The following is a 109,552-nucleotide window of genomic DNA, read 5'->3' as shown; positions in this document are numbered from 1 at the left end:
CCGGAGACCTAAGAGACACGAGTCATATCTCCGGGTGGAGAAGATTCCCTGGAGGACAGCATGGCAACCCACTCCAGTATTCTTGCCTGGAGAATCCCATGGACAGAGGAGCCTGGTGGCTACAGCCCATAGGGTTGCAAAGAGTCAGACACAACTTAGCAACTTAGTACATATGCAGCCCTGGGCACAGCTGATTGGTCAAGGAATGAACATGTGACCCAGCTGGGCCTATGAGGCCGTTCCCTGAGATTTGTGCCCTTGAGGTCTCTGGAGAAGATCTGTTGTGATCACTGTGTTTTCTGCTCTGGGTGCAAATGCTCTCGCCCAGAGTGGAGATTCTTGCGGTCTCAGGAAGCACAGGGGCTATGGCCTGGTGAGCATGTGGCATGCAAGAACACAGGCTCGGAGTTAGTCCCAGGTTCAAGTCCGCCTCCATCACCAATTTGGGGTGTGACCTTGGGCAAGTCACTTCCCCTGTCTGGGCTTCTGGTTTTTTATCTATAGAATGGGCCCCAGCCTCACAGGCAGCTCTCACAGAGCGGGTGCTCCCCACGTGGCAGCTGCCACTGTGGCAATGCTGCAGAGGGTACTGACCGACTGGGACATGAGGCTTTGAGGCCTGGTGGCTGTCAGCCATGGCGCAGCGGGCAGGGTGGGGGTGAGGGGGTGTCTACCGGATGATGTGGGATCCAGCCAGGGTTCCCAGGCCCCACCCCCTGAGCTATTTCCCTCTCTGTACAGCAAGGACGTGCCGCATAGATAATGTTCCAGTACCTGACACAGGGCTCCCTCCCGCCCACCTCCCTGGAGGACAAATCCCCCAAAGCTGGACACATGCCCCCTTCCTTGATTATACCCAGTGACCAGACAGCTCCACACACCTCCCAGCGGCTGCACCACAGCAGCCCAGTTGGCAGCTCCTGATGTCAGCACCTAATCTAGGAAAGCTGCCAGCCAGAGATGGGGCTGAGCAGCAGAGGAAATGGAAGACAGGCTTGAAGGTGGGTGCCCACAGCCCCCCAGCCAGCCCTCCCTGCGCCCTCCTCAGCATCTTGCTTCGGCAAAGCCTCCTAGCCAAGCTGGCCGACGCCTGAACCCAGAGGGGCAAGGGCTGCTGTGCGGTGCACCAGGCTCAGCCTCCTTCAGCTCCCAGGCTGCAGGGGCCCCCAGGCTGGGGAGGGGGCAGCCACTCCCGCCTATACTCCAGGCTGAGTCCAAGTCCCAGTGGGGTGGGGGCTTGGGGGCTGTGGGAAACAGAATGGGCTGGAGGTCAGCAGGGCTGTGTTGCTCGGGGCTGAAGAGCGTGACTGTTTTCCTGGGGTCTGACCCAGGTCTGTTGAAGGCTGGAGCAGGTCTCTGAAGAACTGCTAGACCAGGCTCAGATCGCCCTAGGAGCCCACCCGAGAGCCTTCCCAGGCCTCTGGGGTGTGGCTAGAGCAAGTGGTGGTGCCCAAAGCTGGGATCAGAGTTTTGAGCTGGGAGCCAGTGCCAAGCCCACCAGACTTGCTAGGCTCCTCCTTGCTTGGGGCCTCAGTTTCCCCATCTGCCCAAAACACCAGACTTGTGGATCTCAGTACTGATATCCAGACTGGAGAACACCCCAGGGCTTTGCATGGGGTGTTTGGCAAGCCAAGCCTTACCCTTCCTCTTTTCTCTGCCTCACGAACTCCTCTCCATCCCTCCAGGCTCCAGTCAGCGAACTTCCACCAGGAAGGCTTCACCAGCACTACTGAGAACCAGTAGCTGCTCCTGCATGGTCCCACACCACACCTTCTTTGGCAGGTCCCCCCAGCTAGGCCCAGTCCCTCCCTTACCCTGAGGTGAAGATACTATGAGTTAAAACTTGTGAAATGCTTAGAACAGTGCCTGGCACGGAGCAAGCAGCCATGAAAAGTGAAGTGAAAGTCGCTCAGTCATGTCCAGCTCTTTGTGACCCCATGGACTATACAGTCCATGGAATTCTCCAGGCCAGAATACTGGAGTGGGTAGCCTTTCCCTTCTCCAGGAGATCTTCGCAACCCAGGAGTCTCACATTGCAGGCAGATTCTTTACCAGCTGAGCCACCAGGGAAGCAAGCCGCTGTAGGTGCCAGCTATTACTGTCATCACCACCTGTATTTTACAGGTGAGGAAGCCGAGGTTCAGAGAGCAGAAACGACTTGTTCTAATTCCACTTCCTGTCAGTGGTAGAGCCAAGATTTGGACACAGACAGCCCAACTCCAGGGCCCTCTCTCTCAGCCTCCCTGCCTCCAGTAACCCAATCCCTCCCCGAGGGTACCCATCCTGTCCCCATGAACCTGGGAAATGCCCCTGAGATTCTCTCTCTCCTGGTCATCAGTCCCTCTCCACAATATCATTCTGTCAGCCCAAAACATACTATAAGATCTTCCATCCTAAAAATTAAATAACTGAGTTCTCACGGCTCCCCAGCTACCACCATCCATCTGCTCCCTGTATAGTGAACTTCCACAGGCTCCCTAAGACTTCCACCGTCCACTGAAGCCACCTTCGCAGGGTCACCCTGGAGATTCCCTTGGTGTAGCCACATCAACCTGGGTCAGTCTCAAGCTCATCTTTCTTGACTTCTGAGCAGCGTTCAGCCCAGCTGCCCACTCCGGCCTCCTTGAAACCCTCTCCCCACCAGCTCCAGGTTCTCCTTCCTCCCTGGCTGTTCCTCCTGTCCCTCTGAACTCTAAATATCAGAAGCCCCAGGGTCAGCAGGTGGCCAGCTGCACGCCTGGAGTGCCATCCATACCCCAGCAACTTCCTCTGGTGTCTTCGGCCTCACCCTCTGCCCCGAGCTGCAGACTCAGTGCCTCCTCCCACTCCCTCTCCAGCTCTGCCTTGACCTGCCCAGAGGCTCCTGGTCTCCCTACACCTGCTCCTCCTCAGTCTTCCCTTCAAAAGAAAGGACCCCACCGTCCCTCGGGTGCTCATAACAGAGCCCTGGGGTCATCCTAGATCACCTGCTTTATCTTACAGCCCCATCCAATCTGTCCACAGTTCTTGTCAGTTCTAGAATCCAGCCACGTCTCCCTGCCCCCAAACACACCCCATGGTGAATGAGCCATCGTATGTCCTGCCTGGGTTCCAGTAGCCTCCTCCGGCTTGCCTGTTTTTACCCTGCAGCCTGTCCTCCTCACAGCTGCCTACAACTGCATCATATCCCGTGGTTCCCAGCACGCTCAGAAACAAACTCAAACTTGTCAACATAGCTTAAAAGGCCCTTTGAGACCTGGCCACCTACCCCATGCACTTCCCCGCCCTCTCCACCCCTCTGGACCCTTTTGCTTCTCCTGGGTCACGGCCAAGCCCTTCCCTTCTCAGAGCCTTTGCACTTGCCATTCTGTCTGCGTGGAGTGCTGTCCCCGAGATCTTCTCAGCCAAACCCCATTCTCTGTGCCTGGCCTGCCTGGTGCTTGGTACATAGTTGTTCCGTTGCTAAGTTGTGTCCGACTCTTTGTGACCCCACGGACCGCAGCACGCCAGGCTTCCCTGTCCTTCACTGTCTCCTGGCGTTTGCTCAGACTCATGCCCATTGGGTTGGTGGTGCCATCCCCACATCATAGTACCACCTCGCTAAGTTCGTTCGCTGAACCTAAAGGGAAAGGATGACCTCACCAGGGACAGTGTAGCAGGAGTGCCTTTGCCACCACCAGGCGGCGCTGCAGACACGTCCCTGGGCAGTGACCTCTGGTCCAGCCTCCAGATTCGTCCTCTCAGCAAACCTAGCACGGCCTCCCGTGCCAGGCGGTGCTGAGAGGCACCAGCTGCCCTGGCCCCGCCCAGCCTGCCCTCCAGCTGCTACTGGCGGACGCGGTCTAGGGGCATCCAAAGAGCCTTGGAAGGAAGGGAAAGCTGTCTGCCTCTGAGGGCCTGGACTTCTAGGCTCTCTCTAGGGAGGGAGTGGATATGTAAGCCTGAGACAGTGGGGTGGGGAGAATGGGTGGCTCAGCAAATGGGAGCAAGGCGTCTGGGATGAGGAGTTCTGGGGAGTCTGCCCATCGAGCAGGGGTTTGCATCCCACCTTCCTCTGTCTTCTGTATGACTTTGACAAGCCTCAAAGAGGACATCAGCCCTTGCCCAGCCTTCCAGGGCAGCTGTAAGGCGTCAGTACAGTTCAGTCACTCAGTTGTGTCCAACTCTGCGACCCCATGGACTGCAGCATGCCAGGCTTCCCTGTCCATCACCACTGGTGAAGGGAATGGCAAACCACTTCAGTATTCTTGCCTGGAGAACCCCATGAACAGTGTGAGGAATCAAGGCTGCCATTTTCAAATGGACTTTTCAAGTAGAGTCTCGTTTTCAGCCACAGTCTTCTCCAGAAGGCCAGCATATGAAACTGATATAAAAGAGGTGTTTCATCAGCATATGTTTCCAAGCTCAGGGTGCTGAGAGGTCCTCAGTGTAAAGTCACTTGAGAGGGTAAGTATGTGACAACTGTGACGGACACGCACCCTGCCCGGGGTGTGGGTGAGGGCTGTGGTGCCTCTGGGAGCTGCCCCAGCACCCAGTTTATTTCTGCAGCTTGTCTGAGCAGCATTCAGAAAGCCTCGAGGTCCACAGGCAACAAGCTGTTTTTAAAAATGAATCCAAATCAATCCTCAGTGACAACCCTAAGGCCCAGTCAAGGATTTCAGGTGTCTATAGAGCCTGATGACCCTCCAGCCTTAGCAGTGGGACCCTGGCAAGCCCCTTACCCTCTCTGGGCTCCAGGAGGCACAGCGGGCTGTGATCCACCTCCAGGGGCCCATCTGTTTACTCTGGCAAGTCTGGATTTGGTGGTCAGAGATATTTGGCCAATGGCCTGGCTCCCTGTGGCCCTCAGAAGCCTGGTGGATGCGGTCAGACAGCAGAACATATGTGGAGAGAACTTTCAAGGAAGGGCTGGGGACTCAGCAGGGCTGTGGGAGACAGGGTAGGCAGGGTGAGGTGGGATGGGGTCGGAGGGGGCAGGAGCTGACTAAGCCCTAAGAGTTTAAAAATAAACCCTGAGTGCTGTCAGCCACAGCCGGCCACAGCTCCCAGGCCCTGGTGACATCACCGGGGCACAGGATGTCCCTGGCAGGGCTGGAGGTGGGGACACAGCAGGGCGGAGGGGTCCTCATCTGCCCTTTCTGCACCTGGGCGCTGTTTGCGTTTGGGGAGAGCCAGCCTAGGTTGTCACCGTCCAGAGGGGCTGTCCGGGGCCCCTCCTCCCCCAACACTCAGGAGTATTTCATTTTGCATTTGAGAAAACTGAGGCCCAGGGAACTTGTGACTTGCCTGAGGCCCCTTCCTTTGAGGGATTTGGCAGCTCCAGAATTGGAAGCTAGCAGGGCTGGCCCTCAAGTAGTGACTCTTGAAGTCTAGTGGGCACGGGGTAGGGAAGCATTTGGGGAGAAGGCTCACTTGGACGAGGGCAGGGGGAGGCACCAAGTAAGCAAACGCCCAGGACCAGGACCACGCTCAACCCTGTTCAGAACAAACACGGTCTGATCTGGAGGAGGGACTGGCAGGGCTCAGTGCTGCCCCCGTTTTCCAGACGAGGAAACTGAAACGCAGCACAAAATCACCTACTCCAGGCCTCACAGCACATCACGCCTGGTGCAGATGGGGTCCCGTCTCTCCTGGCAGTCCCCTGTTTGAGCTTCTGGAGCCGGGTGGGGGCTGCATGGATGGCTGCCATGGGGATACAGGGAAGAGGCGGGAGGGAAGCCCTGCCACCGCTGCTGTCAGGGTGTCCTGTTCGGCCTCTCTCCCATCCCTCCTCCATGGGCTCCAAGCCCCTACTCAGGACCACGTCTGTCCTCTCGGCCTGGCCAAGAGTCTCCCTGAACATCCAGCCTCATCCCTCACCATGTTCCTGACACTCAGACCTGCTGAACTGCTCATAGATTCCTTCAGAGATTGCTATTTCAGGCCTCTGAGCAGTTGAACAAGATGTTCCCGCTGCTGGAATGCCCCCTCCTGTATCGAATCTTCATGGGGAACTCCTATTCATGCTTCACAATTCCGCTGTGAGCCATCATTGCTCCATCGGATCTGCTGTTTGCTGCCTGCCTCTCTTCCTGGACTGGCAAGTCTTAAGGCCAAGCACTACTGCAAACCCAGGGCTTGGATGAATGAATTAGATTGAGCCTTATAAGGTGTGGGCAAGGCCCATTTTGCAGGAGAATGGTGGGATCTGTTGTATCCCTTAGTTGGCTTTTCTGATGGGGTTGGGAATGTTGCATGAAGGCCACAATTCATTCTCTGGCCAAGTCCCCCCGTCTACCCTCCCCCCAGGCCCTTAATTGCTCTGCCCTAACCTCTCCAATGGATCATCGAAAAAGCAAGAGAGTTCCAGAAAAAACATCTATTTTTGCTTTATTGACTATGCCAAAGCCTTTGACTGTGTGGATCACAATAAACTGTGGAAAATTCTGAAAGAGATGGGAATATCAGACCACCTGACCTGCCTCTTGAGAAACCTATATGCAGGTCAGGAAGCAACAGTTAGAACTGGACATGGAACAACAGACTGGTTCCAAATAGGAAAAGGAGTATGTCAAGGCTGTATATTGTCACCCTGCTTATTTAACTTACATGCAGAGTACATCATGAGAAACGCTGGGCTGGAGGAAGCACAAGCTGGAATCAAGATTGCCAGGAGAAATATCAATAACCTCAGACATGCAGATGACACCACCCTCGTGGCAGAAAGTGAAGAAGAACTAAAGAGCCCTTGATGAAAGTGAAAGAGGAGAGTGACAAAGTTGGCTTAAAACTCAACATTCAGAAAACTAAGATCATGGCATCTGGTCCCATCACTTCATGGGAAATAGATGGGGAAACAGTGGAAACAGTGTCAGACTTTATTTTGGGGGGCTCCAAAATCACTGCAGATGGTGATTGCAGCCGTGAAATTAAAAGACGCTTACTCCTTGGAAGGAAAGTTATGACCAACCTAGATAGCATATTCAAAAGCAGAGACATTACTTTGCCGACAAAGGTCCATCTAGTCAAGGCTATGGTTTTTCCTGTGGTCATGTATGGATGTGAGAGTTGGACTATAAAGAAAGCTGAGCGCCAAATAATTGATGCTTTTAAACTGTGGCGTTAGAGAACTCTTGAGAGTCCCTTGAACAGTAAGGAGATTCAACCAGTCCATCCTAAAGGAGATTAGTCCTGGGTGTTCATTGGAAGGACTTGTGTTAAAGCTGAAACTCCAATACTTTAGCCACCTCATGCAAAGAACTGACTCATTGGAAAAGACCTTGATGCTGGAAAAGATTGAGGGCAGAAGGAGAAGGGGACGACAGAGGATGAGATGGTTGGATGGCATCACCGACTCAATGGACATGGGTTTGGGTGGACTCAGGGAGTTGGTGATGGAGAGGGAGGCCTGGCAAGCCGCGGTTCATGGGGTCTCCAAGAGTCCGACAGGACTGAGCGACTGAACTGAACTGAACCTCTCCTTTCCATCCTGCTCCATCAAACCAAAGAAGGGGTAGGTAGTTCCAACCTGCCACCCTCCTGCTGTCTGCTTTCTCCCTTCCCCAAAAGCAACCACAGGACAGACCGTTCCCAAATCAAAGAAAGCTCAGAATTCTCCTAGGGAACCGTGCTTCAAATGCAGAATCCCAGGCGTCATTCCCGGGAGGCCCACGCAAAGGGACCTGCAGCGGAACCCCGGAACCCGCATTGCAAGAAGCCTTCCAGTGGCCCCAAGGATCCTACTTTTGGAACTTCCTGGCATGCCATGACCACCTGGGAGGGAGAGCCAGTGCCGTGCAGGAGGGACCTGGGGCTGGGGATGACCTCGGATGGTAGTTGCCAGGCTTAGGCGCAGGGCTTCCTCTGTCTACGCGCCAAAGGTGGGCCCAGAGGCCCGCATTTGCTGCACCAGCTGCGTGTGCAGGCCTCAGCGCCGGGCTTGCAGCCGCCCTCCCTCGGTGCTGGGGAGACAGACGCGGTTATAAATAACAGCGAGGCCGGGTGGATGAAGTAAGTGCGAGCAGGGAGGCAGGAACCGCCGCCGGCGAGCGAGGGAGGCAGAGGCGCTCCAGAGGGCCAGGAGCTCCCTCGGGTCCCGGGTGACCTTAGGGACGGGGTGGGTGGGGGGGTGCGGGGTGCGGGGGAACCTCTGGGCCTCGAGGCGGAGCCGAGGCGCTGCCGAGCTTCCAAGCCAGGCCCAAGCGGGAGGAGTGACCAGGCCGGGTCAGGCTCTGGAGAGGAGGCTGCGCGGCGCCAAGGCCGGGCACTGGGGAGCCAGTGAGGGGCTCTGAGTACAGGGCTCCCCCACGCCCCGGGGAGCGGCCTCGGCCCCTCCACACGCCCAGCCCCGGCCTCGGCGACTTCGCCGATTCTGCTTTAGGCCTTGGTCTCCCCAGTGTCAGGCCCCCCTGGTACCCTAGCTCTCAGGGGCCGAGGACGGGGTTGCGGGAGGTGAAGGGGTGGAGGGGCGCGGAGGGGGCTGCCCTGGTGTCGAGAAGACAGAACAGCCGGGCTCTTCCCGGGAACTGCTCTTCCCCCAGCGGCTCCCCTCCCCTTCCCCGCTTGCACTGACGTTCGCCCCGCCCTGGCGCTTGCCCCTCCCTGCACTGGCGCTCGCCCCGCCCCGCGCCGCAAGATACGTAACCCCGCCCGCGCCCCGCGCCCGCCCTCTCGCACTCTGCTGGGGTTGGGGATCTAGCAAAGGATCGGTCTGGGCCCTGTCTCTCAGCGTTAGTTTTCCTCTCCCAGCACTGTCCCCTTCTACTTAGCGCCAGAGGGGAAACTGAGGCAGCTGTCCAGCAGAGCACAGCGAGCGGGGCGGTGCACGGGGGGTTGCTCTCGCCCGGATCTTGGGGCCCCCGGGGGAGCCTAGATTGCGGTGAGAGCCCCAGCTCCGGGTGGGGCCCGCGGCTTCCTCCTCTGAACAAAAGTTCCCTCCCTGGCCTTGACCCTGGGGGCTCTGGAGGTCCCCTGCTGAGGAATCTTCCGCACTGCGCACTGCGCGTGGGCCACCAGTATCTTGAATTCTAAAGTCAGGCAGTGAGGTCCAGTGGTGACTGATCCCTCCGCCCACCCTCTGAGTGACCTTGGGTAAATTGCCTCTGAGTCTCAGTGTCCCCACCTAGGAAATGGGGCTGCTCACGGGTCCTCCTTCTCATGTCCTAGAGAAGAACCCTGCATGTCAGCACCTGCTGGGTACTTAACAAGGTAACTATGAACTGTCCGTCTCCTCCACTCACCCCTCCCAGGACCTGTCACAGTGCAGGGCCTGGGCCTGGCGCTGGGCTGGTAGGCGGTGCCCCCGCCTGGCCAGTCAGCTCCCAGTGGACCTTGGCTTTTGCCCAGGGAGCACGTGGTCCGGGTCTGCCCTGTGGCCTGGCTGGCAGCTGCGGGTGGGTGGGGGCTGATCCTGCAGAGGCCACTGCTGACGCACAGCAGACCCTGCCCAATTGCCCTCCCACAAGACCCCTGGGAGCACCCGGGGGTTCCCTGCAGTGCCACCCTTGTTTGCACTCTCTGAAATAGCCCACCCAACATGTTTTGAGCATCTTCTACAAGCAGGCTTTGGGATGAGAGAGATATCTGCCCAGACCTTTGTGGTGCTTAGACACAATGGGAGCCTCAGTCTCTTTCATCTGCAACATGGGGATAATCACACTTCCCTTCCCTCTTGCTTAGCCTCTGCCAGGATGAGATGAAATGCCTCGAGCCCTGCTCCCCTTTATCGGGCTTGGAGTGTGAGCCCAGGGCTGTATGTTCATTTTACCTTCAAACAGCACCTTGAGATGAGAACTGGTGCCCTTTTACAGTTGACCGCAAGAGGTGGAGTAACTCCTCCAGGCAGGTGATCAAAAGTCCTGGTCTGCCCAGGCGCAAAGGCACTTTCAGTGGGAAAAGCAGGAGTCACTAGGCCACACGCATCTCACAGGTGACAGTGTCTGAGTGCAAAGTCTGGCAGTCCAGCTCCGGAGGCCGCATGCGACAGCACCAGACTGTCTTTTCCTCCATCCATATTTGCTGAATGAGCAAAAACATCTCTCCCCTGACCTGCCCCCAAACCTTGCTGAGCACCTTGGCTCACAGTCTAGTCTGCTCTCCACCAAGAGAGACCTAAGGGAAGCAAGCGTGGTCTCTGGGTTCTGCTGCCGAGTGCCCCCTCCCTCATTCTGCTCTGCAGAGGGAATCCCCAGGGTCCACCCATCAGGCTCCTCCCTGTTGCTGGAGGCTGGGTTCCCTTGAGGGGGCCACTGCTCCTTGATATCAGTTGTCCCTTTGTTCTACATCTCAGTTTCCTCACCTGTAAAAGGAGGGTGATAAAGCCTGCTATCCCAGCGCCCAGGAGGCCCTCAATATATTGATGTAAATGTTATAATGTGGTGACTATAGCAAACTGTTCCATCAATGGTTCCCTCTGTGAGGGTGACTATACTAAATGCTGTCCGTGCACACCTGCATGTGTGTGTGTGTGCACACATGTGTACCCACTCACTCAGCCGTGTCTGACTCGTTGTGACCCCATTGACCATAGCCCATCAGACTCCTCTGTCCATGGGATTTTTCAAGCAAGAATACTGGAGTGGGTTGCCATCCCCCCCACCCACGAGGGGATATTCCCCACCCAGGGATCGAACCCTTGTCTCCTGCGTCTCCAGCATTACCCAATTATAGCAAACTATTCCATCAAGGGCTTCCTCTGTGAGGGTAACTATCCTAAATGCTTTCAAGTACTAAAGCCCAAGGAAGTCGATGCCATTTTCCAAGTGGAGTTCTGTGTCTCAGGGAGGTTGTGAACTGCCTCAGGCCACAGCAGTGAGGGACAGGACCTTGGTTTTCAGGGTTCTATATTCTTGGCGAACTTACCTCGAGTGACAGCGGCTGCAGGTGACATGGAGCCACTAAGGTCCAGGGTAGGGAGGGATTGCTGAGGTCCCCACAGGGTGCCAGGCCCCCTACCTGCCTCCTGGAAAAGCTGGTCCATTCTTTGCCCAAGGTGGCAGGACAGGTTGTAAGAACCAGCCTTTGCTCGGGCCAGGCTGCTCCCCCCCACATTGGGCTGGCTGCCAGAACCCTCTGCCAGCCACTGTTCCCTGTCCGCCAGCCAAGCTGTGGAGCAGTCCAGGACATTGTGTCCAGAGAGAGGGCCAAGTGGGCCCCTCGCCCCTGGCCGATGACCTCCCGCTCCACCCCTCTGGGCCTCAGGCCAGCCTTCCCTGTTCCCGGGGCCTGGCACGCCTCAGCCCCTCCTGGCTCTCTGCGAGCCCTGCTGAGGAGGGGTGCCCGCTGCTCCAAACCATGCCCTCTCCCCAGAAAACGACCCCAGTCCAGAGAGACAGGCTCCCTAGTATCCTTTCCCATGAAGCCAGCTGGGTTCCTGAGAAGCATGTTTTCCTGCCCCTGGCAGTTTTGCTCTGCCTGTCCCTGTCCCCAAATCCAGCCAGGTCCAGGTGAGAGGCCCCCTTGGGCAGAGAACCAAGATGGGAGAGGCCACGACCTTGTCTCCCCGCCCCTCGCGGCCCAGGGCTAAGAAAGCTGAGCTGCAGAGACAGGTGGGGGTTTGGGCAAAGCCCCACAGTGGCTGAGAGTTGAGAGTTCACGGAGAGTGGGGCAGGCAGGGGGCTGCCTTGGGGAGTGGGGGCACAGAGAGGGGAGGAACACAGAGGCTCCCTCCCCACGGCGCGCTGCTGCCCCCTCTGCCAAGTTCTCCCATGTGGTTTTGTTTCCCTGAGGGTATTTTTCTCATTTGTTTATCAGGTTTACTATTTATCTTGCCCACTGGAACATGAGCCCAGTGTGGGCAGGGACTATGACTTGTCTCACAGCTTTATTGAGGAATAATTGATAAACAGTGATGATGGTTTCATAGTATATAATATGTCAAACATGAGATTTTTAGTCACCCCCGAAAATTCCTATGTTCCCCTCTTTAATCCCTCCCTCCTGCCCCTTCCCCTCCTCCTCCTGTCCCCAAACAACTACTCACCTGCTTTCTTTTGCCACCTGATTAATTTACATTTTCTAGAATTTTCCATAAGCAGATTCAAACAGTATTTTTTTTTTTGCTCTTTCACTCAGCATTAATATTTTGAGCTTCATTCATGTATCAGTACTTTTTTTTTTTTTTTTAATTCCTGAGTAGTTTTCCATAGTGTGGATTACCAGGGTTTGTTCAGCCATTCACCTCCTGAAGGACATTTGGGTTGCTTACAGTTTAGGGCGAACACATAAAGCTGCTATGAACATTTGTATACAAGTCTTTGTATGGACATTTATTTCCTTTTCTTCTTGGTGAATAGAATGGAATGGGGGGTGGATCAGGTTGTAGATAAATGCTTAACTTTTATTTTTTATTTATTATTATTTTTTTAATGCTTAACTTTTAAAGAAGCTTCTAAATTATTTTCCAAAGTGGTTGTGCCATTTTCTATTTCCACCAGCAGTGAATAATTGTTACTAATTCCTCGAACCTATGTCTCCTGGCATTGGCAGGTGGATTCTTAACCACAAGGCAGTCGGAAACTGCCCTGATAACTGACTTGTAACATTGTATTAGTTTCAGGCCTGCAACATAATGCTTTGATACTTGTATATACTCTGACATAGCATAGTTGACTTTTGAACGTTCCTCATGGATTCTCTATGAAAACTCTTACAAAGACTGTTTTGCAAATGTCTTCTTCCAGTCTGGCTTGTCTTTTTATTCTCTTAATAGTATCTAAGGGAAGTTTTTAATTTTGATAAAGTCCAACTTATCAGTCTTTTATGGATCATTCTTTTGGAGTCCTAAGAAATCTCTGTATAACTTAAGATCACAAAGATTTTCTCTTCTCTTTCCTAAAAATTTTTATTGCATGGGGTCTTTGTTGTGGCACGCAGGCTTTCTCTAGTTGCGGCGCAAGGGCTTCTTGTGGCAGTGAGCAGGCTTCTCTTGTTCGGGCCACAGGCTTTAGGGCCAGTGGGCTCAGTACTTGTGGTGCATGGGCTTAGTTGTCCTGCAGCATATGGATCTTAGTTCCCCAACCAGGGATGGAACCTGAGTCCCCTGCATAGGAAGGCGGATTCTCAACCACTGGACAGCCAAGAAAGTTTCTCTTCTGTTTTCGTTTGCTGCTGCTGCTGCTGCTGCTAAGTCGCTTCAGTTGTGTCCAACTCTGTGTGACCCCATAGACAGCAGCCCACCAGGCTCCCCCGTCCCTGAGATTCTCCAGGCAAGAACATTGGAGTGGGTTGCCATTTCCTCCTCCAACGCATGAAAGTGAAAAGTGAAAGTGAAGTCACTCAGTCGTGTCTGACCCTCAGCGATCCCATGGACTGCAGCCTTCCAGGTTCCTCCGCCCATGGGATTTTCCAGGCAGGAGTACTGGAGTGGAGTGCCATTGGCTTCTCCGTCTGTTTTCGTTTAGATGTCTTATAATTTTAGTTTTACTTTTCCACCCTCTGGATATCTCTGTCGCTTTGTGAAGGACGTCATCTGCACTTACTGTGCCCACAGCTTTACTCCCTTGCGTCTCTGCTTTCGAGTCTTGTTCCTTTTCCTGCCTCTCTACCCGCTGCAGGGAGCCCCTCAGTGCTGAGTCTAGTTGCTATTGTACTTGGCATGTGTGCTGGGCTGTAGCTACTCCCCCATGACCCTCTATCGACCGTCTGAAAAGCCTTTAGGCTGGATAGGAGCCTCCTCTGGGGCACTTAGGCTTCCCTGGTGGCTCAGACAGTAAAGTGTCTGCCTGTAATGTGGGAGACATGGGTTTGATTCCTGGGTTGGGAAGTTCCCCTGGAGAAGGAAATGGCAACCCACTCCAGTACTCTTATCTGGAAAATTCCATGGATGGAGGAGTCTGGTGGGCTACAGTCCATGGGATCGCAAAGAGTCAGACACTTTTACCTTCACTGGGGCACGTATGGCTCCCTGAGCATCCTTCTGCCCTGGAGCTGAGCCTGCAATGGAAGCGCGGAGTCTTAATCACTGGACCACCAGCGAAGTGCCTTCATCCCACCAGCAGCCCCCTGTCCTCCGGCAGGCCCATGCCCGGAGCCCGGGTCAGGACCTGCCACTGAGAAGGGGCTCTGGGAAGGTTTGTTGATTGAAGCTGTGAGAGAACTCTTTCTCTCTGCTCCCAGCTTGAGCAGCTGGGGCAACCTGGGGGTGAGTGACAGCACTCTCATTGGAGATTAGATCCCAGCTCGCCATCCGGGCTGAGGGCCCCGTGATGTTGCCCTGAGAACCTCTTCAGCCTCATCTTGTGCTGCTTGCCCGTCTCTTGTTGTTTAGTCACTAAGTTGTGTCTGACTCTTTTGCGACCCCATGGACTCTGTCCATGGGATTTTCCAGGCAAGAATACCAGAGTGGGTTGCCATTTCCTTCTCCAGTCCCTTGTTTATGGCCGGTCTTTTCATTCCCTGGGCACACCATGCTTGTTCCTGCCTCACCCGTGGATGTGTGCTGTTCTCTCTGCTAACACTCTTGTAATTCAGGTCGCAGGTTGAAAGCTCCCTCCTTGGGATGGTTTGCCTTCCCCCGACCACCCAATCTCAAGGGGTTACTTGGTCACTGGCTGCCATCCCCAGTTTTGATTGTCTTAGTGGAGCATCCTCACCATCTGATATATCCATCACTTGTTTTTTTGTGGTTCATAGAAAATAGCTTCATGAAGACACCTGGGGGACTTCCCCAGTGGTCCAGTGGTTACAACTCCACGTTCCCAATGCAGAAAGTATGAGTCCCATCCCTGGTTGGGGAACTACCTGCATGCTGCATGCCTGGCACCGTGTCCAGCACTAATGGAGGCTCCGTATAGCATAGAATGTTAATGCTTGGATGTTGGGTGATTTCCTACTGCAGGTGAGGGCAGAGCCAGCCTCAGAAGCCAGAAGTCCAGGTGGCTGGGCCAGGCGTCTTCTCCTCCCTGGACTCACCCAGCCCTGCCACAGCCCAGTAGGATTCTGAGCGAGTCCTCATGCCTGTGGGGCTCTCAGCCCATCGCTCTTTGCTCCCCTCTCTGGGGAAGGTGCCACAGCCCATGGTCCAGGGCCCTCACCAGGGCTCGGGACCCAGTGGGGCAGGAAGGGGTGCTGGCCCAGGGTCCAGCCCCAGTGGCCTAGCTGGACAGGGGCCGAGACTCACTGCCTCTTGTACAAATGGGACAGAAGTCAAGGGGAGAGACAGATATCTGAGGTTACACAGAGTCGGCAGCTAAGAGGAGCCATTTCTTTTGCTGGCAGTTGAAATTCCCCAAATTAAAACCCAGCAAATCAGCAGGTTCCTGTCGCCCGGGCGGGTCCCAGCCTGCCCTTAGGCCCTGCCCACTCAGAACTTGGCCAGAGTGGCCAGATCCAGGGAAGGGAGGGCAGAGGACAGGCCTGTGGCCCTCCACCCCGTGACTCACTGGGGGGCGGTGGCAGTGAGGGGCCCAGACAGCGGCATTCCCTTGGCCTCGGGACTGGCACTGATTCAGGCAGGCGGTGGCGAATGGAGCCGGGTTCTCCCACCGCCATGACTCACCCCTCCCCGCCCACCTGCTCTCCAGGGAGAAACTCCCAGGCGGTTTCGGGGCTCACATCAGGAGTGACCGGCATCCTTCCCAGGACACTGCCTTGCTGGGCGACAGCAGCTTCCCACCCCTGCGGAGGGCAGGCAGGGGGCCAGCCTAGCATCTGCCCTGAGAATGGAGTCTCTTTTTTCCACCCCAGCCTGGTCTTGCTGTCAGCACAGTTGGGTTTCTGCCTGTGTGCTGAATCAAGGAAGCCTCCTGGACTCGTTGGCTGGTGGTGTTTGAGGATGGATGATTATCGCCTTGATGATGAAATGATACTTGTCATTTACTCTGGGCCAGCCACCATGCTCAGCATTTCCCACTCACTATTGTAGTTAATTTTCACAAGTAGGTGTAATTATTATCCCCATTTTAGAGGTGAGGGAACTGAGGCACCGGAGTAGGTGGAGTGGTTACTTGAGGTCACCCAGCTCGGGAGTGGCAGGGTTGGGACTGGAGCAGAGTCCAGACGCCTCCCTGCTGAGTGCGCTCTTGACACATTCCCTGGGGAGGGGCCATGGCCTTGCCCTGCCCCTTCCTGGCTCTTCTTCACCTCCCGATCCCTGGGCTCCCAGGCCCCCTGTGCATACCTATCCTGTCACTGCTGTCCCCCTGCGCCCGGGGCAGTGGGTGCTCACTGAGCGTTTGTGAATAAATGAGCCCTTTCCCCAAGGAATTCTGGGTCTACCCGAACGTTCTCTCTCCCCTGACCCCCAGGTCTCCCACTGCCCCACTTCAGAGCTAGCCGTTGATGATTAAATGGACACATGGACATATGAACCAATCATGTCGTGCCTGAGCTGTGGAGAATTTGGAGGTGTGTTCAAATCTGGAGTCTTTGGTCTACTCTCTAGCTGCAGCACGTGGGCTTCTCCTTGCAGTGGCTTCTCGTGTGGAGCACGCGTTCTAGGCTCCTGAGCTTCAGCAGTTGCAGCCCATGGGCTCGGTAGTTGCAGCTCCCAGGCTCTGAAGCACAGGCTCGGTAGTTGTGGCACATGGGCTTAGTTGCTCCGTGGCACGTGGGATCTTCCCAGATCAGGGATCAAACTGGTGTCTCCTGAACTGGCAAGTGGATTCTTTACCACTGAGCCACCAGGAGCCCTGGCGTTTGTTCTTTCAGCTGGAGGGGCTGGCTGGGGAGGCGATCTTGGCACCTGAACTGGGCCTCCAGGTGCCTCCCCCAGGCCTGTCATCTCCCTGGCACGTGCACAGAAAGTGGGACTGAGTAGCTGGGGCCCAGCTCCAGCAGGGTCTGTGCTAGGTGTTTTCTTTATATTAACATAAATAGGGGTGAACCTGTGAGGGGCCCTGGGGCCCACAGGCAGTGGGCTGCCTGAGCCCAGAGACACGGAGACAGGCTGGGCTTCTCCCTGCCAGGCCGGGGAAAGGGAGACCTCTGCCAGGCCTGGCACCCTGGACTGGGGCCTCGCTCCTCAACAGGCTCTGTTGGGGGAAGCGGCCTATGGAGGGGCTGGACATCAAGGGCTCCTGGGACCTCGTGCAGATGTGGGGTGCTTGGCTTGAGAGCTTCTAGGTCCAGTTCACACACTTGGGTGGGCAGGGATTGGTGGTGTCGTTTGGGGAGGGGCGGGCAGTTAGGGGCCTGAGGAAACCCCCATCCTGCTGATGCCCCAGAAGAGCCGCTTGTCCCCTGCCCCAGCCTGGATGGAGGGGGCAAGATCAGACCTCCCGTGCCCACCCCATGTCACTCTTCCGTGACAGTTACTATAGTTTTATAAAAAAGCCACACAGGGGTCAAAAAACCGACTTCCCCATTTATCAGTTTTATTTTAGCAGGTAGTCTAACACGGAGGCCATTTCTCAGTTGTACCGTGGAGATCATACCTGTTATCGTCAGGTTGTTGTGAGGGTAAAACAAGATTCAACAAACACAGCCACCCTCTTCATCCCGTGGGCCTTGCGGGGCTGGTGTGCAGCTCCGCTGGGGAGAAGGTGCCAGGTCCCAAGGTAGAGGAGATGGCGGAGGGTAGAGGAGATGGCTGAGTTCCTAAGAAAATCAGCAGATGGCAAGGCAGGGGGCCGGCTGCTCCCAGGCCCAAGCTCAGGTAGGCCGTTTCACCCCTGAAGCACCTCGGGAAGCACCAGGTTTCCGGGATGGAACCTGACCTAGGCAGGTTCTTCTCATCCTTGCCCACTCCTGAGGTCTAGCAGCCTGAGGTGGAGAGCAGGCTGGAGGCTGAGCCCTCCCTGGGCTGCTGCTCCCCAAGCAGGTGTGTCCTGTTCTCACCACTATCAGCAGAGGAAGCGGGGCAGTTCCCTACCTCATGGAACCGGTTTCCAACGTGGAAAAGGCCCCATGGGCATGGGCACCCCAAAGTGTCCTGTGCTGATGGGCTAGGTGATAAAAAGGGGCCCACAACACTGTGACCCTCCAGGGCTCAGGAGAGGATGGCCAATCATTTCTCGAAGTTGACAGGCGTTCACTCCCAACTCTCCCTCTCCCAAAAGGGGCCCCGGAAACAAAACAAGCAGGGAGCCAGCAGGTTATTATATATCATGCTTTTAATACAAACTTAAAAAAATCTGGAACAATATAAACTGTACAGATTTGATCAATCTTTTTTGTTTTTAAACTAAATCTCTAAACACACCAATGTTCCATTCCAAAATATTGCACAACATTCTGAATACAAAATGCTTGATTGTATTCCTCCTTCACTAAAGAAAACAAGTTCATTACCCTGCTCCCCCAAGCTCCTCTGCGTGTTGCCTCAATGCCCCCCTTCCCATCCCTAGGGGTCACACTAGAGAATCTACAGCTCACTGCATTGAGAAAAAGACATCATTCTGGACTAAAAAGTTTACATTCTTTACAAGACAATCCACCTTTTGATTTGTTCCTGGGAAAGAGGGGTAGACAGAGAGAGGATGGGGAAAGGGGAGAAATAGATTTTATTCTCCTCTTTTTTTATTTTAAAGTTTGTTTTTCCTGAAAAAATATCTTTCTCTCCTCTTTTTAAGAAAAAACCTTGAAAAGAAAAAAATTACGTTTTTTACGTTAGAAATATACATATATTATATATACCTCTTACATTTTACAAATGTAGCAAATTATTCAATACAAACGGACACCAAAAAATGTAAAAAAAAAAAAAAAAAAAGTCTTCCTACGAAACCAGGTAAATTAGTGCAGATTTCGGTTTTGTTTTCTTAAAAAAAATAAAATTGAAGCAAAAATGCCTAGATTTGAGACAGACACACTGAAGTGGGCCCAAGAGCCCAGCCCAGGAGTCATGCTCCTGAACGCACATTTTTTTCTTCTTATTTCAAAAGACACTAAGGGGTTGGTCTCCCCCTCCCTGTACTTGGTGAGAATGAGCCGACCGGGTGTGGCGGGTGCCTGTGTGCGTGGGCGTGGGGGAAGGGCTGGGAGGGGGCGTAAGGCAGCGTCCAACCTTTCCCAGAGAACAGCCTGGGCCTGTCACCTGTGCAGGAGCTGAGGGCTAGGGAGAGGGTGGCCCAGATCGGGCTGGCCCCTGAGAAGGCTAGGGGGACAGATGGTGCTGGGCTGAGGAGCCAGGGCGTTGCCCTGCTCAGGGAGGTAGAGCTGGTGCCCACTGCAGGGAGAGGAGGCTGGCAGTGTCTGTCTGGGCGGGACCCACTGCCGCAGCAGTTGCCCACTTGGGGTCACTGGGGCGTGCTAAGGGCTTTGGGACTTTCTGGGGATGGGGCCCCTGGTGCCCATACCCACTCGCCAAAGCGTCATGGTGTGGAAAGCTAGCCCGTTGGGGTAGGGTCGAAAAAAACAACTTCTCTCCAGCAGAGGTGGGAGTGGGGTCGGGGCTACGCGCCTATCCAGCCCATCACGTCCTCAGAGCATCAGGGCCCAGGGGGACTGGGTCGGGCAGTGAGGGGAGGGCAGGAGGTACCAAGAGGTTCCCCAGCAGGCAGAGGAAGAAATGTACTAAAACAATGACAGCCCAAAGATCAAAGTCTCAATTCAAGGCTTAGGACTGCCCACCTCAGGTGCTGACCCCAAACTCCCATCCCCTCCTCCCCAGGTACTCACGGTAGCAGTTCCCACCCTGGGCTGAGGTCACACAATAGGAGGGTCCAAGTCCAGGGACTTCGCCTCTTAGGTATCAGAGGCTGGATGTCTCCTTAGCCCCTCACTGCTAACTTTTTTTTGGTCAAAAACAAACAAAAGTGCAGATCCCTCCGCAGCTGGGAAACCAGTGGTTTCTGCACTGCTTTCCCCTGGGGGTGTCAGGCTCAGCCAGACTCACCCTCCATGCGAACCACAGAAGGACCGACAGCCCCCCCTCAGCCCTTTCCCCAACCTCACACATAAATAAGCACTTGCTGCAACCCAGAGTCACATCTAGAGACCAAGTTTCACATGGCTTGGAATCCCATACAATAGGACAGCAAACCACGCATGCACCCCACCGACACTCACCCCACCTCCCTGCCCACCAGCGCAGGCCCAGGAAAGAGGGGGCTATAGGAGAGGCCGCCTGTGCCAATGGCTGGGGTTCCAGGGCCTCAGTGACTGTCTGGGCCAGGTGGGAATGGTGGCGTGGGGCCACAGGGCAGACATGAAAGGGACACCAGACAGACTGCAAACCTCCCTGGAGTCAGACATCAGCTCAAGCGGGGAGGGTGTCAGGCGGCCAGCTGGCAGCTCCCTAAGGCCCAGGCCAGAGAGGGGGCGGGGGCGGGGGCTGGAGTCAGACCTATTTGGGTGGCAGGGCCCGAGAAGGCCTGCTGAGGTTGGATGGCTTTGAGTCAGAGGATAGCTGAGTGATGGAGGCAGTGACACGGGGCAGTCTCTCCCTGTTCTGAGGAGGGCCGGGCCCCAGCTGTAGTTCTTCCTTCCCTGTGAGCTTGGACACACCAGCTTTAAACCAGGCGTGTGAAGGAGGGAGGGAGGGAGGGAGGGAGCAGGGAGCAGCAATTCACATCTGGACCATTCTTAGCACAGGAAGCCACTAATTAAAGATGTTATATAGAAAACTACATGTAAAAAAGAAAAAAAAAAAGAAATATAAAACCCAAACCAACCAAATAAATCTAGAGGCAGGCAGGAAAACAGCAGGGGGGGCCGAGTTAAACCCGATTCGCTGCTTCGGAAGCCCCCTCCTACTCCATGCCTGGGCTGGATCTTGTTTCTAGAAGTTAGAGTGAGAAGACTGGAAATCTTGTTGTGTTATCTTGCTTTTCCTCTCTTTTTTTGGCCTTTCCTTTCCTTTCTCTTTCCTGTGGTCTTGGGTGCTCCTGGCCCCGCGGGCAGGTAGGCGGTCAGTTGGCCAGCACGACGGGCTGGAACGGCTGGCTGGGATACTGCATGGTGTTCAGGTTGTAGCTGAGGCCTTCCACGAAGGGTGTCTTCTCCAGAAAGAGGCTGTTGGCACCACCACCAAACACCTGGGCCACGTCGAAGCTGCTGCTGTTGCAGGTGCCAGCACCGCTGCCCCCAAAGGAGGCCGGGGAGCCACTGCCTGGGCCATCGGCCCCGTCAAAGAAGAGGCTGGGTGAGCCACCGCCATTGTACACGAACTCCTTGGCGTTGGGTGAGAGCTGGGACTGAGGGGCTGGGTTGGCGGTGATGAAGTTCAGTGAATGCAGGGACAGAGAGAGGCTCTTCTGCTTCAGCAGGTTGTTGGTGGGAGAGCGGGCCAGGCGAGGCTGCTGCTGTGGGGGCTGCGGGCCGCCTGCACCCCCGCTGGCCACCCCACCCCCACCTGCGGCCCCACCCCCCTTCTTCATCTTGGTGGAGCCAAACTTGGTGGCCGCAAAGGAGGCGGTGGTAAAAGTGATGGGCTGGGCCGAGCGGGGGATGAAGGTGGGGCTGGGTGACTGGCCAAAGGACGGGGACGGGGAGTTGGACAGGGAGCTGTCCTGGCTGCCGATGGGCACGAAGACCTGGGCGTCGGGGTTGAAGCTGCTCTTGATCTCCTTGTCCAGCTCAGGGGCAACACAGCCCTCGCTGTCATCCACGTACAGCACTTTCACAGCCCCCTTCTCACCAATCTGGTAGGACACCTCGAAAGGGTCGATCCAGACGCTCAGCTCCTCGGGCACGTTGGCCCGCACGTCCTCCACCGCCAGGCCACTCCGCTTGGCGGCCAGCTCCACCACGGGGTCCACTATCTCCCCAATGTGGACACAGCGGAAGCCAGAGCCCTTCAGCGGCTTGTCGGGGTACCAGTGGCCTTCATATTTCTTTTTCAAGAGTCGTTCGAGCTCCTCGCCAAACAGGTCTGCCCGGCGCCGGGGCAGCTTGTTGTACAGGTAGGAGATGATGAAGTTCAGGGCTACTTTGATCTCCAGCTGCATGGTCGTCTCCTAGGCAGAGAATCAGCGCAGGTGCGTGCACAAGTCGAGGGGAGAGGTAGGAAATGTACGGCGGGCAGCCCTGGGCTCCAGACAACTCTGAGAAATGAAAAAGAAAGGCTTCGTAAGTAGACACGCAGAAAGCCGGGGGGTGGGGGTGGGGGGCGGATGACACCGAAAAGACAGAGAAGCACCAGCTCTGGAACACGGAGGCCCAGGGTCCCCTTTCTGCCCCACTAGTGGTAGGTTCGCACGTGAGGCTGTGGGTAGGCCACTTTCTTCTCAGCCTTCCTTTTATCAGTGACACGATATTTCAGGAGGCACTTGATCAATATTTTAAGCAATTCTAAAGAAACAGGGGTGCTGTGGTTTCCACTATTTTGAGAATTCAGGTCATTGTGATTGAAATTAAAAAAAAAAAAAAAAAAAACTGCGCTCCTAAATCAGAAGGAGAGGGGATGGTTCTTACTAACTGGTTCCTGCGATGTCTCAAGGAAATCATACTCCCAAACTGTCACAGGTCACGACAGGAGTTTAGACTCTTCGTTTCTCCCCCTTAAATGAAAAGTGATACGGGCCCCTGAACAGGAAGTAGCACCACCAGCATTTCATGGGAGGCTGATATCCAGTCACATCTGGGCTCCCTGGGTGTGTATGTGCTCTGGTTCACTTAGCGTTTGCAGAACTGTTTTTTTTTTTTTTTTTTGCAGAACATGTAACCAAGGTGTGCATTTCCATCCAGATAAACCTCCAAGAACAGAGACTGGAGCACAGTTCCCCCCAAAAAAGCCAAGACCTATCATAGTCAGACACACAGACCAACAAGGGAATTGCTGACTAGGGGCTGCCGCAGAGAAGCAGAGGAAAGGAGAGGAGAGTGAGCCTTTTAGGTGAACAGAGCCTCAGGAGCAGTACTGGTGTGGCCTCAGGGAAATCTCTGCAGTTTCTGGCTGTGATGGGGGGGCAGAGAGAAGAAATTTTCCATCACCCTCCAGCCTCCAGCTGGGGACCCATCATCACTCAGCCTCCCAGGGACTGTCTGACCACCTGTCCTTGGCACTGGACCAGATTTATCAAGTGTTTGGAGATCCCTGGAGAGGAGGCAGCCCAACATAAACACTCAGCTTGTTATTTTGGGATTCTCTCACAGCCAGATCCACAGAGGTCAGAAAGGTTTATTCCTGAGGTCTGGGCCAGCCTCATTTCTCAGGAAGACGATCTGTGAGGTCCTAAGAGCAGTGATCCTAATCGGCTCGCTTTCTCCACAAGGGCAGATCCAGGCTCCTACCGTGGGAGACCTGAACTGAAAAGGGACATCTTTGAGGCCGACAGAGTCAGAACATGTCCCCCGCCAGACCCCTGGGTGCAACTGTGCTGCTGAGCTCAGCCCAGAAACAAGACTCATTCACGACCCAGGACAGGCATCTTCTGTCCCTGGAGCTGGATTTTTGACTAAAATCCCTTTGGGGTCCAGCACAGAGTATCCAGGTGCTCACTCTAGGCTTGAGGATCTCAAACTTTCTGAACACTTGCCCCAGCTCACTACACTGCAATTGTAGGGTCTGGGCCTATGGTTCCCTGGGGGCACTCTCAGGAATGAACTCTCAGGCAAAGCTCTCAGAGGTGAGTATCAGGGAAACGCACTGGGTCGCTATGGAGGTCTGATGACACTGGCCAAGTCCAGTGCTACCCTCATCTCAGGTCTGAGAGGCCACAGGCAGCAGTAAAACCAATGCTATGAGCGCGGCCTCTCCAGAGCCCTCCACAGGGAGGCTCAGGACTCAAGAGACCCTTGTCTTCCCCTCTTCTGGCCTCTATTATAGACTTAATCTCCATATGTCTTCAATGCCTATTCATAGTCACCAAAGATTAGTTCCAGGGTCTTCTAGGTTTAAAGAAAAGAATGGTAAAGATAAGCAGCCTTCTGTTTATGAGGACTGATTTCACCACCAGATGCAAGCTAGCCACCAGGACTATGCCCCCCACTCCCCCAAGAATGGAGGTCTGTAAGGGCCACAGTGGCCCACTGGGAGTGTCCAACACATAGGAAACTAGAGTTGTGAAGAAAGTTGGCACTGATTCCCAAGAACAGGCCTGGATTTAAAGACAGTGTCTTCAAAGTCTTTTTGAAAAGGAGACCTTGAACATGACATATGACACTCCTCCCAAGGCACCATATGGCCTCTTGGTATGCCACACGGTCCAAAAGGGCCCCTATACCCATCTATGCCTTCTCCAACTCTGCTGCCCAACTGCCTTCCAAGTCACCTCCTCTGAACAGTTCAGCCTCAGAATGGGAGTGTTTTAAATGCAGGCCAAAGTCATTGGGAAATAAGCCTCCCACCTCAAAATACAATAGAATCACTGTCATCAGCCCTGCCTAGCTAGCCATTTTCTGCAGCATAAGCAACTAACGCTGCACACCAATTTATACCTCTGTGATGCTGCTGCACAAATAAGGAAGTATGTAATGCCACCTTCACTTCTTTAATTGGAGAACAGGCCAGGCCAGATGGCTGTGGGGTGGAACCTTAGAAAAATGCCGGACAACCAGAATGAGCTTTTCTGCTTTATCAGCTCAGGCTCTAATTTTGACTTCAAGAAGCTTATGGAACAGAGGATTAAAGCACTACTGCTCTCTTTAACTAAAGATAGGAGTGACCGCTCAGATCAGTTTGTTCATTTTTTTAAGGCTATTGTACAAATTCTAACAATTACATACTAAATATTCATACATTCATACAATGTGGTAAAATTAGAAAGCTTAAAAATAAGGACCTTTCAATAAAAGGAACAAATAGATTTAAGTTAAACCACAGGAGAGGACTCAAAGACTTTCTACAACTCTGACTCAGGTGCAAAAGGCCAGAAAAGTCACAAAAAGAAAAAAAAGACTAAGTGCTTAACAATAGCAAAACTGACCTTTTGTCATTAAAAAAAGTTGAAATATGAGATTAAAATTGTTTGCTTTTATTTTTTTAATATTTATTTATTTGGCAGCATCAGGTCTTAGTCCTGTCATGTGGGATTTAGTTCCCTGGCCAGGGATCGAACCCATGCCTCCTGTATTGGGAGTGCAGAGTCCTAGCCACCAGACCACCAGGGAATTCCCTGTCAGATTTTATTTAGAATTTTATCCTCTTTCACTTGCTTGACTTCCAGCAATAAACTTAATCCTGGATTTATGTTTTAAGAGTAAGTGCTCAAGAGAATGTCAAAAAGCGGGCGAAGAAAGAAGCTGAAAGGTGGCTGCAAGTCAACAATATGATAATGGAGACGCCAGACAAGTGACAAAAACGTGGACAGTTTTCAGAAGAAAAAGTTATATGTTTTAAAGGTGAAAAAGAGGTATGGTGAGGGAACCCACTGGGCCCCTAAACTCTGAGTACGTGTAAATTCAGACACCACAAGCCTTAACATCCAAATCGTCCTACTGGATTCAAGTGAGTGTGGAAGGAGGACTCGGCGATCACACTTTTGACAAGGCCAGTCGATGTCATTAACCGGGTGCTGGGCTGTGGGGGCCTGGCTCTCGCGGGACAGGGGTGGCCCCACCCCACTGGTCCGGAAGGCGGTGGCCCAGATGGGCGGGTGTGGTTGAAAGGCTTCCAGGACTTGCGGCGACCGACCGCAATACCCCGCCCAGTGTCTCACACCATGTCCCTCAAACATGGACCATGCAAGCCCAAGCCGGCTTGCAAGGCTCCTTCCAACTAAGAGGGCTCGTCCTATGCAGTCCAGGTTTCTCTGAATCCAGGAAGACCTGACTGCGCCCCAACGTAAGAAGGGCAGGCTCTTCACTCTGGGAATTGTAGTCTTCAGAAACCTCATGCTCAGGTTGGAGCAAATGACCTACTTTCTCTGCACACTACATTTCCCTGCGTACTTTGCGAAGACTCAGTCAGGGAACTACGCATGCCCGACGGAGGGTGAGAGAATCCAGGAAAAGTTTCCGCTGCACATGCGCGCTGTGGCGGGCTGGCGCCCACCCCCTCCTTCCCCGCCCACGGCCTAATACATTTTATATAAATTCTATCTTAAAGCCTACTCTTCGTATTGTATCACCCCACCATATCCAAGTCTCGACTTCTCAAGAAACTAAACTTTTCCTCCTTCTGTCTCTTCACTGCCTCGCATGACTGCTGAATTAAGGATCAGCTTCTAATGAGTTTTTCTTGTTTTTCGTTTTTTTTTTCTGGGTGAAGGTGGTAGGCTGGGATAGATAGGGTCACATTCCTCCCCCCGCCTCAAACCCCTGCCACTTTAATCTGGATTCTTTGGGCTGGGTGGTTTCCTTTTGGAGTTGGTATAGGGCCGGTGGGTTCGAAGAGAAAAGAGCCTTTTCCCCTTAATGCTCAGCGGGCTCCACTGCAACACCCTCACAGCCAGGAACGGACAGGCAGGAATTCAACCAGTTCTCCCGTCCTCTCGGCCAAAGAAATTCCCAGTTTTGAGCTGCGGGGAGGCGCTGGGCCGACAATCAAAAGGCCCGACGCCAGCAGGGCCCAAGCCTCACTCCTCTACTAATCCAAGTCCGAGTAACCGGAGCCGGCTAGGTAATAGGAAAGAGTTCCCGGGCAGGGAAGGAAAAACGGTACATCTGACACCTGAACAACATCTTTTAATACTTAAAATTGTTGGTGAGTCTCCTCCCACTGAAAGACCTGCACTCTGGACCAGACTTACCAGATCCTAGGCAAAGCTCCCTAATCCTTCCTCCCACACAAGCTTCTTTCCCCCCTCCGCTTAAGAGGGGGATGGGGGCAGGCACCCAAGAAAGCAACAGGGGTGTTTTTCTGCTGTTAAATCAAAGATGAGGGACCCTTCCCCAGGGTAGGGTGGGTAGGAAGGAGGGGAAAAAAAGGTTAAGATACTGAGCAGACATCCGGGAACCCCCTCGGCTAGCCGCTAAGTTGTCGCCTGATGTGTGGCGTTCTGGCTCTTCTAGGGGGTGAGAAAGGGCTGCCAGCTGTCGCTCGTCTCTCTGCTCCCTCCTCCCCCTCCGTTTCTGGTCAAGGGCACAGTCCATCCTCTGGACAGGAAGGAGCTTAGGAGTAGGGCTCTTCCTCTGAAGCACCTCACCAGGGTCAACCAGTATCCACTGATACAGCTGGAAGGGTACTTTTTTTCCGCCTAGTTTTCCCTTCAAACACTGACGAGGATGAAGAGCTCAAGCCAAAATGGTGAATTCTGGCTTGGAGACCAGAGGACCGTCATCACTGACGGGTCCAAAAGGGGGTGTGTGTGGGGGTGTCCATTCTCCATCCCTCAGGCTCCACAGGGCTCAAAATAAACCCTATTAATTATTACCACCACCCCCCTCTTTCCCGGACACGGGCAAAGGAGGTGCAAAGCAAGAAGGCCTGGATCCTCTTCCTTCCTCTTGATTTATTTAATGGTGTTGAGAGTTATGTTTCGGGGGGGCGGAAACAAGGAAAATCTAGCGACTCTCTAGGATATTAAGAACGGAGGGAGGAAACGCACCCCACCCAGGAGGTGGTCACACTTGAAACTGGGAGAGAGAGACTGTGGGATACCCCAGGATCAGAGCGAACGCGAGGGAAAGAGGAGCACGGGCAAAACGTGGGCTCCAGTGGGGAGGTGGAAAGCGGGGGGAAATGCTGGCCAGGTGTAAGGGGGTGCGACAGCAACGTGGAGCGTCCAACAGACCGAAGAGCCGGAGTGGAGCGGGGGTGGGGGAAAGCGTCTCCTGCCTGTTTGGGTCCTTGGGGGGGCCACCCCACCCTCCTCAGCCCGCACGGCCCCACTCACTCACTCGGGTCTCCGCCGCGGCGGGGCTGCGTGCCGGCCGCGGGGCGGCTTCTTCCTTCACGGTGTCTCTTGCGAGCCGAGCGGAGGTCGTTCTCCTTTTCCTGGGCACCGCCGGGCCCGGGGCCGATGTGTCCTTTGCTTCGTGGAGGGTTGGGGGGAACGAGTGAGAGGGGCTTATGGGCTATGACTCTCAGTAATTCTTTCCGCTTTTTTGGAGGTCGGGCTCAGCAGCAGGGCGGCGCGCGGGGGCGGGTGGTGGTGGTGGTGGTGGACGCAGGGCTGGCGGGCCAGCCGGCGGCGGCGACGGCGCGGGGATGGGAGGACCAGGAGGGTAGCTCGCGTCGCGGAGCGGAGGACGGTCCGGGCTGTGGCCGGAGGACGGTCTTGCCCTTCTGGCCGCGCGTCGCCCGAGCCGCTCGCTTCTCGCCACAGGACGACGACTCGCACCTTCCCGCGCCCCGGCCCGAAGTGAGCAAAGTCAATGAAAAGTTTCACCCTTAGCAACCCTGCGCACGGATCCGGCTTCCCCACCCCTGCGTGATGCGTCCCTCCGCCCTGCAGGGGCGGGGCCCGGCGCCGGGCCGGGACTACTTCCCGGCCGGCTGGCGGCTTTAACCCCTCCGGGCTCGCGGCCAGGCACTCGGCGTGGAACCCGGCGGCGGCCGGGCCCTCGCCCTTGTCCTACCCTCTGGTGGTCGGCCGGCCCGCCTCATCACTCAGCCCCCTCCTCTCTCAGATGTCAGCGAGGCTGCCTCTGGTCGGCCTGTGTCACGTGGGCTGTCTCCCCTCCCCATCACGACTCCGCATCGTAGTTTATTTTTTTTCTTCATGCAACACCCCCACCGCAAAACCACTCAAATCGTGCTTATTGTGTAAAGATGTTTCCCTAGGTTAGACAGCAAGTTCGGGAGGGCAGGGGAGTCTGGCCTGGGACTGCGCGTGTGCTCACTTGGTGTGTTGGCTGAATGGGTGTGTCGCGAGAAAAGGGAGACTTTTCCCCGCTGTTTTTTTTCGGCCCTGCACCTGCACGGTTCGGTTTTGCTCGGCCGAACCGTCCCCGCGGCCACCTCAGCGAGTCCTTTCGGCTCTGGGCCTCTTTGACTGACCTTCCCCGTGGCGCTCGCACCGCCCCAGTTACGGGTCTCTTCTCGGGTCGGGGAGCTGAGGGGACGACTCGAGCTCTGGAAAGGTTTCAGACCTTTTTATCAAATTCGGCTCTTGGCCCAAGTCTTCCGAGCCCCTCGTGCCTCGTCAGGGGGACCCGTAACGTCGAGGGGAAAACCCGGGCTCAGGCAGCGCGGGTGTAAGAAAGGGATGACCAGAGGCCGGCCGGCCGGCCAGGAAAAGGAACCGAGCGACACATGAACCTGCCCCCTTGCCGCCTCTGGCGCCCGTTAACCTCGCGTCTGGGGCAGCGCCAGCCCCAGCCCCGCGCAGGCGCGCGATCGTGTCCCCTGCCCGCTCGGGGCAGGGCTCGGCCCCTTTGCGGACGCCCCCGTAAGGTTCTCCCCATTCGGCGACCCCCCACCCCGCGCCACATTTCTTTTAGTAACAGACCCCGCCGGCCGGGGTGGCGCCTGCTAGGGCCAGAGGCACGGGGCTCGCGCACCCGACAGTCAGTCGGCGTGCGGACCTAGGGAGGCGGACCCAGGTTCGCCAAACCCGGGGACCCGCACACGCCAGACCTGCGCGCTCGGCTCTCCTGACCGGGCTACTGGCCACTCGGCTACTTTGTGACTGTGCGAGGCATAGTGTGTGTAGGGAGGCCTGAGTCTCCAGGGAGGTCACAGGCGGACGGGACTGCCCTTGGTGAAGCCCGGGGCCGCTGGGAGCTTGTACTTTAAGTCTTCCTATCCCTTCTTTAATCGCCCATTCCCCAATTCCCTCCCTACCCCCGACCTTAATTCTCATTCCAGACGGTTCCAGCCCAACGGCAGCCGCCAAACCCACGTGGGGTGGCGAGATCCGAAAGTTTCCAGCTACGAATGGTTTGCAGTTTTTCCTTGATCACTATTTTTGGCAAGGGCAGAGAGCAACGGTAAGGAGCGGCTTTAAATGCTCTTCGCTGTAGAGAAACGCTGGACTGGAGGGCAAACTCCAAGGGGACCGAAAGCGGGAGAGAGCCTGAGCCGTAGAACCCCCCATCCCCCACACTCAGAGCACCTCAGCCTCTGGGGCTCCTCCAGGGACTACTTGCTTGTGCGTCAGCGAGTGCCAGAGCGTCACATACACACCCCCTCCGCCTAGCCTTCTCCACCCCTCCCCTTCTTATTCCTCCACCTCCTTCCCCTCCCTTCCTCTCCCCTACACCCCCGCCCCCGTTCCGCCCCGCCTCCCTCTCTTCTCCCCTCCCCTCGCGAGTTCCAACCGGGCAGCCAGACTTGGCCGACTCAGGGTTCCGGAGCCCTGGAGAGCTAAAAATATACCCGGTACGTTAGCAACAGCCTTTCCATTGGTGGGGAACAGGGAGCGGCAGCCCCTGATTGGGTATTCGATCCAACCTCTAGGACGGGGAAGTGGGGGCGAAAAGCCTAGGAGCCCAGCCCTTTGCGGAAGGGGTGGGGTGGGGGGCGGTGGCGGGGAGTGCGGTTGCGTATTGGGGCATTGCAAGGGATGCTGGTATTTGTAGTCATTTATTGGAGGCCGCTGTGAAAATAAGTGGGTTTGAATCCCAGTTCTGCCACCAGCCGTTTTATCTTGATTTAATGGCAGTAAATCTCTTTACATTATCAAAACGTTTTCTCGTCCTTAAAACGGAGATCGTGTAGGGATTAAATCTTATACTGTATGTAAAGCCTGTCTCAAGTAGTTGTTCTTAAAGGTCACAGTCCTGGCCAAATTGCATTGTGTATGTGCTGTGCTCAGTTCGGTGTGTATTCTGCAATAGGAAACCATACAAGACAGAAAGAGAAAGGGGGGAGTGAGCTGAAACGAATTCTTCTAGGGTATCACAAGAAGGAGGGATGGAGTCCATGTAAGCAGATAAAGGGTACACATTTCTTACCATTCAGGAAATGTGAAGCAGGTTGAAGGAGGAGTGAATCCCTGGAAGGGAGGTGTTGAATTTCTGCGCGTTCCAGCATTTATTCCAATCTCTCCTGCAATGCTGAAAACACACCAGCCTGGACCAATATCACTGAAACAAAACTGAGAAACTCAGCCTCTCTGGCAAGTGGGAGCACTGGGTAAAAGGTTAGCATATAAATAGGAAAAAAAAGGAAAAAAGGTAATCATCATTCTTAACTGCTGAAGTCTCCATTTATCATGTGGTAAGGTGGATGTTTTTTGCTCTCCTCAACGTGTGATTTCCTCTTGTCAGGGCTTAATTGTGTGCTGAGTTCCTACTCAAGCATTCCAGAGTCCCCTCCTATTTTGAATAATCACAGGTTGAGACATACACTTTGTTTTCAAGATGGTGAGCTTCAGTAGTAAGCATGTGCTCAGAGGGTGGAGGCAGCTCCCCTGTCTGAGAGTAAGCAAGTTATGCCAGATGTTTTGTTGTGACAAGTCAGGCTGGTCATAATTAGCCCCAATTAACTCTCTGGGGTGAGTCATTCTCACACACACATGTCCGGGTGAGAAATTTTGTAGTTTCTTTTAAGTTATCCAAGAAAATAGAAAATTTGATTCTTCAGACCCACTGCTCCAACTGCGCAGGAACAAAGACAGCCACACAGAAATTAACTTTGGAGAAGAGTGATTGGATGGATGCTGAGGGCAAATGATATGCTGTTTATTGACCTCATTTACCTCTAGTAAAGGAGGTAAGTGAACAAACCTGTTTTTGGCTAAGACACTAAAACTAGAGTGTCCAAAGGAAGTATCACTTTAGCCTTGGTGATGGCAGGCAGGCCATTTGGGGATATAGTTGATAAGGAACTAAATAACTGGCAAAAGATGGAAACTGGAATCTTTTTTTTTTTTTTAAGGCAGGAAAATTCCAAGGCAAAGAATCTTTCGCATTTATGTCCTTGGTTCAAACTCTAAAGAACTACAGGTCAAAATGTAGTGACATACAATCTCTTTGAGATTTAGTTGAGTTTGATTCCCTGGGAAGTTAGTTTTCTTCATTTAGAAGCTGCTAATTGCAGGCCAAGGTCCACATCTGGTGGCTCTATTGCCTTGGCATATACTGACACATTAAAAAAAAATTTTGTTGGCTGCGCTGGGTCTTCGTGGCTGTGCTCCGGCTGTGCTCTGGCTTTCTCAATTTGTGCTGAGTGGGGGCACTCCGACTCCTCATTGCAGCGGCTTCTCACGTTGCAGGACATGGGCTCCAAGGTGCTTAGGCTTCAGTAGTTGTGGCTCCCCTGCTCTGGAGCCCAGGCTTAGTGGTTGTGACACATGGGCTTAGCTGTTCCATGGCATGTGGGGTCTTCCCAGACCAGGGATCGAACCGGTTTCCCATGCATTGCAAAGTGGATTCTTAACCACTGGACCACCAGGGAAGCCCCTACAATTTTTAAAATGAGTTAACAGACAACACTTAAAAGTTGAGAGGTTGTACAAAAATGTCTTGTCACTTGTTCTAAATTCAAAAGATATGGTAACACTGGGCATTCAAACTGGCAATTGTTTCAGTTGAATAGCAACTGTTCCCTGTAGACAGGGCCTGTGCTCTCTGGTTCCAAGTTTCCTAGACTCCCTATTGTCCCCCAGACACTGAGGCCCAGTGCCACACACCAGTAACCATCATGTTTGGGCTGCTCTTCTTACATCCCTCCCGTTTTTTTTTTTTTTTCCTGCACTATGAGGCATGCAGGATGATCCCCAAGCGGGGATTGAACTGTGCCCCCAGCAATGGAAGGGTGGAGTCTTAACCATTGGACCACCAGGGAAGTCCCATCTCTCTCCTTTAAAAAAAAAAAATTTGGCTGTGTTGGTTCTTAGTTGGAGCACACAGGATCTTTCGTTGCGGCACACAGGCTAAGTGAGGGCTCAGTACTTGTGGCGCGAGGCATGTGGGCTCTTAGTTCTCTGACCAGGGATCAAACCTGTGTCCCCTGAACTGGAAGGCTGATTAACCACTGGACCACAAAGAAAGTCTCTCATCCCTCCCTTTTAATCACTTATGTTACTCACCCAGACTCCTGTATTTGTGAGTACTTTTTCTAGGTGTTTTTTTTTTTTTAGAACAGAATAAACTGGAAAATATTGTACACACAGTAAATATTTCATGAAATTTTGGTTTCTCTTATACATATGTATGAGGCGTGAAAACAGTCCAAGTGAGAGACTGTTGTAGGGTATGGTGCATCTGGCAGCATTCATGTTGGGAGCTTAGAAAGAAAAGGTACAGAGTTGGCTGGATAATGTGACAATGGTATTTCAAATAAAGGAAATAGCCAAAAAGATGGGGTATGTGTGAGGAATTCCCTTCATGAATAGAGGAAAACCTGAGGGGTAGGGAAGAAAGGGAACCATATGGAAGACCTTCAGTGCTAGGACTTAAATGTTTATCTGTGAAGTAGAGGCAATGGCACCCCACTCCAGTACTCTTGTGGAAAATCCCATGGACGGAGGAGCCTGGTAGGCTGCAGTCCATGGGGTCGCTAAGAGTCGGACACGACTGAGTGACTTCACTTTCACTTTTCACTTTCATGCATTGGAGAAGGAAATGGCAACCCACTCCAGTGTTCTTGCCTGGAGAATCCCAGGGACGGGGGAGCCTTGTGGGCTGCCGTCTATGGGGTCGCACAGAGTCGGACACAACTGAAGTGACTTAGCAGCAGAGGCCCTTTGCAAGAACTACCATTGAAAAAAGTAAAGCCTTCCCAGTAAGGGTCAGGCATTTACCAGGTCAGATTTAATCCTTACAAACCAAAGTGGGAGGCATTAATGTCCTTATGTAATAGATAAGAAAAAAATGTTCCCAGTACTAAAGATCAGTAGCAGATCAGAATTCAAATACAGGACGGATAATAAAGCCAACGCATTTCTCATTACACTTTTTTTTTTTTTGAGCAAGAGCAATGTAATAAGTGTGATGTTTAAAGGAGATTAAATTACCATATGTGTACAGAGCATATTTGAGAAGCTAGAAGCAAGACACTCATCCTTTTTAGATCCTAGAAATGAATGTATCAAAACACTGAATACTTAACAGTAATCATAAACCTGGGAAATGAAATGGCTTTCTTAGATTGAACTATAATAAATTTAGTTATTTTAACTAGACTTGTGTAAGTAGTGGTTACTTCAACAAATAAGAAAAACAGTAATTTTTAAGACCATTCTGTTTTTTTGTGGCCACACAGTTGGCTGAGATTATTATTCACTTTCCAAAGAACTATATACAGTTAGAGGTTAAAATTCAGTTTGTAAGCAATATTTTCTCAACAGAGAATACTGTCATTATTCCAATTTTTAAAACTGAAAAAGACTTATCCTAAGGTCCAAGGTAGACAATAATTAAGGACTTGAATTTGAACATCGTTTATCTAATATGGTCTTTAAAAAAAAAAAAAATTTTTTTTTTTGGCTGCTCCAGCGCTTAGTTGCAGTAGGAAGGACTTTCAATTTTCATGGGCATTTGGGCCCTAGTTTTCTGACCAGGGATCGAACCCAGGCCCTTTGCATTGGAAACACAGTGTCTTAAGCCACCAGAGTTCTTAACTTACTCTTGGCCTCAGACAGCAAACAAATGGAGAATGGGATTGTGAAATTAGGTGACAGAGGAACAGCGTTCAGCAGAATTCACTGGGCTGAGATTGAACTTGCCTGTCACTGATCAGTATGGAAATCTCACCGGGCATTAAGTTTTAAGCTCCCTTGCAAGACCTTTTAGACGCATACACACTGAAGCTCATAGAACACAGTAAGGTGTTGTTTTGCTAAAACTAAGCAATAGCTTTTCAAACACTTGTAGATCCAAGATGTTACATGGACCAAGGTGGTTAATAAATTTTTGTGGGGAGGGGGGACATACCTCAAGGCAAGTGAGATCTTTTTCTCTGACCAGGGATCAAACCAGAGTCCCCTGCATTGGAGTTTTAACTGCTGGATTGCCAGTGAAGTCCCAATGAACAAATTTCAGAAATTGTTTAGTAAAACAAAACATTATGACTTAGTATTACACATTAAAACTAGTTACTAACTAAACTTAGTTAGAATCAGTGACAGATTCTAGTTATAATATGGATTATCTGATCTCTACAACTTTTGATTACTTTGCCAACAAAGGTCCATCTAAGTCAAGGCTATGGTTTTTCCAGTGGTCATGTATGGATGTGAGAGTTGGACTGTGAAGAAAGCTGAGCACTGAATTGATGCTTTTGAACTGTGGTGTTGGAGAAGACTCTTGAGAGTCCCTTGGACTGCAAGGAGATCCAACCAGTCCATTCTAAAGGAGATCAGCCCTGGGTGTTCTTTGGAAGGAATGATGCTAAAGCTGAAATTCCAGTACTCTGGCCACCTCATGCGAAGAGTTGACTCATTGGAAGACTCTGATGCTGGGAGGGATTGGGGGCAGGAGGAGAAGGGGACAACAGAGGATGAGATGGCTGGATGGCATCACTGACTCAATGGACGTGAGTTTGAGTGAACTCCGGGAGTTGGTGATGGACAGGGAGGTCTGGCGTGCTGCAATTCATGGGGTTGCAGTCGGACACGACTGAGTGACTGAACAACTTCTGATGTACCATAACCCTTACCTGATGCTTTAAAACTGCTCAGAGCTCCCCAAACACATCACCCTGTCCAAACTGTTTCCCCCACAAAAATGTCCGTTATCAGCAGACCCCATCCCCTCTGCTGGGAGGTTGCAATGTGGCCTTCAAAGCCCAGTTTATTACCTGGTTTCTATTACTTTAGTTATTCATTCAACACTGAGTACCTGCTACACGCTGGGCACAAAAGACTTATTTCCTGCCATCATGGAACACAGCCTTATAGATGATAGTCAATATCACCAAATGCTAAAAACAAAATGCTCATGGTGCTATGTGGGAGTATGACAAGAGGGACTTTGGGGGTTGAATGAGGCATCTTTAAGGAAATACTTAGCTAAGGTCTGAAGGATGAGTAGGAGTTAGTTGAGCAGAAGCAGAACAGAGCTTTACAGGTAAAAAGCACAGAGGCAGGAGGGAAAGCAGCAGTTTGAGGAACTGAAAGGAGCCCTCATGGCAGTCCTATGGCTATGATCTTCCTCTAGCCTTCCTGAGGTGCCTCTCGCTAGGCCCTTGCTTTGTGCAGCCCCTGAGCTGTACTGAGCTGTTTCTGTTAGGCTCAATCACTAAATTCCTTGAAGGCAGAGATTATCTGAATTCTGTTTTGGACATTCAATACATCACAAATAAGCAAGTATACATTCAAGACAAAACTCCGACAAGAGGTCAGAAGACCCATCTCTTCCTTTAGCTCTGCCACTAAGTTGCAATGTGACCTTGGGCCAGGTCCCTGGATCCTGCAAGACTCAGAAGCTCTTTCAAATTCATGGTCTTAAAGGCTTACTTGACTGGAAGTCTCCAGTTATGAATATGTCTCTTCTGGATAACTTGCTTATTGCCTCTAGCAGACAAAAAGTACAGATGGTTAAGTTAGGGTAGGATACATCTAAAGTTGATTTTACTTAAATCACACATCCCTTCACATCCTATTATTTTTTTTGGCCGCACCTCATGGCATGTGGAATCTTATTTCCCTGACTAGGAATTGAACCCACACCCCCTGCACTGGAAGTGCAGAGGCTTAAACACTGGACCACCAGGGTGGTCCCTCCCTTGTATCTTTAATGTGAATATATATATGTACTTTATGAAAAAAAGTCAACCAAGTTCAGTTTTCCTAACTCATTGATTTGAATACATTTTGTCTCACTCCCTTCTCCGTTATTGAAAGCCACCTCTTCAGTTCAAAACTCAAGTTGGGCAGGAAGGAAAAAGCAATGTTTCTAAAAATAACTTTGGTTTACTTATCATAAAAGGCACGAATAGTAATAAGAGAACAAGGTGCTTAAGTTAATCCCAATACCTCTATTTTGAATCACAAATTTCTAGGTGACTAAAAGTCCTAGAGTTAAAATTAAATTGGGAAGGGGCTGATGACCAGAAAATAAACACCTACTTTATTAATATAACACAAGAGAAAGGGTTTCCAATTTTTTAGAAGAAAAATAACATGAACCAGCACCACCTGGTAAAGGTTACAGGATGAAACGCCCACATTTATTGCTCTCCTGGCCACCCCCCCCACCGCAGATACTTCATCAAGGACAACTGCCATCAGAGATTCCCTAAGAACACGCTTTTCACTGCAGGTAGCTTCACAGTCGGGTCTTCAAATAGAAGACGGAAATGATATATTATTTCTGCTTTAGAAGGTTTTGGTATGAAGAAATTCTTGATGTGGATAACACATCCTTGCTTCTAGAATTTAAGGAATACCATGAACTAATCTATCAATTTTTCTGATATAGTCTGCCAGAGTGCTCTGCGAAGAATCTTTCTTCCATTCCTACCAGGTCCAGGTGAGAGGAAACCGGTAAGGTGCCTGTACCAACAGGCAAATTCAGGTGATGCTCTGTGCTCCGCCTCCTTTCTGCTGGCAGTAGTAGGCATTTCTTTTGGCAGCTGCAGCAGTCTGATGGGGGGAGGAAGAGGCAGCCCACCAATCACCTCTTCTTGAAGCCATATTTTTTACGTTCATAGAAGAGATCTGTCTTAGAGCTTCCCAAATTGACAATCTTTGGGCAACCATCTCTCTGGAAAACAGAAAAGTTGTTAAAAGTCTCTGAGCTTTAATTGAAAGGAATCTAAGATAAAAATTTGGGCTTCCCTTGTGGCTCAGCTGGTAAAGAATCTGCCTGCAATGCGGGAGGCCTGGGTTTGATCCCTGGGTTGGGAAGATCCTCTGGAGAAGGGCAAGGCTCCAACTCCAATATTTTGGCCTGGAGAATTCCAGAGACTGTATAGTCCATGGGGCCACAAAGAGTCAGATGTGACTGAGTGACTTTCACACTAAGAAAAAATAACTTTTGGATTAATGGTTTAGCCATTCATCTTACCAGTTCAGTTATCCTATTTGATCAATCAAGTATTTACTAAGCACTTAGAATTTGCCATCTATCCAGTAGCCTGCACTTAGAATGCTGGATTCTTAGCTCACTTCTGTTGCTAATATGATATAGTGGAGGCAAAATCGGAAACTCTTTAAGGTGAACTTCCCTGATAGTCCAATGGTTAAGACTGTGCTTCCAATGAATCGAGCATGGGTTTGATCCCTGATTGGGGAATTAAGATCCCACACGATGTGTGGCCCCCAAAAATAAACAAAACTCTTTAAGGTGTTCAAAGGATTTTCTCCAAGTGAGAGGTAGGAAATGGTAATAATCATCTACAGATCAAGCTCTTTAGCTTTCTTTCACTATCCCAAGAAAGGAGATAATACCAAGGGAAAAAAACTGAAGACTTTAGGAAACAGTACCTTATATTTTAAGTATCATAAGAGAATACTGAGTTTGATGTGTCCTTATTAATTCACTTAATTTGACACATGGTCTTGGGAGAAGAGTGCTCCTGTGCTAGAGATCACTGTTGACAGTCCATACTCTGATTTGTAATGTCAGGCTCCCCTGGCCATTTTGTGAGCTTGAGTGGTTTCAGTGAAGCCCCTGGGAAACTGTGTTTTGCAGGGATGATGGTTCCATCAGTTGATTTGGGATGATGAGAAGAAAACTGGGGGAATTACTACTGGAAGAAGCCTTCCTAGATCTGATGATTTTATTAAACGTTCATGTCAAAGGTAGTTGCTTGATGCTGGGCTATGGAATGAATGAATCAATGAGTCCAGTCCTCAGACAACTTATTTCTAATTCAGCTGTTTTCTTTTTTGGGGGACTGATACCAACACTAAAAAAATCTCTGAAAAGACACAAAGCCAACACTAACATTTCATTATTTTCTAGAAAACATGTATAGGTTGGCCAAAAAGTTCCTTCAGGTTTTTCTGAAAGATGTTACTGAGGGCTTCCCTGGTAGGGAAGTGCCCACCTTGTAGTTAAAAGCCACATGGTTATGTGGCTCTTCCAGTGGTTAAGAGCCCGCCTTGCAATGCAGTGGACACTGGTTTGATCCCTGATCCGGGAAGAAGCCACATGCTGGGTGGGAACTAAGCCCCTGTATCACAACTATTGATCCCATGCACCTAGAGCCTGTGCTCTACAACGAGAGAAGCCACTGCAATGAAAAGCCCATGCACCACAACAAAAAGTAGGCCCCACTTGCTGCAACGAAGAGAAAGCCTGTGCACAGCAGTGAAGACCCAGAACAGCCAAAAATAAACTAAAAAAAAAAAACACACAAAAAAGTAATGGAAAAACCTGAAGGGACTTTTTGATCAATCCAGTACAACGTATTATATTGAGAACTACCGTCTGTGAAGCTCAGTGTGCTGAGGGAGCCAGGCTGTGGCACCACAGCCCCACCAATGCTAGGTGCTAGGTGAACTCAAGTAAGCCACGTAATCTGTACTGGGAATCTTGGTACACACGTCAGAAGAACTGCCTCTCCTGACCCAAGATAGCCTGCTACTAGACACGACAGTGCTCGAAGCCCTTTAGGGATGCTGTGAAATTTTGTGGTATGATGACAGCCTGTTCAGCTTTACTACGCCTCACTGACTTGCATGACTGGGCAAGCCACTTCTGTCTGGATTCATACCCAACTATAAAATAAGATGACTGGATCAGGTCAATGTTTACAAACTGTATTTGTAGAGCCCTCGAGAGTCCTGAGAGGTGCCAGGTGACTGTAGGACTCATCCCTGCTCTGTGCAGCTCTGTTCTCACTCATATTAAGACTGTAGGCTCTGGAGACGGGCCACCTGAATTCTGAGAAGTTATTACCCTCTTTATATCTCTTTTTAGTCATATTATTAAATTACTACAATGGTAGAACCTACCTTACAGATTTAAGAATCAATAAATGTACCTAGAACAACACCTGGCATATAGCCAGCCTTTAATAAATTGTAAGAAATTGCCAAAAACAAATAGCAGCAATTTCATAATGGTCCAACCTAACACACCCATGGCTTTTGTATAAGACACTTTTTGAAGATAGGACTCCATGTGTTAAAAAGTTGAAAAAAACATCGGAAAACTAATGTTTTAGATTATTAGCTCTTTGGTTTTTATGGCATTTTCTCTCACTGACTTATAAATTTCCTATTTTCTTGCCTAAACTCCTGTTTTTATTTTCTACATATCCTGTGGGTCTAGTGGCTGTTCCCAAATTCTAACAGTACTGAAGAGGTGAGGATGTGTGCACTGGCTGGCTTTTGTGAACGTGCCTGTGAATGGAGACCATGAAAACGGAGATGTTTAAGAAAACCTCAAGGATGGTACAGAGAGTATCTGTGAGCTGCGCTAGGGAGTGTATTAAAGACAAATTTCAGCCTTTTTCAGTCCTCCAGGAGGGTAACAGATTTCCCCATTCTGAGCATAGGGAGCTTTTATTTTAGGCAGCTACAGCTTTTGAGTTGAATGTACATGTTGCATGGCCACTTAACTTCTATAATTTCACACCCAAAAAAGTAGACACTAGACTGCCAAGTGCTTCTTTCCATTATACTAAATATGTCTGTTAAAATATCCCCGTGTGTGCATGCTAAGTCAGTTCAGTTGTGTCCAACTCTATGTGACCCCATGGACTGTAACCTGCCAGGCTCCTCTCTCCATGGGATTCTCCAGGCAAGAATACTGGAGTGGGTTGCTGGGCCCTCCTCCAGGGGATCTTTCTGACCCATGGATTGAACTCAGTCTCTTTATGTCTCCTGCATAGGCAGGCAGGTTCTTTACCACTTTAGGGAAGCCCCTAAAACATCCCCAGGAGAAGCCTAAGGTGGGCTCCATTACCAACCACCAAAGAGAAGTCAATGCCTATGGATTTCCTCCCTGAGGAGGGCTGAACGTCAAGTCCATTTCTATGGCACAAAAGCAAGCTACAAAAATTACCCTGGACCTGGTGAGAATCCAGGACTTTATAAAGTAATACTTAAAAAACCAACACTGATCATATACCAAAATATAACATACCATGGGTAAATGTGTACAGAACCAAAATGCAGGAAAAGGCAATTTACAAATTTTGAGATCAGAAAAACAGGATTACAGAAAATGGGTCCACATGTCCATTTCTTATATTCAGTAGCAAAGAATTACCAACAGCAGGCAAGACCTGCTTGATCAACAGAAACTAGTAGACAAAACACTGATTCTTCCAGCAACTATTTAATGAATACCTACAAGGTAAAAACCAGACTGTACACTGGTTTGAGACCTTAACAAGGTCATCACATTTTCTATTTGAAACTTTAAGCTCTCAGTAAATGTATCCAGGAGGTAGAAGGGACTGCTACTACCCTTTGTGGGCTGGGGGTCAGGGGCTGGGGGTCAGGGTGAGACTTCCTCAAAGCCACACACAGTATCTTAGTAGCAAAGCCAAGACCTGAACTTGGGCTTTCTAACTCCTACTCTGGTGTTTTTTGTAACAGAGGTTCCTGGAGGCAAACCTCAAAACTTTCACAAGGTTTAGGAAGCTGCAGAGAAGGGTAAACTTGTGAATTACCTTTGAAAATTATCAAGTATCTTTCCTATATATCTAACTGCTCTGCTATTTAAACAGGAAGAGAATGGTAGACGTAGCATGAGACAGAGAGGCGCATCCTTAACCACCTGAGAGGAGAAATACGATGAGTGTTTAGGGTAAGTGCTTTGAGTTAGCTGATGCATCTTCAATAAGGGTGAAAACACCTTTGACATTACAGTGGTTTGTGATCTGAAGCTCACCCTTACCCAACAAAATCTTATCCAACTTTCATTCCTCTTGTTGTGGAGAAAATGTAAATAGTTTTTCAGCATTCAAGATCTTAGTTCCTCAACCAGGGATCAAATCTGTGTCCCCTACAGTGGAAGCATAAGTCTTAACCACTGGACCGCCAAGACTTCCCAAGAAAATTTAATTTGGATTTTAACCTTTCTCCTTTAGTGGAGGGGCGATAATGAAAAACCACCACCAAAAAAAAAGGCTGAGAAAGAATTACAGAGACCTGGGTTCTAATCCCGTATCTGCCATTTATTCATCATGTGACCTTGGGCCAAACCTACCTTTAAGCCATTCATTTCCTCATCTGTATCATACACAACTTTTAGACAAGAAAGACCAACACAGTACCTGGCATGCAGCAAGAGCTCCAAAAATACTAGTTGCTATTTTTCTTGTTATCTGGTTGGGAGAGTTGAGGAAAATGGTTAAGTAAAAGGAGTCAAGGGTGAAGGGAGATCAATAAGATGCCACATTATAAGAAACTACAAACTGGTACTTTGGCAGAAGTGCCCACAGATATTGTCCCTGACCCCTGAGTATTCTCAAGGCTTTGAAAAAACTCTGGAGAACACCTAACCTAGCTTACTGGGCTAATTCCCTCATAAATTATGGAAGTTGCTGGAAGAGAACAATAAGAGGGGTTGCTTTGGCTGTAGGAAGATTTGTGTGTAGGAAAGTCTTGGGCACTTAATCTACATCATGATCTGTAAGGCTGAGAGGCTGGATCATGTCACTGGACTGTTTTGTGTTCCTTGGAAACTATTGCTGAGTTAATGCGAGCTAGATGCCATCTCAAATACCCTCAGAACATTCCTGTATAATGTGAAGTAAGGGAAGTGGTGACATCTAGAATGAGGCACAAGGATCCGGAGAGATCAGGTCACCCGCCACATGCAGACGAATCAGACAGTCATTAACCTTTATTAAGTACTCTGGTTGTAAGCGTATCAGATAAGAACTCTAGCTACAGTCATGGAAAATTCAAGAAAATGTTGTCCTTAATAGATCTTTGGCTCGTTTTAGCTAGTTTAAGACTTGCTTGTACTTTTGTTCACTGATATTGCCTCACCATGGTGTAGACTGTAATCATCCGACACCTACTGTGTACCAGACACTCTCTAGCGGGAGCTCCTACAGGTGATTCACAGGAGTAGCACAGAAATGTGCACCAGACTTACAATATATGCCGGGACGACACCAAGAGCCGGGGCTTCCCAGGTGGCTCAGGGAGATCCTCTGGAGGAGGAAATAGCAACCACCCCAGTATTCTTGCCTGGGAAATCCTATGGGCAGAGGAGCCTGGTGGCGGGGCTACAGTCTACAGGGTTGCAGAAGAGTTAGACACAACTTAGTGAACTAAACAGCAGCAGCATACAAGAGCTAGAGAAAAAGGGGGACATGAGCAGGGCATGATTCGACAGTCAAAGATAAATGCAAATCAGAGTTTAGGGTAAGACAATGTTCAAATCGGGGACATCCCTGGTAGCCCAGTGTTTAAAAATCTACCTTGCAATGCAGGGGACATGGGTTTGATCCTTGGTCAGGGAACCAAGATCCCACATACCTTGGAGCAACTAACCCTGCACACCACAAGACCTAGAGCAGCCCCCCAAAAGAGAGAGAATGTTCAAATCACCAACTGAAATTGTTTCTGGTACTTTATCTATGACTGTTCTCATTTCCCTAAATAACAGAAGACTTTCCTGGTGTAAGAAATAGGTTTATCTGCTCTAATATGTCCCACTTATTAGAGGTAGACAAAATCTAACTGCAAAGATTCTGAGGTAGCTGAATCATCTCTCTTCAACACAGGCACATCACAGATTTATCAAAGGACACCACGAGGTTTAGTCAGAAAGCTTGGACTTGACACTTATTAGCTGGGAGAGGGGCTGTAAAATGGGGATAATAATAACCCCTAATTAACAAAGCTATTGAAAAATAAGGGAGATAGGATCTATATAGAAGGGGGATCTTCCTGACCCAGGGATTGAACCTGTGATGAACTTGAGTCTCTCACATTGCAGGCAGATTCTTTACCATCTGAGCAAACTGGGAAGCCCTATATATATATTTAATTATCTACTATTTGTAAAAGGAAATATAAGGAATTATTTATCTTTTGGGAATTCACTGGCAGTTCAGTGGTTAGGATTCTGGATTTCCACTGCAGGGGGCCTGGGTTCCACCCCTGGTTGGGGAACTAAGATCCCCAAAGCTGCCCAGCATGGCCAGAGAATTTTTTATTTCTTTTTTGCCTTATGTCTCATCCTAGATTAGGTAACCAGATACCTCATATTAGCCTATTGTTACTGTATCACACTTTGTTTTATTGTCATAAAAAGAATAAAAGGTGATTCATGGGTTGTCCTCCTCTCCTCCAAAAAACCTGTTTTTGGTACAGATCTATAGTTCTCTATTGTATCCTGGCAACTGGCTTAAGAAGTTGAATAACTGCCATTGCCAGCATACAATGTTAAGGGGCAAAAATGTCACAAGCAGAATCCCAAGCAATTCTGAAAAATCAAAGCAAAAGTATTCTCTAGCTACTCAGAGCTGAAATCAACTTGAATAGTCCCAAATTCAGAAGTCAACACATCCACCTGAACAGTCCTTAATGATAATAAAGAGAATTACTGAATGACTATTGTATACCATGCACTGTGCTAGGACTTAAAAATGCAGAATATTGGGAGTTTCCTGATGGCCTAATGGTTAGGATTCTGGGTTTTCACTGCCGTGGCCAGGGTTCAAGATCCTGTAAGCTATGTGGCACAGTTAAAAAAAAAAAAAAAGGATATTGTTTATGAATAAAAATGAGAGAGACATCAAAGGAATAGAGGGCTTTCCAAATTGCCAGTGTTGACCAAAATTTGCTTCTCTTGCACTTTTTTCCTTGATGTAAAACAACTGCCTTTTGTTGGGCTACACCCAGTTTGGCTCACAGAGGTTGAAAAAATTATAACCTAGATGACTAAATGAACATACTCATCTACGGACCATACAGTTTGCTGTGCATGGCAAAGTGTTACTAAACACAAGGAAAAATCAGATGAAAAGCTTCCTATATGTACTCACATCTTTCTCCTGGATGGTGCATTCCTTACAATAATAGGCATCTGAAACTCCAGGGCCTCCACAGATCACACAGCGGCCCTGGTAAGAGCCATAGTTACACTCGTCGCATATGCGCACCAGGGTGCAAGGACGCACATAGGAGTCACAGATCACACACTTGCCATCACCTATGAGGAGAAGAGGATGGAGTTACACCACGTGCAAGTACCTCGAGGCCTTTGCCCTCCTCCTGCTATGGGGACTACACCAGTCTCCTAACAGTGACTTGAGGACCCTCTACTTTGGCATCACAAAACCGACTTACCTCGTGTCCATCTCAATCTCTACAACACATAGGAAAAGTTAATCAACTACTAGGTAAAGAGCTTAGAGAAGCACCTGGTAGACACGTCTATATAAATTAACTGGCAGACCATGTGGGATGTGGTCATGCTACTTCCGGTCCAAAGCTAAAGATTCTCTCAAAACCTAGTGTCTAAAACGTGCAAGCTGGAGTGAGGGTGGTGGCCTTTAGTTGCAGCCTGGCATTGTGTTGACATTCTTTGGGTCACGTCTACTCAAAGTCCTCTTAGTGCCACCGTTGAAAACGCCCGTTTGCTTGTTCTACAGAAACTGAGTGGGCCAGGTGGGCTATTTGGGGAGGCGTGTTCCACTTACATTTTTCACACAGTCTTCCAATGGCTGGAAAATAAAAGATGGTAAAGAGCACAATTAGGATTAAAGTTTTGATGAAGAGGGGACAAACATCCTCGAGCTTGCGGTGGGGACAGGAGCAGGGACTGCAGTGAGCCCTGAGGGGATCTATCCATCTTATCCCCTTAAACTTCAATCCGAACCAAATCCACAGCCTCCTGAAGCCCCTCACAGGTCCTGCGCAAACTGAGAATTTCTCCCAACCCCATTCCGGCAGCCTGCCTCCAGCTCCCAGCACGCGAGCCCCCGCCCTCCTTTCATCAAGAGACCGCAAACCCGCGCGCTCCTACACTTTCAACCTAGAGGCGGGGAACGTGGCGCCTCCCGGGCAAGACCCTAAGCAAGTGACGGGAACCCCGGACCTCTCAGGTCCTAATACCATTCCCACCCAGAGAGCTGGGTGCAGAAGGCTGCCTCACCAACACCAGCCTGCTTGCGGCAAAAGATCAAGTCCGGGTGATGTTTAGCCATAGCGCCCTCTCAAGCCACCGGAAGCTTACAGAACTTCCGTCCGACCTTTAACCTCCGTTGCTCCCGCCTCTTGGTCGCCGTGATTGGTTCTCTAGACATCCATCAGCATTTATACTCTTTGCACCAAAACCCGCTGGTTCTCGCGAGATCAAATTCCAAAGCCAAGGTTCCGTCCTAACGGGGGGCCGGGTCCTGGCAGGTGCATAAAAGTTATTAAAAAAAAAAAAAAATCACAACCTTTCCAGGACTTGAATGGAAGAAGCAAATTTCAAAGTGCAAAGTTGAAGTGTGCACTTCGATAAGACATCTCTGTGCCCAGTATTTACTTCCTTAAGTGTTTTTATGTAGTTTTTTCCTCTCCCCTTTCGAGTCCTCACACGGGAACTCCGCCCAAGGCGCTCGCAGGAGTAGGCGCCTCGGCGGAGGCCCAGCCTTCACGAGGTCGCGTTTCTCTTCAGGCCACGCCCCCATCCCGAAGGCTTTAAATACTCTGAGTGGTACGTCACTTTCAAGCGACCTCATCTTTGTCAGTGCACAAAATGGCGCCTTACAGCCTACTGGTGTCCCGGCTGCAGGTGAGCGAACTGAGGGCCCCCTGGGTTCGCGGGGGCGGGGTGCCTCCTCCTGTGCTTGCGGCTGTGGGCGAGGCAAGACGAGGCAGGCCCGACCTCCGGCCGGCTTTTCGTGTACCTGTCCCTGTCGCGGGCCCAGCACCCACGCTCGCTCCTCCGGCGCCCGAGGTCAAGGCGTCCCTGGCTCTGTCAGCTCTCTCTGCTCTGTCCCCGCCCAGCTGGAAGCTTGGGTCTTAGAAGCAGCATCTAGGTGAAGAGTGGAGTCACCTCTTTCTCGTTTTCGTGGACCTCACTTTCTACCCCATAGAGTTTCGTTTTCTGTTCCTCAAGGTGAGGACAAGGTGACTGGGGGGGCGCGGTGGTTGTTGAGCTCGCTAGGCCCAGAACCCGAAGGCCTCACTTCTCATCTCTCAGCGGCGGAGACTCGCTAGCCAAGTGCATCAGTCGTTGTCAAACCCGAAGTCTGGAGGAAAAAAACTATATTCGATCTTGAGGGAATCCTGCAGAACATAACAGCCAAGAGTTCTAGGGGACCTTCCGTCCCCAGCTGTAGTAATTAATAATGATAACAGTAGTCTCTCACCTTTGCGCAGATTGCAAGACCATTCCTCGTCATATCACTTAATTTATATGATCATTTGGTAGGATGATTATTCTCATTTGATAGGTGATGAAACTGCTAGGTAAAAGTTCCTGCTCTCTCTTGAGTGTTACCCAAGTGCTGTGGCCTCAGCATCTGCCCTACTTCCCCGCTGTTCGTGTCACCCTGCCCTCAGAACTTTTTGAACCAGAGTGTGATCCTGGAGCTGATGTTTGTATTTGTGAGAGTACCAGAACGAAGTATATTGAGCCCACTTTCGTTGCTTTTCAATTACTAGATGGGAAGGTAAAAGAATCAACAGTTTGACCTTGACAATCCTGTTATGAACCATCTAGAAAATTGACTGTGACTGCCAGATGGCTTTTTCAGTCTTAACTTGACAATCCTAGGAAGGTGGTGTTACACACAAAGGTTCAATGTCAAGCGTGTATTTTAATAAAAATAAAGGAAGCAAGCATTTGTGGACATTTATGCAACTTTTTACATTTAACCTGTGCATCTACTTTGGATCAAGTAGCCAACTATACTTACAGGTTTGAAGAAGGTAAGGTACTGTACCCTCAAAAAGTTTTGTGTTACCAGAAGTTATTTATTAAGTCATATTGCTTAAATTTAAACCATTTAAAGTGAAGTTATCATTTATCTTATTTATACTTACGGGGTCTCAGTTCTGGCAGAAACAGGGGATTTGGCCTAATTAATTCTCTCTTTAGATGCTTTGATTCTCCAGGTTAGCAATGTGGAATAGTTGTTTCTTCTTGATCCTACTGTCACATGATCTAGTGAAGTTATACAAGGTTATTTGATAAGGTAAATTATTAGATTTATTGAGCTTGGAAGAGACAACTGATATCACAGTATTTTTTAACCGAAAAAGAATCTTGGAAAGCATGAGCATTAGACATGCATAGGAAGAGAGCTGGACTCTTCCAAGTTAACCCATATGCTAACCCATCCAAGTGACCTTGAACTTGGAAACGGAATCCCAATTTCTTCATCTGTCATTTGGAAATTGTGTTCATTGAAAAACATTTATCGAGTACTTGGTGATCAGCTTCCATTCATATTGTTATAATAATTGTTACAAAGCAATGAGCAAGAATGTATTTGTTTATGATCATCATGTCGTCCAGCTTCCTCTTTTATAGACAGACACTCCAAGACCTTGAGACTGAGTCTCCTTGTTTCTGCATTTAGCTAAGATGAATGAGCAGCATTATACCACACTGTCTGCTAATAGCCAGGCTGTCTTAAGTAATGGCCAGCTTCCACTGTTGTCTAAAAACTTTGTAAATTTACCTCTTTTATGTTCAGCTACATTTGAGAAGTGATGGTACTACCTTAGTTGTTGTGTGACAGAACCCTGTCCATGCACTCAGTTTATTTACCACATATTAACTGAGTACCCTCTGCTTCCTCTGGATACAACGAGAAGCAGAAAGAGCAGATAATTCTGTTCTCATGGAACTTCCACTTATTCTAACGTATTCTGCTGCAGAGGATCTTGGAGATCTTTCTCAGCTGAAGTATTTTGGGCAGACCTTGATTGAACCTTGACTGGACCAAAGGTGATGGCAATTACTACTACCACTAAGAGCAGCTAACATTGAACTTAACTGTGTGCCAGTAGCCTCGCATGACCCTGTGAGATATTGCAGATTTATTAGCCTTGTCTTATAGATGAAGAAATAGGAGTAGAGCAGAAACACAGTGTAATGGCTGAGAGCATAGATTCTGGCATCCAATGTCTTACTTTAATGCTGACTCTGATATGCACTAGCTGTGGCTTTGGGCAAGTTACTTCACCTCTCTGTGCCTGTTTCCTCACCTGTAAGATAGGGATAATAGTATATCTGACTTATCTAGTAATCATAGTTGCAAAGTACTTAGAACCCTTGTCGTCGTGTCCTGAAGTCGCTCAGTCGTGTCCGACTCTTTGCGACCCCATGGACTGTAGCCCACCAGGCTCCTCCCTCCATGGGATTCTCCAGGCAATAGTACTGGAGTGGGTTGTCATTTACTTCTCCAGGGGATCTTCCCAACCCAGGGATCAAACCCAGGTCTTCTGCATTCCAGGCGGACACTTTAACCTCTGAGCCACCAGGGAAGCCCACTTAGAACCCTGCTTCCATCTAAAAGAGCTATATAAGTGTTTGTTCATTAAATTAAAATAAACTTGTCTAGGGCCTTATCACTAGTTGTTAGTGGATGTGGTTTGAATCTGGTACTTTCTGACTCACAAGCCTGAGGTCCCAGCACCTGCACCATACCACTGCTTCCCTTTGCCATCAACACTCAGCCTGTCAACCAGGGCACCATTAATGGTCCATAACCAGAGAACAGTGCTCCACAAAGTGTTGTGTCATTTGATACCTGATACCAGGTAGGAAGATAGAAATAAAGTGAAGAAAATGGAGGTGAAGTTTTTGAAAAACCATATCTACTCTCCAGTTTTTAAAATTAACTTTCAGGGACTTCCTTGGTGGTCCAATGGCTGGGACTCCATACTCCCAATGCAGGGACCCTGAGTTCAATACCTGGTCTGGGAACTAGATCCCACACTGCAACTAAGATTCGGCACACCCAAATAAATAAATATTAAAAATAAAATAAAATTAACTTTCATGTAAATGACCATGGATAGAAAATAAAAGGGGTTGGGCACTTCCAGATACATTTTAGGTCTTTGGTTTTGCCTTGAGATACCGGGATGCTGAGTTCTCACCATGTGACCTTGCGGAAGTTATGTAACTTCTTGCATATAAATCTGAAGAGTCTGTTAACTACAAAGAAATCAGACACATTTGCAAATGTTAAAAGTGCCTCTGTAAAGTGCCACATTAAAAAAAAAAATCTTGCTTTGAATTGGGAAATAGATCATTCTGGTTCCCTATTCACTGTGGTACCTTCTCAGGTGACCAGTAGTTAGTTGTTGGTTTGAATTAAGTGAATGAATGAACAGATGAGTAAACTTCCAATCTGAAATTTGGGCAGAGTGAGTATGAGGATGAGGGGAGCACACCATTGCCTTTTGAACAGCCTGTTCCTAAAACGTTTATTGAACGCTTAACTATGTCCCTATCTCTCTTCTAGACACTGAGAGAGTAATAATCAACAGGAATAGTGGAGCTTGTATTGTAGTTCTGGGGAGACAAACAAGTGGACAAGAAAATTTAGCTGTGAAGTAAGACAACGAAGATAAGGATAGTGTGGTCGAGAGAGTAGAGGTGAGGATGTGGCATAGCTTTTGACTGGAGTGGTTGGGGAAGGCTTCTCAGAAGAGGTAGCATTTGAACTGGTACTTAAATGATAAGACAACCCTTCAGGATTTTGGGAAGGGCCCAAAGTAGGAGGGGAAGGAGCAGTATGTGCAAAGCACCTGAGATGGGTCTGAGGATAAGAAATAAGGCCAGTGTGGCTGAGGTGATGTGAGGGAGGTCTGAGCAAGTGGCAGGAGCCAGGGTCCTGTTGGATCTGGTAAGGAAATTGGGTTTTACTCCAAGTGTAATGAAAATCCACTGGAAGATTTTAAATGGTGAAGTGACAGGATTTGATTTGTAATTGAGAGGGATCATTCAGGCTGTATGTGTCTTCATCAGCCCTGGTGTTCTTTGACACCCCTTGTTTTCCCAGCATGTAGTTTGGAAGGCAGTGGTGGGCTCTGCGCCCCTCAGCATGTAGAAGGGGAGGGACTGCAGGGCAGCTGCATTGGGTGAGGGGGGCAGGGGGGAATTGGATGAAATTTGTCAAAAGGTGCAAAGTTTTATAGTTATGACTAAGTACTAGGGATGTAATGTACCTGGTAAATATAATTAATACTACTGTATGTTACATATGAAAGTTGCCAAGAGAGTAAATTCTAAGAGTTCTCATCACAAAGAAAAAAGATATTTTTCCATTTATTTGATTTTGTGTCTAAATGAGGTTGATGGATGTTCACTAAACTTAATGTGGTAATTATTTCATCGTGTAAGTAAAATCATTATGCTGTACACCTTAAAACCTACACAGCTATGTCAATTATATCAATAAAACCAAGAGAAAACAATTTTTTTAACAAAAATAAAACGAGAAAAGGCAGCACATGGGATACCAGGAATCTCAGGAGGCTCCTCTAAGCCCTTCTCACCACGTGGCTTCAAGCGAGGCCTCAGCCCTCTAGCACTCTGGTTACACATCTGCAGAATGGGACAATTCATAGCTACCTTCCAGTTGAGAAGGCTCCTGAAGACCTAGTAATGTTTGGAAAGCTCTTTAAACACATGGTCTTCCCTGGTGGTTCAAATGGTAAAGAATCCACCTGCAATGCAAGAGACCCAGGTTCGATCCTTGGGTCAGGATGATCCCCGGGAGAAGGAAATGGCAACCCACTCCTGTATTCCTGCCTGGAGAATTCTATGAACAGAGGAGCCAGGTAGACTACAGTCCATTTTTAGAATGGTGCTGAAGACCTGGTAATATTTGGAAGATTCTTTAAACTCTATGGACTATAAAAATGTGTGAATAGTTTCTAATGTTATTTTAAAAATAGACCTTTTCTAATATTGAGACAAAGGACAGATTTTTTTTTTTTTCTTAAACTATTCTAGAATGAACCTGTGGAAGCTCTTCTTTATTTAGTGGATCCGAAAAGGCAGGGAGAATGATTTTTTCTTGGATTCATTGTGCAAAGCTTGGGTCAAAGGAAAAGGCAGCAACGTTGCTGTGTGGCCCTGGGAAAAAGAGCTAAGTTCTGGAGCCTCAGTTTCTTCATCTATAAAATGGACACTGTACCTTCTGTCTCTGGGCGATTGTGAGTATTAGGTGGGACTGTGTGTATAAAGTGGGGGAAATCTGACACAGGATATATGGGCACTTGGTGAGAGTTAGTCTGTGTCTCCACCCCTCCAGATGGTCTACAGCCTCCATTGCCCAGCGTTTATCTTCAACTGATATGTTTAAAAAGAGTCTTGGGACTTCCTTGGCGGTCCAGTGGTCAAGACTCTGTGCTTTCACTGCTCTGGGCCCGTGTTCCATCCCTGGTCCGGGAACTAAGATCCTGCACGCTGTGTGGTACCGCCTGAAAAATAAAAAAGAGTGGCTCTAGTGAAGCTGCTTGTTCCTTCTGTAATGGCCGTGGATACTGGGTGTGTAGTGGTAGTGCAGGAATACCTTTTGGGTACGGCTCTAAGAGAGTTGGGAGAAGAGGAGCAAATGAACCCATGGCTTCCTGTTTTTTAATTTTCTAAGTTGAAGGCCAGCATTGAGAAGGCGAGCTCTAGAATAACATTTGCAGTATTTCCATCAATAAATACGAGGTTCCTTGGGGAATTTAGGCCCAGTTAGGAGCATTTCTGCTTTCACCCTGCAGTACTTGAGACAATTTCTCAGTGGGAGCTTTAATTCTGTGGCCGGTTGTGGGGGGACCAGAGAGGCCTCAGGAGCTCCTTCAGCCTACACTTCAGTGCTCTGTTGCTGGGCACTTCACCTTCAGCTAGACATTGCTGTTACTGTTGTCACTGCTCACTGAGAGAACTACAGAACTTATTTAAAAGGCCCGGCCTGTGAAAGAGCTTCTGTGCTGGTGAGGAAGAAACCACATCTTGGTAACTGTAATACATTGCGCTGAAGCGAGGAGGGGAGGGGGTGTGCTGGGTGAAGCTAAGTCCAGGCCGCCCGCCCTACTTGCATGAGTGATGGCATGCTCGGTCTGCCCCACCGCACCCTTGGCGTTCAGAAGATACCCATACTGAGCTGTCAGCCCTGCTGTACTCGTCACTGAACTAGGTCTTGTTGGACAAGCGCTGCCTCACTTGACCTTCACAACAACCTAAGATGTAGGTGTCGTTAGCCTTGCAGAGTTTCAGAAATTAACTAGTTTTAAATCTTTGTATGTGGCCAAGGAAAGGAGGGCTGGAGAAGTGAAACAGTTAAACAGACCCCAGTTGGTTAAATGGCCTGCCCAAGGTCACGACTAGTATGCAGCTGCCTCAGATTTTGACTGCAGGCTTGTTTGACTGCAGAACTCAGGGTTTTTACCCTTTGGTCAAACTGTTTTCCTAGAGGACTCCCCTGAGTATAGCAAGTAGAAACTGGATCTCTGGAGAGTAGGCTAGATGGAGGGACACAGTTCGGTTGGCTCCATGTCCTGTTGGGATGTGGAGATGTTTGAGGCCATGGTTGCCTTCTGCCCCAAATACCAGCAGAGCTTGAGAGGGAGGGCCCAGAGCTGTGGGTCAGCCTCACAGGCTGCCTGTCGAGCTTTCGGAGGAAGCTATTGCCTCAGGATGGGCGGTGGGGGCCAGACCAGGGCTCAGAATTTATATGCAGTTCATGGTGTGCCTGGAGTCTGCTTCAGACACCAGCAAAGGAGAATTAGGCAGATGAGTGAGTCTATCAGCTGACTTCTTAAAGGAACCCCTACTGCCTTGGACCCCATTTAGAGGCTGTGTCTTGGATAGAATGGCTCCCTGCCCCCTTCCCAAGCCTCTGAAAAGGACTGCATCACTTTTGTGCCTGCCTGTTGCATAGCAACCAAGCTCACTGATTGCCTAGGGACAGGAGGGAGTTGTTATAGCTTGGGAGTCTTAGGAGGGTTGCCAGACATTCTTCTGCCAGGAGTGGGAGACAGTTTTTAGAAGCAGGAGAGATGTGGAGAGATCACCCTTCTTGAGGAAGCAGAGATGTGGAGAGATCACGCTTCTTAAGGAAGGTGCTGACTGACGTGCATTCCTGCATTGCTCACCTAGACAGAGCCTCACCTGAGGCTTCCCTGCCAGGAAGAGCTGGTTGCTAAGAGCTGTGAGGCTAAAAGCCATTGAGGGTTATGGTCAGAGGAACCAGGAGTCTTTCCCTTCCCGAGACCTTGAGGTCATCTTGCTGGTGAAATGGGTGGCCTCACGTGGTAGTGTGTTCCCCACTGCCAGAAAGGGTCTCTCAGGCATTCAGGGGCAGAATGAGTGGATAGATGAGACCTTTTCAATTCTGAGATGTGCTGTCCTGGTGCTTGGGACCTGCTCTGGGGCTGGGAGGGACCTGCTTTGACAGCTGGGAGGGGGCAGAGGGCATGGTCGGAAACAGCAGCTCATGGTTCTTTCTCAACATGTAGGTAGGAGGTATGTGAGAGGCAGCATCTCCTCCCAGGAGAAATGATGAACAGCAGCTTACATTTATTGAATGCCTGCCAGGAACCCAGCTGCCGAGCTCTGTGTTTTCCATATATTTTTTCCTTAAAGAAGACTACGTTTAAAACTCTCTTTCCTTCTCCCAGTTCCTGTTCACAGAGGCAACCACTGATAGGAATTTTGTATTTTCATTCCACACTTTTTTTTTCCCCCTCTATGTTTACAAACAATACATTGTTTCCGGGCTTACCAGGTGGTGCTAGTGGTAAAGCCTCCGCCTGTCAGTGCAGGAGATATGAGAGACGTGGGTTCAATTCCTGGGTCAGGAAGATCCCCTGGAGGAGGGCACGGCAACCCACTCCAGTATTCTTTCCTGGAGAATCCCATGGACAGCGGAGCCTGGTGGGCTACAGTCCGTAGGGTTGCAAAGAGACAGACGCGAGGGAAGCGACTTAGCACACACATTGTTTCTAATCCTCACAAAATCTCTACTGTTTTACACCAGTTCTACAGAAAAGGAAACAGAGGCTCAGAGAAGTGAAGACTCTGGTCTGAGGTCCCAGAGCTGGGGGAGCTGAGGTTCTGGGCCAGGCCCCTCCAGCTCTAGAGCGGATGCCTTCCCTGTGGCTAGACACGGGCTGCAGTGTTGCTGCAGTGAGACTTGACAGGCCAGAATGGGGCCGGCGACTTCCCTGTCTCTTGCTGAAGCAGCTGCCTTCAGAGACCAGGCTGCTCCAGGATCCCGGCCAGTTTGGACAGCTCAGCCACCTTCTCCTCCGCTTGCTCTGAGCTGTAGCGCCCTCTGACACATGGTTCTCTGAGGCAGCGCTGGTGTGTGGCGTGCTTCAGAGTGTGGACGGAGGTCAGACTGGCCCAGCTAGCCTGCCCCATGCTTTGGCTCTGTGAATAGGCACGGAGGCTCAACACAGCCTCTGCCAGAGACACTCACAACTTGAATTGGAAAGCAAGATGAGGAGCCTGTGTTCAAATCATGGTTCTGTCTTCATCCATCTCATCATCCAACACTGGTGTCCTGGACTCTGTGTCCTAAACTCTGAGTCTGTCGTGGTGACCAAATGAGACAAGTCTTCTGCCCTTGTAGAGCTTACATTTTAGTGCAGTTTACTTTCTCACCTGTCGGAGTCTGTTTTCTCTTTAAAACAGAAGACACAATGACCTGTGACACTCCTACTTGGCCCAGTTGTTGGGAAGGTGACCTAAGATAACCTTTGTGGTCCTGCCTCACAGTTCTGTTGGTTTTGTTTCATTTTATTTCTTACCTGATTCCCTGGCGGGTCCACTTTGGTTATAGTCCTTCCTTCAGAGTTTGTTCTGTGTCAGTTAAGCACAAGATCAGGAGAGCCTCCCTCGCCCCTGGGAGCCCTGGAGATTCATATCCCAGCCAGCAGAGGAGAGGGCACGGTCAGACCAAGAAGCCAGATTCCACCAGAGACACTGAGCCCCCATGGAGGACTGAGCCCACCTGGCTGCCGGGCCTGAGCAGAGGTTGGGAGACACTCTGTAAGCATGGTGAGAAGGGCACGGCTCAGCAGGTTCCCAGCCATGTGACCTTGGGCAGGCCACTTGCTGTCACTGAACCTCTGCATCTTCAGGGCATTTAGGGAGGCTGAGCTCTGTCCAGCAAGGGTTAGAAGAGACACTGCCCTGGAGCAGTGGGTCAGCTGTTGCTGTTTACTCCAAAACAGATCTGAGGGCTTTATGGTCACCCTGAGGGGAGACTCCCACCCAAGTGGATGGAGTTTTGTAGCAAGGAAACACTAGAGTGCTTAGAATGGAGAAGACACAGTCATGGTTTTCAGTGATTTGAAGGGCTGAAGCGTGGAGGAGTGACTAAGCTCATTTGATCTGGTTCCAAAGGACAGGGCTAGGAAGTGTGTCGGTGACTGGGCTGGCTGCTTTCACATGGGTGCTCTCCTTCAATAACCCCTGCAGCGTTAGAGGGGTTCAACAAAACCACGCAGCCTTACGCCACTTGTCGGGGACAGAGCTGGGATTTGAGCCCCGGTTTCCGTTGCCTGATAGGAAGGAGGTGGGTTTCAGTTCAGCGTGGGAAGCATTGGTTGTTAACAGCTGTCTAGTAGTGGAATAGGCTTTCTGTAAGCATATGAGCTCCCTAGAATAATCATGTTGAATCCAGGCTCTGTAGAGGTTGCTGAAGAGGTTTTCTGCCTTGAGGCTGCCCTCGACTTCCTAGTTCCTGAGAAAATGGAGGCTGAGGGCTTAGTAGAAGTATCTGTTCTAGATAAGGGCCTGGTACTTACTCATGAGAATTTCACATGGCCTGGGACTTGGACTCCAAGTATGGGGAAAAAATTTTCCCATTTCCTAATTGTTGTGACATCTGAGTGGATGGCCAGTGGATGATCACTGGAATGACCATGGGGCCAGGTTGAACCAAGCATTATGTTTTACTTTTGGATTGAGAAAACAAAGACAAAACCCCAATAAGTTTTTAATATGCCCAAGTCATCTTCCTTCTTTAAATGATACTACTGATCTAGACTACTTATCCTCCAGGCACAGTGATCAAATGTTGTAAGACTCAGTAATAGCTATTTTTAAGGTAGAATTAATTTCTTACCTTTTTTCCCCCTTATTTATAAAGATACCTATTTAGGAAGCTTGGAAAATACAGAAGTATAAAGAATACTGTAAAAATTACCTATAATTATTCATAATACCCAGAGATAACCCACCCCACCCAGAGATAACTACTGTTAATGTTTTGATAGATTTCCTTGTAAAGTTTCTAAAGTTTTGTAATCAAAATTAAAAATGTTTAATAATAATGTATTTATATTTGTTTAGATTTTCTTTTTTTCTTTTTTTTTTTTTTTAGATTTTCTTCTGATTCTAAAATTTATGTACGGTGTTAAAGGTTCAGATTACCTAAATACAAAAAACTGTCCATAATTTCACCCTCCAGGGATTTTGATGTTATTTGATTTCTTTAATTCATTTGTGTCCAACTCAGTACTTAAAGTTGCCAGGGTTCACTTGGCACTTGGAGGTTTCAGTGTTTAGGCTTAGAGCCAGGCTGCCTTTGAATGCTGGCGTATCTGCAAGACCTTGGGTGAGTTACTGTCCTCCTCCAGCCCTCAAGTTCCTCGTCTGTTAAGTGGGGCCCATATACATTAGGGCTGTTCATGCACATAACCCTTACTGCTGCTACTAGTAATTATTATTGTTGCCATTGTCTTTGCTTAGACATTTCAGCTCTGACACCTGTTCAGTTTGGGTTCAGTGGGTACCCTGGTGCTAGGGGCTGTGAGGAGATGTGGATTCAGCGTGGACTGGTGTTTAGTGCCCTTCTGGGAATCACCGAGTATTGAATTCCACAGGGTACCTGGCATCAGGCCAGGGAGTCTGGTCGAGGGGTGGTGGTGGTAGGTATTTCTGGATGATCTTCAAGGAGTTATAAAATTTTCTAAATTTTCTAAATTTTTTCCAAGAAACATGTCCTACTTTTTTAAATGGGAGGAAAAACTCTAGTAAAAGCTATTTAATAAATAGCCTTCCGTCTCTCCCAGCGTCAGGGTCTTTTCCAGTGAGTCAGCTCATCACATCAGGTGGCCAAGTATTGGAGCTTCAGCTTCTGCAGTCGACTTTCCAATGAATATTCAAGGTTGATTTCCTTTAGGATTGACTAGCTTGATCTCTTGTCCAAGGGACTCTCCTAAGAGTCTTATCCAGCACCACAATTGGAAAGCATCAGTTCTTCATGGTCTAACTCTCACATCTGTACGTGACTGCTACCCCAATAAAAACTTCAAAAAAGAAAACTGGGTTCAAAGGTGAACCCTTGGCTTGACAGTGCACAGCTAGTAAATGGAGGAGCTGGGCCTTTGAGCTGTATCTAAGTTCTTTTCACGGGGTAAGTAAGCCGCAGGTCTTAATTGAGCCTCCTCGGCCCTGCTGGGTGTCTGGCCTGACCTTCTGCCACCTCCTGCTTGTCTTTTGCCTCTCACCATTCTGAGTGGTTTCTAGCTCCTCCTCGCTTCGCTTGACAATTCTGTATCATCGTACATACTGACTGTCCTCCGAGTGCCTTGCAAACCCTTGTTTATCCTCCACGGCCCTGCTCAGTGCAGGCTTGCCCGGGGAGAGTTCACTGTTCCCTCTGCTGTACTCCTGCCCCTGTGTGTGTTTCCTCCTCTCTGCAGGTCACAGTGGGTGCACTGACATGCTGATTGTGGCCAGGCTACATAAGTGTAGGGACTGTCTTACTCTTCTTGGTATCTGTGTCCTACTGACTGGCACAAGATAGATGCTCAAGTGTGAAAATACAAATGTGCTCATGGGAGGTAGGTAGGTTACATGATAAGCCACTGTCAACCTGTTCTGCTTTGGCCCCCCTTGAGTGCATTATCTACATGGCAGCCACAATGACTTTTTATTTTCTTAAGGCAGATATAATCCTGCTTCAGTGGCTTCCCGTTAGTTTTAGGATCAAGTTAAACGTTTAACATGTTGTACTGTAAAGTCCACACATACTTATAAGAAGAGATCAAGGCCTGGCTGCTTGATCAGTAAAGGTGCAGTGAACCCCTTTCATATTCAGACAGTTCATTACTTAGATACAGAATGAGGAGAAGAACAAGCTGAAGGTGCCAGCTCCCTGGGCTCTAGTCGCATACACTGAAAAGGGCCGCACCGGAACGCAAGGAACTGAGCACTGAACCGACAGTCGTGGCGGCCCTGGCACCACTGAACGGCTCTGTATTCTGCAGTTCTAGTCCAAAGAGTCCAGGGCAGAAAGCTCTATACCTCATCAGAATCTGGGAGGCGAGGAGAAACTGTCTCATGACTGCCTCCCAGGGAGGTAAGGAGTCAGGTGGGAGAAGACTTCACAGCTCCTTTAGAAGCCTTCTGTCCTCTGGTGTTCCGAGATGTTTCACCAGGTATTCCACCAAGACGCAGACAAGCTTTAGTTCAGGGTTGCTGGGGGCTTTTCTCATAGATCTCCAAGGTCCTTTACAGTACCTGGCTCCACTTTACCTCTTAGCTCTATTTTCTGCCATTTCCACTGCCCTTTGCTCACTTTGCTCCAGCCAAGCTGGCTTTCTCTTTTTTCAACCACCAAGTGCTTCCCTGCCAAGGGGAATTTGCACCTGCTGTTCTCTCTGCCTGCCAGGTTCCCCGAATTCCTTCTCCTAAACCACACTTTGTTTGCTTGACTAGCTCCTAGTCATGTTTCAGTTCTCAGATGAAAGATCACTGTCTTGGAAAAAGCCTTTCCCCCACCTGGATTGGGTTCTCCAGCTTTATGCTGTTAGAGTGTTGTAGCTGCATCACCTTTCTTTCACAGCGCTTGGATCATTGCTTCCATGGTCTCATGAGTGGTATCTGACTTGATATCTGTCTTCTCCACCAAACTGTAAGCTCGCCAGTGGGAGGGACTATGTCTTATCTTGTTTATCTTATTAATCCAAGCACCATAGCACAAAGTCTTGTGCTTGTGCTTAGTCGCTTCAGTCGTGTCTGACTCTTTGCAACGCCATGGACTGTAGCCCACTGGGCTCCTCTGTCCATGGGGATTCTCCAGGCAAGAATATTGGAGTGGGTTGCCATGCCCTTCTTCAGGGGATCTTCCCAACCCAGGGATCAAACCCAGGTCTCCTGCATTGCAGGCGGCGTCTTTACTGTTTGAGCCACCAGGGAAGCCCAGCCCAAAGTCTGAGGCTGTATAAATACGTGTTTAATGAATTAGTACTACTTCAGTTTTAATTAGGGAGGTAGTATGGTAGAAAAAGTAATAACTTGTGAATTAAGTGACTTGAGTTCTGCTCCAAACTGCTGGATGTTTTTGTTTGTTTTGCTGTGCCATGCAGTACGTAGGATCTTAATTCCCCAATCAGGGATCAAACTTGCACCTCCTACATTAGAAGTTGAAGTCTTAACTACTGGACTGCCAGGGAAATCCCCAAACTGCTATAAACTAGGTATGTGTGACCTGGGACACTCTTCATCTATCAAGTGAATAAAAGATACTTGGTGATCTGGGGTCACCTTGGGTTCTGATAATCTGCTTCCACATGGACCATTTATTGGCCTAGTTCTAGAGGGAAGGGACCCAAAATGAGAATCCAGCTGCCTACTTGACCTCTCCACTTGGGGGTCAGACAGGCAGACTCCCAGGCTCACCCCAAGCCAGCTCTTCCTGTTACCTTCCCGATTTCAGTGTATAACAGCTCCATTTTTCCAGTTATTCAGGCCCAAAACCTCAGTGGTATTATTGACTTTGCTCTCATGCTTTCTTGGCCAGTTTGTGAGCAGATCCTATCGTTGGAATGTCACCTTCTCACTGAAGCCCTTCCTAACTATCCTCCTTTGAATTGCACCTCTCCCCACTTCCCTGGTTCACTCTCCCATTGCTTCTGCTTCCTTCTCTCTTAATGATACTTATTAATATATGACTGAGATTTTACTTGTGTCTCTGTCTCTACTTGACTGTCTCCCCTCCTCCCTTAACCTCCCGGAATGTCAGTCCCAAGAGGGCAGGGAGTACTGAAACATTTTATTCATTGTTGTATCCTCAGTGCCTGGAACAGTGCCTGGCACCCATAATCACTCTAACTGGTTGACAGATGGGCAGAATGGGTAAACAGATGGTAAGCTTTGGTGGTAGGAGGGAGGGGAGACAGGGAGAATGACAGTGAAGATAGATGTTTTTCACCGGCGTCAACCCTGCTTATCATTTCTCAAATTTCTGGCTGCTGCTGAGATAATAGGGGTAATATTAAAACCTAGCTTTTTCCTCCTCCTTGTATCTTACTTCTCCGGTGTCCCCCAAAGACAGTTTTGTTCTGGGAAAGTTGCGTGATAGGGGGCACCAAAGTGTATACATGGAGTTGAAGGGATCAACCTAAGGTTACAGGTTTTAAATTTTTTAAAGTAAGGACACCAAAACAACAGCAAACCAAACCAAAAAGCCCATCAAATCACCCTCTACTGTCGCCATTATTTCTTTAAAGGACCTTTTTAACATCAAAGATACGGGAAAGGTCAACAAGGGACGTGTTTAACTGTAATAAATTTGACTGAAAAAATAACTTGCTCCGTCGTCTTCATTTATCCCATTTTCCTGGTGGATGTTTGTGTGTGGACAGGCACCAAGTGGGTGGGTTGAGGTGGGGGCCACTGGTGCAGGAGGTAGAATGCTGCAGAGAGCCTGGGGATGCAAACGCCTGTGGTGGCAGCTCCTCATTGTTGTTTGGCTTTGATGTTTGTAAGTAACGTTTTAAAAATTTGAGTTACCATTTGCATACAACTTTCTAATAGTTTCTGATAGTTTCATGTATACAACATGATTATAGGTATGTGTGTATTGCAAAATGATGACCGTAGTAAGTCTCCTTGACATCCATCGGCATAACTTGATATTTTTAATTGAAAGGGGTCCCCAACCTCAGAGATCTAATGCCTAATGATCTGAGGTGGAACTGATGTAATAATAATAGAAATAAAGTTCACAATAAATGTAATGCATTTGAGTCATCCCTAAACTATCCTGCGGAAAAATTGTCTTCCACGAACCTGTCTCTGGTGCCAAAAAGGCTGCATTAAGGAAGTGTTTTCAAACTGCCTATATTGACCTGTTACTGGATCATGAAATTAATGGGGTGCAAGTTACTTTCAAAAAAATAATACAGAAAGCTAAATGGAAAAAGCCTGACCCAGAAGGCCACCTATTGTATGATTTTGTTTGTATGAAATATGTGCAATAGACAAATCCGTAGAAACAGCAGATCAGTAACTGCCAGCTGCTGGGACAGGGAGGGTGGAAAGAGGAGCAGCCGCTTGCTTTGGGTGGTGGAGAAGTTCTGGAACGAGACCGTGGTGATGGTTGCACACTGAGTTGCACATTTAACAGTTACAGTGGTAAATCTTACGTGTGCATGTGTACTTTACCACATTGAAAATAATTAGAGAATAAAAATTATCAGTATACATTGCACATGGCAGGTGTGAAACTTTTGAGTTACACATGCTGTCAAGTACCTGCTGCTGGATCACACCATAAAGTGTATTTTGTGTGTGCCTGCGTGTTTTTAGTCAAAACTGGAAAGTCCTCTCTGCAAGGGTCCTTTTAGCCCAGAACATCTTGTGGCCAGTATTTGGATGTTGCTAGGATACTACAGCGGACTTTGAATGACTTCTTCCTTCCCTGATGACTCTCCACGAATGGCATTTGATGTGGAGCAAATCATTCATTCTCTCTGTTTGGCTTTTGCATCTGTAGCCAGTGTTTTTTATTTAAAACCGAACATGATCTTGTTTGACCCCGAGGAGGGCTCAGCATCCTTTTCACTTCACCATCCATATTTTCCTAACTTCACTGACCCGTGTACCTCACGCGTACAACAGCTACTCTGACACCACCACACTGTTCATGTCTGTCGTATCCCACCAACCTCTGGTCTGGAGGGAGAGCATTGTGGTGTTCTAGAGTCCAGTGTGGTACAACTAAGCTCTCTTCAGGAGTTTGTAGCAAACAGCGTACAGGTGTGCAGAGATAATGACCCTACCCCACCCCACCCCAAGCGACAGGCTGCCAGTTGCCTCCTAGCAACAGCCTGGTGTGTTTACCACAAAGAATTTTGTTCGCGGGCCTTGAAGTTTGGAAACCACTCAGAGACAGTTTTTGGCATCTAGGAACATGTTCATTGTTAAATGACAGGATTATTCTCCCTATTTAATAATTATTTTAAAATAGTTTGACCAGGCAGGGAGCTAGTCATCAATGACGTGTTCTGAATCTGGCTTGCTTTCTGTGACACTATACTGGGTTGCATTTGATGTGTGCACAATGGCATGTCTGTGAACGAAGGGCGAAGGCTGTGGCTGCTCCAGAAAGACCTGAACCCTGGGGGTCTTCTTCCTTGATGCAGATAAATCTGTTGTGACGTTGCTATGCTTTCCCCTAGGCCTTTGGGGAATTACTGGGTTTAGCTGAGAGCCCGCTTGCTGGGGAAGAGTATTTATAGACTCTCTGAGCTATAGAGAACGCACTCTAGAGAGCATCTAGTCCAGTGGTTCCAAGACCCAGCTGTGTCAGAGTAACCTTCACTCTTACTGGTGCTTAGGTTCCGCCTCCGATGACTCTGATTGAGCGGTCTGGGAGCCCGTAGGGTCTCGGCACCATGTCTATGAAATCTCCCAGGTGATTTTGAGGCATCCAGAATAATCTACTTCTCCCATTTTATAGAAATGAAAAAAAGAAGGCACAGAAAGTCTGGGCTTTTTATCCAAGGGGACATTGTGACCCCACTCTGAGGCCAGATCTCTGGATTCCCACCCCTCGAGTGTTCCTTCTTGGTCCCCACCGCCTCCTGTCACCTGGGGGATCGCACTGTCCACCAGACCACACACAGGGAAGTGACCCACGGGGTGGGCACTCTGAGCTTGGTACCTTCCCCAAATGTTGGGTTTCAGAATTGAGGTTCAGGGACAGAAGTATAATGGTACTAGGGAACTTTGGTTTTTTTCTACACCGTCTGAAAACAGTATCACCTTGATACAAATTTGGGGAATTATAGGAGAAAATAATTTTCCATCTTAACCCAAACAGTTTTTTATAATGTTCATTGCCTTTATATATTTAGAATTATTTTTTGAGGATAGAGTCTCAGCTACAGAATTATTGGGTCAAACGTATAGATGAGCCCATGGGCATCTTATTGACAAACTACTTTATGAAAAGATTGAATTATCAATAGTTTGCTTGCAAGCAGTCTATAAGAGTATTTCTTTGGTTCTGATTTAATTAAAAACTAATGCTGGCTACATTCTTTCTAATTATAAGAAGTATTATAAAATGAGTCTTTTGTGGAAAACTTGGAAAATACAGAAAAACCAAGAAGGAAATTTAGGCCGTTATATCTAGCACATGGATTTAACTGTTCTTGATGCCTTATTTAAAAGATTTTTTTTTGTCATGACTTTTTACACATAAGGAAATATAGAAAATAGTACAAAGAATACCCATATACCTACCGTCCAGAGTCAAAAGTTACCAACATTTTGCCTTATTTGCTTTCTTTACTTCTCCCAAAAGTGTCTTTGGTTTCTTTCTCTTTCCACATCAAAATCTAATAAAAAAAAAATTGCACTGTATTGACGTGGCTTTTGTAGTCTCTCTCAACCTAGAACAGTCCCTCCCAACTCCTGCCCACCCCCACACACGCACCCTGTTTTCCTCTATGACATTGACTTCGGGAGGAGACCAGGCCAGTTTCTTGTAGACTGTCCACACTCTGGGTGTAGTCTTCGGTTCAGTTGAATATTTGTTGGCAGGGACTCTTCCCAGGTGGTGCCGTCTGAGCGGAAGGCACATGCGTGAGGTGGTCTTGCTGTTGCTGACGCTCTTTGGCCTCTGGTTAAGGTGGTGGTGACCAGGTCCCTGTAGCGTGAAGGTACGTTTTTTCCCCCCTTTTCCTTAGTAATGATAAATTCCTGTAAGTTAACTTGCTGAAACAAAGGGTTTGCACATTTTAAAAAACTAGCATGCTTTTGATTGTTGTCCAGATGCACCTCACTGATCTTGCTGTGTATGCTCTACTACAGTAAACATGCTTTTTCTGCATTGATTTGTCTTGTCCATTTTTCCCCCTGATTACAAAAGGAGCTCACATGTGTAGCATTTGGAAATACTTAGCCTAGAACATAAAAGTGCCCATAATTCTAATCTCTACAGATAATTGCTGTGAACAGTCTAAGCAGATCTTACCAGTTTTTTTTTTTTTTTCTGAGCATATTTACATTTGTTAATTACTATTATTATACAGAAATGGGCCCATACCATAGTACTATTTTGCCAGTTATTTTCACCTCATGTCATGGAATTTTTTTTCCTGCCAATAAAGGTAGATCTACTTCCTTCCTTTTTAAAATTATGGTAAAATACATATAAAATTTGACATTTTCAAGTGTCCAGTGGCATTAACTACATCCACAATGTTGTAAGACCACCACCATCACCTTGTTCTTTTTAAACAGCTGTAGAATGGCTCTCCTTCATGGGTAGACAGAATTTATTCAGTCAGTGCCCTATTTTTGTACAATTAGGTTGTTCTTTTAGAAACAGTGATGTAGAGAATGTTCCTGCCAGTCTCTGTGCTCTTTTAAATGAGTATTTTTATGAGATAGCTTCCTGGAAGAAGAAGAAAAGTTAGTCATAAGATAGAAACATTTCACATTTTAATAGGTAGTGCCTAATTGTCTTTCACAAATGTTCAGCCTGTTTACAATCTAACCAAAAGCATCTGAGACTGGTAAATTATTAATTTGTCTTAACTGTTTGCTGTTACAAGGTAACCAAACTTGCTCTGTATTCAACCTTGTTCAATAAGGAAGAACTGGTTGGTAAAGTTAAAAAAAAAAAAGAAGTCCTTTGGTTTAATTAACCAATGTTTATGTAACACCTCCTGTGTTTCAGACCTGGTGTTCAGTCATATGGGGAATTTTATTATGAAGACACAGAGACAGTCTGTCCCTTAGTGGATCTTACAGAGTAGTGGAGACAGATAGCGTCTCACAAATGAATGTTAGAAAGTAGTAAATGGGCATGTATGAGAGGAGGCTCTGCTTGAACTGAGCGTTCAAGAAGTTTCCCTAAGAAAATGAAGTTAGTTTGGAACTTGAAGGATGAATGGGAATTACCTACATGAAGGGCAGATTGGGAAGGGATGGACAGAGCTTTCTAAGCAGAAGAAACAACATGTGCAAAGGCCCAGTGGCAGAGCCCTTTAGGCTTTGTACTGGGTAAGGAGGTTCAGTGTGTTTAGTGCCCTGGAGGAGAGCAAATTCTGAGTTCTCAGAGACCAAATCGATGAGGTCTCACTGCCAGGACCCCATAAGTAGAAGGGATTTCAGAAGGATGGGAGACTTTACAAGGCAAATTCTAACAAATTGCAAGTTGTCTGAAGGAGAGACATGTACCTATAGACCTCAGCTTAGATTTTCAGAATGTCTTGGCCAGAGTTGGAAGGAGGGCAAATAACTAAGGAGAAATACTAAGACAGCTGGAGTACTAAGACAGACAGAAGAGGGTCAGGAATGTCAAAGGTCCACATGAGCTAAGGCTTCTGAAAAATGCTGATCAACCAAAAGCTGTTTGCAGTAAGCAAAATAAGAGGCATACCTCTTCCACCAGAATCCAGAAAAGGAGCACAACCTTATCTAATTTTGTGTCTGTCTCCTCCATGAAGGAAAAGAATATAATGAGCACATATTCTATGAACACACTCTGTGCCAAGCACTTAGATTGTTTCATTTAATGTTAATGCCAACATTTATCTCCCATTTTCTTTACGGGGAAGCTAAAGCTTGGTGAGGCTGAGTAACTTATCCAGAGTCACAGCAGGTTGGTGGTGCTGGATTGGGCGGTCTGACTATAGGTCTTCTATCTGAACCATCACACCAGGCTGCCTTCAAATGGGAAAGGATAGGTTCTGTGGGGCAAGAGGGCAGCAGAATCCAGGGGAATTGGCTCATCTTAAACAGGCCGGTGCTTGCCTCCTGGATTCACTGCTTATCACATGTTGGACTTGTGACTTAACCTCTTTGACCTTCAGTTTCCACATCTGTAAGACAGGAATAACAATCATCTTGCACAAAATCAGAGACAGAAAATGCCTCGTGGCATAGAGCAGGTACCAAATAAGTAATGACTGTTATTTTTTTTTTTTTTTCCGTTTATTTTGATATTTATTTTTTTATTTACTTGGCTGTGTTGAGTCTTTGCTGCTGCACGTGGGATCTTTGATCATCCTTGCAAGGGAGATCTTGTTCCCTGACCAGGGATCAAACCCAGGTCTCCTTCATTGGGAGCTAGGAGTCTTAGCCACTGGACTGCCAGGAATGTCCCTGTTCTTATTTTTATTCCAAGATTACCCATAGCCTGGTGTTCATTTTACATGTGAGAGATATGTGGTCTGTGAATGAATGATACATGGTGTCTTTGCCCTTGAGGTCAGCCTCTTCAGAGTTACACGTGACACTTCATACACTTCAAACCTCTCAGCTCAGCTCTGAAGCAGGGAGCACGGCTGAGGTTTCACCCTTTGAAAAGCTAAGGCCTGGAGGAACAGAGTGAATTGCTTACAATCTTACAGCCAAGCTAATAACATCCTTTTACTTTTTTGTTGCAGTCAGTAGATTAGTAAAACAGTGAGTGTAAGTGTTGATTTCGGTAGGACAATTGACAGGTCAGTCAGGCTGTCCCTAACCACGAAACATAAGTGATGGCTTAGTGACATTTCAGTCAGGTGGTGGTTATTATTGTGGGTTGAAGACCTGGGGAGTGTCACTAAATAGGTTGGCCTGACCAAACATCCACCCTGGGGAGCCTGACCTGGAATGGGTCACAACTGCACTGAGATTGAATGAACAGCCTGAGAGTTGTGCCTACTGGGTGTGGCTGACATCCACTGGGAAGGCCTGCCTATCAGACCTGGGGTGACTGACCCGAACTCCTGTAGACCACAAGGTGCTGGAGGTGGACAGAAACCGGTGCTGAAATTAAGTCAAGGTTAAGATATATTTATAACACACCAAACAGGAATCTGGGTTATTGTGACAAGGGGCACAAAGCTTGTGACCTCCCTGTAAACAAACACCCAACACGTGTCCCCCTGTACCTCCATGTGGCTGCTGACAGGACCTGTGGGACAAGGCTCAGTATCGCTTAGAAAGCTCCAGTGATTGGTTGCCACCTAGAGCCTGTCCGGTCCATGCATGGGTGGGCCCTGAGAGGTTAAAGACTTTGAACCTCCCTTTTCAAGGAAAAGAAGAAAAATAGATTCCAACTGTATGGTATTCTGCAAAAGGCAAAACTGTGGAGGCAATTAAAAGGTCAGTGGTTGCTAGGAATTTGGGGGCAGAAGGGAGATGAATGCACAGTACAAAGATTTTATGAGCAGTGAAAATACTTGGTATGACAACATAGTGGTGGATATAAGTACTTAGTGTGACAGTGTAATGGCGGATGGACGTCTCATATTTTTGTCCAGATGCACAGAATGTACAACACTGTTCACTTCATTAAAGTGGACCCTCAGATGAACTGGGGCCTTGATGTGTTATACGGTTCATCCTTGGTTAAAAAGGAAAAACCTTAAAATGACTTAGGATAGACGTTTTGTCAAAACTTTTGTTTCACTGTTATATACATATATGTATTATATATGTTTGTGTATTTGTTGGACAGTGATATAAAATGTACTTTTAGATCAAAAAAGTTTGCAGGCTACTGTAGTTAAATTGTACGGCCAAATAAGGGCACAGATTAACCTCAAGGGGAAAAAAAAAAAAGATCAAGGTAGAGCTCTGCACAGAAAACGAAGTCAGTAGTACTGTGTGGCTTGAGTGGTCAGTTAGGAGGATGTCCACTGAGGTGTTAGGAGGTAGGAAGTGACGTGTGTGTCAGCAGTGAGGTTGGCTGTCACCATCGTAACAAAGGAGGTGACTGTCCATTTGCCCTCAGCACAGGGCATGGTCAGGCTGTTGCAGAACCATGTAAAGGAAGAGTTGAAGCACTCAGGGCTACCTGTGGCCTAGCAAGGAGGAGATTCAGACAATATGATAGATCCCGTCTTTACATAGCTGAGGAGGACCCCACCCTCAGCTGAGTTGCTGATCTGGGTTGAGCTTTGGGTTTATGTTGTCGTTGGCCATGTCGTACGGCTTGGGGGATCTCAGTCCCCCAACTAGGAATTGAACTGGGGCCCACACAGTGAAAACCCCAAAGTCCTAACTGCTAAGATATTCCCAAGATTACATATTTTTAACAATCTTAGGAGATTCTCTTGGATCTGAGGCCTGGGAAGCAATGTCCTGAGGAAGAGAGGTTGGGTTTATTGCATATGGTCTGAGAGGGCAGACCCCCAACTGAAAAAGTAGATTGTGCAAGGAAATGAGTTTGGCTGAATATTTTGGGAGAATATTTTGAAAATTTTCAACAATGGATTGGTGGTTGTGTGGGATGATGAATTCCTGGTGTTGGAAAGGGTCCAGATTTTAAAATATATAGATATCTTTTTCGGAGAAGGCAGTGGCACCCCACTCCAGTACTCTTGCCTGGAAAATCCCATGGACGGAGGAGCCTGGTCGGCTGCAGTGCATGGGGTCACTGAGGGTCGGACACAACTGAGCGACTTCACTTTCACTTTTCACTTGCATGCATTGGAGAAGGAAATGGCAACCCGCTCCAGTGTTCTTGCCTGGAGAATCCCAGGGACGGGGGAGCCTGGTGGGCTGCCATCTATGGTGTCACACAGAGTCAGACACGACTGAAGCGACTTAGCAGCAGATATCTTTTTAGAAGAAATGACTTAATAAACAGGCTTCCTAAAAACTTTTTCCATCCTTATTAATATATAAACCTGAGTGGCAATTAAAGTTGATAAAAAATTCCGCTCCCCAGCCACACTGGGCGCACCTCAGTCACGTGTGGTTGGCGGCTACCATGTTTGACCGTGAGGATCTAGGACGTGTCCCTCAGAGCAGAAGGTCCTCTTGGGCAGCTGGCAGTTGGGAGCAGACGTTTGCACGTGGTTGGTAAGCAGAGCATATCATGATTAAGGACGGAGCATGTAGGTGATTCAGTTGTTATTAACAGTGTAGAGTTGATCCCCATTTTAGGGGCAGATCTTCGGGGGAGGGCCTGGGGCATTAGCGAAAAGTGGGTCAGTCAGGCTGGATTGGGTCCTCGTGGCTGCTCTGTGGCCTCGGTCACTCCCCAAGGGCCTCAGTCGCCTCACTGGAAACAGGCTCGTTATCGGCGCCACTTCACCGGGTGGCCGTGAGGACTCAACGGACATGATGTGCGTGGAGTGCTTAGCACGGGGCTCATCTCACTAATACTCCTTTTTTTTAATCCCAAAGTTATATTCTACATGAACATACTGTTTTGTCCTTTTTTTCCAATTGGCATTATTACCTGCCCCTGTGGGGTCCCACATTCCTCCTTGGCACAGACTGCTGAAAGTCCTTTGGGACTTCTCTGGCTGTCCAGTGGTCAGGACTCCATGCTTCCCCTGCAGGGGACATGGTTTGCTCCATGGTCAGGGGACCAAGATCCCACATGATGTACTGCCCACACCACCACCACCCCCTCCCCGCTGCCCAAAAAAAGCCCTTTGATTGGCGGGTTCTTCACCCAATAGAAGAAGGGCAGGGAGTAGAGTCCCTGGTGGATTTTGAGCTGGAGGGCAAGTGGACCTGAAGTCTGCATTGGGAGGTCCCTCCTGCTGTGCTGGGTGGGGGGAGGTGCTGTTTCCTAAGGGGGTCTGCTCTCCTCACTGGGTGACCTGAACAGGGAGTGGCCGCTACGCAGTCGTAGTGGTTCAGATGCTGAGGTCAGCAGGGTTTCTTACAGAGGGTGACTTACAGAAGGGCACCCGGGGCGGGTGGCCTGAGCCTTGCCTTTTCCTTGCCCAAGGTGTGAGCTGCTAGACCCGGAGCCCTGCTCTTCCTTCCCTCTGTCACTTCATTGGGTTCATTTATTCCCTTGGTCACAGTGCACCCTGTGAAGTGTGTCATCCGGTTTAAAATGAACTAACAGACCTGAGAACTCAACAGTCATTCATCTGCTGCTGCATTAGTAAGTTGTTTCTCCCAAATTTGGAGGATTAAAACAACAGTAAACATTTCTCACTCCTAGTTTCTGTGGGCCGGGAATTTGGGAGCGTCTTGGCCGGGTTATTCTGGCTCTGACTCACTCAATAAATTGCAGTCCAGATTGCTGGCCAAGCCCCTGGTTATCTGCTGCTTGTGCTTTGGCTGCAGCGCTTCACCTGCTTACGTATGGTGTGCTTACCTGCCTAGCAAGGTCATGCTGGGTTTTGGCAGGTGGTCTAGTTCCTCTCTAGGTGGGCCTCTCTCAGGACTGCCTAAATGTTTTCATTGCAGTGGTGTCTTGCCCTAGAGCAATCAAAGAGAGCCAGGTGGAAGTTATCCTTTTTATGGCCAGGTCTCAGAGGCCCCGTAGCATCATTGTGCCACATTCTGGCCAGCTGTAAGTCTGCTGCGCGTCCCAGGGTTAGCCACCACCCTTTCAAGGGAGGAGGAGACATCCGAAGCTCATGTGCAGGTTTTCCTCACTAATTTTTCCATCACTTCAGCTGTTTTTCAATCTCTAATGTGCCAGGTAGTCCAGATAGAGATAAGTAAGACAAATAAAGTCCCTCAAGGGACCTACAGAGCAGGTAGGACAGCAGGTACAATTTGGGTGGTGCTTTAGAGCTCAATGAGAGCCTCCACACACGTTCTCGTCTGCCTTCCCAGTGGAAGCTGTGTGATCACTACAGCTGCTTGTGCCCTCATGGCCCATCTCTTCTGGCCCTCAGATGATGGAGGGTTTTCTCAGGTGGCTAGAACTCAACTTTGTGACTATAAATAGCCACTGTGACTGTAAATCCCTTGCACTTTCTCCTACCACAGGCTGTGTTCCTGGTGGCTGCTATATCATTCCTGTGCTCATGCGAGGAAACTGAGGCTGCAGTCACCGAACAGCTCTTGACACTATAATTCCATGCTTTTTTTCACCATTCTGCGCCGTCCCTTGGGGTGCAGCGCCCTAAATACTCTGCTGACAGTCGCTGTTGTCTTTCTTGCAGAAAGCCCTGGGTGCGCGGCAGTACCATGTGGCCTCAGTCCTGTGCCAACGGGCCAAGGTGGCCATGAGCCACTTTGAACCCAACGAGTACATCCGCTATGACCTGCTCGAGAAGAACATTAACATTGTCCGCAAACGGTAAGGCTGCAGGGTGAGCTGTGGAGACCGTTAGAGGGGTTGGTGTTTCTGGTGTTTCCTGCCCCTCAGACAGTGTAGGAGGTGCTTGGCGGAGGAGGATGGTGGCAGGATCTAGGCGTTGAAGGCATAATGGTCCCTGCTGCGGAAGGGTGTTTCAGATCACTGGTGGGCCTTCTGCCCTCTCTGCCAAGGAGAAGCCTGGAGATGTGGGCCCTAGAGATCTCAGGCCTTCTTTGGTGCTGTGGCTTGAACGTCCCAGCTACTCTTTCCAGAACAGACAACTGGCCATGGGCCATTCCTCTGGGATCTGCCAGGTCCAGGAACTTCAGAATTACTATATTTCCTCTTTGGTCCATCAGCCCGGGAGAGAGCTCAACCTTGAGACTCAGAGGGAAGCTCAGATGGGCACTAGAGCATCCCTCTTTTCTGGACCGCTCTTTGCCCATGTGGTGAAGTGGCAGCCATCTTGCTCTGCTGTTCCGAGTGCCAGGTTCTGGGCTGGATGCTGGCTCAGGAGAGGGGTGGATGAGATCCCACAAGAGGAGGGATGGAGGCTGGCCCTGCATATCAAGCAGCACTGCTCCTGGAGCTTGAGCCACTGCAGACAGAGCTGCACGCCTGCCTGTCGGGTGACATGGCCCTGGCAGCGCGAGAGAACCAATATGAGCACACGCAGAAGCCCTGCTTAGAGCTGACAAGCGGGCTTAGGTGGACAGGGCCACACAGTGAGGGGGTGACTGGACCTCACCCAGTGCTCTGGCCACTGCGCCACATGTGCTCCCCGTTGCCACTTTGCTTCTGCCTTACTGGTATCCTCACCTCAGTTTTAAGGGTCAGGGACTATCTTAGTCTTTATCTCCAACAGCCTCCAGCATAGCATCACCTAATTACAATAAGGACCTCTTATTGTCCATCAAGGGTGTTCATCTGATTCAGGTGGTATGAACTTTACTACTCAAAATGTGGCTCGTGGATCATCAGCGTCGGTATCAGCAAGCAGCCCTGGGGGCTTGTTAGACACAGAGAACCTCAGGCCCCGCCCCAGACCCACTGAATCAAAATCTGCAGTTTTCACAGGCGCCCCAGGTGACTGAGTGGACACCAGACTGTGAGGAGTGCTGGCCACTTTCCTGGTTGCAGCCAGGGTTAAAACCACTGTCCTCATCACTCTGCGACCTTGTACAAATACTTTTTCCCCAGAAAACACTATTTTATTTATTCTTAGAGCTCTCAGATCACAGCTCAGTGGGAAAAGAATGGATTTTCCTTTAGTCTGCAAAAACACCTCCCCCTGCTTGGGAGAAGTAACACAGAAGCTTGCTTTCACATAACTTGACAAAAGAGTCTTTACCATTTTGTCTTTGCTTCAAAAAATTAATCAAAAAACTTTGATTTAAATTTTGGTTTTAAATTTTTTTGGTTTTGGTTTAAATTTTTTTGGTTTTAATTTTTATCAGCAAAATTAACTCTCCCCTTAAAATTTTTCCTCTGCCTTTTTATTCCAGCCCTGCACCGACCAGAAAAGTCCAATCAATAACTTTGGGCATTTTCCAGATTAGTACAGACTAGGGATGTTCCATTTTCATTGTTGTTATAGAGAAGTGGTTCTCACTGAGGGTGGGGGTGAGGGGTTGATTTTTGTCCCCCAGGGAAATTTAGCAATGTCTGGAGACATTGTAGGTTGTCTTAATCCAGGGTTGTTGGGGGCCAGCGTGAGGTACTCCGCCTGTGGCAAAGGTCATGAGGAAGGAGGCTCGACATACGCAAAGGCAGGATCGAGCCTCAGGAGTCCCCCTGGAAATTCTCGAGCATCTACCCCCATAACCAGAGCCTGCCTACTTTACTACTTTGTGCTCTCACCTACACCTCTGACTTTACGGGGGGCTGTCCCCCACCACCTCTTTCGGAGAAGGAGTTAACTTAGAGCTCCAGTTAATAATAATTCCTGGGCGTGACAGGAGTGTTTCAACTTACAAACTCCTCTGAAGGTTCTCTAGCCTCCCTGACAGGCTTGTCCGGCCACATGTGATTGCTCACAGCCTCCCAACCCTGAGAGGCACGAGACACTTTAAACCTTCTAAAAACAGGTTCTTTAGAGAAGTTAGAAAACTATTAGTATAAGTATAATGGGCTGATTAGAAATTGTATTGGTGAAGGGTTTTTCATTTGTTGAGCCAATGTTTACTGCTAAGTCTTCATATCCCCTGCCCTTACACACATTAATGAATATATAGAAGAAATAAGTATTAACCTTTGATATAAATCACTTTAGACCTTAGGCCAAGTAAATTCTTTCCTTAACTAAAACCCACTACACCCTCACCCTATAGGAATGTAACTTTATTTGAGTGACGTCTGTTTTAAGAATAATCACCCTTGGAGAAAAAAGTGTTCTGGTTGACTGCCCACTGTCACAAGGAGAGGGTCATAAATTGTCAGCAGGCCCCCCTGGCCAGAAGATGATGTAACACCCCTAAGACCTCTGTATACATTTGTATGAAGCACCTGACTTTAATAAAAGTCAGGACTGCTGTCCCCACGTGACTTTTGTATAACATCTCAGTGTATAAAAACAGACTCTGGAAAATAAAGAATTGGGATCAGTTCCTTGAAATACTGGTCTCCCCATGTCACTCTCTCTCTCACTCTGGCTGAGTCTCAATCTGGAGCGTGGAACCCACCAAGCTTACTGATTTTGCCTGGGCTTCTAAGATCCAACTGGGGAGGCCTCAGTGTCTCCTCTCCTTCGGGAGAACGGAAGGACGCCTGCGGCCTACGTAAGTGGTGCAAGCTTCTTGTGTTGAAGTTTTATTGGTCTCCCGCGTAAACCAAGCTACTCAGCCTCTTTTCTCCACTGAATTTTCCTGCTGAGCTATCCTCATTCTATTATTCTTTATATCTTTGATGAATATTTAAATAGCCGCCAAAGCCGTCTCCCCTTCGAATACCCTGGATCAGCCGGGGCTGGACCCCGGCACAGGGTGGGGTGGTGGTTGACTGTTACCTAGTGGGTAGAGGCCAAGAATATGGTCAGATACCCTGCAGTATGGAAGACAGCCCCCGCAATAAAGAATCATCTGGCCCAAACTGTCAGTGGTGGCACAGTTGAGAGACCCTTCCATAGAAAAAAGAAGGCAGAAGTGGAGCCATTCTAGGAAGATGCTGAAGGATTAGGATAGATGTGAGGGTGTTTTGGAGGGCCAGGGGGCCTGCATGGGGGCAACTCCTCCACCCTGTGACAGAGGAGCCTGATTCTGTTCCTGGGAACCGAGTCTCCGTCCCTCAGTGAAGCGGGGTGACAGATGGGCATTGAGGATCCATTTTGCCGTCCTCACTTAATCCCCACAGAAATGTGATGATGAACTCGTCCTTAGCTTTTTTATACAGCTTCAGGCATTTGCTGTCAAGGTCTTTGGTTTGAAAGCCCATGTGCTATTTTTCATCGCCCCTGGGACCCAGGAAGAGGGGCTCTGCTCCGCGCGGTGAGTCACTGCCTGCTCACCAGCCAGGGAGACGCTCCACTAAAGGGGGCAGGCTGTACTCCAGGCCAGGCCTATTTTTATTCAAGTTCTCATGACAGCAGAGCTGAGAGGCTTTCAGAATTGCCAGTTGCTCTGCTGTTGCCCACAAAACCAGCAGCCTAGGGAGCTCTTGCTCTCAAGGGGTGAAGTCAACTTGGGGGTGAGGGGCTGGAACCCAGGCCAGCAGAAGGGCCTGTCTTTGCTTCCCCGCAGAGTCGTAATTGGTAACAGCAGTAGCAGTGATGATAGGAATGGAGCACTGGCTACAGGCCGGGCTGGACCCTGAGTTTCCAGGTGTTATTGAGAAGACAGTGAACGGCCACAGTGGCTCCTTGCCTTCCAGCTTGTCCACTCGCTACCTCATGACCAGGGTCAAGGTTCTTTACCTCACTGGGCCTCAGCTTGCTCCTCTGTGTGGTGAGAATAAAGTGACTTCTGTACATCCAAGTATAGACGTATATAGACCAGCACTGCCCTGAGCACTAAAAGCGCCAGGACAAAACTATGACAGAAAGCAGATGAGTGGCTACCGAGGGATGGGGGCAGGAGGGAGGGATTATAAAGGGAAAAGAGGAGACTTTTGGGTGGCGGATGTGTGCGTTGTCTCAACGTGGTGACGATCTCATGGGTATATTCATATGTCAGAATTGATCAGTTGTGTGCTTTAAATATGTGCAGTCTGTTCCACACCAGTTATACGTCAGTGAGGCTGTTTAAAAAACGTGTGCTGTATAAACACTGTTATCTGTTTCCAGTACCAGCCCTGGACTTTAGAGATGGACTGGTGAGCTCCCTGGCTTATCTGGTTACACATTGGGTTTAGTAATAGGGTCAGGTCTAAACCCAGAGCCTCTGACTCTGAGTCCAATTGTGTGTGTGTGTGTGTGTGTGGTTTGTTGGGTATGAGTGGAACTCTGCCCTTTTGAGGAGGCCTTGGGTTTGGCTTTCCAGTGGTCATGTATGGATGTGAGAGTTGGACTGTGAAGAAGGCTGAGCGCCGAAGAATTGATGCTTTTGAACTGTGGTGTTGGAGAAGGCTCTTGAGAGTCCCGTGGACTGCAAGGAGATCCAACCAGTCCATTCTAAAGGAGATCAGCCCTGGGATTTCTTTGGAAGGAACGATGCGGGGGCTGAAACTCCAGTACTTTGGCCACCTCATGCGAAGAGTTGACTCATTGGAAAAGACTCTGATGCTGGGAGGGATTGGGGGCAGGAGGGGAAGGGGACGACAGAGGATGAGATGGCTGGATGGCATCACTGACTCGATGGACAGGAGTCTGAGTGAACTCCGGTAGTTGGTGATGGACAGGGAGGCCTGGCGTGCTGTGATTCATGGGGTCACAAAGAGTCGGACACGACTGAGCAACTGAACTGAACCAGGTTTGGCTTAAGCTTTGCGAGTGGCGGAAGGCAGGGTGTGAGGCATAGACGGACTATGCTGAGACGGGGTAGGGGTGGTGAGAGGTGGCCCCCACAGAGGGAGCTCAGTGTGTGGCGTGGAGGCTGTAACGAGAAGGCAGCTGCACCTCCCCAGGGGCCCTGACGAGAAGGGAGGGGTGGGCCCCACAGGGAAACAGGGTCTAGGAACAGGGTCTCGTGAGGCTGGCGTCAGTTTCCGTTCTGAGAGCTGGCAGCCTCACCCGTCTTAGTGGGGTGAGAGCAAGCAAGGCTGATGGGGAAGGCTTTTGCATAATAGGGTGATGAGGCCTCCAGCACCTAAGGTAGAGGGTTGTGGGTGCAGGGCGGGGAGATGGGGTGAGGGCGTCGCCAGGCAGATTCTCTGTCCCGGTGGGCCGACTGCACGGGGGAGGTGGCCGTGGCCCAAGAGATGTAGAGGATCCAGGGTGAGACTCCTGCGAACCTGAGCTTTGAACATCACTCCTTTGAATCTCCGTTAATTCTAGGTCATTTTACTAAATGACGAGGCTACAGTAAGGATTAAACGATGAGACATAGATGAAAAAAAGGGCTCATCAGATAATAGAACTTTAATACGCGTGGGAAAGTAAATATCCTTTAGGGAGAAACAGAAAACCCTCCCCCTCTTGTGGTGGTGTCATTCCTCAAGTGATTTTGGACCCGGTGAGTGCCAGGCGCTGTGCTGTGTGCTGGGGGTACCGGTTCGTCTCCACCTTGGACGCAGTGTGCCCTCCCTGGCTGCCGTCGAGGTTGCCTTGTACTTGAGAGGGCCTGGCTGTGGGCAGACAGGATCGTGCAGCCGGAACCAGGCAAGCCTCCCCTTCTCCCGCCAGGCTGAACCGGCCTCTGACCCTCTCAGAGAAGATCGTGTATGGACACCTGGATGACCCGGCCAACCAGGAGATCGAGCGGGGCAAGACATACCTGCGGCTGCGGCCTGACCGCGTGGCCATGCAGGATGCCACGGCCCAGATGGCCATGCTGCAGTTCATCAGCAGCGGCCTGCCCAAGGTGGCCGTGCCGTCCACCATCCACTGTGACCATCTGATCGAGGCCCAGCTCGGCGGGGAGAAGGACCTGCGTCGGGCCAAGGTGAGCTGGAGGTGGTGGGGAGGTGGGCAGTGGGTGTGACGCGGGACGAGAGGCAACGCCCTTGAACGAGGGCATCGCCCCCTAGTTCTAAGGGACTGTGGTTTAGTCTTTTTCTCTTCTGCCTCTAAGAACACCACTTGCTCTTTGTGAAGATGTTAGAAAATACTGAGAAGACCTAGAGAAAGCAAAAATCATCCCCAGTCTTAACCATACTAAAGGTACTCTTTTCGGGTCCTTTTTCTGTAATAAAACAGAGTATGAGGTGAATGGTGCAGGTAGCAGGTTCTGATCCTTGTCTCCAGTTGCTCTGGAGAGTCGTCACTCGTGTTCTTGCCAGGCCCCTGGGGACCTTGGCAGGGAGGTGGGTGAACAGTGTCACTGTTGGTAAACTTGAGGCGTCCAAGTTGTGTGCAGTCCCACAACTGCACGGGGGTGAGGCTAGGGCCAGACCCTTCTCCCAGCTCCCACTGACTGATAACCGCTGTGGGCTTTCTTCATCTGTGAGTTTTGCTTAATGAGGTGGAAGGGGCTGGCTGCCACACTGAACACCTTGGATTACCCTCTCTTCCTTAGGAAGCCTAATTCACGCGCCTTCCTCCAGGCTCTGCTGTGGTACCCTTGTGTGTGCCCGCTCTTGGCAACATGCGGTCTCTCGCAGCTCTGGGCCTCCACCCTCTCCACCCAGTCATGGACGTGGGCCCCGCTCTTGGGGGCCGTCGGCAGGAGCTGAGTGCTGGCAGGGCTGCCGCCCGACGGGCGCAGAGCATGGCGCGCAGTTGAAAGTGCTTCGGCTCCCAGGGTTGGCAGCTCAGCCAGCCTCTCAGGCCCTTGGGAGAGGCTCAGGGCGGCTTTCCCCTCAGGCCCCCCCGCCTACCTGCTCACAGCGACTGCCCTCAGCTGGCAGAGTCCAGCCGGCTGGCCCGTGGTTCCCATGTTAGCAGCAGTCTTGGCACCTGGTAACATGACGGGGTCCTGCGGTGCTGGGGACTGGGTCCTCTTCAGCCTGAGAGATGCATGACTGCCCACAGCAGGGCCATCCCCCTCGGAAGTCGGCCCTCCCCTGACTTTATGGATTAAAATCTACCTTCTGGAGATGAGATTCACAGAGTCACGGGGTCTCAGAACCCAATTCCTGCTTTACTTCACCCATGTTTATTGAACGTTAATTTTATGCCAGACACTGTGCTGGGATTCAGTATGAACGTGGATCTTAGAGTCCAATAGAGAGACAGCAGCTAAGCAGTTACGCAGACTGGTAACTACTAGTCTGTATGTGTATTCTGAAGGAAGCGTGTGGGACTCTGGAAAGTGTGTGTGGAGTCGGGGAGGATGTAACATGTAAGCTGAGACCAGAACAGATGAGGAAGCACATTCTAGACAGAGCAGGGTTCCTCAAGGCCTTGAGGCTGGAAGAAACCTGATGCCTTTATGGAGCTGGAAGGGGGCCTGTGGGCCTGGGGCTCTGAGGTGGGCCGGGCAGGAGTAGGAGGGCCTTGAGGCCTCCGGGCAGGAGAGTGGTCGGATTTCCATGTGTTTGTAAAGGCCTCCTCTGGTTGGAGCTCAGAGAGGCAGGTCTCTGTGTCCAGGGTCACAGAGACCAGCAGAGAGGCATCTAGGCTGAGTCAGGTGCAGACAGCAGAACGCTCCATGCCCACCTGGCTGTCTCCCCCGCCCCCCACCCCGCCATCCGCATGGACACAGGAGCAGCTGCAGCCACAGCCACCCGCTCCTGCCCTCGGTACCAGTTATATCAGTGACTGATTTGTAAATGAGGAGACCAACGGATTAATTATTAATCAGAAAGAGACTGCTGTGGGGACCCAAGCTCTTTGTCTGCCACTCTTTCACTTAGGGGAGCCACACGTGCCCTCAGAAGGATATGTGGTTGGTCTGCAGTTTATTTTTATTGTTATTACTTCTCATCTTTATTTATTTGGCTGCACCAGATCTTATATGCAGTATGTGGGATCTAATTCCCTGACCAGGGGTCGAATCCAGGCCCCCTGCATCGGGAGTGTGGAGTGCTAGCCACACTGGACCACTGGGAAAGTCCAGTTGGTCTGGAGTTTAAATGAAGGGGACTGCATGCTTTGAGGGTGTTTCTTGGAGGGCCTAGTGGAGCCCACAGTGAGTCCCTCCTCTGCCTGTGGTCCCATCCCTTTTGTCCCTGAGGTCTCACCTGTCCAGGGACATGCTTGGTTGTCCAGTTAAACGTTGGCCTCATATCCTTCGGCTGGGGTAGCCTTCCCTTCCCCCTGAGGAAGTTGCCTTTGAATTACAGGCGTACTGGTTACCATCCTGCTGTCTGTTTGGCTGAAACCTACAGTTGAGAACATGGTCCATCTGACAGTCTTTCATTTGGGGCCCATGAAACATATTACCAAGTGTTGAGCACCTACCACACGTTAGACAGTGGTCTAGGTGTTCTGAGATGTAGCCTCTGTGAGGGCAGTAGCTTTGTTCCTATTACAATGTAGTGACGGGCTCTGGCTGGACAGGCCTGGTTTCAAACTCTGACTTGTCTGTTTAAGTAGGGTCTTGAGCAAGACCTCTGAGTTTCTGTTTTTGCGTCTGTAAAATGGGGTTTGTTTTGGCGTGGTACCATTTCCATAGTGGGCATTCAGTAAACATTAGCCAGGATTACAGACAAGGCATCCGAGGCTCCAAAGGAGAAACAACACCCAACATGAGGCGTGGTGGGACCGGGTGGTCCACTCCGTCCCACTGCTTCCCTCTGGCAGTTCCCCTCCCCCCACTGTGTCCCACTTAGTCCTGTGGTGTCTTGCTGCCCCCTCACTGCTGGCCTTGACCAGGGACCTGAGTGCCGGAAGGACCCTTCTGCAAATAAGGAAGCGGAGACCCAGGGCGGGGAAGGGATTTGTTCTGGACCTACTCCCTGGCCATGTGTCACAGAACTGGGCTCCGTCTCTGTTTCCTGGTCTTTCTCCTGGGCCTGCCGGCCGAGACTTGCGGGCCGGCATCCAAACCCTTTGGGAATTATTTGTAGAAGGCCTCCAGGAGAGGACCTGCCTTTCCAGTGCCAGCATTTCAGTCACAGGGGAGAGGAGGTGGAGGGAGGGAGGCATGAGCAAACTGTTTCTAATGCCCTGGTTATTGATTTCTCTCAATAGGACATAAACCAGGAAGTGTATAATTTCCTGGCCACTGCAGGTGCCAAGTACGGCGTGGGCTTCTGGAGGCCTGGCTCTGGAATCATTCACCAGGTAAAGCAGGGCCTGGCCAGCCTTTGGGGGTGGGCAGAGGAGCACGCTGCCCTTTGGACCTGGGCAGCACCTCCGGGTCTGTACGAGTAAGGGCCTCAGTGGGCAATTGGATGATGTTTTCATCAACCCTTAGACTCCACTTTCATTTTAAAATTAATTTTCTCTGTGTCAAGTTACACATTCTCACCGTCCACGTGGGAATTTAAAGCCGTCCCTTCTGACCAGCATTTTCACGTTGGCGTGTTTTGTGTTGTACCGTCTTCTGAATGTTTGTATGTATCGCAGTGTTTTTTGTTTTGCTTTTCTCCACAAGCGTCGTACCTTGGGTGGATTGCTAATACTTGATGAGAAAGGCACTCTGCAGATAGTAACTTACGCAGTGCTTGCCGTGACCCGGTGAGTCTGGTGGTTGTATTGTCCGCACCTTACAGATGAGGAAGCTGAGGAATGATTTAATCTCCTTGCCCAGGGACATCCGGCTCACCGATTGTGGAGTCAGGCTCCTGCGAACATCCGGGCAGCCTGGCCCTGGGGCCCGTGCTCTGCCCGCTCTGTGGTCTCCTATCACACCAGGGGCTCATCCCCTCTCAGTGCAGGGGGTGCCCCTCAGAGTCTGTGGCCACTTGCTAGAGTTCTGGAGGGGGAGGTACCACAAGTCATGTGGCCACATCAGCCAGGAGCTCTTCTGGGTCTCCCCAGGAGTGAATATTCTCTTGATAGGAGAATATCGTGTGTGTGTGTGAGTGTGAGTGTGTGTTTCTGGAGAGATAGTTGATTAGCTTTCATCAGAGGTGTCTGTTCAGGACTGCTGAATGGCGTGCGGGGTGTGCGCTGGTGTGTGTTCATCTGCCCTCCATCCTGTGTGTGAAACCTGCCTCTTTGTACCTTCCCAAGGTGACCCTTCTCCCCACCTCCAGCCTAGGCCTCACTTCCAGATGCGCTGAGTCAGGCTGTAACCCAACCCTGCCTGGGCTCCCACACCGCCCCACTCAGAAACTAGAGCCCACAGATCACCGCTCTGCCCTTTCAAACCCTCTCCCTTGCCAGGAAGGGGCTCCCCGCGAATGGCAGGTCACATTGGTCTGCAGGGGCCAGGAGGCCTCTCTCAGCGGCAGGGTAAGGGAGTCTGGTGGACCCAAACTTGGCTTTTTGTCAAGGGGACCCCAGTCCAAGCGTCCCGCATTCCCCGAGTGCAGATGCCCAGGCCTTTTTGGGAGCTTTTGGGCCTAGGTTTTTAAAAAGAAAGTTCCTAGGGACTGTGCGATCTCTGTACAGCTTTCCTCTTCTTCCCCCCTCTCCCCCATGTTAGGCAGCTTCAATCCGCCATGTCCACAACAAACCTTAGTCCTTTCCCTCTGCCTCGAATGCCCTGGCTGATCCCTCCTCCACCGTGCTGCTTCCTGGTTCCCCCTGTGCAGCCCTGGCCCTCCGGTGCCCAGCACTGGGGGTCTCTGTGACCCTGTGGGACCCTTCGCTTTACGACCACAGAGTGTGCCGCGTGCCCTGTGGGGACCGGGCCTGTGGCTTGTTTACTCCACTCAGCTCTGGGCCCGCGGCCAGGTCAGTGCAGAATAGGTCCTCAGTGCGTGTGGCTCCTGCAGATAGATGCTGCATTTCCAGTTTTATGTTCTCAGTGTTAGTCCAGCCTAAAAATACACTTCTTGCCCACCACACCCCCACCTGCCTAACCGAATGCAGCTGACCGCTGAGGTCGCTGTCACAACCAGCTTCTTTGTGATGCTTTCTGCAGTCCTCCGGTCTGCGCCGACCACTCCTTTCTGGATGTGGACCATGTTCACAGTCTACACTGTGTGGTCATAATGAATTCTGTGTGTCTGGTCTTCATGGAGCAGGCTTTTACAACCTTGAGTTTTGGAAATTAACTAACTAGTTTTAAATCTTTGTATTGGCTGAGGATAGGAGGACTGGAGAAGTGAAACAGGTAAACAGTGTTCTTTGCAACAGTTGATTTTGTTAGGGATTCCCTCCTTGTTGGCCTCTTCTCCCAGCCAGCTGGCTCATTTCTGGGGAAGGAACCAGGTCTTCTAACTTCCCGCATTCCCAAGAGGCGAGACCCCTCAAACCTTGCTCAGTCTGCTGAGCAAATGCCTCGCCCGAGGCAGAGGCCCTGGGATTTCTGTAATATTCCAGGGAACCTGCCCACCTTTCAGTTGGTCTTGACAATTCATAAGAGCCTTTCACCGCTCTGATCTCACTTAGCGTCCCCGACATCCATAATATGTGTGTTTTGAGACACAAGTCCATATGACGGTGAGCCACAGGACCTCAGGTGAAGGCTTTTGGCTGCAAAATAAGACTGCCTCTCCCAGGCATTATTGCAGCTTGCTGCTGCTGCTGCTAAGTCGCTTCAGCTGTGTCCAACTCAGTGTGACCCCATAGACAGCAGCCCACCAGGCTCCGCCATCCCTAGGATTCTCCAGGCAAGAACACTGGAGTGGGTTGCCATTTCCTTCTCCAATGCATAAAAGTGAAAGTGAAGTCGCTGAGTCGTCTCCGACTCTTTGCGACCCCATGGACTGCAGCCCACCAGGCTCCTCTGTCCATGGGATTTTCCAGGCAAGAGTACTGGAGTGGGGTGCCATCGCCTTCTCCGATTACAGCTTGAGGGACATGCTCCCATCACATCCTCATGGTGACCCAGTGAGGACTGCACTACTGTCAGCTGCTCTACAGATGGGAAGCAGAGGCTTGGAGAGAAGTGCATTGCCTGGGGCCCACAGCAGGGTGGTGGGGCCAGAACTGAGGCCCAAACATGGTTCCCTTTGGCCGCAGCTCTCCTTGGGCAACCCCGCAGCCTCAGTGTGTCCAGCACCTCAGGTGGTGGGCGGGGCTGCTCTGGGATTGCTGCCCCTGTGGCTGCATCAGGTATCTTGGGGGGAAATGCTCACTGCCACCTCCTCCCTCCCCTGTGCTGGAGCCAGGCCATGGAAGATTGTCCGCTCTCTGGAGAAGCCAGATAAGCACACTCGACACATCCACCACGTGAGGCAGAGAGTGTTATCGGAAGCACCTTTGATCAGTCAGCATTGTCCCCGGGCTTGTCCCAGGACACACTCTTGTATCCCAGGTCGTCTGGTTCTCACCACCATCCTGGGGTCGGGATGGTGCAGCCATTCTTAATACTGTGCTAACAGATGAGGAAACTGAGGTCCAGGGAGGCCGTTACTAGTCCAAGTCATACAATCAGGAACTTCCAGAGCTGTTCCTGAGCCCAAGCTACCAGTCTCCCAGGTTGCTGGCTCATCTAGGCTACACTGGAGAGGCCCCATGCAGGAGGCGTGCCTAGGACTAACTCAGTGGCCCAGTGTTGGCAGGGGGCAGTCTTGCAGACCCCACTGGAGCGCTAAGCTCCTTTCTCTGCTAAGGGCTTTTAAACAGAAGACCTTGGATTCTTTTTCAGATCATTCTGGAAAACTATGCATACCCTGGGGTTCTTCTGATTGGCACTGATTCCCACACCCCTAATGGCGGTGGCCTGGGAGGCATCTGCATTGGAGTCGGGGGTGCTGATGCCGTGGACGTCATGGCTGGGATCCCCTGGGAGTTGAAGTGCCCCAAGGTGAGAAGTGGGGAGGGGCTTGTGTTGGGGTGGCAGCAGAGGGGTGGTTGGTGAGGCGAGTAGGAGATGTGGGACCCACAAGAGCTGAGAGCATAGGTCAGGCTCAGCTCTCTCTGGGAAGGAGGCAGGGAGAAATAAGCCCGAGTGAGAATTCCAGCAGGTGGATTCCTGGTTCGAACGTGGCGTGTGACACAAGGGCCTGTGCCTGCTTTCTTGCCCCACCTACTCAGGTGATTGGCGTGAAGCTGACAGGCTCCCTCTCTGGCTGGACCTCACCTAAAGATGTGATCCTGAAGGTGGCGGGTATCCTCACAGTGAAAGGTGGCACGGGCGCCATCGTGGAGTACCACGGGCCTGGAGTAGACTCCATCTCCTGCACCGGTGAGGACGGCGGCCGCGGGCGTGCTCCCAGCCTTTGCGGGCCCATGGGCCTGTGGCTGAGCTGTAGACGCAGTGGCTGGCCTGCCCATGAGGCTCTGGCCAGTCAGTTTGGGAACTTGCAATGGGCTCTTAGAGGTAGAGGGGAGGTTGTCTAATCCAGGCCCTTCATTTAATGGGACGCTGGGGCCCTTTGAGGATGGCGGGTCCCTTCCCTGTGGCCACACAGAGTTAGGGGCTGAGCCAGTGTGGCCATGGCCATGGACTGCCTTGACTGATCCAGAAGAATCCACAGAAGGTGGAGGTGGTGGGCGGGGACACAGAGCAGCCCCATTCTCACACTCTCCCTTGCCTGGAGTCAGAGCCTCACTTCTTTTGGGTTAGAGCCCATCACCTGTTAGTCTCTAAGACCAGGTGGGAGCCAGCCCCCTCCCTACTCATCACTCCTGGTGATCTGGCCTCAATGCCTGGGCCCTCAGAAATCCAAGTAGAGTTGGAATGAGCCTTAGAGGTGGTTCAGTTCAGACTTCCCTGCCTGCCTCAGTTCCACAGCACCCCCACAGAACTGGAGTTCAGCCGGCGCTTGTATCCCTCCAGTGCTGCAGGGCTCACTCCTGTAAGTAGCCCTTACTGCTGATGGACGTTCTGTTAGGACGTTGGCAACAAGCACAGACCCATGTCCCAGCAACACCATGGGGCTGGAGTGCTGGTTGCAGTTAAGACGTCTGTAACCTCCCCAGTTCCGTGGGCGTCTCTGTGGTCCAGGCCGTAGACGTCATTCCAGTATTATAGCTGGAAAACCCCAGGCCCAGAAACATTTCCACCGTGGTGTGGCTGAAAGCACGTGGGCCTGCCCATCAAGCAGGCAGACAGACCCAGTCCCGAAGGCCTTTGCTGGCATTTGCTTTATGGCATGACCGTGGACCTCTCTGAGTCGGTTCCCTCACCTGCAAATGGACACAGCAACAGCTGGGCGGTCTGGCCAGGTCAGCTCTCATCACATGGTGGCCATCTAGTCTGCTGAGCAGGCAGCCAGGCCCGGAATTGGAGCTCTGCTCGTAGGGCTAGAATCTTGTGTTCTTCTCCCCGTATCCAGCAGCCACCCTGACAGCCGGGACACTGGGCTCCAGCCCCATGGCCTCTCTTTCCTGGCCCTCCTTTTAATCCTGAACCACAAGGGCAGTGAGAGCGAGGGAAGAAGTGATGCCAGCTCCCTGGTGCAAAGATATGTGTGCACCTCTAGCAGGTGTGGGGGCCTTGCCCAGCTGCTCAGCCGGCCCTGTGGGTTCTCTCTCTACAGGCATGGCGACCATCTGCAACATGGGTGCAGAAATCGGGGCCACCACTTCGGTGTTCCCTTACAACCACAGGATGAAGAAATACCTGAGCAAGACAGGCCGGGCAGGTGAGCCGGTGGGGGTTCTAATGCCCGCGTCTCTGAACTGACTTCAGGGCTCTGAGAAGCCCCTGGAAGTCTGTGAGAGCTTATGTGTGTGACTGCTCCTGAGTGGGCTTTTGTAGCTCTCATCAGCTTCTCAGAGGCTCTGGCCTCTCAGCGTGAAACATCATGGCTCAGGGATTTAGTTCCCCTGAACGAGCATCCTTGGGATTTAGTTCCCCCCCGCAAACGGCGTCTGAATTCGGTTCTTCTTGGTCTGGTCCCTGGCGCCCTCTATGGGAAGCTCTGTAAATGACATGTATTTGCTTCTGTTTGTAATTTCTACTCTAGCAGGGAAGGAGGAAAATCATTTGGTGCAAGAACCAGTTTCTCAGCCTCCCCCAACAACTTCCCTGAGCTTAGCTTCTTTGAAACCCAGAGTTGGAAATGGGGCCTGGGGAGAGCTTGCTGGGTCTTCTGAAGGGAGGCGACTGGTGGAGCCAGAGGCTGGGGGACCTGGGGAGAGCTTGTCACTTTGTTTCCAAGCTCTCTGTACACAGAATCCTGCCTGGAAGACTCTTCCTTTAGTTATCAAGTAACTTCTCCTCTAAAATTCAGTGCTTCTCCTCTCCCTGACTCTGAACCCCAAGTCAGTGCCCGTCCTCAGTGTCCCCACGTTCCTGTGCCTCTCTCGTGTTATGTTGTAACTTCTGGCTCACTGAGAGCGCCTTCACTAGACTGTGAATTCCTCGAGGGCAGGGACTGTGTCCTCTGCTGTTGTTTTGTTCCTTTGTTTGCCCAGTCAGTGCCCAGGGCCCGGTGTGTGTGGCAGATGCTGGGTAACTGGTTCTGAGGGATGGATGGATGGATGGATGGATGGAGTCTTGTGACCAATTTCTGTCTTACATGCTTCAGTCTCCCTCCCTTGTTGATTTCAGATATTGCCAACCTTGCTGATGAATTCAAGGATCACTTGGTACCTGACTCTGGCTGCCATTATGACCAACTGATTGAAATTAACCTCAGTGAGGTGAGGCAGGGCATTGGTTCTAGGGAGTTTCTGAGGGTGGGGGTTGTTCAGGCGCCATCTGGAGACTTCTGGTGGGCCTCAGGGAGAGCTTGGGCAGGTCCCTGGCTGCACACCCAGCAAGGCTCTTGAGTTTTGGTTCCCCAGCTGGTCATTCAGAAACATTCAGTTTGCCCCTGCCTCAGCTCTCGGAGAAGCCAAGATTTTACCCTTGAGCTTGCTTTGTTGTGAGAATTCAGAGGGCAGGGCCCAAGATTCCAAGCCCGACCCTGGTGCCCTGAGACCTGTAGATCAGGGTAGCATTTGGAAGGCCAGAGGAAGGATGGGCTGGAGGAACCAAAGTAGCAGAACAGAGCAGCCGAGGGTTTGGGCCCTGAAGCCAACCTGCACAAGTTCAAATTCTGACTCTGCCACTTAAGCTTGTGACCTTACTTAAGGTCACTATGGGCCTCACTTCATCATGTGTAAAACCCGAGGCAGTCATGGGAACTGAATGAGCTAATTCATGTAACAACTGTTGCTGATATTTATTGAGGGCTAATTGGGTGCCAGGCACTTCAGTCAGTGCTTCACGTTGGTGATAAGTAGCATCACGTATAAAATGTCTGGCCTCCAGATTCCAGAAGCACCACCTCACTGGAGATAACGGGCTGAGGGAGCCGGCAGCCTTGATTCATCCCATGCCTCTGCTGTCTCCAAGCTCGTGACCTTGGGCAAGGCAGGCAGCTCTGCCATCTGCAGGCGGGAGATAATGACCTTGGGGGTTGGAGGGCTCCAGGAGCGGGTGCATGGACAGTGCCCGCTGTTCGGGCCCTTCCTGGGATGAGGTGTGAGCTGTAGAACGAGAGCTGGCCTCCCAGGCCCACCATGATTGGGCGAGCAGAAGCCAGGCCACCTCGAAGGAGAGAGGTGTCACACACCAAGCTGAGTTCCTCCCCACTCCCGCCCCCACCTCTTTTGCTTCAGCTGAAGCCGCACATCAATGGGCCCTTTACCCCTGACCTGGCTCACCCTGTGGCAGAAGTGGGCAGTGTGGCAGAGAAGGAGGGGTGGCCCTTGGACATCCGAGTTGGTGAGTACCCCCACCCCCAATCCCAGAGCCAGCAGGTCCGCCCAGGGCTGTGGACCATCGCCCGTGCTTACCGTGGGGCCCTCCTGAATGGTTCAGGCACTTTCTGAAATAGTTTTTTTTTCCCTCCACAGCTTCTTAAAGAAATTACTTTTTCTTGGTATAAAAGAAATATGTATCAGTGTAGAGACTATTGACAAGAATTTTAAAACAGCCTCAATCTCCACCCTCAGCCAGAACCAGCTCTTTGTACATGCCCATACTGATGTGTGTAAATTTTGTTGTACAAACATTTCCTCTTTGAACCACCATGCCTGACTTGACTTGACGTGCTTTACACACACACACTGGCATGTCGGTATCACTGGTGTCATCTTTTTGTGAAGCACGTGAACCCCAGTGGCCTGAGAGTGAATCTGACCCTGCCCCTTCACTGCTGGGTGACCGTGGGCTCGTTGCTTCGCCCCCTGTACCTCGGTTCCCCAGCTGTGAAGTGGGGGTGATACGGTTAAACTTGCTGGGAGGGGGGACGTGTTGAGGGCTGGCGAGAGCTTCCGACGGCGCCTAGCATGAGGCGCTGCCCAGTGTGTGCAGCCTTACTAGTTGACGTAAATAAAAAGAAGTCTTTTGGTAACTTAATAATTAGAAAATAAATCACTGAACTGGTAAGACAGACTGTCTCTCTCTATAGACAGTGTGATGTCATCCAGTCTTTATTGGCTTTTTGAATAACTATGATAGACTTCTTTAAAAGAATTCTTTTCTTCCTGATTATAAAACCAAGTAGAAAGCCAGAGAACACTACAAAGTATAAAAGAAAATGGGCCTCTAGGTCCTTGCCCAGCAGTGGTCCCTGTCCGTAGTGTAGTGGGGGCCCTCCAGTGTGTGTCCACACACAGACTCTGTTCACTCTGAGACAGTGGGTTATACGCTGCCAAGGGTGTTCAGCGTCGTGCTCAGTCGCCACAGTTTCTCTTAAGTGTCTGGGTTGAGAGGATAGACAGCGAGATAGGTTGCTTCCAACTTCTGTCTGTTGGGAGCAGGGTCGGGGAACCCTTGACTGGATGTGGATCGTTTGCAGTCGGGCGGAGCTCTGGTCACTCTCCTCCTGACGGTCCATCCCCCCACCCACGATGCACCAGGTCTGATTGGCAGCTGTACCAACTCCAGCTATGAAGACATGGGCCGCTCCGCAGCCGTGGCCAAGCAGGCGCTGGCCCACGGACTCCAGTGCAAATCCCAGTTCACCATCACCCCAGGCTCGGAGCAGATCCGCGCCACCATCGAGCGGGATGGCTATGTGAGTGCCCGTGCGCCGTGCCCCAGCTCCCCCACCCCTCTGCTGAGGAACGTGGCTGCAGGGCAGATCTGGTGCCCTGGGGTTCCCGCCAGCCTGCCCCTGACCACTCCCCGTCCTCTCTCCCCACTGCAGGCACAGATCCTGAGGGATGTGGGTGGCATCGTCCTGGCCAATGCCTGCGGGCCCTGCATTGGCCAATGGGACAGGTGAGAAGCACAGGGTTTTTTTTTAATGTATTTTTTAAAATTAATTTTTTTTTAATCAAAGGATAATTGCTTTACAGAATTTTGTTGTTTTCTGCCAAAGAAGCACAGTTTTGTAGGATGGCCCCTTGTGTTCTGGGGTCCAGAGCCCCAGATGTTGAGGGGAGATGCCCTTGGGGTGGAGCTTCCAGGGCTGTAGGATATTAGAAGACTTTTCCAGGCAGGACTAGAAAGTTGGGCTGGAGGTAAAGAGGAAGAGTCCCCCGCAGTGCTGAGTGGCTGCCTGCCCAAAGCCTGGGGAGTGGGAAGAAGCCAGGGAGGCCTCATCCTAACGCACATGGTGGGGGGCTTAGATGGACCCTCCTGAAAGGACGCCATAGCCCCGGTCAGGGATCCCTGGCCTTGGTCTGGCCTCTTGTCTTAACGTGTGGCTTCTAACAAACCTCAGTGATGGCTGCGGTTCCCTCCTGCTCCATGGGTGTGAGTCGAGTCCCAGGAGGAGGTGACCATTTCCAGGTCTTTCCATTTCCCCCTCCTCTGCCATGAGCTCGGCAGGTCAGGCCAGCTGATAAGGCCAGATGTCCCTAACTGTGTCCCCTTTGACCTGGCAGGAAGGACATCAAGAAGGGGGAGAAGAACACCATCGTCACCTCCTACAACAGGAACTTCACAGGCCGCAACGACGCAAATCCTGAGACCCACGCCTTCGTCACGTCCCCAGAGGTGAGGCTCCGCCCTAACCCAGGATGGCCTCTGGGGGCCCTGCCCTGGCCAGTCAGGGGGGTGGGGGCCCCGCAGGGCTGCTGAAGGAAGGTTGGCATCACAGGGCCAGGAGTTGTTAGAGCAGAAACCAAGAGCCACAGGCCTTGCCAACCCCAGGCATCGAGCTCCCTGGGTGTGCCCTGCCTGGCTCCCCTCAGCCCCAGGAGTGTGAGGTTTTGTTAGAGTCACCACTGGAGACAGAAGGCAGTCCTGCCTCCACCCGGCCACATGGGCCAGATCCTCAGTGCCCTGGGGTCCAGTTGGTGACCCGTGAACAACACAGGAGGCACCTGCACTGCCCGAGCCAGGAGGGAGGCCGTGCTGTCACGAGGAACAGTCAGTGAGCTGCATGCTCTGGGCACTCAGTGCTTGTCCACACACAGCCAGTCTTCTGTGACTTGTTTTTCCTGCGCTGGGTCTTTGTTGCGGTACGCAGGCTTTGCTCTAGTTGCAGCAAACGGGTCACTCCTGTTGCTTGTTGGGTTTCTCACCGCAGCGACTTTTTCTGCAGAGCATGGGCTCCAGGGTGCAAGGGCTCAGTAACTGTGGTACACGGACTTAGCTGCCCCACGGCACATGGAATCTTCTTGGACCAGGGATCAAACCCATGTCACCTCCTTTGGCAGGGGGATTCTTAACTAGTGAACCACTAGGGAAACCCATGACTTGGTTTTTTAAATGAGCATTCCAGAAATACTTCAGTGAAGAAATGGCCCCCTCCATGTTTTCAATGCTCATGAAGGAATGTCGTCATCATGGGAGCGTTTCTGTGCCAGGGCCTCTCGGGGTCCAGCACTGGCCCTGCCCAAGGAGGCGCTGAGGTCCAGGCCCGGGGCAGTAGAGGTGGGTGCGTGAGTCCTCTGCAGGCCCTGGTCCCAGAGACATTGCCGCAGCTCCTGCCTGCCAGGGGAGAATCTGGAATTTCCCGGTTCCACCTCAGTTCCACCTTAGACTTCTGCTGAAGTAAAGGGATGGGCGGGGAGTTTGGTGCGAATGACAAACTGGCCACCTCCATTCCAGATTGTCACAGCCCTGGCCATTGCTGGCACCCTCAAGTTCAACCCAGAGACTGACTTCCTGACGGGCAAGGACGGCAAGAAGTTCAAGCTGGAGGCTCCAGACGCAGATGAGCTTCCTCGAGCGGTGAGCAGGCACGGCCTCTGCCTCCCGTCCTGCGGGCCCACCTCGGCTTGGGGCTCAGGGCCGCTGAGATGCTTCCGGCCCAGGAGGGGCACTCGCCGGGACGGGGAGCTTGGCGCACCGGGAGCTTGCCTGCCACGGGAGCATGTCCACGTGGGACTGAGGGCTTGACACCCAACCTGCCCTGTCGCCTGCTACAGGAGTTCGACCCCGGACAGGACACCTACCAGCACCCCCCCAAGGACAGCAGTGGGCAGCAGGTGGACGTGAGTCCCACCAGCCAGCGCCTGCAGCTCCTGGAGCCTTTCGACAAGTGGGACGGCCGAGACCTGGAGGACCTGCAGATCCTCATCAAGGTCAGCGGCTCGGGGACGCGCGAACAGCCCTGCTGCCAGGGCACCCTCCCCTGATGGGCAGGAGGGCCCAGGAAACCACACAAGCCCCCACGGACCCTGGGGAGGACATGGTCAGGAGTCAGGCGGGGGCAGGAAGGGAGGTTTGGCTGTGGGGGAGTGAGGGGATCTGTGTCCCCCATTCTGCTGCCCTGTGCCAGGCCAGCTGCTCACGGGCCTCCGGGTGTAGGCAGTGAATGCAGCGTTAGGAGGGCAGGGTGGGCACCGTGACCCTCACAGCAAGCCTCTGTGCACTGGGCTTGACTGGACAGGCTCTGGCCCCGTTGATTCCTAGTCCCGTGGTTGAGCATCGGGTAGGGCCTGTGCCTGGGAGCTGAGCTGACCGGCCAGAGGCCTTGGAGCCATGCCACACAGGCACTGTACTGTTTACTGCGGGGTCTGCAGGCAGTGACATAGCCACCGTTAAGCCCACATGGTAGACAAAACTGATCAGTCACCAGGCAGAACCCAGACACATCCTCGGGCTTGTCTGTCCCTGGCATGAATCTGCAGGTGGTTTCCCAACCTGGGCATCTCCTACCTAGGGGCCTCGGGCTGAAGGGCGAGTGAGCAATCACACGGGTCCTCCGTGCGTGGCTCTGCCCCTTGAGGGGCGGGGGACAGCCTTGCCTGAACCCTCTTGGCCAGAGCGTGGTGACGCCAAGACTGCAACCCGTGTCAGAGCCTGACCTGCTTCTTCTGTCCCCACCGCCTACCTCCAGAGGGCCTGTCCGTCCACCACTCAGAGCCCACACCCCGACCTCTGTTCTCTCTGCTCACCCACCCAAGGTCAAAGGGAAGTGTACCACCGACCACATCTCGGCTGCTGGTCCCTGGCTCAAGTTCCGTGGGCACCTGGACAACATCTCCAACAACCTGCTCATTGGCGCCATCAACGTGGAAAACGGCAAGGCCAACTCCGTGCGCAATGCCGTCACCCAGGAGTTCGGTCCTGTCCCTGACACCGCCCGCTACTACAAGGTGGGGCAGAGCTGGCGCTTGCTGGTGGCCAGGTCGGCACTCCCGCTCGGGGAACGGGACGTCCACACTTGCAGCTGTGCAGTGGAATGGGGTCCCAGTGTCGAGGCGGCCCCATGTGCCCTGAGCTCTGGGTCACACAAGGGTGGGTCACACCTTCCCAGGCCCTGTGGACAGCCAGGCCCTGTCTCATCCTGTCTTCTGAGGGTCTGGCTGGGGCTGGATTCAGCTCTAACTTCCCTTGTCCTTGGGGTGCAGGTGAGGCGGGGGGCTCTGGCCTCTTGACCTGTGAGCCATAGGAGGCCTGAGGGCTGAGCAGGAGGTGGGCCAGTGCCACCCTCTCCCTCATAAATTCACTCCTTACTCACCCCTGACAGAAACACGGCATCCGGTGGGTGGTGATTGGAGATGAAAACTATGGTGAGGGCTCGAGCCGGGAGCACGCAGCCCTGGAGCCTCGCCACCTTGGGGGCCGGGCCATCATCACCAAGAGCTTTGCCAGGATCCACGGTGAGCAGGAGCCCGGTCCCAGCCCCGCCCGCCTCCCCTCACTGGCAGCCCAGGGTCACCCGGCCCGCAGAGCCTGGCGGGGCTGGAGCCACGTGGCCGGTCTCCAGGGTGTGTCCACAGAGACCCCACAGCTCCCAGGCCTCCAGCCTCTGCCCCTTCTGGTTTGTCTGTTCTGACACCGCAGCTCCCCATCCCCGGCATATACTGGTCTCGCTTCCACACTTGGAGCAGTTGAGATCCAGGCCACGTGGTCAGAGGACTGTCTCTGATTGTCAGAGGCCTCAGGGAAACACAGGCACTCAAGCACACTCGCCTAGGGTCCCACGTCACTGGGAGAGCGACCAAGCTGGCCCTCGCGGTCAGGGACCCAGGTTTGTCCCCACGTGGCAGGACCTGGGGTGACCCTCCCAGAGCCCTAACTGGGCTTGGTTGGTGAGGTTCCTCACAGAGAAGGGAGGGACGGGACCTGCCCACTATGGACTACTGCCCTCTGCCTTCTAGAAACCAACCTGAAGAAGCAGGGCCTGCTGCCCCTCACCTTCGCTGACCCAGCTGACTACAACAAGATTCACCCTGTGGACAAGCTGACCATCAAGGGCCTGAAGGACTTTGCCCCTGGCAAGGTCAGGGGGCAGGGAAGGAGGGTGGGCCAGCCAAGCACATGCGTTTCTCCCAGAGCCGTCCTGAGAGGGGAGGGGAGGGGAGGGTTGCCCTCCTACACCTGGCCCCACCTGTACCTCCTTCCGTGAGCCTTTGTTCTAGCTAGAAGGGCCCCTGAATTCTCCAGGTAACCCCTGAGAGGGAAGGAAATGCCTTCCCAGAGATGAAGATAAAGCCAGCTCAGGCCCCCATTCCATCCAGTCAGTGGCCCAGGCCTGGCACTCCACGGCCACAGCCCACACCCTGCAGGGCCCTGTGGTCCCAGGAGTCAGGGCCTCCGGGTCTTCCCGTGGCCAGCCGCCGAGGCCCAGACTGGGCCTAGGACCTGGTTCACCTTGCTGGCCCCAGGCCCCGGAGCGGTGGCCCACCCTCCTGAGCCTCTAGCGGAACCGAGGGCCGTGTTCCCAAGGGCCCACCTGCCCACACGCATCCTTCCTCACAGCCGCTGACATGCATCATCAAGCACCCCAACGGGACCCAGGAGACCATCCTCCTGAACCACACCTTCAACGAGACCCAGATCGAGTGGTTCCGCGCCGGCAGCGCGCTCAACAGGATGAAGGAGCTGCAGAAGTGAGGGCCCGCTCAGCCGCCACCGCCCACCGGCCTGCTCCTCGGACCCGGCTCCGGCGTCACAAGGGCAGTTCCGTGTCACCAGAACTGGACCCGATCTGATCCAGCCGTGGCTCCACTCGGAGATGTGGTGGCTGGGCCTCCTGCCCTCCTCCCCTCAGCCCAGGGAGTGCCCCAGAGCCGGAGGTGGGGAGGCTCTTAACAGCGTGTCAACCCCCCGCCTTCCTGTTTTTAGTCCGATTCAGATCTTGAGCAGCTTCATGCAACTATTTATTTTTGATGATAGACGCCCGTCTAAAGTTTCTCTCTTGCCTGTTCATTTCACTGGTGGCTGAAGGATTTGAAAAAAATCCTTCTGCTCTTACAAGGAAAATAAGAATTCAGGTTCAGTGACTGTTGCTGTGTGAGTGGTGGTGTCTGCTGCTATCAGCTCCAGCAAGGGGCAGGGGGGTCCTTCACAGCCAGGCTCAGTGGACACCCCGGAGAGCCACGCCACTGCGTTTGTTTTTCAGCCCCACTGCCTGCGGGGCAGCCTCCCCTCCCCATCCCCACATTCCAGTTGCTTCCCCGATGGGCCTGGGGGGTTGGGCCTGATATGGAGCCTCTCCTTTCCCCTGGGCTTTGAGTTGCCCTTCAGACACGCAGTGTGTGTCTGTCTGTCGTACAGACTGGCCACCATATCCAAGGTCACAGCTAGTCCCCGTGTGCCCTGCCCCAGCCCCCTGGCACAGGGTGGCAGCAGGCACGGCTCCTCTCCCTGGAGCGCCATCCACTGGCACCACCCACAGCTCCAGACCCCTGTGTCCACGTGAGCCGAAAGGCCGGGGTGGGAGGCAGGCTCCACGGCGACCCCTTTATCAGGACAAGACTTGCCTGACGGAAACATGGTGTCCGGTGGGGGCTATAAAACCATGTCCTGGTCCCAAGAGAGGTTTCTGGCAGAAACGAATGGAGGGGCAGGAGGAATCTGGCAAAGCCGTTCTGTTGAGTAAACGATGAGGCCCACCTCCAGGATCTCAAATCATAAGCAGACAGACCCACAGCGTGCTCACAGTGCGGCCGAGGTCGCGAAGCGACAGCCAGCCCGAGGCTCCCTGCTGCACTGCTGGTGGGAACACGGCGACAGCAGGCGGCCAGCCCTCCCCCCGGGCTCAGGGAAGCCCACCGCCGCCACTTGCCGAGGAGCCGCCTGGCTGAGACCAGGCCCCCACCCCCCACACGCCGGTGGGAAGGAAGGTTGTTTCCCTTGAAGGTCAGGCTGATGAGCGCCTGGCAGCTGCCCCGGGCCAGCCTCTTGCTCTCTGGGTTGCTTGTGGGGTCGCCAGGCTCAGCTGGCCCAGAGCTTGGCCTGAGGCGGCCAGGACCTCTCACCCCCAAGTCCACCTCTGGGTCATCTCTAGACGTGATCTGGGGTCAGGAAGGGTGTGCTGTCCCAGCCGTGGCAACTTGGTGACTGTAGATCACTGAGACAAGGGCGGCGCTCCCGGGTGACGCTGTCTTCATTTATTAAATGTCTTTGGTGTCACCAACGGGCAGAAGTTAGTGGGGACCGTGGCACTCACGTAGCTCTGGGAGGGGCAGGGGAGGGGACAACCTGGCAGGGCGCAGGCCGCTCCCCGTCTGCACAAGCGGTGGGGGTCTTCAGGGCCAGCTGCGCCTCCTTCCTGAGGGCCGGTCAGGGTCCGTGGTCACAGTGCAGGGCTAGCTGCTCGTCCACCAGGAGAGGAGGCCCAGGCCCGGCTCGCTGATGGATCCCTGCCAGGGTGGGGAGAGGGAACCGGCGTGCTTCATCTACCGTTCAGCCTGGAGCCAACTCGGACAGGAAGCAAAGGGGGCCCTCTCTTCTAGGTGAGGCTCCAGGGAGGGTAGGGCACAGCCAGCCAGGAGGCTCTGGGAACACCCGGGAGCCACACCAGCACCCCAGAGGGGAGGTGGACTCCCCTCTTGCTCCAGCCTTTTTGAGGCCTGTAAGGAAAGTGCTGGTTTACCGAGGACACGGCCCCCAGCCCCTCACCTGTATGCCTGCCCACAAGGGCACCAGCGTGCCAGTCCTAGGCCTGCCCTCCTGAGCCGCTGGTGGTCTAGTCCTGCCAGAAAAGCCTAGTGACCTTGAGCCCCAGCCTCCGAATCACACAGAGGGGACCACCACCCCTCTTCCTGACAAAGACAGCTGCCCTGAAAGTGAACAACCTGGGCCCCACGTTACACTAAAAAACCCTACCCGCAGGCCCTGAAACCCCACTTGGGTCATGTGTCAGACTTCATGAGGGCAAAAGACAAGGGACCCAAGGCGGATCGGGTGGGTTTCAGCTTCCCAGGCCCTCAGGCCACTCGGGTCTGCAGTGGGAGCAGCCTTGAGGGTCCTGTCCCTCCCCCCACCTCCCCAACCCCCGGTTTCTTCCTCATACAGCCAGCTCATCAGCAGCCTTGTCCAGCTGGTGCTGTCCTCTAATGGGCAGGGGCCTGACTCGCCCGCCCTTCCCAACAGCATGGCAGCTTTATGACACCGCCGCAAGGACCAGTGCTGCCCTGGCACGCAGAAACTGGGCTCCCCAAGAAGGGTCCACCCAAGACGCCACGACAGGGACTGCACCCCCACCTGCTGGGTCCTCCCGCCCCCGGGTCCCATCAGGACAGCTCACCATGAGCGTGTACGGAGCCTCCTTCTTGGGCAGCTCCTCACTGGAAGAGGCGGCCTCGGCCGAGCTGGGTCCCGTGGGGGATGTGTCCACGAAGCTCTCGTCCACCACCCGGAAGCGGACCTCCTCACCGATGTCCATGTACAGGTCGTGGGCGCCCTCCTCCGTCTCGTACTCCCACACCCACACCTGCTCTGCCTCGTCGCTGGGCGGGGCACACGGTCAAGGCAACAACCAGGCCAGCGGGGAAGCCCTGGGTTTGGGGTGGGGGTGGGGGTCCCTCCCATAGTGCCCACATCCCCAGGAAGAGCCAACTGCAGGCTGACATGTTTTACCTGGGAAGTCCCAGGAAGAGAGGGCTCAGCCCCACATACAAGAGGCGAGGTCGGGCCGGCCTGGAGCCCATGGAGTGACCAGAGTGCCAGGACCCAGGCTGGGAACACGGACATCAGAGCGGAAGGAGTCTGGAGCAGAGCGCAAGCTGCACCTCCACCCAGGAATGATCACGGCCCCTCAGTGCCCGGGGTTGGATTCCACCTGTGTGCCCTCTCAGAGGCTGGCTGCCAAGTTCAAACCTCAGCTCACCGCCCGCTGGGGGCCAGGCCCAACCTCTGTGCTTCAGGGCCCCCGTCAGTATACCAGGGGCGCTAGGGAGGCCTGCCCTCCAGGGCTGCGGTGGGGAGGTAATGAAACAGCACGCGTGGAGGGCGCCCTCCACAGGCCCCACGGTCGGCCCGAGCGCCGGCCATACGGTGCAATCCCGCACGCCTCTGCACGTCTCACAGTGCTCTCTGCTGGCAGGCAGCCCAGGAACCTTCCCGGTTTCCAACAGGACGTGGCAGGTTTTCTGACAAGTTCCAGAGTCACACACAGACCCTGCCCCAGGCCCTGTGCATGCGTACACGCACACACATGTAAACACACACACCATGCATGCACACACACGTGCACACACAAAACCGGGGCCCCTCCCTCAGCAGATCCCACACTGAAGGGACATACTGCCCTCCAGTGGCAGCCCCGTAGGTGGGTCGTGCCTCTCCTCACTGCCAGGTCCCCTGCTGGGCACTCTGGGTACAGCTAGGACAAGATGGGGTCTCTCCAGGTGAGCAGTCTAGGGGAGCATCCACAGAAACAGCCACCCCAGTGCAGCAAGGCGAGGGCCGGGACAGGGACAATGGGGCAGCCAGCAGAGACTCCTCAACCAGCCCAGGACCTGCAGCGCCAGGCCCTCAGATGCGCACTGAGGAGGGGCGGCGGGCCGGCCAGGGGCCTCAGAGGGAGGCGCCTGAGATGCTTCCTGAGGGGACAACCTGAGCGAGGCGAGCTGGAACCAGGCCTGGCAGCCCCGACGCAGGCGCAGGCCCCGCGGCCTGTGTGGGACGCACTGGCAGGTCCGTGCTTTGGGAGCAAACCAGAGAAGGGGTGGACAGAGGCCGGCATCAGGTCACAGGCCCCAGGGCCACCCCGAGGAGTGGGGGCCCTCCTGTGGAGGGGCGCGAGCTCTCACCCTGGGAGGATACAACTTGGCCGGCTGCTGCAGCGACTCCGGAGGGATGAGAATGTCGTCGAAGAACCCTAGGGAGACTGGAAGACAGGCAGGTGACAACGTGAGTAGACAGGCCAGCCCTGAGTCTGTGCTGCCCAGGGCCCCTCCTCCACCTCGGAGCCCCACACCTCTGCCCGGCCTGAGCAGCCACCCAAACCCAAGGTGGACCCCGCACTACCAGGGCCAGCGGCCTGGGTCACCTCCGCCAGCTCCGGTGCCTCCCTCAGGGTGTCTCAGCCTCCTGGCCAAGGCCCCGGCTGGCCAGGGTCCTCCATGTTACAGGACGGACGGCCGAGCACCCCCTCAGGAAGGTTCTGCTCATCTAGGTGGCGGCTCCCCTGACCACCTGGAGAGGCCACTGGCTCGGCGCCTGCCCCCGGCGTGCTCCCAGGTCTCGCGTGAGGACACAGGGCCAACGTTACCATGCACTCCCTCCGGGCTGCAGCCTTTGATTTTTCCGATCAGAATCTCGTCCAGGAACGGATGGAACACCACATAGCGAAAGTGAACTGGAAACAGAGATGGCGTGGCGGTGATGAGCAGGCCGTGAGCAAGGGCCACTCCGGCTGGGGGTGGCCTGTGCTTGCCAGTGTCCACCCTCACTCACTGGCACGCTGACCCCCATGGTGACACCAAGAGCCCACCCAGCAGTCCATGCCAGGCCTCCCCGTGGGCCTAGACCCGTTAGCTGAGCCGGAGGGACCCTAACCCCACCTCCTGCAAGGCCTCTGCTTGGCCCCCACGAGAAGCCAGCAGTACTGGCCCTGAAACACAGGCCCGCTCCCAATCCGTCAGTCACACCTGAGCCCACATCTTGGCCATCAGTGACGCCAAAATCAACCTCAGCCTTCCTCCGGGCTCTCTCCTTGAAACTCTAACGAGGGCAGAAGCAACTGGCAGAGAGAACCAGGTTTGGAAACAAGTTCCCCATCTCCCGCTGACCGGCAAAGTTTGCCCCAGGCGCAGCTCTGACCTGGAACAGGATGCTAAAAATGCCCTGAAATTTTGGGGGGCGGGGAGGTTGGGGGGAGCCAATAAACCAGCAACAATGCCTCTGTGGGTTCTCCGGTTCTGCCCTAGGTGGTCCCTATTCACGTGAGCCCAAGCAAAGTATCAGGTAGGGTCTGTGCCCACATCACAGACTCTGACTCCACGGCCTGGCAGAAGCCATCCCTTGATCACTGCTGCCCCTTGCAGAGTGCCTCAAAGCGGGTGCCCACTGAGCCCTAAAGGCATATGGTGTCTAAGGCCTGACTCCGCCAGGGCCAGATAATAACCATGAGGCTGCCCCTGCCTAGCCGCCCAGGGCCCATCTGAATCCGCCCGTGTCAGTGTCATGGTTCCCCACTGGAAGCAAGCGGCTCCGGGAGGTCAAGTAACCTGCCCACAGCCACATAGCTGTTCTGCCAGCGGGAGACTCCAAGCCTTTCTGAACCACCACCCAGATCCATGGAGTTGAATCTGCCTCCCCCGTTCAAACCCCAAACACAGGCTTCTGCTTTTGGCTCCCTCAGCTGCCTGGTCTGCTGGCTCACCCCAAGGACAGTGGGGTCCACCTGCTCCCCACCCCAGCTCCCTGCAGGCTGCTTCCCCATGACTCCACCATGCAGGAAAGCGTGGGGGGAGGACAGGGGGCAGCTGGTGTGGCTCCCTCCCGGTGAGGGGACAGGCACAGCTGTCCGAGCCTTTGTCGAGACGGGAGAGCTGCACGCTGACCTCGGAGAGAGCAGCTGAGGGCCAATGTCCCTAATGCACAGAATGGAAAAATCCCTCTGCCCGTGTGACCCAGTTCCATCAGCTCAGTTTAATAAGTCCCCACGGAGCCTCTGCCAGGGCTGTGCCAGGCCGGGCTTGGGCACAGGGCTCGCTGGGGCAGGACAACACGTGATCCTGCGCCCAGGGAGCTCAAGTCTGGAACGACCACAACGAAAGCACATGGTGAGCAACCCAGGTGTCCGTGGACAGATGGATGGATAAACACACTGTGACACAGCCATGCAATGGAAGACTGTTCAGTCTCAGGAAGGAATAAAGGGCTAACACAGGGAGCCACACGGATGAACCTTGAGGATATCATGCTGCAGGAAATAAGCCAACCACAAAGGCCAGCACTGTAGGATCTTATTCACAGGAAATGTCCAGAAGAGGCAAATTCAGAGAGAGAAAGTTGATGCATGGTTGTCAGGGGCTGGTGGAGGGCAGGGAGTGATGGCTAATGGGCGTGGTATTTCTTTTGTGGGTGACGAAAATATTCTAGAATTAAGACAATGGTGACAGTCACACAGCTCCGTGAATATACAATGCTGAAAGCCCCTGAATTGTATGCCTTAAAAGGGTGAATTTCACGGTATGTGAATTATACCTCACTTAAAAACCAAAAGGAGGCCACAGCCCAGGTGGAGGGCCAGGTGGGTAGTGCTGTGTTGGGGGCCACCTCCCAAGAGCCCCCCCTGAAGTTCTAGGGATGTTCAGCCTGAGGTAGGAAACCCAAAAAGTCAAAAAGGATGGGTCTGAAGAGCCAGTAAGAAGAGGAAGACCTGTTCTTAGCTGTAGGCCGAGGATAAGCAGGGCTGCCTTAGGACGCAGTGAGTGTCTACAAAGGACAAATACCTTGACTGCACTCAAGGTGCCTGGAGGAGCCAAATTCACAGAGACAGAAAGTAGAGCGGTGGTTGGGGGGTAGGGATAGGGGTGGGTAGGGAGAGGGGAGCGGGGAATTGGTGTTTAGTGCAGACAGAGACCCAGTGTTGGAAGACAATAAAGTGCCAGAGATGGATGGTGGTGACAGTCAAACAACAATGTACACATAACGACTGTCCCAGAACTATACGCTGAACATGGAAAATGTTACGTTCTATCACAGCTTAAAGAAAAAGTAAAAGGGAAAAGAACAAAGCAAATGGTAGGCACAAGACAGGCTGCTCCGGGGCCATGAGTGGGGCCCCAGCTCAACCAGAGGCGGGGGCAGTGGGCAGGTGAGGAGGGACTTCCTGGGGGGCGGGTCTACCCAGCTTGGAGGGCATGGGGCACACAGGGCTGGTGCCAGGTAAAAGTACCCTAGGTGACACGGGATGAGGCTGGCCAGTCGGGCGGGGCCAGTGTCACAAATCAAAAGGCTGACATCTCGCGAGCACTTACTATGTGCCGGGTGCCAGGCCAAAGGCTTCCTGTGGTTTTTCTCCTTGACTCCTTGTAATTATGTGAGGCAGGTACTATGAGTATCATACTGTTTTCCCAGAACTGAGTCTCAGAGAGATAGGTAAAGTAACCTGGCCGAGGTAGAAGTAAAACTAGAAGAAGTAGAAGGCAACTGGCGAATGAATAACCCTCTAAGTAAAGGCGGAGGCCCAGTGCTGAGCACCCCTCAACACACCCTCGGCCACAGCCCTGGGGAGGCAGTGGGGGAAGAGGGCCTGGGCCCAGGGTCAGCCCCGAAGCCTGGCCACTACCCCACCACAGATCAACAACTCGCCCTGCACGATGCTCCATGGGCCCCGAGGAGCTTGACTGCCACAAGTGTTACCCCAGTTTACAGATGAGCAAAGTGAGGCTGAGCCAGGTAGTCACCTGCCCGGGGTCCCCCTGCAGGGGGATCAGAGCCAGAATTCAACCCCGGGTCCACGTGGACTCTATCCCTGCACCTTGTTCCCGGGCACACCAGGGACCCAGGCACAGGGGGTCAGTCAGAAAACCAGCAATGACGCCCAACAGCAGAAACAACCCAACAAACGGGCAGAATCTCTGCATATTAGCTTTTCTCTCCAGTCTCTCTTGAAGTTCTGGCCCCCATACCACTTGTCTTCTGGACAGCAAGGCCCCTGTTCCCCAGCAGAGACTGGCTCAGCTAGACGGCGTCCTTCTCTGTAAACAGGACCCGCGCGTCCTCGTCTCCACATCACCATCTGACCTTTCTGCTCATGAGACCGTCCCAGTCCACACACAACTCGGAGCTTCACGGCATCCTCGTGAATGAATTGTCTCCGGATTCCTGGACACACATACCAGGCAGCCTCGCAGCACGTTCTGGAATGCTTGGACATCCCTGTGCCGAGGCTGACGCCCCCAGTGGGGGTCAGGGCTGAGTGGGAATCACTGCGGGGCCCTCCCCAGAGATTCTGACTCAGAGGGTCTGGGGCAGACGGGCGAGCACCCAGCTGATGGCGAGTGGCACGTCTACACCCTGACTGGCCCTAAACCATCTCAATGGCCTCCTGGCCCTCTGCTCCTGACTTGGTTTGTCCCGGCAGGAGAGGGACCAACGCCCCACTTCCTCCCCGAGCCCTCCTCCCATGGGCTGCGCATCCCTTTGCAAAGTGACTGCAGCTCTTCCCATCGGGGGAGTCCCTCTCCAGCCCTCGACTCTGGCCTTGGCCATGTGACCTGCTCTGGCCAATGGCATCCGAGCAGAGGCTCAGCCCGGAGGTGCTTTGGTACCCAGTCTGTCTGCCTCCTGAAAGAAGAGACCACGTGGAGCAGAGATGAGCAGCCCAGCCGAGGCCCCCCCACCCAACCAGTGTGCTAACCACCAGACACATGAGACCACCCTACACCATCCAGCCCTGGTCAAGTCAGCCCAGAAGACCACCACCGAGCTGACCGACAGAATCAGAGGAACAATTCAAATCAATGAGCTATCAGGACTCGCTATAAGCCAAGGTCCTGTCCTGAGAGCTTTGCGTGTATTAACTCAGTAACCCTCGACAGTCCTGTAACTTAGTCTACTGTTAACTGCCTTTTACTGAAGAGGAAACAGAGGCTGCATATTCCACTTACGACATAGAGCAAACAAGCAGCAGAGCTGGTATTTGAACTCAGAGGCCACGAGTTTAACCATCATGCCCTGGTGTCCCTCGAGGTCTCCCACCCGCAAGCAGCCTCCTGTGCCCTTCCTCACTCTCCCCACTTTGATTCAGCAATGCCGACTCCACTATCTGTCCACTCCCCCTACCTGAGCGCACCGACAGCCAGGCAGAGCGGGGCTCAAGCAACACACAGGACCACAGGGGACACGTCACAGACAGAGCCACAGCCCCAGAGCTGGACAGGCCTCGAGAATCACCTCATCCACCTCCCCTTTTATTGGTCATGTTGCACTGCACGTGGGATCTCAGTTCCCGACCAGGGACTGAACCTGTGCCCTCTGCAGCGGAAGCACCAAGTCTCAACCCCTGGACCACCAGGGAAGTCCCCGCCTCTTTTTTTATAGACGAGAAACCGAGGCCCAGAAATGGGAAGATTCTGCCCATACCACCCAGAAAATTTCTGGCAGAGTGGTCAGGACTAGATCCCAGATCTCCCAACCCCAGACCAGGATCCCCCACCGAAAACTGAGCCCCAAGAAACCCGAAAAGCCCAGGAGGAGAGGGCACCCACCTTTCGTGTGTGACGCACCATCCCCTGGGAACACGTACGCGTCCTCCAGCTTGGTGATGTCAAACAGACAGATGCAGAGTCCCACGTTGTACACGACCTGTGTGCGTCCATGTACACGCCCAGTGACTCCGAGGCCCAGCTGCCAGGGCAGTCTCTCCCGAGATCCGCACCTCCCCCCTCCACGGGGCAGGTATCCCCATTTTAAATGCACTGAGGCAACGCCTGAGGTAAGGAACTCCAGTAGGAGATGAGCTCTAAAAAGAACAAAGCCTTTGGTGACAAGACAGATTCAAGTCACAACAGCAGCCCCACCACTCCCTGTGTGGCCTGCAAGGTCACTTCTCTGAGCCTCGGTTTCCCCATCTGCAAAAATGGACATACCAGGCTGTGGGGCTGTTAAATCCAAAGAGAACAGATGTGAAGCGCCTAGCTCAGTAGCCAGCTCACCTGCTAGAAGGAACCCTCTCCAATAAAGGATCATTACTATTAGTAGCAAGGACTGGGGTGGGGAACACAAGTTAAAACTACACTTTTCCAAGGTCCCAAGTCTATCCTGGAGCTCACAGTTCAGAGTGTCAGAACCACAGCTAGTCGCTGTTCTGCTCACAAAGTCTCAGACACACAGATGTGGCCACAGGGACTGAGGCTGGCAGAGTGACACGCAGGAGGCCCTGAGACTGGGCAAGACAGGCCAAGGACGTCCACACCCCATTTCCACCTCACGATGCTCCAAAGGACTAGCCGCTCGGTGTCTGCTTATCTGACACCAGCATCATCACATCCCAAACAGAGACCTTGCAGGACTGTTTACGGATTAGCAAGGAGCTCAGAGAAGTGAGTCCTGGCCAGACCTCAACGCAGTGAGGCTCAGAGTCTGGATGGTTTGGGAAGCACAAAGAGACAGGCGCCCTTGACTGCACCTTGGACCTCTTTCGCGAGGCCTCCTCTCAAATGACTCAGTAATTCAAATGCAGAAATACTCGTCTGGGAATTCCCTGGCAGTCCAGTGGTGAGGACGCTGCACTTTCACTGCTGAGGGCCTGGGTTCAACCCCTAGTTGGGGGACTAAGATCCCACAAGACTCAAGGAGCAACCAAAAAAAAAAAGGAAATACTTGTCTGAACATGTCAGAGAAGGCCCTGGGCCACAAAAGGACTACATTCCCTTCTTGGACTTCTCATATCTTCTCTCTTTGTCCCCTCAGAGGCCCCCTCTCCTTGTACCTTACAAAGTAACCAGACACCATCCACTAAGGACTCTGTGAGTTCTCGCCAACAACGCCCCAGGTCTGTACAACCCAACTTCTGTGACTTCAGCCTCTGTGGCAGGGACCTGCCTCCAGTCTCTAGCCAGCCGGTCTTCTTCCTGCTGGCTCTTTCTCAGCCTACTACAGATGAAGGCCATCACTCCAGCGAGGTCCTGCGGGCCCTGTATGGGCTGGCTCCCACCACTCTCCAGCCTGCCCTCCCCTTTCTCCCTCTGCCCTGGCCACACCAACCTCCTCCAAGCTATGACAGGTTTGATATTCCTTCCTGCCACAGGGCCTTTGCACATGCTCTTTCTGCTTCCTGCATAGCTCTACTCTGCCCGGAATCCCCTACATGAGTTCTTCCTCATCACCAGATCTCAGCTCAAGTATCACCTCCTAGCAAAGCCTCTTGTCTCCCTCATTGTAGGCAAAGTTCCCTCATTCCACAGGCTTGTGAGAACACCTGTTGTCATAATGTAAGTAGGTGAAGTAGCTCAGTCGTGTCCGACTCTTTGCAACTCCACGGACTGTAGCCTACCAGGCTCCTCCCTCCATGGGATTCTCCAGGCAAGAATACTGGAGTGAGTTACCATTTCCTTCTCCAGGGGATCTTCCCGACCCAGGGATCCAACCCGGGTCTCCCGCATTGCGGGTAGACGCTTTAACCTCTGAGCCACCAGGGAAGCCCATAATAGTTATCTCAGTTGGTCAACACACACTCAACTGTGAGAGTCTCTTATTCATATCTGCTGTCCCCACCACACTACAGAGTAGAAGCGTGTCTGTTTTATTCATTCAACAAACAATTATGGAACATCTGCTCTGTGCCCAGACTCTATGGGGGTTACCTGCAGAGAAGAAAAAGGTCACTGCCCTCATGTAGAGGAAAAGAGAAAAACAGTAACCAAGTAAACAAGCAAGAAAAGAGTGTGGCGACTGCTAAAACGGAAGGAGTGGTGTGGCACAGAATAACTGCTTCAGAAAAGACAGAGGGACGGCCTCTGACTGGCACTAAGGCGTGCTGGCCTGGCAAGTAAACGGTGCACAAACATTTCTTTTGAAGGAATGAATGGCTAAACCTCCTGACAGCTGAACTACCACCCATCTTCACAGCAACAATGCATGGTTGGACAACAATGATTATTTCCATTGTGCAAATGGAAACCAAGGCCCAGAGAGGGTAAATGACTTGATTTAGATTGCAAATTATCAATAATTTGGAAGTGGGGACGCTGCTGCTGCTAAGTCGCTTCAGTCGTGTCCGACTCTGTGAGACCCCAGAGACGGCAGCCCACCAGGCTCCGCCGTCCCTGGAAATATTCCCCAATTACAAGAGCCTTTTTCAAACCCAATTTTTGATTCTCTCCAACATCCTGGTGGGGTAAAGGATGAGTTCATCCCACGCACAGGTGAAGAAACCGAGTTCTGAGACGTTAAGCTCCTTGCCCAAACGCCAAGACTTGGCACGGCCAGGCCGGCGGCGGGCGGGTACGCAGTGCTGGCCCTTCCCGTGCTCAAGGCCTGCCTGCCACCCCGCGGGGCCCAGTACCTTGTTGGCCAACTTTTTGTTCAACTCTTCGGCGATGGAATCGTTGAGCTTCCTCTCAAACTGCCACGGGGGGATCCGCACGGTGTCCACCATCTCCACGAGGACAAACATCCCAGCCTGGGCAGGGGGCTCTGGAAGCCGGAGGATCAGTCACGCACCGGGGCCTGCGGCGGTGGGGATCCCCGAGCCGGCTCTGTGGCGTCCCAATAGGCGATAACCGTCCCCAGGCCGGTAAGGCGGGCTGCGCCGTAGGGCCCGGGGTGTCCCGTGCGGGGCGCGCTCCGACAGAGAAAGAAAACAGGCTCAGCGGCGGCGGGGAGGTCTCCTGGCTGAGCCGGAGCCGCGTGCGGCCCGCCACATGCAGCCCCTCACCACGCGCCGCCACCACACACCGCGCACCCAGACGCAGCCCGCTTCAGCGAGACCTGGGGCGAGATTCCGAATCCAGTGGCTTCCGGAGGGCTGACCAATAAGAAGCTTCGGCCCGCCCCCGGCGTGGGGCGGGGCTGCCTACCGGCTCGTGCGAGGGGCGGGGCGAGGCGGGGGCGGAGCCTCCCCTTCGGTGTGCGCGGAGCTGTCAAAACCCTCAGACAACGCTTTCAGGTTGCTAGGCGACCTCGGTGTCACCCAGTCAGCTCTCGCCTAGCCTGTACGTCCTCTCCTTGCTGGTCTCAGACAGTCCTCAGCACTACTGCCCGAGTGATCCTTTCCAAATGCAAACACAATTAGACCCTACCGGATTCTGGAAACGGGGAGAATTAACCGGAACCGAGCAGCGGGACCTTTTTCGGACAATAGAAATGTTCTGTGTCTCCTTTTAGCAGGTGGTTACACGGATGTATGTAATTGTAAAAACTCATCCAATTCAACATTTAAGATCTTTGCATTTAACTGTAAGCAGATTAAATCTCAATTGAGAAGCAATAATAAATTGGGACCAAAAAAAGAGAAAGAAAACAACCCCTCAGTGGCTTCTCGTGCGTGCTAAGTCATTTCAATCGTGTCCGACTCTTTGCGACCCTATAGACTGTAGCCCGCCAGGGTCCTCTGTCCATGGGATTCTCTAGGCAAGAATACTGGAGTGGGTTGCTGTGTCCTCCTCCAGGGGATCTTCTTGACCCAGAGATCGAACCCCTATCTTTTATGTTTCCTGCATCCGCAGGCGGTTTACTTACCACTAGCGCCACCTGGGAAGGCCCAGAGGCTTCCCATTCAGTTCAGTTCAGTTCAGTTCAGTTCAGTCACTCAGTCGTGTCCGACTCTTTGCGACCCCAGGGACTGCAGCATGCCAGGATTCCCTGTCCATCACCAACTCCCGGAGCTTACTCAAACTCATGTCCATTGAGTCGGTGATGCCATCCAACCATCCCATCCTCTGTCATCCCCTTTTCCTCCTGCCTTCAGTCTTTCCCAGCATCAGGATCTTTTCCAATGAGTCAGTTCTTTGCATCAGGTGGCCAAAGTATTAGAGTTTCAGCTTCAGCATCAGTCCTTCCAATGGCTATTCAGGACCGATTTCCTTCAAGATGACTGTTTGGATCTCCTTGCAGTCCAAGGGACTCTCAAGAGTCTTCTCCATGGGATTTCCTTGGTGGTTCAGTGGTTAAGACTCCGAACTCATTAATGCAGGGGGCCCAGGTTTGATCCCTGGTCAGGGAACTAGATCCCATATGCAGCAACTAAGACAAAGTGCAGCCAAATCAATTAAAAAATAAATTTAAAAAAGAGTTTTCTCCAACACCACAGTGCAAAAGCATCAATTCTTCTGCTCTCAGCTTTCTTTATAGTCCAACTCTCACATCCATACATGACTACTGGAAAAACCATAGCTTTGACTAGATGGACCTAGGTTGGCAAAGTAATGTCTCTGCTCTTTAATATGCTGACTAGGTTTACCAGAGCTTTTCTTTCAAGGAGGAACCGTCTTTTAATTTCAAGGCTGCAGTCACCATCTGCAGTGATTTTGGAGTCCCCCCAAAATAAACTCTGTCACTGTTTCCATTGTTTCCCCATCTATTTGCCATGAAGTGATGGGACTGGATGCCATGATCTTAGTTTTCTGAATGATGAAGATCATGGCTTCCCATTGAACTAGTAATAAAATCCAAAACCTTTCTGGTAGCTCACAAGGCTTTGCAGGATCTTGACACTACCCACAGGCCTCCAGCCCCATTTTATTCTCTCCTGGCATTCCAATCTCATTCATCTTCCTATGGTAGCTAACGTGGGCTTGGGCTAAGAGAAGTTAGTAACTTAAGATCATGGGTTGCTAAATGGCAGAAGTGGACCCCACTGGAATCTCTACACTATACAGTC

The 109,552-nt window shown here is 51.5% G+C and overlaps 4 protein-coding genes and 1 pseudogene across 5 annotated transcripts; 2 read left to right on the top strand and 3 right to left on the bottom strand.

Moving 5' to 3' along the window:
- Positions 1–20,385: 20,385 nt before the first annotated feature.
- TOB2 (transducer of ERBB2, 2) lies at positions 20,386–28,050 on the bottom strand. 2 transcript variants are annotated; one of them, XM_070371506.1, is made up of 2 exons: positions 27,555–28,050; positions 20,386–21,881 (listed from the first exon to the last, which is right to left on the bottom strand). In XM_070371506.1, exon 2 carries the CDS (start codon positions 21,783–21,785, stop codon positions 20,748–20,750), a length of 1,038 nt encoding a protein of 345 aa, XP_070227607.1. In that variant the 5' UTR covers positions 21,786–21,881; positions 27,555–28,050; the 3' UTR covers positions 20,386–20,747. The 2 variants fall into 2 exon arrangements, with proteins under 2 accessions (XP_070227607.1, XP_005909494.2); XM_005909432.3 differs by having other exon boundaries at positions 27,559–28,048.
- Positions 28,051–36,595: 8,545 nt separating this feature from the next.
- On the bottom strand, positions 36,596–45,695 carry PHF5A (PHD finger protein 5A). Its single transcript, XM_005909433.3, has 4 exons — positions 45,568–45,695; positions 45,113–45,136; positions 44,456–44,622; positions 36,596–37,254 (listed from the first exon to the last, which is right to left on the bottom strand). The coding sequence occupies exons 1-4, from the start codon at positions 45,617–45,619 to the stop codon at positions 37,165–37,167; spliced, it is 333 nt and encodes a 110-aa protein (XP_005909495.1). The 5' UTR covers positions 45,620–45,695; the 3' UTR covers positions 36,596–37,164.
- A 369-nt stretch (positions 45,696–46,064) lies between these two features.
- Positions 46,065–95,271, top strand: ACO2 (aconitase 2). Its single transcript, XM_005909434.3, has 18 exons — positions 46,065–46,194; positions 71,535–71,671; positions 77,445–77,703; positions 80,835–80,927; positions 84,349–84,507; positions 84,738–84,888; positions 86,186–86,290; positions 87,202–87,293; positions 88,257–88,362; positions 89,502–89,659; positions 89,792–89,865; positions 90,474–90,585; positions 91,645–91,767; positions 91,965–92,120; positions 92,946–93,137; positions 93,512–93,644; positions 94,146–94,267; positions 94,747–95,271. The coding sequence occupies exons 1-18, from the start codon at positions 46,159–46,161 to the stop codon at positions 94,879–94,881; spliced, it is 2,343 nt and encodes a 780-aa protein (XP_005909496.1). The 5' UTR covers positions 46,065–46,158; the 3' UTR covers positions 94,882–95,271.
- LOC138988058 (small nucleolar RNA SNORA11) lies at positions 67,428–67,544 on the top strand (annotated as a pseudogene).
- Positions 95,272–96,360: 1,089 nt separating the features above from the next.
- On the bottom strand, positions 96,361–107,691 carry POLR3H (RNA polymerase III subunit H). The gene is made up of 6 exons (XM_070371504.1): positions 107,237–107,691; positions 104,439–104,535; positions 99,488–99,574; positions 99,040–99,103; positions 97,520–97,721; positions 96,361–96,632 (listed from the first exon to the last, which is right to left on the bottom strand). Exons 1-6 carry the CDS (start codon positions 107,345–107,347, stop codon positions 96,579–96,581), a joined length of 615 nt encoding a protein of 204 aa, XP_070227605.1. The 5' UTR covers positions 107,348–107,691; the 3' UTR covers positions 96,361–96,578.
- Positions 107,692–109,552: the final 1,861 nt, after the last annotated feature.

Source organism: Bos mutus, chromosome 5 (genome assembly GCF_027580195.1).
Source record: "Bos mutus isolate GX-2022 chromosome 5, NWIPB_WYAK_1.1, whole genome shotgun sequence".
Lineage (NCBI taxonomy): Eukaryota > Metazoa > Chordata > Mammalia > Artiodactyla > Bovidae > Bos > Bos mutus.
Note: the sequence above shows the minus strand (reverse complement) of the source record. Positions and strands in the feature narration are given on the sequence as shown.

Coding starts and splice junctions, on each gene's coding strand:
- TOB2 (XM_070371506.1), bottom strand. CDS start 21,785: ATGCAGCTGGAGATCAAAGTAGCCCTGAACTTCATCATCTCCTACCTG.
- ACO2 (XM_005909434.3), top strand. CDS start 46,159: ATGGCGCCTTACAGCCTACTGGTGTCCCGGCTGCAG. Junction 84,508..84,737: donor GGGAGTTGAAGTGCCCCAAG/GTGAGAAGTGGG, acceptor CCACCTACTCAG/GTGATTGGCGTGAAGCTGAC. Junction 89,866..90,473: donor TGCATTGGCCAATGGGACAG/GTGAGAAGCACA, acceptor TTGACCTGGCAG/GAAGGACATCAAGAAGGGGG.
- PHF5A (XM_005909433.3), bottom strand. CDS start 45,619: ATGGCTAAACATCACCCGGACTTGATCTTTTGCCGCAAGCAGGCTGGT. Junction 45,137..45,567: donor CCGCAAGCAGGCTGGTGTTG/GTGAGGCAGCCT, acceptor TTTATTTTCCAG/CCATTGGAAGACTGTGTGAA. Junction 44,623..45,112: donor TGGAAGACTGTGTGAAAAAT/GTAAGTGGAACA, acceptor TTCTCCTCATAG/GTGATGGCAAGTGTGTGATC.
- POLR3H (XM_070371504.1), bottom strand. CDS start 107,347: ATGTTTGTCCTCGTGGAGATGGTGGACACCGTGCGGATCCCCCCGTGG. Junction 104,536..107,236: donor ACAAAAAGTTGGCCAACAAG/GTACTGGGCCCC, acceptor GGACGCACACAG/GTCGTGTACAACGTGGGACT. Junction 99,104..99,487: donor CAGCCCGGAGGGAGTGCATG/GTAACGTTGGCC, acceptor CCTGTCTTCCAG/TCTCCCTAGGGTTCTTCGAC.